Here is a 144,179-nt window from a genome sequence, read left to right on the forward strand (position 1 = left end):
TGTCCAACCCACGCTTGAAACAATCTCAATACAATTCGTCTTCATTGAAAAACATAAATTAATAAATGAGTCGCAACATGGTTTTACAAATGGCCGTTCATTCATTATTCCCCGTTTTCTTCACCCAGTTTATTCCACTAGAATTAGTCACCCATGACATAAATACTATTAGATCTAGATCTAGATATTTCATCCCATAGATGCTTTGCTTCCATTCTGTCTGAATTTGATGGCCTATATATAACTTCTATTAAAATATTATTGGCTTTTTCGTTTAATTATATCCAAATAGTTTGTGTGGCGCTCAGTTTTGATTCCCTCTTTGAGCCTACATTTCAAATTGTCCCTAACATATATGGCTACTCCCCCTACTCGTCTAATGTATCTGTGTGAAATAGTTTAAATTCATTTATTTGATATTCAGCTAATAGTTCTCTATTTTCTAGTCATCCACGTTTCGGTAAGTGCAATAATATCTATTTTTTCTGGGCAGACAGGAGCATTTATCTTGTATATTTTGTTTCTTAGACTTCTACTGTTAGTGTAATATACCATAAGTTAATTGTTATTGAGGCCCTTCTCTTTCCTTGATCATTTTGCCAATTTGTTTCTCCAACAAACACATGCTTTTATTACCTCCTTCCTCCCTATCAGTTCCCATACCACTATCTACTAACAGTTTAAACCCAAACAAATGCCTCTAACCACTGGTTCCAAAGAGTTCGTAACAGCAACAATCCCAGCCTCGATAGATGCACCCCATCACGAGCATACATTTCATTTCTTCCATAGAAGTGTTCCAGTTGTCTATGAAAGATATTGCATTTGATTTGCAATATCTTTCCAGCCGGCAATTGACACAAAGTGCCCTCGACAACCATTCATTCCCAACACACTTTCTTGGAAGAATGCCACATATGATCGGGATTCCTCCCTTGCTCCTAATTCTATGGCTTTGTTAAATTTCTGTATCAGTTCCTCACTCCTAACTCGTCCAACATCATTACCCCCGCACTAATACAAATAATGGGTTTGTTCCCATTTCCCGTCATAATATCTTTCATGTTGCCAACAATATCTCCAATTCCAGGAGATATTAGCTCCCGGACAGCAGACCCTTAACCTGTTCCCCCTATCTCTGGCACAAGACTTCCTGTCTAAATACCTCACCTGGGAATCTCCCACAACCAAAATTCGTTTAGGTACCTCCTTAACTTTGAGCACTTTGACGGGCCTGTGCTTCGTTGCTCTTCGTTGATTTCCGTTTCGAGTGAACTGCAGGCTCATCACAGCATTCGTCTTCCAACACAAGTGAATTTGATGTCCTTAGGGCGTCTGTAGGCGGCCTTGTCAAGGTCTTCTTAAGACCCCTGTCCTTAATGACTTTCCACAACGAGATCTTGTTAATATTGGTCTCCTCCTTCGTTACTTCCCGATGTTTCAGCTGTCGTACCTCCGACAATTTTATTTATTAATAAAATTTATTAATTAATTTATTAACTAATTTATTAATCCACAAATCAACATCCCTGCTTATTTGAGAAGGTGTAGTGAACATTAAACAGTTACCTTGACAAAGGAGAACAACTGCTCTTGAGGTCTGCCCATCTTTGGTAGCCCTCATTAAATGGGTATATCCAAAAATATTTTCTTCCATATGTTCACCTAAAAAAAAAAAATTATTCAGCCTTAGCATTTTATGAAGTCAAATAAAGTAACGTTAATTTTGCACTATTAAACCTATTCATTACTTGGGCACCAGAGTTAACAAGATGGCATGCAACATTCACATAGTCCCTTATGGCATCCATAAGAACATAAGAACAAGGTAACTGCAGAAGGCCTATTGGCCCATACGAGGCAGCTCCTATTTATAACCACCCAATCCCACTCATATACATGTCCAACCCACATTTAAACAATCGAGGGACCCCACTTCCACCACGTTACGTGGTAATTGGTTCCACAAATCAACAACCCTGTTACCGAACCAGTATTTACCCAAGTCTTTCCTAAATCTAAACTAATCCAATTTATACCCATTTGTTTTGTGTTCTGTCTTGTTGATACTTTTAATACCATACTTATATCCCCTTTGTTATATCCATTTCATCCACTTGTAAACCTCTATCATGTCACCCCTAACTCTTCGCCTTTCCAGTGAATGTAATTTAAGCTTGTTAATCTTTCTTCATATGAAAGATTTCTAATTTGGGGAATTAACTTAGTCAACCTACGCTGGACACATTCAAGTGAATTTAATCCATTCTATAATACGGCGACCAAAACTGAACTGCTTAATCTAAATGGGGCCTACCAGAGCAAGATATAGCTGAAGAACCACTCCAGGTGTCTTGTTACTAACGCTTACATTAATAAATCCCAGTGTCCCATTTGCCTTATTACGAACATTCATGCATTGATCCTTTGGTTTTAAATTCTTATTAATCATAACTCCCAGATCCCTTTCGCAATCAGACTTCGCAATCTCAACACCATCCAGCTCGCATCTTGTAAATCTATGATCATTACCTAGCCTCAAGACTTTACATTTATCAGCATTAAACTGCAACTGCCAATCTTTTGACCATTTCAAAACCCTATTTTGATCAACTTGGAAATTAACACGGAAGCGAGTCGTCTTCCGTGTTAATTTCCTTACGATTTTTGTATCATCGGACAATTTGAAAATGTTGCTACTCGAACCTGAATCTAAATCATTTACATATTATAACAGAGGTCCCAATACAGAGCCTTAAGGCACTCCACTTAAGCATTTTTTCCCACTCTGACTTAACCCCATTTATACTAACTGTTTCCTTTGGTATAGCCATGCCCTAATCCAACCTATTGTAGCACCCCCAATAACATGAGCCAATCTTTTTCATTAATCTTTCATGTTGGCACTGTATCAAAAACGTTGCTAAAGTCAAGGTACACATCACAATCTTTACCACTATAAACTGCCTCAACTATGCTGGAATAAAATGATAGCAAATTTGTTAAACATGAACGGCCATTTGTAAAACCATGTTGACTCGTTTATTAATTTGTTTTTCAAGATGAAAACGAATGGTATTTGCAATTATTGATTCAAGTAACTTTCCCACAATAGACGTTAGGCTAATGGGCCGATAGTTTGATGCAAGTGATCTATCTCCTTTCTTAAAACTTAGTAACACATTAGCAAGCTTCCACGAGTCTGGCACTTTGCTTGACTCTAATGATTTATTAAATATGGTAGACAATGGATCGCAAAGCTCCTCGTTGCATTCTTTAAGCATCCTGGCAAACACTTCATCTGGGCCTGGGGATTTGTTTGGTTTGAGTTTTACTATTTGTTGAATAATATTATCCCTGGTAACTGTTAGACTAGTCAACCTGTCCTCGTCCCCACCCACATAGACTTGTTCGGCTGAAGGCATAGTTAAATTCTTCTTTAGTAAATACAGAGATAAAATATTAAAAATACTACTCATCTCCGTCATTTTTCGTTATCTGACCTGTCTAGGATTTTAATGGACCCATCCTTTCCCTAACCTTTGTTCCATACAACTGAAAAAAAAATAGGATTTGCTTTTGCTTGGCCTGCTATACGAACTTCATAGTTTCTTTTTGCTCTCCTTATCTCTTTTAACATTTCTAACAAGTTGTGCGAATTCTTGTTCTAACCTGACTTCCCCTTTCTTAATCCTTTTGTACCAAGCTCTGTCTACCTATAAGGATTTTCATATCCTTTGTTATCCATTTCGGGTCATTTGTATTTGATCCATTCAATTTGTAAGATGGGTATGGATTGGGGGTGGGGTGGAGAGGGGTAAGGATGAAGAGTACTTTCCTGTGCTTTACTTAAAATATTTGTAAATAAGTTATATTTTGAATCGAAATCCTCCTTTACATCACGCATCGCAGGGTTCACGTCTTGCTCCAAGACCGCTCCCCCCTATGCCCAAGACTTTCCAATCTATTTGCCTTAAAAATTTCGTAGGATATTGAAATTAGCCTTACGAAAATCTGGCAACATAATTTTTTCCTTCAGATGTATTCCACTCAATGCTAAATCCAACTTCTTTGTGATCACTGTTCCCTAATTTACTCCCGATTTCGATATCATTATTATGTTTCCCTGTTAGATAACTCTAAATCTAAAATATTATGTTCCTGCGTTGGTTCCTTAATGTGTTGCGTAAGAAAGCAATCGTCCAAATATTTCAATAAATTCTTCTGCTTCGTTATTCCCTGTTCTGTTAATCCAGTTCATTCCACTAAAATTAAAGTCACCATGACATAAATACTGTTTGCAGGCGATGAGTCACAATAACGTGGCTGAAGTATGTTGACCAGACCACACACTAGAAATTGAAGGGACGACGGACGTTTCGGTCCGTCCTGGACCATTCTCAAGTCGATTGTGAGAATGACAATCGAGTTGAGAATGGTCCAGGACGGACCGAAACGTCGTCGTCCCTTCAATTTCTAGTGTGTGGTCTGGTCAACATAAATACTGTTGGATCTAGATGCTCTAGATATTTCAGCCCATAGATGCTTTGCTTCCATTCTGTCTAAATTGGTGGCCTATGTATCTCATATTATATGATTATTTGCTTTTTCGTTTAATTCTATCCAAAATAGTTTCTGCGTGTGGCTCAGTTTTGATTCCCTCTTTGAGACTACATTTCAAATTATCCGTAACATTAAAGTTTGAATACGTATATTTGCTTACAATTGTTTAGTTTGCAACTTTGTGGTGACATTAAGAATAATTTACTAACGCATTTCTTGTTTGACTGAAATGTGCAATTTTTTTTTATAAAATTTATTGCTTAAAAATACAATTCATTACTAACAATTTTCAGGTGTCAAACTTTCTACCCTTTGCCAAGCTATTCTCTTTATAGCCAGTTGTGGTGCTCCTGCTTACGGTGCTGCCTTAGTTTATCTAGTAGCTCATCAAAAAGCTATTCCAGGTATTCATCTTCCTCCTCAATCAAATATTCTTCAGTATTTTCCACAGACAAATCATAATCTTCTTCCACCAAATCAGTGTAATTCTGTGTCAAAATCTTTACCACCAATTTCACTGTTCCTGTCCTTTGATGTATCTGGAAACATGTAGACCCAGCTACCCCCCCACCCACCCACCCACCCCCACCCACCCACCCACCCCAACCCCCCCCACCCACCCAACCCCCCCACCCACCCAACCCCCCCACCCACCCACCCACACCCACACCCACACACACACACACCCACCCACCCACCCACACACACACACACACACACACACACACACACACACACACACACACACACACACACACACACACACACACACACCCCTCTTCCACTCACCCCCAAACCCCACCCAACCCTCACCCCTCCTATGCACCTCCAGCCCACATTTAACCCCCTCAGCTTGTGACCCCCTAACACCTTCCCCCATCCCCCTCTTCCCCTCTTCTACCCCAAAACCCCCACCTACCCCCGATTCCTCCCTAACTAATACACCCGCTCTTCCACTCCCAGCACCCATGCTCCATTCTCATCTCAGCCCTCTGCCCTCAGTATCCCTCTCCCCCCCAACCTCTCAACCTCTATCCGACTCTGTCTTACTCTATTTCTCAACCCCCCTATGCTATTCAGACCCCTAACTTTCAGACCCATTATGCCCTTCCTACCCCCCTAGATGCCCAGACCCCATTCGCCTACCAGGCACTCCCAGGCACCCCCCTAGCACCCTCCACTCACCCCCACAGCCGCCACTTGCCCCCCCAGACACCCCCCAGTTCCCCCAGACCCCTGGTGAAAGGGGGAACTCTGACACCCGAGTTTCCAAGAAGAGTCTCAAGGTTTGGTACACCAATGATGATGGGGTAGCCAATAAAGCAGAAGAGATAAAAGAAAGAGTTAGTGAGGCAGACCCAGACATAGTGGCAATAGTGGAAACTAAAATAAATGGCATGATCTCGGATGCAATCTTTCCAGAGGGGTACCAGGTGATAAGAAAAGAAAGGACACAGAGACAGGGAGGAGGAGTGGCACTACTAATAAAGCGGAAATGGAAGTTTGATGAGCTGGAAAATCCGGGTACCAATGAAAGCACGAGCTTCATACATGGAATTCTGACAGTGGATGGGAAGAAGATTGTAATCTTGATACTCTACAATCCCCCACCAAACAGTAGAAGGCCCAGGCAGGAGTACGAGGACAGCAACAAGACATGTATAGATGAACTGCAGAGGGCAGCAACTTTAGCGCATAGAATGAGAGCGAAGCTGCTGGTCATGGGGGACCTAAATCACGGAGAGATAGATTGGGAAACGAGGAATCCCCATGGTGGGGAGGAGACCTGGGGAGCGAAGCTGGTAGACGTTATTGACAGGAATTTCCTAACACAGCATGTGAAAGAAGATACTAGGGAAAGAGGAGGGGATACGCCCAGCCTATTAGATCTCATTTTCACCCAGAATGTAGAAGACATCGAGCAGTTGGAACATGAAATACCACTAGGAGCTAGTGACCATTGTGTCCTAGTCTTTGACTACATGATGGAGCTTAATATTGTGACCAAAGGACAAGAGGTCCGGGAAAGGAGACTTGATTACAGAAAAGGGGACTACAGAAGGATAAAGGACTACCTGGGAGAAGTGCAGTGGGAGGAAGAACTTAGAGGAAAAACAGTGCAAGGTATGATGAACCAAGTCATATTGAAATGCAAGGAGGCTGAAGAGAGATTTATTCCAACAATAAAGGAAAAAAGCAGGAGGGAATATAATAACCCATGGTTTAATAGACAGTGTCAGGAAGCAAAGGTGAGAAGCAGGAGGGAGTGGAGGAAGTACAGAAGACAAAGGACAGAGGACAACAGAATTAGATGTAACAGAGCTAGGAATGATTACATTAACATAAGACGAGTGTCGGAAAGAAATTATGAGAATGATATTGCAGTCAAAGCGAAAAAGCAACCAAAATTACTACGTAGCCATATAAGAAGGAAGATGTCGGTAAATGACCAAGTGACAAGACTGAGGAAAACAGAAGGGGCATATACAGAAAGCGACAAGGAAATCTGCGAGGTACTGAATGCAAAATTCCATGGAGTGTTCACAACCGAGCCTGAGCAGCTCCCATTGTTAGAAGAGATTACCCAAGATGAAAGACTATCAGATATAGAGGTGACAGCAGAGGATGTAATGAAACAGTTGACAACACTGGATGCAAATAAAGCTGTTGGACCAGACAAAGTATCACCGTGGATACTTAAAGAGGCAGCGCAGGCTCTCAGCGTGCCTCTGGCAATGATCTTTAATGAGTCACTTTTGTCGGGAGAATTGCCCAGTTGCTGGAAGGAGGCAAATGTCGTACCGATTTTCAAAAAAGGTGATAGGGAGGAGGCACTTAACTACAGACCCGTATCACTGACAAGCATCCCCTGCAAAATACTTGAAAGAATAATTAGGCTAAGACTTGTTGAGCACCTGGAGAGCATTGGGTTTGTAAACAAGCACCAACATGGGTTCTGGACAGGGAAATCATGCCTAACAAACCTTTTAGAATTCTATGATAAAGTAACAAGGATAAGGCAGGACAGAGAAGGCTGGGCAGACTGCATATTTCTTGACTGCCAAAAGGCCTTTGATACGGTACCGCACATGAGACTGCTATACAAACTTGAGAGGCAGGCAGGAGTAAGCGGAAAGGCCCTAGTATGGGTGAAGAACTACATAACAGGAAGGAGCCAGAGGGTAATGGTATGGGGCGAGAAGTCGGACTGGCGAACAGTAACAAGTGGAGTACCTCAAGGATCGGTGCTGGGACCAATCCTCTTTCTAATTTACGTAAATGATATGTTTACAGGAGTGGAATCATACATGTCAATGTTTGCGGATGACGCAAAATTAATGAGAAGAGTTGTGACAGACGAGGATTGTAGGATCCTCCAAGAGGACTTAAACAGGCTGCAGAGATGGTCAGGGAAATGGCTACTGGAGTTTAACACCAGTAAATGTAAAGTTATGGAAATGGGATCAGGTGACAGGAGACCAAAGGGACAGTACACAATGAAGGGGAACAGCCTACCTGTAACGATTCGAGAAAGAGACTTGGGAGTGGATGTGACACCTAATCTAACTCCTGAGGCACATATAAATAGGTTAACGACAGCAGCGTACTCTACACTGGCGAAAATTAGAACTTCATTCAGAAACCTAAATGAGGAGGCTTTTAGGGCGCTTTACACTGCCTACGTGAGACCCGTCTTAGAGTATGCCGCGCCATCATGGAGCCCCCACCTGAAGAAACTCATAAACTGGAGAAGGTTCAGAGGTTCGCGACGAGGCTTGTCCCAGAGTTACGAGGGATGGGATATGAAGAGCGGCTGAAGGAACTGAACCTTACGACACTAGAGAAAAGAAGGGAGAGAGGAGATATGATAAGGACATATAAAATACTCAGGGGAATTGACAAAGTGGAAATAGATGAAATGTTCACACGTAATAATAACAGAACGAGGGGACATGGGTGGAAACTGGAAACTCAGATGAGTCACAGATGTTAGGAAGTTTTCTTTTAGCGTGAGAGTAGTGGAAAAATGGAATGCACTTGGGGAACAGGTTGTGGAAGCAAATACTATTCATACTTTTAAAACTAGGTATGATAGGGAAATGGGACAGGAGTCATTGCTGTAAACAACCGATAGCTGTAAAGGTGGGATCCAAGAGTCAATGCTCGATCCTGCAAGCACAAATAGGTGAGTACAAATAGGTGAGTACACACACACACACACACACACACACACACCCACCCACCCCCACACCCACCCACTCACACCCCCACAAACACACACACCCCCACAAACACCCCCCCCACAAACACACCCCCACAAACACCCCCCACAAACACACACCCACACACACCCCCCCACCCCCCCACACACCCACACCCCCCCACACACACCCCCCCACACACACCCCCACACACACACACCCCCCCCCACACACACACACACACACACACCCACACACACACACCCCCACACCCCCCCACACACACACACACCCACACCCCCCCCCCCACACACACACACCCACACGCCCCCACACCCCCCTCCACACACCCCCCCCCACACACACACACACACACACACCCACACACACACACCCACACACACACCACCCCCACACACACCCCCCCCACACGGACACCCCCCCCACACACACTCACCCCAGCCAGCCAGCCACCCACCACACACACACACACACACACACACACACACAGAAGAAGAAGAATCAGAATATGGAAGCGAAGAAACTGAACAAAAAGGCGTGGAGGAACTTCCGGAATAACAGAACACCAGAAAGCAGAGAGAGATACCAGAGAACCAGGAATGAGTACGTCAGGGTGAGAAGAGAAGCAGAGAAAAATTTTGAAAATGATATAACAAACAAAGCCAAGACCGAACCAAAGCTACTCCACAGTCACATCAGAAGGAAAACAACAGTGAAAGAACAGGTATTGAAACTTAGAACAGGCGAGGACAGGTATACAGAGAATGACAGAGAGGTGTGTGAGGAACTCAACAAGAGGTTCCAGGAGGTCTTCACAATAGAAAAGGGTGAGGTCACTGTGCTAGGAGAAAGGGAGGTAAACCAGGCGGCCTTGGAGGAGTTCGAAATTACGAGAGAGGAGGTCGAGACACCTGCTGGATCTGGATGTTAGAAAGGCTGTTGGTCCAGATGGGATATCACCATGGGTACTGAAAGAGTGTGCAGAGGCACTTTGCCTGCCACTCTCCATAGTGTATAGTAAGTCACTAGAGACGGGAGACCTACCAGAAATATGGAAGACGGCGAATGTGGTCCCAATATACAAAAAGGGCGACAGACAAGAGGCACTGAACTACAGGCCAGTGTCCTTGACTTGTATACCATGCAAGGTGATGGAGAAGATCGTGAGAAAAAACCTGGTAACACATCTGGAGAGAAGGGACTTCGTGACAAATCGCCAACATGGATTCAGGGAGGGTAAATCTTGCCTTACAGGCTTGATAGAATTCTACGATCAGGTGACACAGATTAAGCAAGAGAGGGCTGGGCGGACTGCATTTTCTTGGATTGTCGGAAAGCCTTTGACACAGTACCGCATAAGAGGCTGGTACATAAGCTGGAGAGACAGGCAGGTGTAGCTGGTAAGGTGCTCCAGTGGATAAGGGAGTATCTAAGCAATAGGAAGCAGAGAGTTACGGTGAGGGGTGAGACCTCCGATTGGCGTGAAGTCACCAGTGGAGTCCCACAGGGCTCTGTACTCGGTCATATCTTGTTTCTGATATATGTAAATGATCTCCCGGAGGGTATCGATTCATTTCTCTCAATGTTTGCGGACGATGCTAAAATTATGAGAAGGATTAAAACAGAAGAGGACTGTTTGAGGCTTCAAGAAGACCTAGACAAGCTGAAGGAATGGTCGAACAAACGGTTGTTAGAGTTTAACCCAACCAAATGTAATGTAATGAAGATAGGTGTAGGGAGCAGGAGGCCAGATACAAGGTATCATCTGGGAGAGGAAATTCTTCAGGAGTCAGAGAAGGAAAAAGACTTGGGGGTTGATATCACGCCAGACCTGTCTCCTGCAGCACATATCAAGCGGATAACATCAGCGGCATATGCCAGGCTGGCCAACATACGAACGGCATTCAGAAACTTGTGTAAAGAATCATTCAGAGCTTTGTATACCACATATGTCAGGCCAATCCTGGAGTATGCAGCCCCAGCATGGAGTCCATATCTAGTCAAGGATAAGACTAAACTGGAAAAGGTTCAAAGGTTTGCCACCAGACTAGTACCCGAGCTGAGAGGTATGAGCTACGAGGAGAGACTACGGGAATTAAACCTCACTTCGCTGGAAGACAAAAGAGTTAGGGGGGACATGATCACCACATTCAAGATTCTGAAGGGGATTGATAGGGTAGATAAAGACAGTCTATTTAACACAAGGGGAACACGCACAAGGGGACACAGGTGGAAACTGAGTGCCCAAATGAGCCACAGAGATATTAGAAAGAACTTTTTTAGTGTCAGAGTGGTTGCCAAATGGAATGCATCAGTTTCAAGTGTAGATATGACAGAGCCCGATAGGCTCATGAATCTGTACACCTGTTGATTGACGGTTGAGAGGCGGGACCAAAGAGCCAGAGCTCAACCCCCGCAAACACAACTAGGTGAGTACAACTAGGTGAGTACACACACACACCTACACACACACACCTACACACACACCTACACACACACACACACACCTACGCAGGCTTGCAGGCTCGATCCTGCAAGCACATATAGGTGAGTACATATAGGTGAGTACACACCTACACACACACACACACACCTACACACACACACACCTACACACACACACCTACACACACCTACACACACCTACACACACCTACACACACCTACACACACCTACACACACCTACACACACCTACACACACCTACACACACCTACACACACCTACACACACCTACACACACCTACACACACCTACACACACCTACACACACACCTACACACACACACACCTACACACACACACACACACACACACACCTACACACACACACACACCTACACACACACACACACCTACACACACACACACCTACACACACACACCTACACACACACACCTACACACACACACCTACACACACACCTACACACACACCTACACACACACCTACACACACACACACCTACACACACACCTACACACACACACACACACCTCAACCCGTTCTCACACAAGACAGTACATATATGACTAGTGCTTAAAGTCAATATGTGGAATGTGATTTAGTACATATGTGATATATTCCCAGTTAACTTTTTTACCAAGGCTCAAACTCTTCCTCACGTACCAATTTACGTCTCACAGTACTCGTCCATCAACGTAGATAGCTGAATAGTCGTGATTGGTTCAATTATAACGAAAATTGTAGTTTTCAGGTCCCACATGGGTTGTGAAATTCACCTACTATTGTCCATGCTCTTATAATATTACAGATCAGCTACATCCTATTGAAGGCTCGTAGTTTTGTTTTGAGAAATATTAGTTGTTCTTAGTAAATTATAATAAGCACAATAAATTATTACATAGAATAAGTGCTTCACCAATCAATATTATATACCATAGTTTGTGCTTTAGAAATCTTTAAAGAATGTTTTGTAGGAACGCTAACAGAAAACGATGTTATGTTGGAATGTATATAGGGTAAACTACTGCAAACAGGATGGTATGGTGTGGATTATTGGAAACTATAGGATTAGTATAGGGTCCACTACCACCTGTTAGGTGGGTAAGGGGTCCAATAACACCCGCAGGATGAGTATGGGGGTCACATCCACCCACAGGAATGGTATGGGGATCACTTCCACCCACAGGAAGGGTATGGGATCCAATACCATCCACTGGATGTGTATTGCGTCCACTACCACCGACAGGATGGGTATGGGCTCACAACCACCCACAGGATAGGTATGGGGTCCAATACCACCCACAGGATGAGTATGGGGTCCACTATAACCCACAGGATGGGTATGGGGCTCCAACCACCCACAGAATAAGTATGGGGTACAATAACACCCACTGGATATGTATGGCATCCATTGCCCCCACAGGATGACTATAGGGTACAGTATCGCCCACAGGATTAGTATATAGGGTTCACTGCCGCCCACAGAGTCGGTATGGGGTCCACCGCCACCCACAGGGTCGGTATGGGGTCCACTACCGCCCACAGGGTCGCTATGAAGTCAACTACCGTCCACAGGGTCGGTAGGGGTCCACTACCGCCCACAGGGTCGGCAGGGGGTCCACTGCCACCCACTGGGTCGGTAGGGGGTCCACTGCCGCCCACAGGATCGATAGGGGGTCCACTGCCGCCCACAGGGTCGATATGGGGGGGGGGTCCACTACCGCCCACAGGATCGATAAGGGGTCCACTGCCGCCCACAGGGTCGGTAGGGGGTCCACTGCCGCCCACACGTTCGGTAGGGGTCCACTGCCGCCCACAGGGTCGGTAGGGGGTCCACTGCCGCCCACAGGATCGGTAGGGGGTCCACTGCCGCCCACAGGGTCGATAGGGGGTCCCTTACCGCCCACAGGGTCTCTATGAAGTCAACTACCGCCCATAGTGTTTGTATAGTGTCCACTATCGCCCATAGTGTTATTATGGGGTCCACTACCCCTCATAGGGTCGGTATGGGGGTCCATTACTACCCACAGGGTGTGTCTGGGGTCTATTTTGGCAATACTGCTTTTCCAATCTCATTTGTTGTTCAATGTAAAATATTTGTTGCTCGACTTGCAACAATTTATATATATATATATATATATATATATATATATATATATATATATAGTATAGTGCCTTTGCAATAATGTACCAATGTGTGTATTTTCATAACTCGTTTTAAATTGTTGAAAAATAAATAACTACATTGTGAATGCAAGTCAATGTTTACATGCTAAATCAGAGTTGCCAGATTCCGCTTAAAATAGCAAATTGTGCTTATTTTCAAAGCTTGAGAATTTAGCTTTAAAGTAGTTAAAAAACTACGAATTTCGCAATTTGCTATGTACTTTAGTGTACTATTTTAAAATAAGATTGGTTTTTAAGCTGCAAGTCATATGAATCTCAAAAAAAGTATATTATTAACAATCTTATCTCCATAGTTCACTAGTTTCTGTAAATCAGATCTGGTAACTGTAGGCCAAGTACTGGAAGACTCAAGACACAATGTGTTGAAGCTATTCTCTTTGAAGAAGTCATCTCGACAGGATCTTCCAGCTCCAGCTATAAAACTTCACCAAACATGGATCTACCTAGTACATCAAATGGTAAGGAATTACTAAACTGTACAAAGTTTTATGCTAGAACATTTGTTACAGAATTGTCCCTGTCAGGGACAATTCAGTCCCTATTCTATGTGTACTCCATCACATAGTGACGGAGTATGTGGGAATAATTTTGTTGACACTGTCCATTTTGTCAATTCTACAACAGCAGATAATATGAATTCCCAGAGATATTTGTAACTTGAGATACTTGGTTTGGTTTGGTTAAGTTAGGTTAGGTTAGCCTAACCCAGTAAATCCTCCCCGGCTAGAATATAAACCCCGGACAAAGTGCTCGTGAAATGCCAGGCATTTGCAAATATGAGGATGTGGTTGATTAGATTATATTCTTTTCTATATCATAGATGTTCAATATATGAAAAATATTTTAGACTTAAAAATGGACCCCTGAGGTACTCAACTTAACACATTTCTTCATATTCATTCCCATTTAGTATGACCTTTTGCTCTCTTTGTTTTAACTATTGTTTTGTGCACTTTACAATTTTTTTCATGAACCTGTAATTTCCTTGCTAGTCTTCCATGTGGTACCTTATTAAAGTCTTTAGCATAATCCATGTATACTACATCCACCGGAAACCCTTTATCTGAGTACCATGTTACCATGTCCCAAAAGTGAGGAGGTTTATAAGGTAGCATCTGTTTTTAAGAAGACCATGGTGTGTCGATTGAATAAGATTGTTCACTGAAAGATGGTAAATGATTCCCTCCCTTAGGATTTTCGCCATGAGCTTGCAGATGTGTTATACCTAGCTGATTGGACATTAGTTTTGTGCTTAACTCTTTCTGCTTTTTTTTTAAATACTGTAAGGGTGAAATTTTCATATTTCAAATCTCGGGGTACTATCCCTTGGTTCAGATATTTTGTGGAAAGTATTTTCAGCAGTATTCATAGTTCTTCTGTCAGTTTATTTTCCTTTATAATTAAGGTTTGTTTTCTTTTGTACCATAGAAAGTACCACAGAAAGGTGTTATAATGTTGTGTTAGCTTTTCTGTACAATTTTTCTTTTTTGTTTGTATAAAAGGCTATGCAATGAATTCAAATATTTACGCTACCAATCAATTTTTCAGATAGATCATCGGATTTTGACAGTATGCTGTACATACCAGATGTTCCAAAAATAACTACAGACAACAATAATGGTACTGTGTTTACTATTTTTATACTTTATATATAGGAAGACAAGTTCAATCAATGAGCATTTTAATATATCATCAAAATTTTCATACATTTCTTTCACTTTGTTACACTTGTAAAAACTTATTCTTAGCTATATTTATATAAATGTTAATACCACTGTTAAATGAACATATTGATTTGTGTCCTTATTAGTTATAGCTTATTTATGTTGACCCAGCACCTTACTAAAGGGATTACCTTAACTTGTGTCACTATCTCTCTAGGGGGCTCCAGGTAGGCAGTATAGGTAATGCCACTAACATGCATATCATTATGGGAAAGTCCATAATTTAACACATAATTATAAGTAGGAAATTTGTAGCAAATTTTAAGATTATTAATAGGTACATTGTAGCATAATTTTGCATAAGCATAATTTTCTTGTTTTGTTCTTGTACTTTTCCTTCGAACAGTATTATTTTCTCTTCAGAATTTCACCGGAGAATAGCAGTGATGACTAGAGAACATCTTGAACGTGAGTACCAGAAAGCACGTGCTGCAATGATACAAAGAAATGAGTACTTGAAGAGACTCTTAAACGTGGAGGAACCAAACTCAATAAAGGTGACAAACAAGAAACAGAAAAAAGATAACATACAGGATGTATCACACATTAATTCAAAACAAAGACCAGCTGCACCCCAATCTGATGGTAATCTTCTATTATTTTCTTAACAATATTTCTACAGCTGTTATTTGTGTACTTTCCAATAATATTTGTTGCCTATTTTTAAGTGTATGCTAGACAATTATGGAGATTAAATTACTATAACACTGAACAACTTGGTAGCATAAAGTTAGTTATAGTAATATCTTGAGATTTGTCTGAAAATATTAATACTTGTATACAATTTGCAATTATGTACCATGCTTAAATCTTCAAATGTGCCACCCAGACATTCTGCCTGCTATACTTTCACCACCACACATTCAAAATGCGGGCTATTCTACTAGTGGCAGAACGTACACTCAAAGTTATTTGGCAGCTGGTGAAGAAACTTTGGAATCATTTGATGTTGGTATGTCCCAACATCATTTGTTGGTATTTAAATGAGGGTTTATTTAATGGACACACGTCATAAATATTATGTACCAAAATTGTGCTTAATGCCTATGAAATTTTGTTTAACATATTATACTAATCATTCCTTTCACTTACAAATTTTTCTTACTAATTTGTAATCCCATATTTCAAAGTACTTGCTGCAGAACTTGAACAAATTAAAGATTCTCAGCCAAGTGTTTCTGACTGGCAAAAAAGAAGAAAAAATGCAGAGATTAATTGGGGAGAAAGCAGGGCAATGCTGTTCGATTGGACATTGTCTGAGTTGGGTGTTCCAGATAAAGGTAAATTAAATATTGCTGTGTTCATTAAGGTTATACTGTATAATAAGCATCATATGCATATTAATGACACTCTATTAATACATTTAGACTTCAGATTGTTTAAAATGTTAGGTATACAGTATTTAAAATTAGTATAAATAATTACCCCTTTTTTCATCAGGTAAAGTTTGTGTACAATGTACAAATTGTGAGGCAAGCATCAAATGTGAAGACTGTTTTGCATTTTTGTGTCACATTTGTGACCAAATGCAACATTTTCTCATGCCTTTCCACCACAGATTATATTGGAAAAATGGCTTTTATGAGCCATTAGACCCGACACAAACTGTGTGCCCTGAAGGAAATATCTTTCACTGGAGTAAGTATACGATACCTGTATAAAATCCGTACTTTGTTCCGAGATTACTTCTACTTCCCAATCCCAGTCTAGAGCTACGATTATCTTGGTATAACAAAATAAGATGAATAAATGTTTCATTTCAGTCATTACAACATTTGGAGAAGTCTTAAAGTTTAAACCTGACACTTGGTTTTATAGATTGATTTAATCGTCTGATTGTTTCTTTTCTGTGAATTTCTCAGTCATTATCTGGAGAATAATGTCAATATTTTGTACAATCAAGAAACAATGAAATATTCAGTCTGAAATTCTTTTCCATAAAACTCATTTTGTCAAACTGTCTTCCTTTTCTTTGTTACCAGAACCTGTTGTACCAGCCCAACCACCAAATTCTTGCCCCAACTGCACAGATTGCAAGTTTAAAATTTCAAGCTCCAGCAATCTCTGCATCTTCATCACTATAATGGGTAAATAAACTTTAAAATTTACCCTTTTATTTCCATTACCGGATATTCCTGAATCACAATACATTTTGAAATTTTTGTTGCTATAAATGTTAATTTTTACATCACTATTTTAGCAAGTCGCCACACCACTCAATGCACTGTATTTTAAACTACAGGAAGGTATGACCTCTATACTCCAATCTATACATGCCACTGTGGATATGAGCATCAACAACTAGGCAAGACCATGCACAAGTCTGGTTTCTATTCATCATTAGGAAAGAGCAGCACATTCTACAGCACCAGTCTGCTTGAATCATGGCACCATATAAAAAGAAATTGTCCTGGAACATCATTTCGGGCATTAGTCACTGCACTGGAATCCTTTGGTGCTTCTCGTGGGCGTGTATGTTTTGATACCGTTATTCTTAATATTTTCAGTTTTATATTTCAATACAAAAATTATCAAAATTTTGTAGTAATGTATATTCATTTATTAATAATTAGTTTTTAATTTTGTTCAAACACAAAATGGAATGTTTTTTTTGTTTATTTATCTTATGTCATAATATGCATTTTAAATGTCACCATCTAAAAAATTCTATTCCTAGATTGGACCCATTAATTATATAACTTCGAAGAGAGTGTTCTTCGAATGGCGATTCCAGCAATATGAGCTGAGAAAAATTAGAGGAGAAGCTGACAATGAGTGTCCTGCTTGTGATAAAACCCCTTTAGCAGTACATATTGATGGCAACAAGAAGCTGTATCGTTACAACAAAGTTGGGAGGTAATAAAATGTGCTTTACAGATACTTAATGTATAGTATTCTTTTGTTCTCTACACACACTATATTATAATGAATTATATTGTCTTCAAATTAATGTTCTTATAAATAAAGTATGCACATATAAATATACATTGTCATATGACATATTTTTTAACTGAGTATGTCTTTATAGTTTGCCTTTCAATTGCATCCATATCATCATTTTATTTATCTAACACCATGTAAATTTTTGTTTTATGTAAAATTTAGCAGTGCATCAGAATTCTTCATAGGCTTTTAATTTTTGTACAATAATTTGAATTTTTTTTTACTGTATACTTTTATGTTAAAGGTATTATATGGAGGGCGGTGGCAAGAAGGAAGTGGCATGACTTTAGGGGAAGAGGCAGAGCAAGTGTTTGCATACCTCTCACGATACAACTCTACAACTAAAAACATGCTGAAAGCTGGTATTTGTTTATATGGTTCATCTGATCAAGTTTTTTATTATTTTACCTGCCCTGTAATCAGTATAATGCGATTTGTATTCAGTATTCAATAAGTATCAACTCCCTCAAATAATCAATAAAAGAATGAAAACATATTGGTCAAACTTGAGTTGGTCTTGGTGAGTAAAGGTATGTTATGAAACTGTTATTAATCTATGCTCTTCAAGATGTTCATTGCTATAAATATTTTTCTCAGAAAGAACAGAAGAACTCACAGAGGGTGCAGTCTTTTGGAACCATCGAAAAATTGATGGACTGGCTCGTGCATTAGTTACTCGACTCAGAAAGGTACTAAAAATAATATATATTTATTTTATTTATTTGTATTTATTTTGAAACTTATTATAATGCATTTATATGTGAAAGGTATTATAATGCATTTATAGGTTAGTTATGTGTTCAGATCATGTACTACATATATTTTCCATTATAAATTAGCGACCATTTCCTTGAATTAACTGCTTGAACTTTTTCAATATATCAATAAGGTTAATTTGTATAAAGTATATAGTATTTAATTAACCTAAATGTATGATTCCGAGATATATCAAATGTGTTCACAGAGAAATCACAGTATCGTGATATATCACGGGAACTGTGATGAGGGTTTGAACCCCATGCACTGAGTGCTCTCAGATGCATGCTCTAGTTCACTACGCCACGACATGGTCAGATGAATTGCAACTTGGAGTACTACTGCACCCACAAGGATCCCAAGGCTTCCACTGAAGCCAAACCAGGTTTCACACAATTCCCCCATGAACTCGGTCTCTGTCATTCAGTAGTTCTGCCTTTGATGCCCCCATTTCAATGTCTTTCTCCATGTATTGATATATCACAATAATAAGAATTCTATGTGTATTGAAAGGGCCATCAGAGGTAAAACTACTGGAGGACACAGACCAAGTACATGGGAAACTGCATGCACAACCGCCCATGGAATGGGTATGGGGGTGCATAATTAACAAAAATTGAATTGTGGGTTCATTAGTACCCTAGGTTGCAATTCTTTTGACCATGTTGTGGCGCATTCAACTACAGCAAGCATCTGGGAATGCCAAGCCCATAGGTTCGAACCACTCATCATGGTTAATGTGATTTGTTCATTAAATTTATTATATTTTCAAATAGGCCAGAGAGACGGAAATAACAGTTTCAAATGAGATCGACAAACTTGATGTTCAAAAGTCATTGATTCAAGAATGGCGATCTGACCTACAAATGATTTGTAAGGAGTTAGAGTTAAACACTGGAACAACCTCGAAGAACATAAAATATTCTATCGAGGCAGTTGCAGACTCTATCAGGCATCGCAAAAATCTGATTGCCACTGATGCAGGTAGGCTTACTATTTCTTTGTTAACTCTGAAGCAATTTCTATTTAGCTCTTGTCTATAATTTCTATGTAGGTAAATGATGAGGAAATTTTTTTAACAACTTTAAAACTTTCAGCCAAAAAACTTTATTTGCAGCATCCAGTAAAATGCGCTCTTCCCTCCGGCACAGAAATGAGTGTGATAGGAAAAAGCTTCAAGGCTTCATAAAAATCTACAATAGTGAAAACTCTGAAATTCTCAGTGAAAAGGATGCAATAGAAGGTATCCTGCCATGGCACAATTTATTGCCTCATCATAGCCAAAATGGTATGTAACTACATCTCATTTTATCAGGGGTTACAATTCGGCCTTATCAAGATAACTAACATTTAGCATGCATAATGGATAAGCTTTACTTATTTTTGAAGTAAAATATCATCACTACTGTTTGTAAAATAGGTGCAGTATCATAATCCGTAGGTTTTTATCAGGTTGATACTGCACAATAAACTATGTATAGTATGTATAATGCAAGTACCTAAACTGTAATTACATTAAATTGAGTTGTAGTTTACTTGCAGTAAATATAAATTTCCTCTTTTATTAGTGTCCCTTGCTCAAAAAAAGAAGGCAGTAGAAGATGTGGAGCTTCAGAAGAGATCCAGAGAAGAGCAACAACACACTGTTCAAGAAATGCTGCATTATCTCGCATATTACAAGAATAAGAGAGAGATTTTAACCGAACATACTGAAGAGTTGTTATGTGGAATTTTTCCTTCATATCTAAGCAAGGTAAGCTAACAGCCTAAATGTGTGTTGCAATTCAGTTCTTCATAAACATTTATCCAGCAGAATTTTATACTTGTCTTGCTATTTACAACTTTGACAGGTAGACAATTCCATGGTTTTCATATACTGTACTGGTGTGTTTTACATATATTTGAACTTTTACCGAAAACTTTATTTATTCTAATTTCTTTAGTATTTTCAGGGAAATTTGTAAATGTCTTAAACCCCATTAAATAGTCTATATATTACAGGATCCTAACAAGTACACTATTGAAGAGAAGCACCTATCAACCAAAAATAAGAGTGGAATCTTGGCTCTTTTGAAGCAAGGGCAAAAGATGTGTTCTGACAAGCTGAGTGATGCAAAGCGTTTATTTGGATACCAGGAAGAGGATGTTGATGTTTCCGAGCCCTACCTGGAGCTTTGTGACAGTGAAGATGATGATGATGAAGATGAAGATTTACTACTAAACTCATGATACAAAAGTTAAGTATAATAAATTTTACCTGATTTCTCTTGCTAATTTCTCTTACTTAATTTCTCTAATTTCTAATTATCCTAGCCCTAAGATTACTACTGGCCTCCATTGCCTTGCCTGCACTTTGTTTCCCCCTTAACCATATCACTCATTCTTACAGGTGTGAGACAGAGAGGTACAAGATCATCCAAGAGGAACAACACCTGAAGCACCCAACATTTGGGTGTTTTAATTAATAAAAACGCCCTTCATGGCTTCACTCATCCTGGCTGGTTTAATTAAAAAAACCTAACCTAAACCTAATATATATACCTCTAGAGTCAAGGGAGTTAAGTTTTAGGCTGCACAATGAAACTGCTATTGACAATTTTATAACTGCTGCTGATAATGTCTGTCCTGTGACTTTTTTGTAAGCATAACCAAAAGGCTTAACAATCCCTTGCTTACAAAGGGAATACTTAAACCCATTAATAAAAAACATGACCTTGAGAAGAAGTATAGGTTAGGAATTGTCTCCAAAGAATTCTCATGCTCTTCAACAGGTCACTTGAACTCCAAACCTTTCCAGTTATCCTAAAAAAAGCGAGTTACCCCTGTACACAAATGTGGTGATCTCACAGATGTTAACAATTACAGACCTATATCAATCCTGCCTAACTTGTCAACATTTTTTGAAAAACTAATCTACAAGCAGTTTTACTCTTATCTAGCCAAACACCATATACTTAGTACTAGGCTGTACAAGAATATAACAACTCTTGTATATATCTCAAAAAAAAAAAAAAAAAAAAAAAAGCACAAGACGAAGCTTGAAAAAGTTTAGTGGTATGCAAATAGGCTAGTCCCAGGACTAAGAGGCATGAGTTACGAGGACAGGCTGCGAGAAATGCAATTGATAGGGTACATAAAGATAAACTGTTTAACACGGGTGGTAGGCGAACAAGGGGACACAGGTGGAAACTTAGTACCCAAATGAACCACTAGGATGTTAGAAAGAACTTTTTCAGTGTCAGAGTAGTTAATAGATGGAATGCATTAGGCAGTGATGTGGTGGAGGCTGACTCCATACACAGTTTCAAATGCAGATATGATAGAGCCCAGTAGGCTCAGGAATCTGTACATCAGTTGATTGCCAGTTGAGAGGTGGGACCAAAGAGCCAGAGCTCAACCCCCCGCAACCACAACTAGGTGAGTATACACACACACACACACACGTATACACACACACACACAGACACAAACATACACACACTAATGCCTCTATTCACCTTGCAGTAAATAGGAACCTGAAAGTCAGGAAGCTGCTAAAGGCTGCATCTTGGGGATGTGTGAGTGTGTTAGATAAAAATATATGTTGTTTAGATATGATGGAGGAAAAGAGGCAGAGAGTCGGTACATTAGACAACCGACGCTTAGAAAGGCGGGGTCCAAGAGCTAACAGCTAAATCTTGGAAATAATAAATTAAAATATTTAATACACCCACATACATGTTTCACATTATTTTGGCTGAGGGCACACTGAGGGCTGATGGCCCCGTCGACGGGGCAGGAAGTCGGTGGTTGATCAAAGGCCTCCCACATCCTCCACATACCTGAGGATTATTCCGGCTTAATTTTAAACGGAAGTAATGTCTTGGCATTTACGGCTTCAGCGGGTGGGTGGGTCCGTGGGTTTATTACACTGTGAGTGAAAACAATCGCCTATTCTCTATTTTATATTGCGGCTTGTAGAGCTAGAAGCTGTTGCCTCTTGTGTGCGTTGCACAAGGGGATTAATATCTGGATTAATAGCTTTCAATATTTCCAGTATTTTTTAAGGTAACGCTTAAATACCGAAGATACTGCTATTGGACACCGCTTAATTGACAATGTCTCAACAACGCAGGCTAAAGATGTGCGTGGCTCCTGCTATTGCAATGATGCTCATTTGTTTTTCAATGATGGGCCTTAGTTGCCCCCTCTCTAACTTACCGTTCTAAATACCCCTTCTCCATCTTCCGCAAACATTTCCCCTCATACATCTCCCCCCTTTCCTCCTGTCCCCCTTGTCCATCTTTGTCCCCCTGTCCATCTTTGTCCCCTGTCCCTCACTTTGTCCCCTTGCCCACATTTTCTGTCCTCTGTCCCAGATCCCTTTCCCCCTCTCTGTCCCCCTGTCCCCCCTTTCCATCTCTCTGTCCCCCTGTCCCTCTCTATCCCATTGTCCCTGTCTCTGTCCCCCCTGTCTCTCTCTGTCCCCCTGTTCTTCTCTGTCCTCCTGTTCCTCTCTCTGTCCCCCTGTCACTCTCTGTCCCCCTGTTCCTCTATGTCCCCCTGTCCATCTCTCTGTCCCCTGTACCTCTCTGTCCCCCTGCCCACTCTTTCTGTCCGCTGTCCATCATCTGTCCCCCTCCCTTTCCTCCAGTCCCCCTATCCATCTCTGTCCCCTTGTCCCTGTCTCTCCTCTGTCCCCTCTCTCTTGGTCTCCTGCCCCCCTCTCCTCCCTCTGTCCCCCGGTCCCCCTCTCTGACCCTGTCCCTCTGTCTCTGTCTCTGTCCATGTCCCCCTCTCTGTCCCTGTCTCCCTCCCTGTCCCACTGCTCCCCCTCTGTTCCCCCGTCCCTCCTCTGGCCCTGTCCGTCTGTCCCTGTCCCTCTGTCTCTGCCTCTCCTCGTTTCTGACATTCTCTGTGTCAGCCTATCTCTCTGTCTCTTTCCTCGCTCTATCTCTGTCATTCTCTCACTGACTTTGCATATCCTTATCTATACGTCTCTGTGTCTAACATTCTCTCCCTGACTCTGTCTATATCTATTTCTCTGTCTCGATCTTCATCTCTTTCTCTCTCTCTCTCTCTCTCTCTCTCTCTCTCTCTCTCTCTCTCTCTCTCTCTCTCTCTCTCTCTCTCTCTCTCTCTCCTTACATACATACATACATACATACATACATACATACATACATACATACATACATACATACATACATACATACATACATTTATTTAACACATGTGGTACACGCACAAGGGGACACAGGTGGTGGAGGCTGATTCCATACACAGTTTCAAGTGTATGGAAAGTGTATGTATTCAAGTGTATGTATTCAAGTGGCGGGACCAAAGAGCCAAAGTTCAACCCTTGCAACCACAACTAGGTTAGTACATACATACATACATAAGATATAAAACAGTGGAGGATTCCCAGGTAGAACAATCAACCACAATGCCCATTACCCCTTTACCCTGATGTCCTTAACTACACAACTATACAAGAGTCATTAACACGTGTAATGGCTGATCCCCCATCTTTCATTTTATCAGCTTAGTTCCTTTATTATGCCCCAATTACTCATCCCTTGAGCGGTAGTTAAACTGAACCCAAATTTAAAAAAAGTTCCTTGCTAAGCAAGCTACAGTCTTGATAAGTCAGATATATTGTTTGTTAACACATTTCTCAACAATGAACAGTCAGTTTTATCAAGCTAACATATCCTAACACAACGAGTGAGAGTATTAACTGGTATAATTATTTTATTAGACCAGTATATATTATTAGATTATACTGGTATAATTATATATATATATATATATATATATATATATATATATATATATATATATATATATATGTATGTATGTATGAGTGTGTGTGTACATGTGTATACAACATTAATAATTTTGTAACTAGCGTCAAACATTGTTATTTGCTTAGCTAAACGAACTAGAGGGTTCCGGTCCTGAACCGATTATGTGCCTCTGTAATCCTTTACACCACGGCCCACGGGATGGGTATGGGGTGCATAATAAAGAAAGCAATAGAAGAAATTGAAATTGCATAATACGGTTATTGACATTCAATAATAGTAAGATAAAGCAATGAGGACCAAATGGGAGACCAGTGATCAGTGTCTTGTATTCCCTGCAATACCTCAAATCCTACGTACCTCACTGACAGGCTCCAGTATGTTTCTGTGAATAATTCAATTTCTCCCACCCTACCCATCAACATTGGTGTTCCTCAGGGCAGCATACTTGGCATACTTGGGTATCCTTTGGAGGTGCTTATCCAGTTCTCACTTGAACACTATGAGGGGATTGCCAGTTATGCCATGCAGTTATGCAATGTATGAATCTATCTATAAGTCCACCAATCTTTGTAAAAATTTCTTGTATGGATGTACCTTACCTAAATAAACATTTATTTATTTATTATTTATATTTAGGATTCATCAACTGCCAAAGATATTCACATGTCAGTATAATTCTGGCGAGAGAGAGGTTTGGGAAAAGCCGTTATACCAACTAGTCAGCAATAAGGGTGATATTTGTGGGGCACAGGCACACTCGGCCTGGCCCATTAACCCCCAACTGACACTATAACTACTAGCTACTAGGTACATGAACATAATTACATAATTTACGTACATAATTTAAGGTACATAATTACTAGGTACATGAGGACTGGCCATTGTACTATATAGACCTGAAAAAGTGTAACTTAGCGACAACAAGAAAATATTGAATCACAAGACCAACGACGACCATTCCCTTACCCTGCCATAAACACTGAAATTTGACACCCTACCTCTGGAGCCACCCTGACCACAGGTCCACCAACTACATTTCCCTCCCTCCAACTCTGCCTCCACTTACATTGTACACCACGCAAGTGTGGACTAGTGTGTAAATCTTACTGATACCACACTTAACCTTTATTCTTTCTCAATGTGTTGTATAAAAGGATCTGATTATACCGTTTCATTTCTAACTCCTTTTCTTGGAAGAATGCCACATATGATCGTACACACACACTAGGTCTGTATAGGGTATAGGCAAGGTCTGACAAGGTATACTAGGTGAGTACTAGTTGAGTACTTACACACAAGATATTCTAGGTGAGACTAGGTGAGTATACACACACACGCAACATATACTAAGTTAGTACACCCAGAAACAAGATATACTAGGTGAATACACACATACAAGGTATACTAGGTGAGTACTAGTTGAGAACTTACACACAAGATATTCTAGGTGAGACTAGGTGAGTATACACACACACACGCAACATATACTAGGTTAGTACACCCAGAAACAAGATATACTAGGTGAATACACACATACAAGGTATACTAGGTGAGTACTAGTTGAGAACTTACACACAAGATATTCTAGGTGAGACTAGGTGAGTATACACACACACACGCAACATATACTAGGTTAGTACACCCAGAAACAAGATATACTAGGTGAATACACACATACAAGGTATACTAGGTGAGTACTAGTTGAGAACTTACACACAAGATATTCTAGGTGAGACTAGGTGAGTATACACACACACACGCAACATATACTAGGTTAGTACACCCAGAAACAAGATATACTAGGTGAATACACACATACAAGGTATACTAGGTGAGTACTAGTTGAGAACTTACACACAAGATATTCTAGGTGAGACTAGGTGAGTATACACACACACACGCAACATATACTAGGTTAGTACACCCAGAAACAAGATATACTAGGTGAATACACACATACAAGGTATACTAGGTGAGTACTAGTTGAGAACTTACACACAAGATATTCTAGGTGAGACTAGGTGAGTATACACACACACACGCAACATATACTAGGTTAGTACACCCAGAAACAAGATATACTAGGTGAATACACACATACAAGGTATACTAGGTGAGTACTAGTTGAGAACTTACACACAAGATATTCTAGGTGAGACTAGGTGAGTATACACACACACACGCAACATATACTAGGTTAGTACACCCAGAAACAAGATATACTAGGTGAATACCCTAACACCAACCTCCTACAGTACACAACACCAACCTCCCACAGTACACCTCCCACAGGTAACCCCAGCACCAACCTCCCACAGTACACAACACCAACCTCCCACAGTACACATCCCACAGGTAACCCCAGCACCAACCTCCCACAGTACACAACACCAACCTCCCACAGTACACAACACCAACCTCCCACAGGTAACCCCAACACCAACCTCCCACAGTACACCTCCCACAGGTAACCCCAGCACCAACCTCCCACAGTAACCCCAACACCAACCTCCCACAGTACACAACACCAACCTCCCACAGTACACATCCCACAGGTAACCCCAGCACCAACCTCCCACAGTACACCTCCCACAGGTAACCCCAACACCAACCTCCCACAGTACACAACACCAACCTCCCACAGTACACCTCCTACAGGTAACCCCAACACCAACCTCACACAGTACACCTCCCACAGTAACCCCAGCACCAACCTCCCACAGTAACCCCAACACCAACCTCCCACAGTACACAACACCAACCTCCCACAGTACACATCCCACAGGTAACCCCAGCACCAACCTCCCACAGTACACCTCCCACAGGTAACCCCAACACCAACCTCCCACAGTACACAACACCAACCTCCCACAGTACACCTCCCACAGGTAACCCCAGCACCAACCTCCCACAGTACACAACACCAACCTCCCACAGTACACAACACCAACCTCCCACAGTACACATCCCACAGGTAACCCCAGCACCAACCTCCCACAGTACACAACACCAACCTCCCACAGTACACCTCCCACAGGTAACCCCAGCACCAACCTCCCACAGTACACCTCCTACAGGTAACCCCAACACCAACCTCACACAGTACACCTCCCACAGTAACCCCAGCACCAACCTCCCACAGGTACAAAATGAAGCCATGAGAATTATCTTAGGATGCCCAAGAAATGCTATGATTGAGAAAATCAGGATGGAGTTGAATCTGCAGAGTATTGGGGATAGAATTGCAGAGATAAATGTAGCTTCTGCCATTAGATTAATGAGAGGTGGGGGAGCTAATGAATTGGTCCTCTCAGTTCAAAAGGTGGGAAGTACTGAACAATGTATGATGAAGAAAAGAGCATATATGAATACCTTATGTTCTAATGTTATTAAGTATGATGTTATTTCAGAGTGTATTGCTGTGCCCAAGAGAAAATTTACACCACCATGGGAGGATTGTAATGTAGATGTAGTAATTACTCCCTTGCAAAAGAAAAAAAGTATGTATGAAATAGGAGAGCTGAGGGCAACATATGATTGTATAATTAGAAAATTGCCTACAGAAAACACTCTACTACATGTATATTGTGATGGGTCAGTAGCTAGGGATGGGAAGGCAGGATGTATATTGTGATGGGTCAGTAGCTAGGGATGGGAAGGCAGGATGTATATGTTCTTAACATTCTGAAACCTATATTGTTTGCTGATGATACTACACTCATCTACTCCAACCCCAACCCACATACACTAAATACTGTAATGTTGTTAATAATGAACTAAAAAAAGTCCACTTATGGATGTCAACCAACAAACTAACACTTAACATAGAAAAGACCTACTACATCTTATTTGGAAGCAAATCTACAAATGCAATTCAGCTTCAGATGACAATGTAAACATTAGCAATAACAATGATGGAAAGTTTCTTGGTCTATTCTTAGACAAGAGACTCAACTTCAGTACCCACATACAATACATAACTAAGAAAGTCTCTAAAACAGTTGGTATACTCTCCAAAATCAGATATTATGTACCTAACCCTGCTCTCATCTCTCTATATTATACACTAATCTATCCCTATCTCAACTATGGTATCTGTGCATGGGGTTCAACCACTGCAAACCACTGCAAACCACCTCAAGTCCATCATCACCCAGCAAAAATCTGCTATCAGAATAATATCAAATTCTGCTTTCAGACAACACACAGCCCCCTTGTTTAACTCCCTAAACATGCTAAACATAATCTCACTCCATAAATTCTCTTGTGTCAACTACATTTACAAAACCCTGTTCTTAAATGCAAATCCTGCTCTGAAACTCTTCCTGGACAGATGTAATAGGACCCATTATCACCACACCAGAAATAAATATCTCTTTGATATCCCCAGAGTTAAACTTGTATAAATAAATAAATAAATAAATAAATATGTTTATTCAGGTAAGGTACATACATACAAGTAATGTTACATTAATGGATCGATATATAGATAGAGCTAGTACATACAATGCCTAAAGCCACTATTACGCAACGCGTTTCGGGCAGGAAAAACATTAATATCTAGAACTTAATACTAATTGAGCATAAAGAATAAAATGTGTTGAGAACAAATACAAATAAAGATAAAAAAAAGAGGGAACATGACTGAAAAAGCAGCACAAATACAATAGGTTGACAAACAGTGTTGATTAAAAAAAAAAAAAAAATAACAGACATGGGTTGACAATAGAGGGGTAAGGTAGGTTAGTGAATTTATTAGGTAGTGTTTAGTTTTTATCTTAAACTGGTTGAGAGAGGTACAGTCTTTAACATGGTTGGGAAGATCATTCCACATTCTGGGTCCCTTGATTTGTAGAGCATTTCTAGTTTGATTAAGTCGTATTCTTGGAATATCAAAACTGTATTTTTTTCTGGTGTGGTGCTCATGGGTTCTGTTACAACCTTCAATGAAGCTTTTGAGCTTATATGTATGTATTTGTAATGTATGTATGTAAACAATGTATTTATTATCATTTATCAATTCTGATAGAAATTACCTACTTAAAATTATCTGTTAGATTAAGGACCTGCCTGAAACGCTGCGCATACTAGTGGCTTTACAAGATTGTAAATACTGTACTATTCAATGTATTCTCACAACCCCAATGTACCTACTTGTATATATATAAATAAAATAAAATAAAATATTGTGATGGGTCAGTAGCTAGGGATGGGAAGGCAGGATGCAGTATGCCAAACTGAATTCGTGCGCCCCTTGAGGGACTTGAAGTAGAGGGATAGGGATCACAGGATAAGTATGGGTTGCACAAACTACTGGTAACAGGATGAGTATGGGTTGCACAATTAATTACTACAAAGTGGTTGAGTATGGGGTGCACGTAAATGAAGACTCCCAAGAAGCAAATCAGAGATCAGCCCAAGCTTCATCTTGAGGCAAAGCTCAATGCCTTAAGCCATATTGATGCTCTGTCCACAGAGCATTCTCTCTCTCAAATCATAATAGTACACTAATGGTTCCCTACACCACCCCTCAGGTGCAGCTGCAGCAGGCTTGGGTGACATGATGACTATGGGGTGCACAATAAACTAACACTCACAGAATGAGTATGGGCTGCACAATAAGCTACCTCTCACAAGATTAGTAATAAAGAAACATTAATTTTTTGGGTAGGGTGACTGAAACTCATCCTGGGGTAAAAATGTTTATTTAAATTTATTATAGTTAAATGAATTTAGTAAATTATTCCATATATTGTATTATAAGTGAATTGACACTAAACTATAAATGATACTAATAAGGTTTTAAAAATGAAAAACAGTAAAAATCCTTCATGTAAGATATGGAAGTTGAAAAGTAAATTAACTGTAAACTAAATTATAAACTGTAGACATAATATAAAGTATTATAAGTAAAATACCTATAAACTACCAAATAATGTGTAAGGAACCATTTCTATTGTTTGTCCTTTTTTACCTGTTTCCTCAGGTATTTTAAAATTCCCATTCCGTTGTTACTACACTGTTTTCCTGGTGTAGTTCCCTGTGGTTCAAATTTTACTACTTGTACTTCTTGCTGTTTCTGAAGGATTGCTAATGGTAGCCCTTGTTGCACCGGCGGAACTTTTTGTAAATGTTCCACCTGCGGAACTTTTTGTAATTGTTGAATTTCTTGCACCTGCGGTACCTTTTGGACTTTATGCACCTGCTGCACTTGTAGCTCGTCAGGATTTTTTTCCAGGGCATTATCGCTATCACCTTCTGATCCTAATGTAAGTTTATCTGCATCAAGCTTCCTTGTGCGTGCTGGAATAAAAAATAAAAATAAAAAATAAAAAATTTTGAAATGGAAGATCCTGTGTAACAAATTTAATCAGTTACTATGATCGAGCCGCAGAAATTTTACAGGAAAGATATGGTTGGGTTGACTGCATCTATCTGGACCTAAAAGAGGCATTCAATAGAATTCCACATAAGAGTTTGTTCTGGAAACTGGAACATATTGGAGGGGTGACAGGTAAGCTTCTAACATGGATTAAAAAATTTCAAACTGATAGAAAAATGAGGGCAGTAATCAGAGGCAATGTATTGGACTGGAGAAATGTCACGAGTGGAGTACCACAGGGTTTAGTTCTGGCATTCATGGATAAATAATAAATAAATTGTTCATGATTTTTTTAGACAAAAGCTAGAATATGCAGCAGTTGTATGGTGCCCATATCTTAAGAAGTACATGTACAAACTTGAAATGATACAAAGACGTCATGGGTGTCATAGGGGCACACGCACACTGGTTTGCTAAAGGGCCCTTAATGCTGTCGAGACCTTATGGGCCCTTGGACCCATTACGTTAAGACATAGTGCTGTATTGGGCCACACACTTTTTGCCATATACATCAACGACAGAGATGATTGAATTGAAATTATATATATATATATATATATATATATATATATATATATATATATATATATATATATATATATATACATATATATATATATATATATATATATATATATATATATATATATATATATATATATATATATATATATATATATATATATATATATATATATATATATATATGTCGTACCTAATAGCCAGAACGCACTTCTCAGCCAACTATGCATGGCCCAATTTGCATAATAAGCCAAGTTTTCATGAATTAATGTTTTTTCGACTACCTAACCTACCTAACCTAACCTAACCTAACTTTTTCTGCTACCTAACCTAACCTAACCGATAGAGATAGGTTAGGTTAGGTTAGGTAGGGTTGGTTAGGTTCGGTCATATATCTACGTTAATTTTAACTCCAATAAAAAAAATTGACCTCATACGTAATGAATTGGGTAGCTTTATCATTTCATAGGAAAAAAATTAGAAAAAATATATTAATTCAGGAAAACTTGGCTTATTAGGCAAATCGGGCCTTGAATAGTAGGCTGAGAAGTGCGTTCTGGCTATTAGGTACGACATATATATATATATACATATGTATATATATATATATATACATATGTATATATATATATATATATATGAGAGAAAATAATAGGTGGTGATATATTTATATATTATGTGAACTACTTACACAAAAAGAAGTTAGTGGTGAAGATCTTCTTGTCCTCTTCTTGTCGTGCTGGTCCTTTCTTGTAATAGATAACGATTGATTCATACCCACAGCCACGCAGATATGTTAGCTGAAAAGCAAATAATATTTAAACAATAACACTATCTGGGAAAATGCAACAAAATAAATGTTTGAAGCATAGCTGGGCATGTGCAATAGAACCCATAATAGAATCACAATACCAGAAATAAATATCTTTGATATCCCCAGAGTCAAAGTTATTCTGTGTAAATACTCTATGCAAATAAAGGGACCTTGTCTATGGAACTAACTTGCTAACAAATTTAAAAACTGTCCAACTTCTGCCATTTTAAAAAATAAAACCAAAAAGTACCTAAATTTTTTCTTGATAGTTTCCTAACTAGTGTATTAAACTCGCACTGTATCTTATGAAATCCAATGCCAGAATATATGTGCCTAAACCATACAACTTTTCCATTGTAATCATTGCTATCACCTTATATCATGATTGTTATATTGAATGCATATCTTACTATATTATACCTTGAAATATTCCTCAAATTATGCTACAATTTATATGTTGATAACCCTCAAATTTTACTTTAATGTACATAGTAATCTTTGTGATACTTTCTTACAATGTACCAGCCAATTTTTTCCATTTAAGCTTTAAATTGCCTATTTAAAATTATCTGTTAGATTAAGGACCTGCCCAAAACACTATGTGTGCTAGTGGCTTTACAAGAATGTAAAAACATCAATTCTATGTACTCTCATAATCCCAGTGTGCTATCTTGTATATAAATAAATAAACAAATAGTATGTAAGTACTGTACAGCATTATTCATGTTGATTCTATACCTTATCAAGCAAGTTCAGCATAAGAAGAATACAAATGAATACAACAGATGTAGACAAACTTCAATACCTGATTTTCAATCCTTCGTAGAACCCGGCTTGCTGTATTTCGTTCTAAAGCCTTCTTGCCTTTAAGTAGAAAACGGGCTTCCTCTTCTTTCTTCATTAATTCTCTACTGTTTCGGAAGTCACACTGGCAGAACTTGCAAACATTGCTTCGGACATGCACACATTGTTTGCAGTTTGTGCATCTCCTCAAGAATTTTCCCTGAAGACCTGAAGGAAATAGTTTCTAATAAAATACTTATATTCAAATGACCTATGCTGCAAAAATTATAAGTTAAATTGTTGTTAAAATGTACTACAGTAATTAAATATATTATTTAAATTATGAAATAATCTACATTAACACTAGTGAGAGCAATGTTAAAAATTTTAGGACTGCATCTGGAAATAACTTTAATTTTGGATGTGATTAACCATGCTGTAACTCGTATAACAAAACTGAGAGGAGTTGAATCCAACAGCCTGATTGACCAGGCTGTTAATTTCAAGCGAATACTATATTATTGGAAGAAAAAAAAATTATATATATATATATATATATATATATATATATATATATATACATATATATATATATATATATATGTCGTACCTAATAGCCAGAACGCACTTCTCAGCCTACTATTCAAGGCCCGATTTGCCTAATAAGCCAAGTTTTCATGAATTAATGTTTTTTCGTCTACCTAACCTACCTAACCTAACCTAACCTAGCTTTTTCTGGCTACCTAACCTAACCTTACCTATAAATATAGGTTAGGTTAGGTTAGGTAGGGTTGGTTAGGTTCGGTCATATATCTACGTTAATTTTAACTCCAATAAAAAAAAATTGACCTCATACATAGAGAAAAGGGTTGCTTTATCATTTCATAAGAAAAAAAATATAGTAAATATATTAATTCAGGAAAACTTGGCTTATTAGGCAAATCGGGCCTTGAATAGTAGGCTGAGAAGTGAGTTCTGGCTACTAGGTACGACATATATATATATATATATATATATATATATATATATATATATATATATATATATATATATATGTCGTACCTAATAGCCAGAACGCACTTCTCAGCCTACTATGCAAGGCCCGATTTGCCTAATACGCCAAGTTTTCATGAACTAATTGTTTTTCGACGACCTAACCTACCTAACCTAACCTAACCTAACTTTTTCGGCTACCTAACCTAACCTAACCTATAAAGATAGGCTAGGTTAGGTTAGGTAGGGTTGGTTAGGTTCTGTCATATATCTACGTTAATTTTAACTCCAATAAAAAAAAAATGACCTCATACATAATGAAGTGGGTAGCTTTATCATTTCATAAGAAAAAAATTAGAGAAAATATATTAATTCAGGAAAACTTGGCTCATTAGGCAAATCGGGCCTTGCATAGTAGGCTGAGAAGTGCGTTCTGGCTACTAGGTACGACATATATATATATATATATATATATATATATATATATATATATATATATATATATAATCAATATTGTAACTTTTTTTGTGTAATGACGTTTTCAAATAAAGTTAGATAAATATACACACATACCAAAAGAATAAGGGTGGTAGGAGAAGAAAATATGAAAGTGTTCAGTGAGGATCCACAAGGTCTTCTCTGAGTACTCTTTATTTTCTTCTCCGAGGCTATGGGTCCCTACACTTGCACCAGAGGTGGTACCCCTCATATATATATATATATATATATATATATATATATATATATATATATATATATATATATATATATATATATATATATATATATGTCGTACCTAGTAGCCCGAACGCACTTCTCAGCCTACTATGCAAGGCCCGATTTGCCTAATAAGCCAAGTTTTTATGAATTAATTGTTTTTCGACTACCTAACCTACCTAAGCTAACCTAACCTAACTTTTTCGGCTACCTAACCTAACCTAACCTATAAATATAGGTTAGGTTAGGTTAGGTAGGGTTGGTTAGGTTCGGCCATATATCTACGTTAATTTTAACTCCAATAAAAAAAATTGACCTCATACATAATGAAATGGGTAGCTTTATCATTTCATCAGAAAACAAATTAGAGAAAATATACTGTCAGGAAAACTTGGCTTATTATGCAAATCGGGCCTTGCATAGTAAGCCGAGTACGACGTTCTGGCTACTAGGTACAACATATATATATATATATATATATACATACATACATACATACATACATACATACATACATACATACATACACACATACATATATATATATATATATATGACAGTGTCAGATTCAGTTTACTACAGTTTAGTAATTTCTTACCATTTGATGTACTAGGTAGATCCATGTTTGGTGAAGTTTTATAGCTGGAGCTGGAAGATCCTGTCGAGATGACTTCTTCAAAGAGAATAGCTTCAACACACATTGTGTCTTGAGTCTACCAGTACTTGGCCTACAGTTACCAGATCTGATTTACAGAAACTAGTGAACTATGGAGATAAGATTGTTAATAATATACTTTTTTTGAGATTCATATGACTTGCAGCTTAAAAACCAACCTTATTTTAAAATAGTACACTAAAGTACATAGCAAATTGCGAAATTCGTAGTTTTTTAACTACTTTAAAGCTAAATTCTCAAGCTTTGAAAATAAGCACAATTTGCTATTTTAAGCGGAATCTGGCAACTCTGATTTAGCATGTAAACATTGACTTGCATTCACAATGTAGTTATTTATTTTTCAACAATTTAAAACGAGTTATGAAAATACACACATTGGTACATTATTGCAAAGGCACTATACTATATATATATATATATATAAATTGTTGCAAGTCGAGCAACAAATATTTTACATTGAACAACAAATGAGATTGGAAAAGCAGTATTGCCAAAATAGACCCCAGACACACCCTGTGGGTAGTAATGGACCCCCATACCGACCCTATGAGGGGTAGTGGACCCCATAATAACACTATGGGCGATAGTGGACACTATACAAACACTATGGGCGGTAGTTGACTTCATAGAGACCCTGTGGGCGGTAAGGGACCCCCTATCGACCCTGTGGGCGGCAGTGGACCCCCTATCGATCCTGTGGGCGGCAGTGGACCCCCTACCGACCCTGTGGGCGGCAGTGGACCCCTACCGAACGTGTGGGCGGCAGTGGACCCCCTACCGACCCTGTGGGCGGCAGTGGACCCCCTATCGATCCTGTGGGCGGTAGTGGACCCCCCCCAAATCGACCCTGTGGGCGGCAGTGGACCCCCTATCGATCCTGTGGGCGGCAGTGGACCCCCTACCGACCCAGTGGGTGGCAGTGGACCCCCTGCCGACCCTGTGGGCGGTAGTGGACCCCTACCGACCCTGTGGACGGTAGTTGACTTCATAGCGACCCAGTGGGCGGTAGTGGACCCCATACCGACCCTGTGGGTGGCGGTGGACTCCATACCGACTCTGTGGGCGGCAGTGAACCCTATATACTAATCCTGTGGGCGATACTGTACCCTATAGTCATCCTGTGGGGGCAATGGATGCCATACATATCCAGTGGGTGTTATTGTACCCCATACTTATTCTGTGGGTGGTTGGAGCCCCATACCCATCCTGTGGGTTATAGTGGACCCCATACTCATCCTGTGGGTGGTATTGGACCCCATACCTATCCTGTGGGTGGTTGTGAGCCCATACCCATCCTGTCGGTGGTAGTGGACGCAATACACATCCAGTGGATGGTATTGGATCCCATACCCTTCCTGTGGGTGGAAGTGATCCCCATACCATTCCTGTGGGTGGATGTGACCCCCATACTCATCCTGCGGGTGTTATTGGACCCCTTACCCACCTAACAGGTGGTAGTGGACCCTATACTAATCCTATAGTTTGCAATAATCCACACCATACCATCCTGTTTGCAGTAGTTTACCCTATATACATTCCAACATAACATCGTTTTCTGTTAGCGTTCCTACAAAACATTCTTTAAAGATTTCTAAAGCACAAACTATAGTATATAATATTGATTGGTGAAGCACTTATTCTATGTAATAATTTATTGTGCTTATTATAATTTACTAAGAACAACTAATATTTCTCAAAACAAAACTACGAGCCTTCAATAGGATGTAGCTGATCTGTAATATTATAAGAGCATGGACAATAGTAGGTGAATTTCACAACCCATGTGGGACCTGAAAACTACAATTTTCGTTATAATTGAACCAATCACGACTATTCAGCTATCTACGTTGATGGACGAGTACTGTGAGACGTAAATTGGTACGTGAGGAAGAGTTTGAGCCTTGGTAAAAAAGTTAACTGGGAATATATCACATATGTACTAAATCACATTCCACATATTGACTTTAAGCACTAGTCATATATGTACTGTCTTGTGTGAGAACGGGTTGCACACCTACACACACACACACCTACACACACACACATCCCACACCCAACACACCCCACACCCCACACACCTCACACACCCCACACACCCCACACCCCCCCCCCACACACACACCACACACACACACACACACACACACACACACACACCCAAACACCACAGAGAGATAGAGATATTCCCGTCAACATACGTCTTCTTCATCGTATTTCGTTCCATCTAACAAGCATAATTTATGAGCAGGCCGGACGACTGGATTCAGCATTCTTGTAAACTCTTCAAAATCTAGCGTTAAGTCATGATTGTTGTCTGCTACATCTACTATAGCATCTATACACAGTGCCCTTGTCAATTCATTTTCCTGCTCAGAATGGGCCAAGAAGAACGAACCAGAGGTGCAATTTGGTAATTCATAGGAGTTGACATAATTGTCCTTGTCTGCATCACATCTGAAGAACTGACCACACATTGACACTCTACACATCATGTCAGAAACGTGCCATGGCTGGTTAGAAAAGGTGTCCTGCCTGTGCTTCCCCACCACCATCAGAAGAGCACGCTGGCTACTGTAGCACACGGCTGGTTTCTTTCTTCTCTGGCTGCTTTTACTTATTCTTCTTGCTCAGACCTTTGTGAACAACTTTGATGTCCTTCCTGATACAGGCGAGGCGATGGAGGAGACAGTGGTTGTCATAAGAGAAGTCATCAGAGCCACAAACGGGGACAAAGCGCTCAGGACATAATTCAATGCACTGGCAGAGGGCAGCACTTTCTTTTTGTCCCCGTTTGCTCCCCTTGCCACTTCGGCGGGGAAAAAGGGTGTTGATCTAGCTATGGAGCCCAGCGACCCAGCCACACGGCATGGGCCGCATAGGCCCCGCATCAGTAACCCTAAAAAACGTTACAACTAAAATAAACTAAAATTCATGCTGTGGCCTACAATGTACAAAACAAAACAAAAAAGAAAAATAAATATACATGGAGATACACAAAAAAAGGATATACATTAAAATATAATTTGAAACAAAATAAGAGGCATGCCACTAAATGAATGAATAACGTCTCCGACAGGAGACGATCACCTTCAATGTCATGCGTGCACGGAAAAACCATATATCACGGGGAGGGCATGCCTGGCTTGAACAAGTCAAGCCCCCGGAGACGCAAGGAACATGCATGCATGTGTCCTTCCAGCCGTAGCTTATCTCACGGGTTTGGTCAAGCCACCCACCATCCCTAAAATCAGCCACTGGGGAAGTGGTACCCCAAGATGACGTCCAGTAACCTTAGCCGGAATCCACTCACCCTAGTCGCTTCTGGGTGTCGGGGCACAAGGGAAGTCCACCCATGCCCATGTCCAGGGGTGATCATCATCAACCCCTTCCCGTGCTCTTGGACTACATACGATAAATCGAGTACGTCCAGGTTAGGACTTTAACGGAGCAGATCTCCAAATCTCCGTTAGTCAAGCCCAACCTCTTAAGAACACAGGCACTCTCATTGCTGAACCCGCCTCTCTAATTCAAGGCAATTGAGGAGGCAGAGACTGCATTAGCACCGGTGTAATCCCTGACCCACTGAAGGAACTCGGGGGTGCCGGACAGGTCACATTTGCCCTGGTGTGGCCGGGAGATTGGAAAGCCGTCAGCCGAGACCTGGGTGTCTAGAATTACGGCCTTGCTGCTTTTGCAAACAATGATGTCTGGCTTGCAAAAGGTCCCACCATCGGGTATCCGCACCTCCCTCACCACCTCATACCCTCGTTGTCTCAGATGACCAGCTACGAACCGGGTGATATCGTCATGATGTACCACTTGTGCTCCATGCGTCCTTGGGCATGCTTGTAAGATGTGCCCAAGGGTGCCAGGTTTCTTGCATGTATCACACATGCCGCTGGCACCTGGGCGACCCCTAGCGGCCCTGGATGGCGTGGCCAAAGCGTTCGCTGACGCTGACCAAGTGGGAGCTAACTCACCACCGCTCAGTAGGTGGGTGCCGGACGAGATCCATCTCAGGCACGAGGGAACCTCGCACGAGGACCTCAGTCCAGCACCATCGGCCGTGCGGTAAAGCCGCTCCCGCTATGTCGGAGAGCACTCAGTTCTGTTGGTTACCGGCTCGCCCCCAATTAAGGCCGGTGCCGATCCACCGACGCATCTTATCCTGAATAGCCGGTAGAAGGGCCGCTGCCCGGACCGTTGGGTCAGCCGACTCCAACAGACTGCTGAAACGCTTGTTCTTGTGCAGCCGGATTGACAAAACAAATTCGGGCATCCCAAGACCACCGTCCTTCCAGTCGGCGTAGAAGAATGCATTCAGGATGTCATGCGGAAAATGGAGCCAGCTGCGAATAGCCTGCCTCATCCTCCGGTCAATTCTAGCTAGCCGAGTCTTAAACACTGTACGTAGAATCAGACGATGGTTCATTTTAGGAATAAGGTGGTGCTTCAGCACGTATAACCTCTGCTGGGGTTTGAGGGGGGGCCTGCGTGATGTTAATAATCCCCTCCTCAAACATAGCCATAGGAAAGGCTCCTGCCACCGGCACCAACATCATCAACGAGAATACCTAGGTACTTATACTAGTCACTGATGCCAATAGAATCCATGGCTGTGCCCCGACGTGGCATCTCGTTTGCGACGCGAGATACCACTTCTTGGGTTTTCCATCGATCTGCAGGCTCAGTGAACGGCACTTTCCCGCGTTGACCCTCAGGCCAGCGCCACTCAAGGTGTCACATATAATGTCTATCAACGCCTGAAGGCCAGCCGGCGTCTCCGCTGCCACGACCAAATTATCAGCAAACGCTAGTACTGACACCTTTTCCTCCCCCCAGCCCTACTTTCTTCGCATTGGTGATTGCCTCATCAGTCACCAAATTGAAAAGAAATGGGGGACAAGGGATCTCGCTGTTTAACTCCTCTAGTCACAGGGATTACCCTCGATTTCTCCTTCTGGCTGGATATGACCGTCGAGGTGCCATCATAGCCCGACATAATATAGTCCCCACGAGGCTTAGGGACTTCCTTGCGCTCTGCCTTGACTGCCTTGTTGGCCTTCTTCGGACTTCTTCGGGCAGAAATCTGCCTTGATAAAGTCCCATCCGGGCTTGGGAGCTGGATGTCTAGGAGGTAGTGCTATATTAATAACTGTTTTTGTAGCAAAGTGGTCACTGGTCAGAACATGATCCACTGACCAATGACACAACTCATAAATACTGGTGGAAACAAACGTGAGATTCAACTTTCCCCCACCAGTGTGGGTTGGTTCCGTCGAATTAAGCAGACTGATTTCTGGCACTTCATCCAAAAGATGTTCAATATGTCTTCTGTTGGCGTCGGTTGTTGGTGAATCAAGAAGTAATTCACTATGAGCGTTGAAGTCGCCAGAGATGGTAATAGGTGTAGTGACTGCTATTTCAAAGATTGTTGAGAGATCCATGTCGTGTTCTCTCTGGCTCTTGTATACATTGAAGATGGACAGCGTTGAGTTCCTCATAGAGCTTAACTCCCATAATTTCGACGTTCTCGCCACAGTTGGGCAGGTCTGTGATTGCCGTGGCATTGATATGATTTCTTACTAGAATGGAAATGCCTCTGATGCCACCTTGTGCCATAGGGCAGTGGAATCCTTGATATCCTGAGATATTGATATATCTGCCAGTCCTGGTGAGTGTTTCTTGAAGTAGAACAATATCAATGCTATCCTTGAAGCACTGCTCTGAGTGTTTGTGCTTTGCTTTTGAATCCTTGAATATTCCATTGTATAATTTTGAGATTGTCCATTTTTCCGTTTATAGTGGAATCATTGAGTCCATGGTTTTTACATTACTGGTTTTCCCGACCGTTTGTGTCTTCTTGGCTGGAGTGGTGACTTTCTTCTTGGTGGGTGAGGAGACTCTTGGTTGGGCCGAAGCGCCCCTGCTACATCCAGCCACTGGGGCACCCAATGATGCAGGGATCGTCATTCCTGCCTGGGAGGTCCCGGAGGCAACGGCAGGCATGGTCATCCTGCCGCCCCGATCCATTCTGTTGCTGTCTCCCAGTGGAGCAGCGCCCCCCTGCCCTCTCCAGTTGTTGGAGGCCCCGTCCTTGCCCAGACCAGAAGGACCCGGCGCGCCAGACTGTTGCTGATCTTCATTTATTCGGACTTGCCGAGGGGTGTACCACTGGCTTTTTACCGAGGGTCTGGTCGATTGGGGTCTAGAAGTTGGTTTTTTGGGTTGCTGGGTTGATCCGAAAGCTAGTATTCTTTTTACCCTTTCTGGACATCGTTCGTTCCAAGCGTGATGTGTATCCCTGCAGTTCGGGCATTTTGCTTTCGTTTGTTTGCCTTCTTTGTGCAGATTCTTGCATATGTCGGTGTTGTGGAGCTCGCTACATACACCACATCGTTCTGGGCCTCTGCAGCCATCTTTATGGTGGCCGAAGCGCTGACATCTGTAACAGCGCATGGGTTCTGGGTTGTACAGTCTCAGCCTGAATTGACCATAGATGCCAACACTCAGTGTTGATGCGAGGTCCTTTAATTGTTACGAGGACCTGTCTTGTTTCTATATTGTTGTGCTTGCATCTTTCCGCCGTTGTGACATTTGGGCATTCTAGGAGTCTGTTTGCATGAACTTCGACCAAGAAATTTTATACAATCATTTTGGTGATTTTTTCTTCTGGTTTCAGTTCAACTAGGTGTTCTGTGTTCCTGAGGTTTGTCATGTCAATCCACTGGGGCTGTGAGGTAATGCAAACATTGCAGGTTTGCATCATCTCACAGCCCGAGGGAATTTTCTCATTGATGTATATCACTTTAGTGTGATTTTCTGTGTAAATATTAATAATAATAATAATATTTATTCAAAAGATTGTGTGTACAAAGAACATAAGAATATTGTTCAATTGAAGGGACAGAAGTTACACATACTAATGAAGCCACTATTACGCAAAGCCTTTCGGACAAAATTAATAATATAGAATTTTTTTAATTAAAGTTGTGATGGGATAAAACACTTAATACTATTAGAGAAGTAAGCTAACAAAATGAGAATGTTAGAGGAAAATAAAAAATTAATACAAAGAAGGTGATACTTAAGGATGACAAGCATAGACTATTACATTATGGAGTCAGTAGTTCTAGCAACAGTACAGTAGTTTATTTACATTAATTATAGAATGGAAATACAAGGTGTAATTTAGAAAAGCAAGTGAACTATTCCTCATAACATTTTCTTTGAACATATCTGAACATAGAATAACATAATATAATTTAAGGTTAATTTGGCCAACACTTACAAATAACCAAGATCATAAAGGACACGAGTAAACACTTTATCAAAGAAATGCATGAAATTAGATGACATTAAATGTAGATAGTAAATGTAGAAATTAAATGTGTGTACTCGCTTGAATGAACTATATGGGGCATAGCCTATTCATTCCAGTGTGGAATTCATTCCATCCGTTCGTCCCCAGCAACTCCCTTCCCCCCCCCAGCAACTCCCTCCCCCCCCCCCCCCCCAAAAAAAAAAAAAATACAATCACATTAATGCATATGCCAGTACACATTTGCCTTATGAAAAAATTAAATAATAAAGAATTTGTATTGCAATGAAATAAATTGATATTGCACGTTACAGTACTGTACTTACTCTACCAGTTGAGTTGTGTAGTGCAAACTTTGTTAGTCTTAATATCCTGAGAGTGCCACACATATGAATATAAATTGTTTAAAGAACAGTAACTTTTCTAACAAATGTACATTATACACTACATTCTGTACATAAAGTACAGACCACTAGAATCACACTACTGCAGTACACTTATATCATATAAACTACACTTTGTACATTTAATGTCATTAGAACTGTGCTGTACAGCTCAATTGTTACTCCCAGGTAAGTTATGGCTAGTGCTGGGTGCTGGTCCAGTTGCCTGGGCATCCTTGGAAGGTGAGTCCTTGCTAGTGCTGGGTGCTGGTCCAGTTGCCTGGGCATCCTTGGAAGGTGAGTCCCTGCTAGTGCTGGGTGCTGGTCCAGTTGCCTGGGCATCCTCAGAAGGTGAGTCCTTGCTAGTGCTGGGTGCTGGTCCAGTTGCCTGCGAGTCCTTGCTAGTGCTGGGTGCTGGTCCAGTTGCCTGGGCATCCTTGGAAGGTGAGTCCTTGCTAGTGCTGGGTGCTGGTCCAGTTGCCTGGGCATCCTCGGAAGGTGAGTCCTTGCTAGTGCTGGGTGCTGGTCCAGTTGCCTGGGCATCCTTGGAAGGTGAGTCCTTGCTAGTGCTGGGTGCTGGTCCTGTTGCCTGAGCATCCTCGGAAGGTGAGTCCTTGCTAGTGCTGGGTGCTGGTCCAGTTGCCTGGGCATCCTCGGATGGTGAGTCCTTGCTAGTGCTGGTCCTGTTGCCTGAGCATCCTTGGAAGGCGAGTCCTTGCTAGTGCTGGGTGCTGGTCCTGTAGGCCTACTGTGAAACCGTACCAAAACTTTTGAATCTTAGTTTGTTTCTTTGTTGTGAGCTTCATTATAATATCTTTCATAATATATAGTTTCAGTTAAATATCTTATCATATATCTTATCATATACATATCTTTCAGGTAAAGCCATTTTTATCTGCTTAGTACACTGAAAACCAGCTTTGATTATTAGATATCATGTGCTGAGAAAGTTTATGGTTATATGCATTAGCACTTCCAACATCTGCACTTAATGCCTCGCCACAAATTTTCATGTTAATGATGCATTACCTCTCTTTAAATCGACATACTATTCAGTGCTAGCCTTGAAATTGTCTGTTTAACTTCACAGCAAGTCTCTCAGCTGCATTTCTAATAGAATCAACTTACAAATTGTTTTATTTAAAATTTTATTATTGTTAGTTTGACATTTTATACATTTTATACAGTACAGTTCTGTATTAACCCTTAAGCTGTGCATGGCATACATATTTATTTATTTATTTATTTATTTACAAGAAGTTACATTGGGGGGTTAACAGAGAATATAGAAATTAAGTTAAATTACCATTCTTGTAAAGCCACTAGCACGCATAGTGTTTCGGGACCATATACATCATATTTCGGGAGCATATATGACAGGACCTGATGGCAAAGTTTAGTTTTTCAAATTTGCTCTAATGCTTAACAATTTTTGTGCATACTAGAAAATCCTGCAACTTTGTCTAAATGATCACAAACGTAACTTAAAAAAATAAGAAAATAAATAATAATTATAAAAGTGAAAATTGAAAACTTCAGATTTTGAAATCCGCTGCAAAAATATAAACTATCACCAATTGTTCCTTTGGTGTTATTATGCTCTCAGAATAGTATATGATCTTCATTTTCATAGATTTAGGATATATGTTTTCAGTTTAGTTTACTGTAAAAAAAAATTTAATGTGGCATTTGAATTATACGCCAAACTTACAAAAAATATTGATAACTCCAAACATATAGGGTTTAGGAAAAATCCATTCTAACAGGATCGTAGAACAGACAGCTGTGCACATTATTTGTAAAATTGGTGAGAACTGGTCAGAAACTGGATATTTTTGAAGCTGATTCAAAGTTGAAACTCTAGTTTTTGAGATAATTGAAGTTATCGACAATGAATAAGGGAGTTCTAATTCATTAATTTACTTATATGTTTTAATAAACGTTGTTTGACATTCGTACTCGAGTATGTGAAAGTTGTAGGTCAATGTGTGTTGGAATGATGTCAAGAAAAAATAACGCTCAAAAAAAGCAAATATTGGGATAATTGTAATGATTTAGGGGATAAAAATTTATACTTTATAAAAGTGATAAAGCCCTAATCTGGTCCCTAATCATCAAAACCGCCTAAAGAGACAAAGAAAATAGAATTTGAAATCTGTGAAAAACTCAGTCGAAAAAATTCAAAGTCCCAAGTTCTGCCAGTTGTGACTGATTTATTTGATAACCAATTTCATTCTATCTTGACATAGTTAGGGATGGGTATGCATTCTCTAGGATGTAGAGGTTATAACAACATCAGATAATAAACAAATTAGAACAAATATACCCCCCCAAAAAATATTTATTAGACTTTGGTGAAAGTAACAGATATTAACATCAGGCAATGCATTTTTATGATATATAACAAAATAGGGCATGATAACACTCATTATTATTGGTATTATTATGTATTACTCATCACTGATATAAAGGCACCAGCTGCATATCCACTTTGTGGACACTTCTTGCTACTATTCTTCTTGTTTGTACATTGGACAAGTGCTCACAAAAAACCTTATTACTGCATTATTCCTCAGTTCCAGTTAATAGGAGCTGTTCTCCTTATCAATAAAATGTTCTTAAAAAAAAATTGTCTAAAATACATTTTTGAAAATATTGGGATGAAACTTTCATGATGCTTAAACCAATAAGTTGGTGATTTGTTTAGCATTTATTATTAATTTTCACATGATTCAAATATTTTTTGTTCAGCTCCAGCTTTTACAGCCCAGGCTATAGTAGCTTAAGGGTTAATGCACGTGGTTTGTATTACCTAGGCTGTCAGAGAGAGGGGGTAGGCAGCCAAGAACCCGCCCATACCCCCTTCCCCATTCCTGCCCACCCTCCTTACTCCTGCCCACCCACCTTACACCTGCCCACCCACCTTACACCTGCCCACCCACCTTACACCTGCCCACCCTCCTTACTCCTGCCCACCCTCCTTACTCCTGCCCACCCACCTTACACCTGCCCACCCACCTTACACCTGCCCACCCACCTTACACCTGCCCACCCACCTTACACCTGCCCACCCACCTTACACCTGCCCACCCACCTTACACCTGCCCACCCACCTTACACCTGCCCACCCACCTTACACCTGCCCACCCACCTTACACCTGCCCACCCACCTTACACCTGCCCACCCACCTTACACCTGCCCACCCACCTTACACCTGCCCACCCACCTTACACCTGCCCACCCACCTTACACCTGCCCACCCACCTTACACCTGCCCACCCACCTTACACCTGCCGACCCACCTTACACCTGCCCACCCTCCTTATGCCTGCCCACCCTCCTTACGCCTGCCCACCCTCCTTACTCGTGCCCACCCTCCTTACTCGTGCCTACCCTCCTTACTCCTGCCCACCTTCTCGTCCTTTCCCTTCTGTTCGTTCTGGTCCCCCCCCCCTCCCCTGCTTCCGGCCCCAAAACGTCTGAAGGTTTTGGAGTCGGGGGAGGGGTTACTTGATCTTGAGACTTGGGCAGCTTCGGAGGGTGCCCCTTCTGGGGGGGGGTGGTGGCAGAGGCAGTCGAGTCTTGTCTCCTGGCCGAAGCTTCTGGGTCTGACCAGTGGGGCCCCCTTTCTTCCAGCTTCTACGGCTGCTCCGTCCTTGTCTTGTGGGGTCGGGGTTGGGGAGAGGACTCGGCCCCGGATCCTGCGGTGAAGGACCTTGAGGCTGGGGAGGGATTGACTTGGGGGGGCCTTGGGCCCCGCTGGACCCCGCCTGGGGTTTTCTTCCCTCTGAGCTGGGCTTGTTACAAGGTGTGGGATTTTCTTTTCCCCCCTCTGCGTACGAGTTAGATTTGGTGTCGGCCCCTCCCCGGGTACGTTGGTTCCGTCCTTCCGGAGGTTTTCGGCTTATCGCATCCAACCTGGTGTGGTGCGAGCGGCCCTTGCAACTTATCTCCTGCATGAACCGGATTATGCCTCGGAAATGGATCCATCTGAGTTCAGGTTTGGGACTTCGTTCCCCTTCTGGCTCCGTTACGAGGTTCTGGAGTCTTCCTGGCTAGCGGACTTCCCCCTTGTTTGTTCTGGATTCCTGGCATTCCTTCTGTCATTCCCGCACGCTGGAGTGGCGGGAAGCTTCCACGGTGCTTCAGGTTTTCCTGGGGGGCGATCTTGAGTACCTGAATGAGTGCTTGTTTGCCCCAGCCCTTCCCCGCAATGTGGGCGTTGTTCATCTTCATGTGCAGGTTGCCGCCCTTTCGGCGGCGCTCATAGCGGAGGACTTGTGCGCCCGGGGCCTTTTGGCTTCGGCCTTGCAGTTCTTTTTCCTCCTGGAGTTGTCCTCGGATTGGCTCGTGGAGGATGTGAGGACGCTTGGGTCCGTCCCGGGGTCTGGTGCCTTGTCCTCAGCAGCTCGTTCGTCCGCTACCTTGTTGAAGCTTTTCACGCCGATTTTGTGGGATACGGTTCCCTGTTTTATGCTTCCCGTTTCGCGTGTCGGCAGGCGGTGCTGGGTTCCTCCGTGGAATCTGCTTGGGCTCTGGCTCTTAGGCGGTCTTCACCTTTTTGTCCTCTTCTGTTTGAGGAGTCGGACGTGGCACAGTTTATTCAGGCTGCGTCGTCGGCTTGTCGTCCGATGTCGGACTTGTTGGTTTTCCGGGAGTCCCGGGGTAGGTCTTCCCGGAAGGGTCATGCCAGGGCTTGGGGTTCCTCTCGTTGTGGTAGGCCACTGGTGTCAGGTTCGGGTTCGGCTCCTGCTTCGGACCCGCCCTCGTCTGGTTGGTGGTAGGCTCTGTGTGGGGTTCTGGGTCTCGTAAGGGGTGCTGGCCCTTTTGTGGTTAGCCCCATTGATGGCGCGATAAGGGGGTGGCTTGTGCTGTTTGCCCACGCCTGGTCCCAAGATTCGTGGGCGTTTCGGGTTGTCTGTCGGCCTGCGGTGGCGTTGGGGGGGTCGGGGCTGGCAGGGCAGGTTTCTTCACCTGCGCTCTGTCAGGTCATCTTGGAGTGGGTTCGCTTGGGCGTCGTCGAAACGACGTCGTCCCTCAGATATGTTTCCCGTCTGTTTCTGGTCCCGAAATAGGACTGCGCGGACCTGCGGCTCATTCTGAACTTGTCCCGTCTGAACCCTTGGGTTCATTGCCCCTCCTTTTGGATGACTACGCTGTCTTAAGTTCGGCTCCTCTTGGAGCCGGGCACTTGGATTGTGTCCCTGGACCTCCGGGATGCTTATTGGCATGTCCCGATTCATCCGCGGTTCAGGGATTGGCTCAGTTTTGTTGTGGGGCGTCTGAGTTACCGCTTTCATTATCTCCCATTCAGGTTGAACCTGGCACCTTGCATGTTCACGTACTTTACGCGGGTCGTGGTAGCCTGTTTGCGTCTCCTAGGTGTTCGGGTGTTGGCCTACCTCGACGACTGGCTGGTTTGGGCTCCCAGCCGGTCAGCTTGCTTGCTAGCCAGGGATTTGGTTCTATCCCAGCTCGCCGGGTTCGGGTTCTTGGTGAACTGGAGGAAGTCCCATCTGGTCCCCTCTCAGGTTCGGACTTGGCTGGGTCTCGTTTGGGACTCTCGGACCGTCTCCTTGTCTCTCCCTCCGGAATCTCTCCTGCGGCTGCAGTTCCACCTTCGTCTGTTTCTGGTGGGCCCTCGGGTCACCCGATGGTTGCTCGAGGGGCTGTGCGGGAGCCTGAACTTCGTGATGGTAGTCTACCCGCCGGGTCAGGTTTGGCTTCGTCGGCTGTTCTGGTTCCTTCAGGGTCACCCCTTCAGCCTCTCACGATCACTGGGTTTGACCCCTGGGGGCCTTGCGTCGGCTGCTGCGTCACCGACTTCCACTAAGGGTTTTTCGGAATTCAGTGCCTTGGCGCCTGCCCGAGCCCTCGCTCGATGTGTACACGGATGCATCGTCTCTCGGCTGGGGCTTTGTGACCAGTGCTCACCAGGTTTGCCAGGGGCGTTGTGATCCGTCCTTCCATCGCACAGCATGGTGCGGGAGTTCGCGGCAGTGTGGTTTACTCTTCAGAGGATTCAGGTCGCCCGCAGATCGACGATTCGGCTCCATTCGGACTGCTCTCCGGTGGTTCATTGCCTGAACCGCAGGGGTTCGATGCGGTCCTTGTCTCTTTGGGATTGGTCGCTTCGAATGACTCGTCTGCTGAGTTCTCGGGGTTTGGCTCTCCTGGCGGTTCACATATGGGGCGTGTCCAATGTCTTGGCCGACGGCCTATCTCGCTTCGTCCACGGAGTGGACGGTCGACGACGTTTCCTTCCGTTCGCTTTGCCAGACGTTCGGGAGCCCCAAGGTGGACCTCTTCGCGTCGGCGTGGTCGCGGCGTCTTTCGTGTGTGCGGCGCCCTTCCCCGATCACGAGGCCGTCGGGGTCGATGCCTTTCGGCTGGACTGGTCGAGGTGGGGGTTCCTGTACCTCTTTCTCCTGTATCAGCTGTTACTCCAGGTCCTGACTCACTTGGAGACTTACCAGGGGAGAGTTATCCTTCTGACCCCTTGGTGGCCGGCCCAGCCTTGGTTTCAAGCACTGCTTGCTCGGTGTCCATACCCTAAGGTTTTTCTGCGACTCCGCCTCTTTCAGCAGATCGGGCCGGTACGTCACGTGGCTGGTTCAATCTTCTCCTTGAGTCTTCGCGTATGGCTTTTTTGACTCGAGTCTATCATCATCTCTATGGTGATCAGGTGGCCTCTTTGTTGGTGTCCCACCTGAGGGCTTCTTCTCGGCGGCAGTGTGAAGTTTCCTGGCGCTCCTTCTGTTTCTTTTTGCGTCTTCGTCGTGTTAGTTCGTTGTCTGTTAGGGTGGTCTTGTCCTTTCTCTCTTGGTTGTTTCAGGACCGTCATCATATGCCTAATACTGTCGCCTCGTATCGTGCGGTGCTGGCAGAGCCGCTTCAGCTTGCCTTCGGTATCGATGTTACGTCTGCGCCGTTTTCTCGTTTCGTTGTGGCCCCTTCGGTCCGGGATTGTTTCTCCAAGGCTCTTTTCTTGTTGGCATTAGCCTCTGGGGGTCTGGTAGGGAAGCTTCATGCTCTTCTCCGGCGCAGGGGTTTCTGCTCTTTTGGTCGTGGAGATTGTTTTGTTCGCTTGCAGGCGTCTCCTTTTCTGGCGAAGAATGAGACTGCTGCGTTCCGGAGGGGTCCGTGGGTGGTTGATGCTTGGTTGGTCCGGCCGGGGGGGGCATCATGTTTTGTGTCCGGTTGCGACGCTTCGCCGTTATTTGCGCGCCATGGCTTCTGTGTCCGGGGACACGCTCTGGGTTGATCCGGTTTCCCCTTCTTCCTTGTTCGCGGGTTCAGGTTTCCGAACTTTTTTTCCCTTTCCGTTTCAGATCACGGCTCTTGCTGCCGTCTTTGGGAATATGTCTTGGTCTGATATTTGGGCGTGGGGTTTTTGGTGGTCGAAGAGGGTCCTGGCTGCTCGTTACCTCGTGAATGTCCCTGGGCCTCGTCGGGCCTGTGTTGATTTGGGTTGGCGGTTGCAGCCAGTTGTCTCGACTTCGAGTTGAGGGGTGAGCGACGACCGCCTCTCGGGTAAGTCCCTCTTTTTCCATCTGTGGGTAGTTAGCTCCCCCCCCCCCCCAGAAAACCAGCGTTGAATGTAATGAAACGCCATTTTCTGGGTGAGTCCCGGAGGCTCCCCGGCATCCCTCCCTCCCTCCCTCCGGTCGGCGTTTTTTTCGCGTTTTTGATATCCAGCCTCAAGAACTGAGGTGTGGGTAGTCGGCGTGGAGGGTCTGGGGCTCCCCCTTCCCACTCCCAGGGAGGGGGGAGCTGCGCAGACAGTGGTGCGGCGACATGTGACGTCACACTAGTTTGCTTGTTTTCTGTTGGGGGGGTTCTATCCACTAGTTCGGCTTTTGGTAGCAATTTTCATCAGAATAAGGGTTTGTTTTGAGGCGCTTACCTTTCTGGGTGCCTGTTCCGGTCGATGGCAGACATAGAATGCTTCCAACCACACGGGGGTTTCTATAGGCCATTGCTCCCCCTTGCCTCTCTGAGGGGGCCCGGTTCTGGCCGTGGTCCCCGGTAGGCCTAAGAACTCCATACACATGACTGATGCCAAAGTCTGACATTAGCATATCAGCCTGGGAAAGCTCTGGGGAGCCTCCAGAACTCACCCAGAAAATGGCGTTTCGTTACATTCAATGCTGGTTTTTTTTATTTAATTTTCTAAACATATACTATGTTTTGGTGGGAAAAATTTAGTCATAGAAACCTTAAATTTGTTTTCTTTTTCCCCTAATAGGTAATACTGCTTCCAGTCCTTGGTAGCCGAGCAGAGACAATAGCAAACACAACTTCTACCAATTAATGATGGTAAAGACAATTTTATTCTTGTTGTACTATTAGTATGTGTGGGCTATCATGTTGATGTCAATAATACACTCACCATCAGATTCAGATTCTTTATTCAGGTACAGGTACATCCATTGAGTTACATACATAATGATGGATTTAAAGATAGAGATAGTACATACAATACTTAAAGCCACTAGTACGCATAGCGTTTCGGGCAAGGTTATCTTGAGTTGATTTCGGGGCTTTGTTTTTAGTGTCCCTGCGGCCCGGTCCTTGACCAGGCCTCCACCCCCCCCCCCCCCCCCAGGAAGCAGCCCGTGACAGCTGACTAACACCCAGGTACCTATTTACTGCTAGGTAACAGGGGCATAGGGTGAAAGAAACTCTGCCCCATTGTTTCTCGCTGGCACCCGGGATCGAACCCGGGACCACAGGATCACAAGTTCAGCGTGCTGTCTGCTCGGCCGACCAGCTCCCCTGGTCGGCCGAGCGGACGAAGGTGATTTGGGGAAAAAACACTTAGACTAAAACTTAATAGTAATTGAGCTTAAAGTATAAATTGCATTGAAAAAAACAATAAAAAAAAGGGGAAGGGAGAACAAGGCAGAGAAGCAATTATACAAGTTGGTCAACAAAAAACATTGATTACAATAATAAGACATGGATTGACATTTAGGGGTAAGGTATGTTACATGGAGTTTATTAGGTAGTTTTTAGTTTTTATCTTAAACTGGTTGAGAGAGGTACAGTCTTTGACATGATTGCGAAGGTGTCAAGGTTCTCACCCATTCCTACCTTATATGGTTTGGGGCTGTTCCCATGGGTCTTTGCCCCTCCGTACCAGACGCCACTGCTCGCCCTGGGGCTCCCCAGTCCACTAAGGGCTGGCCTTATGTATACCCCTAGCGAGTAGAGAAGTTCCAGTCTACCTGTATCACACCTGAACCTGCCCGTCTTGACACTGGGACACTCTCTTAGATATCTGGTCTGCTCGAGGTCGCCAGCTGGGTGTTTATACTCGTGTCCCGGCAACACTTCAGTGATCTCATTAGTTATCTTAAATCAAGGATGCAATCTCATGTGCAGTGCAAGGCGACATAAATGGTTTCACTCAAAATAGCCCTAGAGAAGGGAGGCTCACTCAAACACATTGGTAAGATTAAAAGTTTACCGAAGAAAATATATACACTTGCATAAGAAAATAATATAGGTGGAATTGTCCGATGGCAGTAACACTCCTCTTGCTCCATCTCTAGCAACACGGTCAGCTGACTGGGTCCACTATTCCATTGGCAGGCACACACCTCGCACTTACCTCAATCGTGAAGGGATCCAGTTGGATGTTCAGTCAGTGCAAGATGTATCCTTTGCTAGTTAAGCTGGACCCTAGGCTACCACATAACCGTTCTGCGGAATGCAAGAAATTTAGTTTCGGCACTCAAAAATCTAATTTTTTACAATTTATATATAAAAATTTCAGCTCCCGAACAGGCCCCCGCTTGTTATGGGGTACTTTGTTGTACTCTGAAGGGCCAATAGTTAGTCATGATGTATCTAAAATAGTGGGATAGATAGGCCCGGCCCCCCAAGGAACAAAGGTTCCTAGTAATGATTGTTTTTTAAATTACAGGTCTGCTGTCTAGTAGCTAATCATCTACACCACTTCAACAGGATGAATTGATACTTCTCATAATCTAACTAGTTTATTAAAACCCTCTAATAACCCCATATCCATTAATACAATAAATTTCTTTACCACTCTACCTTACGTTAAACACCTTGGTCCACATAGACAGGATGCAGAGTTTACAATTACAACTAGGGTAAAGACTACTTGGAGTAGGACACTAGTAAAGGCTCTAGATAGCCTGGTAAAACTTGAGCACACGTGGTTTTACTAAAACACCCTAGAGTAATCTTAGGGAAATAAACACTAGCTTAGGCTACACAAGAACTTAACTACACAATTTGCCAGAACACGGTAACACAGTATTATACTTATCTTAGATAATAAATGTAGAATGAGGTAAGGGAAAGGGAGAAGGAGAACAGAGCCCACGCGGGAGAGTGTGAACACCACAACAGCCAGAACCAGAGAGAGCGAGAGCAGCCTCCTCCGCTCTTAAATATGCTGCTGGAAAGGGTGCCTAGCTGATCGTACAGCCATAAACATAACAAGCCTTCACCAACATTCATTACTAGTTTAACAGTTCTAAGAATAGCTTGGAACTAGTTCAATATTATATTTAATAGTCAACAAGCCCAGAGTCTGAATAATCTGTGAGTAACAAGGTTCATCTTACGTCTGGCAAGGAAGACTGAGACAAATACGCATCAGGTATGAGAAGCCTTGAATGTAAACATTATTGTTAATTAAATATCCCTCTTACACAACTATTTGGAACTTAATTTGACCTCTGGTTTCTGAATGGGAACCCAGGGTCATAACGGCGGCATTATTTGCAGTATCTATGGCATATTTTACAACATTTTTTCATGGATGTGGTACAATGTGTGGTCACTTGATGTTTTATTATAATACAACTGGTATAAATTTAATATTGTCACATTATTGTCACGTGCACAAAAATGTTTTATATTTCAGGAAATATGAAATTTATTATGAATTGTTTTCACTATATACACTTACTCAATATGTAGATGTTTTTACACCAGTATTGGACATTTTGAAGTCTTCGAGACTGTGATACTCGTCAAAACATTTGACATAGCACAATGGGACCTTTCATGCTGTGCACCAAGTTAAGACCAATTTTACGTTTTTGTTCCCTCTTTTTTGTGGTCTTTCATACATTGCACTCACGCTGGGCTACTGCACGCTTTCCAGTTGGTGGTAAATACCTTACATTGTGTGTCAGAAAGGCGTCCTTGTAAGCGAGCCTGGGTGTGGGAGCATGGTGCAATGTTGGGTTCACAATGGGGCCTTTGTATGCCAGGAATTGGTTTGACAAACTTTTCTAGTAATTGTGTGTCTACAGTAAAACTGAATGCACAGAAATTTCATTTACCATCTGTTTTGGCAAAATACGTATTGTAACTGTTCAGCATTATTACATCAACAAGGTGGAAAAACATCTTCTTGGTTCACTTCACTGTTTTCTGTACACACTCTACTGCCACTACCATCATATCACATTTATCCACCAAACGCATGTTGATGTTATAGTCCAAAACACAATCAGGCTTATAGATTATTTGTTTTGTTGTTCTGTTCACCTTGCCACTGTCCACCATTGTACCATCGTAAACGGTGGTCAACATGTTCACTTCATGCCTGTCTTTCCACTGCACTGAAAGCATTGCACCAGTTTTTCTTTGCTCGCAATCACCAACTTGCATAGCTGTGTGAAACACTGGCATTTTCCTTTGTTTTGCCTTCACTGTGCCACACACACCAGTTCTATTATCAAGCAAGAACCTGGTTAGCAAGGGACTGGTATAATAGTTATCTGTGTATAATATGTGGCTCTTGTTCAGATATGGTGCAAGCAGTGACTTCACCACACTACCCGAGAAGCCATGATTGTTATTAGCAGGAATGTCTACACTTGTACCCGTATACATTATCATGTGTAACACAGTTCCTGTTTCACAGTCACAGAGTACATAGAATTTAAATCCAAATCTGAGGCGTTTTGAGGGAATATACTGCTTGAAGGCAGACCGTCCTTTGAAAAGCACAGGGGATTCATCAGTCGCCAGCTTCTGAGCTGGTACGTAGAAATCTCTGACTTTCAAGCAAGTTCATTCAGGATGTGCCTCTCCTTCCGAAGTCTATCATCTTCAGTCTGGTCTTCATTATTTGCAAAATGAAGACACCTGAGGATTATCGCAAATCGGTCTCGAGACATATATTTCCCAAACAATGGTGTTGGAATAGTTTGGTCTTTGCTCCAATAATGGTCGAGTACGTGTTTGACACAATGCTTCATCAACATACACATACATTTCACCTAAAGTCGTATCTTTCCATCGCTGTAATCGTGAAAAATCGGATAACTCCTCACTATTGAGATCAGTCGTATATTTGTTCGTTTCCTGAACAATATGCTCCATGAGCGGCTCATCAAAAAATGCAGTAAAGTAGTCCATTTCACACATACCTGTATTATATATCAGGCCATGAGTCCCAGGAAAGTCAGTGGTAAGGCTCAATATATGAAAACCCACGTAAAGATGCCATAGAGCAGAAACAAGAGTACAGAATGTGTCTTCCTCAACAATTAAGAAAATGTGTGCAGCATGGGAAGAATTGCAAACCTTTGCTGAAACGACTCGCCCAAATCAAGCTGCTGTAGGCCGTTGCCTTAACCTATTCAATGACACTGTGATGCATCATTACAGACAAATGTTAAAATGAAGGGAAAAAAATGTCTCTTGACAAATTTGTAGCGAGACAAACAAGCACTGAACCACAACCAGGTCCTAGTGGTATTCAGGGAAAACGTAGGAGAGAGAGTACCCCATAGAAAACATCATTGCCTGATGTAATAATGGAAGGGAACTCCCCTTCCAAACAGTAACACCTCTCCTCCCAACTCATCACCATCGTCCATACGCCATCAAGAGCCCTCCATAAAGGTAAGATCAACTAAGGTACTGTATTGTAGTTAGAAAAAAACATTGTATTCAGTATAAAATGTATTTGTATGTTAATATTTTGGAGAGTGGGAAACGGATTAATTCAAATCCCTTTATTTCTTATGGGAAAAATCGCTTCGACTTACGATATTTTGAGTTACGATCCGTCTCTGGGAACGGATTAGCATCGTAAGTCAAGGCCCCATTGTAATGGGTTTGTTCCCATTTCCAGTTATAACATCATTCATGTTGTTAACAATATCACCAATTCCTGCTCCCGAATAGCAAACCCTTAACTTGTTCCCCCTATCCCTGGGACAAAACATTTTAGCCAAATACCTCACCTGGGAATCTCCCACAACGAAAATTCGCTTAAGTACTCTCATTACTTTGTGAGCATCTTGAGGGACTTGCGCTCCCTTCGTTTTCTTCCCTTTCGAGGGATTAAGACCAACTTAAACTAAGAATACTTGATCTTTCCTCCATTATCACATACAATACATACATTTCCTTCCATTATTCGTAAGAAAGTAAGGACGGGTTTTGTTAGTCTGTACTCTCGGGTACGGCTTACAAGGAGCCCTACTGCTGCCATATGTTACCTAAAAATATTATCCTATACTCCGGGATATATTTATAAAAAATATTGGCCCTTCTGTGGATATGTTAATCTGTCAGTAATATTAACTATACTCTAGAATAGCTAATACAATAAATGTATGTAAATATTATATAATTACTATTAGTAAATAAAGTACCTGTACTGTAATATTACTTTTTTTCGAGGCGACACTACTGTAATAATACGTATAGCTTAACCAAATATTCCTTCCACAGGATAACAAGCCAGAGGAATGTTCAGTGTGTTATAACAATTATGATGACAGTCGGCTACGGCCTCGCACACTGCCGTGCGGCCACACATTCTGCTCCCAGTGTATTGACAATGCTATCGAGAATGGTCAACTGACCTGCCCCAACTGCCGTGCCCAGCACGCTGCCACAGCTGCTACTCGGTTCCCAATTAGCTATGCTGTGGAGGCATTAGTTAGGAAACTGAAAGATATCCAGCTAACACAAAAGAAAACTGTACCAGTAAAAAAGAAGTTACATTCCCTGGTGCAGAAGCAGAAGAGCAGCATCAGCAGCCTCATTACTAGCTGTGAAGAGGTACTGTCCCAGCTGGGGGACTGGAAGACTCATCACCTCCAGCTCCAGGACAGACTCTATGCTCTGGTAGAGCAGAACAAGTCAGCAATGAAGCTCTTGGAACTGGAGGATACCAGTGTGGTGGATATGACAACACAAGGAGAGGAAGGGAAGACTCAGCTGCAGGCCATGTTGGGGAGCCTCGACACAGTCAACACCCCACAGGAGGTTGACACAACCATAGACACAGCTGATGAGTGCAGCATGAAGATAGAAGATTGGCTCCAGAAGTGCCAGGAACTCTTCCCAGATGTCAAGACTGTCCACACCTCAGTGAAGGTACGCTGCTGAAGGTCACATTGTTCTCACCCAACTGAGTGTAGTATGGCCTCTATATAAACACTTTTGACATGGAGACACATCAAGATGAGAGTTGACTTTATATATAGGAAACTTTATGCTCTAACACCTGAAACATTTTTATTAATAAAGTCAACTGTCATCTTGGTGTTTCTCTACACTGTGGTCAGTGTAGAGAAACAAAATTACTTATGTTGTCAAATTACTTTACTCATTCTGATGCTTCATTATAGTCCAGTTACTTTACTCAGAGCCTGATGCTTCATTATAGTCCAGTTACTTACTCAGAGCCTGATGCTTCATTGTAGTCCAGTTACTTTACTCAGAGCTTATGCTTCATTATAGTCCAGTTACTTTATTCAGAGCCTGATGCTTCATTATAGTCCAGGTTCCACCATTCATGTTTGTGTTGGTAATGACAGGTGCAGGAGACCATCAGGGAGGCCCTGGAGATGATGACCACAGAGACAGGTGCCACAGCTGACCCCATACACCTGGGAGACTCAGCCTCCACCATTAATGTTTGTGTTTGTAATGACAGGTGCAGGAGACCATCAGGGAGGCCCTGGAGATGACGACCACAGAGACAGGTACCACAGCTGACCCCGTACACCTGGGAGACTCAGCCTCCAGCATCATGAATAAAGTTCAGGAAATCACTGGAGAGATCCCCCAGAAGCAATTAACAGTAAGTTTTTTTCTCATATAACAAGATATTGAGTTGCGTTTTTAAGATAGGAAGCTGTTCTTAGGTTTATCGAGGTTCCCCAAGATCAACTACTGACTTAATATACAATACACAATAGTTGCCGTACTCCTGGATAAACATTACTGGTAGGTGAACAGAGAAATCTGGTGAAAGGAAACATGGGAACCATTTCTGTCCTGAGCAATGATTACAACCTGTGATCCTCTATTGAACCCTGGTGTGGGATATTTGGGCTTGATTCTGATTAATTAATAATTAAAGTAGTAAATTAAATTACGAAGGACCACCCGCTTTTAAAGTAAAGAGGGAAACTGAGAATTTCAGATCATTAGATAAGATTCTAGAGAAAACCAGTGACTATGGATATAACTAGAAAGTATGATCATAAGAATAATTAATGGGCTGTATTATTAAAGAAACAAACCTCAAACACCTACATTGGGGGGGTTATTACTGGAGGTAAGTACGTCCAGGAATCAGTGTGGTTCGTTCACTAATTCAATTAATAATAATCTAATCCTATAAATAATGCTGAATATAATATCATTCACATAAAGAACATGAATATGAGCATAATAATGAGTTACAGTAAATCACACATTAATATCAAACATTCTGAATAAATCAAATTGCAAGGAAATGGATAAAAAAGAAATAAGCCTTAGCTTGAAGCAGATTCCTTTAGATAACCATAGAAGTCCTCTTAATCTCCAGATCCGATACACTGACGAATGGTATGGTTCAACATGGAGAAGGCAGCATGAGGAATTCTTCTCTCAGGCTGCAAGATAAATAAATACCAGTAGCAATTGATTTAACTACTCAATTCATATTCAAAAATATTAATATCTACAGATGGAATTCTAATCACCTGTTATTAGGTGTTATCCCGCTGCATAACGAACAATCACCCTGCTATTAACAGACCTGTAAATGATGCATCAAATAAAGGAGTACTTAGCTGTGGGCACTGTATAAGTATTAAGATTGCCGTAATTTCGCATCCCAGGCTCCGGTGAACCTATCCTGGATAGTGATGCGCTTCAAGTTGGCTGATCACGTGTCGTCAGGAACCAAATCAAGGGGTCCCTTATTTAACACCAGCACTAGCTGAAGATATTATCTGCAAGGTCATTCACGCCTCACAGTGGCGGCTTTCATCTGAGGATGGATAACACCTGCCCTATTTGCTGGACAATGGCGTCTTTTATGAGTACGGTAAGTGCAGCTTTGCCTCCTTTCGGCTCTGCACGTGTCCGCGTACTGAGGGGGATGGCGTCCCTCCAACCCACGCCGAGTCGACGTTCATAACACAAATTATTGTCACGAACATTAACCCTTGCACTGCTCACCAATTTTCGGCAAAAACGTCTTGGTGCAATTGTCAAGGACATATTGTTGTTATTTTTACAAATGTTCAGGTAAATTTAATGTCAAAATGTTTCCAAAGTCAACTATTTCCATTTCAAAACACAAATAGTAATGAAAACATTAAAAAACATTAAAATATAGCCAAATTAAAAAACAAAAAGCACAACTCTCTGAGCGCCTAAAGGCGCTTTGCGCAGTGCAGTGGTTAATATTTCTCGCATTCGCGCTTGAAACTTTAAAGACTGGACGGGTTTATTATTTAGAGGAACGAAATATTATTATTTAACTATTTAAGAATAGTAAATATAGAAGGGAGAGGAATTAATGTCTCCCCATGGCATTCATTGATGACGTTAACTCTATCGTGAGGTAGACGCTATGATTCTAACGCTCTATTCGGCTTTTAGTTAGAGAACAATTCGTCTGCAATCAGTTGTCATACAGAATGCTTTAATTATGGAGAATCGTATTTAATTCTCACACAAATTGGATATAATGTGTTTACTGTCATGAAATCTGACGTAATACTGGCGTCAGGTGACGTGAGAATAATAGCCTTATGCACAGATGAATTATTAGTACATGAGAATTCTACGAGTTGTTAATTTTACTTACTACAATATTTAGTATGGTTAGTAATAAGTAATGAGAATACAACAATGCTGTATTCGGTGTTGGAATTATCCAACACCTGGATCCTGGCCCCCTCAGAGAGGCACAGACACTCCACCAACCTACCAGGAAAGCATCCAAGAAAACAGCGAACCAAAAGAGATCACTGCTGGATACGGAGAGACTGAAGCCTTGAAACTGTCAACAAACTCCCAAACAATGCCAGCACCAACCCCCTGCCAGTAGAGGGGGGGCTGGAGCTACAGGTCTAGCACCAACCCCCTGCCAATAGAGGGGGGCTGGAGCTACAGGTCCAGCACCAACCCCCTGCCAGTAGAGGGGGGCTGGAGTTACAGGTCCAGCACCAATCCCCTGTCAGTAGATGGGGGCTGGAGCTACAGGTCCAGCACCAACCACCTGCCAGTAAAGAGGGGCTGGAGTTGCAGGTCCAGCACCAACCCCCCTGCTAGTAGAGACGGGGGGGGGGGTGCTGGAGCTACAGGTCCAGCACCAACCCCCCTGCCAGGAGTGGGGGGGGGGGGCTGGACCTACAGGTCCAGCACCAACCTCCCTGCCAGTAGAGGGGGGGGGGGGTGCTAGAGCTACAGTTCCAGGACCAACCCCCTGCCAGTAGAGGGGGGTGTCGGAAAATCCGACACCATTTAATAATCATACAGATAATAGCTGTATTGTATAAACAAGTTACCCATAGAAAACGTAACTTGTAGTGGAATTACCGTCTATAGAAAACGGGATATCACCACACACTATTATAATTCACCACCTATTATGGTGGGAATTATTCTTAAATACATTAGTCTTTGGACTTTACCGTCATAAAAACATCTCATATAAATTAACTTAATTATCAATATTAAAGTAGAGTAAATGTGACCCTTCTATCACTTTCCGTCATCTGGACAATGTAAGCCAGGCGTCAGGGAGGAAGGAGGGCAGCCATTGTTGAGACTAGACCAGAGGCTCACAGGGAGCAAATTCGGCTCCTGTTAATTTTACTTGGACGTAGTGTTATGGAAACCAAAGGTGTACCATTTTCAACACGCTGTCAACAAATTCAAGTTAAGTGTTCTTTCCGAAACCCGTTTATTTTCATTTATGGCCATTAATGTCATTATATAGGGTGATCCAGTTAGAGCACGTGGAAGCCTCAAACTAAAGGTAATTAAGCCAGGTCTTTAAGGTTCCATGTATAGTGTTTTCTCTGATATAGCTTGTCATATATAGAATCTGGCTTTACAGCTAGCGCCCTTTTGACAGGTCAAGACGAGGAAGGCTTTGTGCATCAGTTACTGGGTGATGGAAGCTACCTCAAAGAGGATAATTTGGTGTCTACACCCTAGTTATACCTGGTGGACTAACCTGCTGTACTATAAGATAAGGAACCTCTTCAATGTATGTAGTCTATTACTGTAGTTTGATTGGCTGCATATATATTTAATTAATATAAACCCCCCTAATGTGTAGAGGATCGATTTGTGAGATTATGAGATTATTGCAGAAATACAGTCCACTTATCATTATACAAATTGCTATCGAAGTATATAAATTAACGTAAATATAAATTCATATAAATTAAATAAATATAAATCTCACAGGTCGGTTCCCACATTATTTGGTCATCTTCGAACCGGATGACGGATTATTTGATCCTTTGAACCCACAATTGGTCATCTTAGTACCGGATGAACCAGTTAACCAGTGGATTCATTAAATATACTAGTGCAGTGTTATTTAAACAAAGCCAGCAGTCAATGACGGCGGCGTTGACTCGTGCGAGTTCACGAGCCCCGCTCAGTTCAGATCAGCTTCGTCAGCGGTTTCATGCACACCCACAGAATTTGGTGGCGTGTTATATCGTGAAATGACAGCGCTAATATAGAAGCCAGCCAAATTAGTGGCTGTGTCCTCGAGAGATTATCTACGAATTTGTGGAGTTTATTTCGCGAGGTCACTAATAATATTTAATACTTCTTGATATTAGAAGTTTCATAGAGGCTAATTAAGAGGCTATTATCAACAATTGTGTATATTATTTCTCCAAAATAGAGAATTATTTAATATATATTGCACTAGTGATCACAGTATAATATTTACTAATTGCCAACCCACAACAGGGTAGGATATTAAAATTGACTAGTTGAACTATTATTGCTCATCCTAGTCCCATTATTACCATAGTCAGTTGTACTATATTGATCAACCTAACACCATTAATGAATGGTGCTGACCCTATTTTGGGTGTAATTTTTATCAACTCGAGTTGAGTTGTGTATATATAATAATTTACTTATGATCATTACACCTTTGAGTGATTAATTAGTGTCTCTACCATCCTAGGGTGATATAGAAGAGCTAACCTAAAGGTACTTCCATGACACTGGTTTATCACTCAAATCATTAGTGTGTATGATTGTATATATATAATGTGTATTAATTTTAAGTGCTAACCTCTAGTAGAGGTAGGATTATTGCCTAGTGAGTGCAGAAATTATACCCTAGGCTACCATCAGTGCTTGTTCAGTATTATGAGCAGCCCAAGTACAAGTCCCACAAGGCTTCACCAACTAGCCAGTATGGATGATGCAGGGAGAATGAAAAGAACCCTTGCAGGTCTTAAAGGCCACTTAACAAGACAGATCAAGAAATGTGAAGATTTGTCACAACAATCTCAAGTTGATTATGCTGACCTGGAAAGCTATTATCAAGCAGCTGCAGGTAAATTTGAGCAAATCAAATGCCAAATAGCTCTCCTTGTGGGGACAGATTACTACCATCAATTCATCGGTAGCCCTACTAAATATCAGGGTATAACCATGTTAAACTCTGCAGGAGGTAAATTACTCTCAGGCCCAGTATCAAGCCTGAGGAGACCTATGCCTGCAGATAAACAATACCAATAGAAATCTAAATTTGTCAGCTGATTATATTTCTCCAGTAGCATTATACTAAGGAGATTACAGCTGACTATACCAACAGAGGTTGATGTTAGTATCATCATTTAAAGCTGAAGATGAGTTCATGAGGCCTCAGTGGCAAATCAGTGAACAGTAGCCTAAAACAGCTACAAGTCACTGCGATCAATGTCACTGAACCCACTGCAGCCTCAGAACCATACTTTACTTTAATGATGAACTATTCAATTTTCTGAATCAATTAACTAAATTAAACCCCAATAAATCTGATGACTCTGCCAGTAGAGGGGGGCGGGAGCTACAGGTCCAGCACCAACACCCTGCCAGTAGAGGGGGGCTGGAGCTACAGGTCCAGCACCAACCCCCCACCAGTAGAGGGGCTGAAGCTACAGCTCCAGCACCAACCCCCTGCCAGTAGAGGGGGAGGCTGGAACTACTGGTCCAGCACCAACCCCCTGCCAATAGAGGGGGAGGGTTGTAGCTACATGTCCAGCACCAACCCCCTGCCAGTAGAAGGGGGGCTGGAGCTACTGGTCCAACACCAACCCCTTGCCAGTAGAGGTGGTATGGAGCTACTGGTCCAGCACCAACCCCATGCCAGTAAAGGAGGGCTGGAGCAACAAGTCCAGCACCAACTCCCTGCCAGTAGAGGGGGGCTTGAGCTACAGGTCCAGCACCAACCTTCTGCCAGTAGAGGGGGGGGGGGGCGGGCGGGCTGGAGCTACAGGTCCAGAACCAACCCCCTTCCAGTAGAAGAGGGCTGGAGCAACAAGAACAGCACCAACCCCCTGCCAGTAGAGAAGGCTGGAGCAACAGGTCCAGCACCAACCCCCCACCAGCCAGTAGAGGGGGGGCTGGAGCTACAGGTCCAGCTCCAACCCCCTGCCAGTAGAGGGGGGCTGGAGCTACAGGTCCAGCACCAACCCCCTGCCAGTAGAGGGGGGCTGGAGCTACAGGTCTAGCACCAACACCCTGCCAGTAGAGGGGGGCTAGAGCTACAGGTCCAGCACCAACCCCCTGCCAGTACAAGGGAGCTAGGGCTACAGGTCCAGCACCAACCCCATGCCAGTAGAGGGGGGCTGGAGCTACAGGTCCAACACCAACCCCCGTGCTAGGAGAATGGGTGGGGGGGCTGAAGATACAGGACCAGCACCAACCCCTTGCCAGTAGAGGGGGGGCTGGAGCTACAGTTCCAACACCAACCCCCTGCCAGTAGAGGGGGGCTGGAGATACAGGTCTAGGACTAAACACTTGCCAGTAGAGGGGGGCTGTATCTACAGGTCCAGCACCAACCCCCTGCCAGTAGAGGGGGGGCTGGAGCTACAGGTCCAAAACCAACCTCCTGCTAGAAGAGGGGGGGGGCGGGGCTGGAAGTACAGGTCCATCACCAACCCCCTGCCAGTAGAGGGGGGCTGGAGCTACAGGTTCAGCACCAACCCCCTGCCAGTAGAGGGGGGTTGGAACTACAGGTCCAGCACCAACCCCCGGCCAGTATAGGGGGGCTGGAGCTACAGGTCCAGCACCAACCCCCCAGCCAGTAGAATTGGGCTGGAGCTAAAGGTCCAGCACCAACCCCCTGCCATTAGAGGGGGGATGGAGCTACAGGTCCAGCATCAACCCCTGCCAGTAGAAGGGGGCTGGGGCTACAGGTCCAGCACCATCCCCCCCCTGCCAGTAGAGTGGGGGGCTGGATCTACAGGTCCAGCATCAACCCCCTGCCATTTGAGGGGTGGGGCTGTAGCTACAGGTCCAGCACGAACCTCCCCCGCCAGTAGAAGCTGACTGGAGCTACAGGTCCATCACCATCCCCCTGCCAGTAAAGGTGGGCTGGAGCTACAGGTCCAGCACCAATCCCCTGCTAGTAGAGAGGGGCTGGAGCTACAGGTCCAGCATCAACCCCCTGCCAGTAGAGTGGTGGGGCTGGAGATACATGTCCAGCACCAACCTCCCATGCCAGTAGAAGGGGGCTGGAGCTACAGGTCCAGCACCAACGCCTGCTAGTAGAGGGGGGCTGAAGCTACTGGTCCAGCACTATACCCCTGCCAGTAGAGGGGGGCTGAAGCTACTGGTCCAGCACTAACCCCCTGCCAGTAGAGGGGGGCTGGAGCTGAAGGTCCAACACCCTGCCAGTAGAGGGGGCTGGAGATACAGGTCCAACACCAAACCCCTGCCAGTAGAGGGGAGTCAGGAACTACAGGTCCAACACCAACCACCCCCCCCCCTGCCATTGGAGGGGGCTGGAGCTACACGTCCAGCACCAACCCCCTGCTTGTAGAGGGGGGCGGAGCTACAGGTCCAGCACCAACCCCCTGCCAGTAGAGGGGGGCGGGAGCTACAGGTCCAGCACCAACACCCTGCCTGTAGAGGGGGGGCTGGAGCTACAGGTCCCGCACCAACCCCCTGCCAGTAGAAGAGGGCTGGAGCAACGAGTCCAGCACCAACCCCCTGTCAGTAGAGAAGGCTGGAGCAACAGGTCCAGCACCAACCCCCTCTGCCAGTAGAGGGGGGCTGGAGCTACAGGTCCAGCACCAACCTTCTGCCAGTAGAGGGGGGCTGGAGCTACAGGTCCAGCACCAACCCCCTGCCAGTAGAGGGGGGCTAGAGCTACAGGTCCAGCACCAACCCCCTGCCAGTAGAGGGGGGCTGGAGCTACAGGTCCAGCACCAACCCCCCTGACAGTAGAGGGGGGCTGCAGCTACAAATCCAGCACCAACCCCCTGCCAGTAGGGAGGGGGGGGGCAGTAGCTACAGGTCCAGCACTAACCCCCTGCCAGTAGAGGGGGAGCTGGAGCTACAAGTCCAGCACTAAACCCCTGCCAGTAGAGAGGAGCTGGAGCTACAGGTCCAGCACCAACCCCTTGCCAGTAGAGGGGGGCTAGAGCTACAGGTCCAGCACCAACCCCCTGCCAGTAGAGGGGGGCTGGAGCTACAGGTCCAGCACCAACCCCCTGCCCGTAGAGTGGGGCTGGAGATACCGGTCCAGCACCAACCCCCTGCCAGTAGAGGGGGGGGCTGGAGATACGGGTCCAGCACCAACCCCCTGCCAGTAGAGGGGGGCATGAGCTACAGGTCCAGCACCAACCCCCTGCCCGTAGAGTGGGGCTTGAGCTACAGGTCCAGTACCAACCCCTTGCCAGTAGAGGAGAGCAGGAGCTACAGGTCTAGGACCAACCCCCTGCCAGTAGCAGGTTGCCTGGAGCTACAGGTCCAGCACCAACCCCTTGCCAGTAGAGGGGGGGGGGGGCTGGAGCTACAGGTCCAGCACCAACCCCTTGCCAGTAGAGGGGGGGGGGGCTGGAGCTACAGGTCCATCACCAACGCTTTACTAGTAGAGGGGGGGGGGCTGGAGCTACAGGTCCAGCACCAACCCCTTGCCAGTAGAAAGGGGGGGGCTGGAGCTACAGGTCCAGCACCAACCCCCTGCCAGTAGAGGGGGGCTTGAGCTATTGGTCTAGCACCAACTCCCCTGCCAGTAGAGGGGGGGGCTGGAGCTACAGATCCAGCACCAACCCCCCCCCCCCTGCCATTGGAGGGGGCTGGAGCTATAGATCCCGGACCAACCCCCTGCCAGTAGAGGAGGGCTATAGCTACAGGTCCAGCACCAACCCCCTGCCAGTAGAGGAAAGCTGGAGCTACAGTTCCACCACCAACCCTCTGCCAGTAGAGGGGGGCGGGAGCTACAGGTCCAGCACCAACACCCTGCCAGTAGAGGGGGGGCTGGAGCTACAGGTCCAGCACCAACCCCCCACCAGTAGAGAGGGGCTGAAGCTTCAGCTCCAGCACCAACCCCCTGCCAGTAGAGGGGGAGGCTGGAACTACTGGTCCAGCACCAACCCCCTGCCAATAGAGGGGGAGGGCTGTAGCTACATGTCCAGCACCAACCCCCTGCCAGTAGAAGGGGGGCTGGAGCTACTGGTCCAACACCAACCCCTTGCCAGTAGAGGTGGTATGGAGCTACTGGTCCAACACCAACCCCCTGCCAGTAGAAGGGGCTGGATCTACAGGTCCAGCACCAACCCCCCTGCCAGTAGAGGAGGGGGCTGGAGCTATAGGTCCTGCACCAACCCCCCTGCCAGTACAGGAGGGGGCTGGAGCTATAGGTCCTGCACCAACCCCCTGCCAGTAGAGGAGGCAGGAGCAACAGGTCCAGCACCAACCCCCAGCCAGTAGAGGAGGCTGGAGCAACAGGTCCAGCACCAACCCCCTGCCAGTAGAGGGAGGGGGGGGGCTGGAGCTACAGTTCGAGCACCAACCCCCTGCCAGTAGAGGGGGGCTGGAGCTACAGGTCCAGCTGCAACCCCCTGCCAGTAGAGGGGGGCTGGAGCTGCAGGTCCAGCACCAACCCTCCTGCCAGTAGATGGGGGCTGGAGCTACAGGTCCAGCACCAACCCCCTTCCAGTAGAGGGGAGGCAGGAGCTACAGGTCCAGCACCACCCCCCTGCCAGTAGAGTGGGGCAGGAGCTACAGGTCCAGCTGTCCAGCACCAACCCCCTGCCAGCAGAAGGGGCTGAACCTACAGGTCCAGCTCCAATCCCCTGCCAGCAGAGGGGGCTGGGCCTACAGGTCCGGCACCAAACCCCCTTGTCAGTAGAGGGGGGCTGAAGCTACAGGTCCAGCACCAACCCCCTTCCAGTAGAGAGGGGCTAGAGCCAGTAGAATAGGTCCAGCCCCCCTGCCAGCAGAGGGGGCTGGACCTACAGGTCCCTGCACCAATCCCCTGTCAGTAGATGAAGGCTTGAGCTACAGGTCCAGCACCAACCTTCTGCCAGTAGAGGAAGGGGGGCTGGAGCTACAGGTCCAGCACCAACTCCCTGCCAGTAGAGGGGGGCTGGAGCTACAGGTCCAGCACCAACCTTCTGCCAGTAGAGGGCGGGGGGGGGGGCGGGCGGGCTGGAGCTACAGGTCCAGAACCAACCCCCTTCCAGTAGAAGAGGGCTGGAGCAACAGGTCCAGCACCAACCCCCCCCCCCAAACCAGTAGAGGGGGGGCTGGAGCTACAGGTCCAGCTCCAACACCCTGCCAGTAGAGGGGGGCTGGAGCTGCAGGTCCAGCACCAGCCCCCTGCCAGTACAAGGGAGCTAGGGCTACAGGTCCAGCACCAACCCCATGCCAGTAGAGTAGGGCAGGAGCTACAGGTCCCGCACCAACTCCCTGCCAGTAGAGGGGGGCTGGAGCTACAGGTCCAACACCAACCCCCGTGCTAGGAGAATGGTGGGGGGGCTGAAGATACAGGACCAGCACCAACCCCTTGCCAGTAGAGGGGGGGCTGGAGCTACAGTTCCAACACCAACCCCCTGCCAGTAGAGGGGGGCTGGAGATACAGGTCTAGGACTAACCACTTGCCAGTAGAGGGGGGCTGTATCTACAGGTCCAGCACCAACCCCCTGCCAGTAGAGGGGGGGCTGGAGTTACAGGTCCAAAACCAACCTCCTGCTAGAAGAGGGGGGGGCGGGGCTGGAAGTACAGGTCCATCACCAACCCCCTGCCAGTAGAGAGGGGCTGGAGCTACAGGTTCAGCACCAACCCCCTGCCAGTAGAGGGGGGTTGGAACTACAGGTCCAGCACCAACCCCCGGCCAGTATAGGGGGGCTGGAGCTACAGGTCCAGCACCAACCCCCCAGCCAGTAGAATTGGGCTGGAGCTAAAGGTCCAGCACCAACCACCTGCCATTAGAGGGGGGATGGAGCTACAGGTCCAGCATCAACCCCTGCCAGTAGAAGGGGGCTGGGGCTACAGGTCCAGGACCATCCCCCCCCCTGCCAGTAGAGTGGGGGGGCTGGATCTACAGGTCCAGCACGAACCTCCCCCGCCAGTAGAAGCTGACTGGAGCTACAGGTCCATCACCATCCCCCTGCCAGTAAAGGTGGGCTGGAGCTACAGGTCCATCACCAATCCCCTGCTAGTAGAGAGGGGCTGGAGCTACAGGTCCAGCATCAACCCCCTGCCAGTAGAGTGGTGGGGCTGGAGATACATGTCCAGCACCAACCTCCCATGCCAGTAGAAGGGGGCTGGAGCTACAGGTCCAGCACCAATCCCCTGCTAGTAGAGAGGGGCAGGAGCTACAGGTCCAGCATCAACCCCCTGCCAGTAGAGTGGTGGGGCTGGAGATACATGTCCAGCACCAACCTCCCATGCCAGTAGAAGGGGGCTGGAGCTACAGGTCCAGCACCAACTCCTGCTAGTAGAGGGGGGCTGAAGCTACTGGTCCAGCACTATCCCCCTGCCAGTAGAGGGGGGGCTGAAGCTACTGGTCCAGCACCAACCCCCTGCCAGTAGAGGGGGGCTGGAGCTGAAGGTCCAACACCCTGCCAGTAGAGGTGGCTGGAGATACAGGTCCAACACCAAACCCCTGCCAGTAGAGGGAAGTCAGGAGCTACAGGTCCAGCACCAACCACCCCCCCCCCTGCCATTAGAGGGGGCTGGAGCTACACGTCCAGCACCAACCCCCTGCTTGTAGAGGGGGGCGGAGCTACAGGTCCAGCACCAACCCCCTGCCAGTAGAAGAGGGCTGGAGCAACAAGTCCAGCACCAACCCCCTGCCAGTAGAGAAGGCTGGAGCAACAGGTCCAGCACCAACCCCCTCTGCCAGTAGAGGGGGCTGGAGCTACAGGTCCAGCACCAACCTTCTGCCAGTAGAGGGGGGCTGGAGCTACTGGTCCAGCACCAAACCCCCCCTGCCAGTAGAGGCAGGCTGGAGCAACAGGTCCAGCACCGACCTTCTGCCAGTAGAGGGGGGGGGCTGGAGCTACAGGTCCTGCACCAACCCCATGCCAGTAGAGGAGGGCTGGAGCAACAAGTCCAGCACCAACTCCCTGCCAGTAGAGGGGAGCTGGAGCTACAGGTCCAGCACCAACCTTCTGCCAGTAGAGTGGGGGGGAGGGGGCTGGAGCTACAGTTCGAGCATCAACCCCCTTCCAGTAGAGGGGGGCTGGAGCTACAGGTCCAGCACCAACCCCCCCCCCCCCTGCCAGTAGAGGGGGGGGGCTGGAGCTACAGTTCGAGCATCAACCCCCTTCCAGTAGAGGGGAGCTGGAGCTACAGGTCCAGCACCAACCCCCCTGCTAGTAGAGGAGGGCTGGAGCTACAGGTCCAGTACCAACCCCCTGCCAGTAGAGGGGGGCTGGAGCTACAGGTCCAGTACCAACCCCCTGTTAATAGAGGGGGGCTGGAGCTACAGGTCTAGCACCAACCCCTTGCCAGTAGAGGGGGGCTGGAGCTACAGGTCCAGCACCAACCCCCTGCCAGTACAAGGGAGCTAGGGCTACAGGTCCAGTCCCAACCCCCTGCCAGTAGAAGGGAGCTGGAGTTACAGGTCCAGCACCAACCCCCTGCCAGTAGATGGGAGCTGGAGCTACAGGTCCAGCACCAACCCCCTGCCAGTAGATGGGAGCTAGAGCTACAGGTCCAGCACCAACCCCCTGCCAGTAGAGGTGGGCTGGAGCTACAGGTCTAGCACAAACCCGTTGCCAGGAGAGGGGGGCTGGAGCTACAGGTCCAGCACCAACCCCCTGCCAGTACAAGGGAGCTAGGGCTACAGGTCCAGTACCAACCCCCTGCCAATAGAGAGGGGCTGGAGCTACAGGTCTAGCACCAACCCCCTGCCAGCAGAGGGGGGCTGGAGCTACAGGTCCAGCACCAACCCCCTGCTAGTACAAGGGAGCTAGGGCTACAGGTCCAGCACCAACCCCATGCCAGTAGAGTGGGGCAGGAGCTACAGGTCCAGCACTAACTACCTGCCAGCAGAGGGGGCTGAACGTACAGGTCCCTGCACCAATCCCCTGTCAGTAGATGGGGGCTGGAGCTATCGGTCCAGCACCAAACCCCCTGCCAGTAGAGGCAGGCAGGAGCAACAGATCCAGCACCAACCCCCTGTCAGTAGAAGGGCCTGGACCTACAGGTTCAGCACCAACCCCCTGCTAGTAGAGGGGGGCTGGAGCTACAGGTCCAAAACCAACCCCCCTGCCAGTAGAGTGGTGGGGCTGGAGCTACATGTCCAGCACCAACCCCCTGCCAGTAGAGGTGGGCTGGAGCTACAGGTCCCGCACCAACCTCCTGCCAGTGGAGGGGGGGGGGGGGAAATGGAGCTACAGGTCCAGCACCATACCCCCTGCCAGTAGAGGTTTGGTGGAGCTACAGGTCCAACATTAACCTCCTTCCAGTAGAGGGAGGGGGTGGGGTGTGTGTAGGAGCTACAGGTCCAGCACCAACTCCCTGCCAGTAGAGGGGGGCTGTGGGTACATTTCTGTATATGCTTATATTATGGAATGCTCCATAATTCTGTATAGGAAATATTATGTGAACTATGATAGAGAATGTATAAATTTAGGTCTCATATGTATTACTGTCATGTATACTGTGTAATTTCCCTTTCATTATTGTTCATTTCATTGTCCTCTAACATTAAATTAGATTTAGTCACTGAGATGTATACCACATAAACATGGTTTTGATACACATGTTGTATATATATATATACTTTATATTGTATTCATATATGCTTAATGGCTGGGTCCTGAAAGATATTGTTGATAGGAACGTCATCCCTACAGACAAAAATCAGAAAATACAATTGATAATTCATTATAAAGCCAAAAAAACGGCCAATCTACTCATGAAAAACTCGCCAGACACCAAGCAGAACGCTTTGAAGGAGACCAATGTCGTCTATGCCTTTAAATGCCTACTTGGGGACTGTAAGCCCCAAAGAATTCAGTATATAGGCAAGACAACAACGTCTCTTTATAGGCGACTAACAATGTATAAGCAACAGGGAGCCATCAAGGAACACAGGTGGTAATGGGGCTGACACTGACCACAGGTGATAATGGGGCTGACACTGACCACAGGTGATAATGGGGCTGACACTGACCACAGGTGATAATGGGGCTGACACTGACCACAGGTGATAATGGGGCTGACACTGACCACAGGTGATAATGGGGCTGACACTGGCCACAGGTGATAATGGGGCTGACACTGACCACAGGTGATAATGGGGCTGACACTGACCACAGGTGATAATGGGGCTGACACTGACCACAGGTTATAAAGGGGCTGACACTGACCACAGGTGATAATGGGGCTGACACTGTCCACAGGTTGAGGACCTCCGCAGGATGAGGGAGCCCGTCAAGAGGCTGGTGGAGGCTGGCCGGGTGTTGGCCGTCCAGGAAGACCAAGATGGCCGCCGCTCTGCCAGGATAACTCTACAAGACGAACAGCTGTACCTCCACCCACTGCTGCGTCAGCCCATGCTCGCCCACGCCCACACCCTCCAGGTTACTTTGTTACACCCACTTCTCTTACTGACTTACTGAGTTTTGATAACTAATATGATAACATTTTGTTATACAGTTATCAGCATGATTTATTTCATTTTCTGCAGGAGAGTGAGGTTGTGGCAGTGCTGGAGCCCTCCTGCACCCTGGCGTTCCTTGACCTCGGGTGGGCGGGGTCAACAAGAGGGCGGGTCACCATCCGGCTGACCCCTGACACTCCGCTGGCCAGACAGTTTGTGTTGTGTACGGGCCAGCGGGGCTACACCTACCGCAACACTAAACTGTTGCGGGTGTGGGGCAAGGGTCAGCCGGGGGAGTGGGTGGAGGGCGGAGACTACGAGAGTAATGATGGTAAGGGAGGAGCCCCACTGCTGCCTGACCTCCAGGGGCAGTACCGGGAGTCAGGCCAGGCAGGAGCTGTGTGGGCCAGGTGGGAGCCGGGGGGTCCTTGGAGTGCCCAGTTCGCCATCACCACCAGGGACCTCCCGGGTGGTGGCCAGTTTACAGATGTCTTCGGTGATGTGGTGAGCGGCCTGGATGTGGTGAGGGCAGCAGTCAACCACAGTAACATTACGGAGGTGACTGTGGTGGGCTGTGGTGTTGTGCTGCCACTCTAGTTCACTGTACCACCACCATCACTACTGTGGTGTTGTGCTGCCACTCTAGTTCACTGTACCATCACTATCACTACTGTGGTGTTGTGCTGCCACTCTAGTTCACTGTACCATCACCATCACTACTGTGGTGTTGTACTGCCACTCTAGTTAACTGTACAACCACCATCACTACTGTGGTGTTGTGCTGCCACTCTAGTTCACTGCACCATCACTACTGTGGTGTTGTGCTGCCACTCTAGTTCACTGTACCATCACTACTGTGGTGTTGTGCTGCCACTCTAGTTCACTGTACCATCACTACTGTGGTGTTGTGCTGCCACTCTAGTTCACTGTACCATCACTACTGTGGTGTTGTGCTGCCACTCTAGTTCACTGTACCATCACCATCACTACTGCTGTGTTGTGCTGCCACTCTAGTTCACTGTACCACCACCATTACTACTGTGATGTTGTGCTGCCACTCTAGTTCACTGTACCATCACCATCACTACTGTGGTGTTGTGCTGCCACTCTAGTTCACTGTACCACCACCATCACTACTTTGTTGTGCTGCCAATCTAGTTCACTATACCACCACCATCACTACTGTGGTGTTGCGCTGCCACTCTAGTTCACTGTACCATCACCACTGTGGTGTTGTGCTGCCACTCTAGTTCACTGTACCACCACCATCACTACTGTGGTGTTGTGCTGCCACTCTAGTTCACTGTACCACCACCATCACTACTGTGGTGTTGTACTGCCACTCTAGTTCACTGTACCACCACCATCACTACTGTGGTGTTGTGCTGCCACTCTAGTTCACTGCACCATCACCATCACTACTGTGGTGTTGTGCTGCCACTCTAGTTCACTGTACCATCACTACTGTGGTGTTGTGCTGCTACTCTAGTTCACTGCACCACCACCATCACTACTGTGGTGTTGTGCTGCCACTCTAGTTCACTGCACCATCACTACTGTGGTGTTGTGCTGCCACTCTAGTTCACTGCACCATCACCATCACTACTGTGGTGTTGTGCTGCCACTGTAGTTCACTGTTCCATCACTACTGTGGTGTTGTGCTGCCACTCTAGTTCACTGTACCATCACTAATGTGGTGTTGTGCTGCTACTCTAGTTCACTGTACCATCACTACTGTGGTGTTGTGCTGCCACTCTAGTTCACTGCACCACCACCATCACTACTGTGGTGTTGTGCTGCCACTCTAGTTCACTGCACCACCACCACCACCATCACTACTGTGGTGTTGTGCTGCCACTCTAGTTCACTGTACCACCACCATCACCATCACTTCAGCATCACCATGGACTGCGTGTTTTGATGACAATTTAATTTAAGGACGGACCTTTATCACTATATCATCATAACTTCACTATCTTTGGTATATATGCTTTGGTATCATATACCTGAAAATCACGGCTGTATCACCATCAATGCTATATCTTATCAGTACTGTAACCTATCATTGCTGTATCACTATAGCTTCACTATCACCTCTATATATCACCATCACCTCAGGCCCCACACTTGGGGTCATATACTGACCATGTTGAGTAACAAATTGTTGGTGTCGCCATATGACAGCTGTTGTCACTGTTATATTACCAATAGCTCACTATCACATAACACTGTCACTGCTACACCATCATCACTTCACTTTCTCGACATTATCTCCTTACACTGATATATTTCATTCTTACATTCACTGATATATCACTATCACTGCTACAGCACCACTACCTCACCATCAGTGCTATATCACCATCACCATCATATCACTATCACCTTAGTATCACTGCTATATCACCACTATACTATCACAGCTATATTACCATCACCTCACTATCACTGTCATATCACCATCTCGGTATCACTATCACACTCTATTAAATTACAATCACTGCAATATCACAATCACCTCACAATCACTCAGGTGTGTTATGGTATTACCATACTGGTCCATGGTGTGTTGTGATATTATAATAATAATTTAGGAACAGTACATACATAGTTGCAGGGTTACAGTACAAACATTCTGTTAGATTTAAAGATAGAGGTAGTACATACAATACCTAAAGCCACTAGTACGCATAGCGTTTCGAGGCTTTAGTGTCCCCGGTCCTCGACCAGGCCTCCACCCCCAGGAAGCAGCCCGTGACAGCTGACTAGCACCCAGGTACCTATTTACTGCTAGGTAACAGGGGCATAGGGTGAAAGAAACTCTGCCCATTGTTTCTCGCCGGCGCCTGGGATCGAACCCAGGACCGCAGGATCACAAGTCCAGCGTGCTCTCCGCTCGGCCGCCCGGCTCCGGTGACATCATACTGTAGCTGGTGTAAGATGTGCTCAAACTGTATAGTGATGTCTTGGCTGATTAGCCTAGTATCACGAATATGAATTTATGTTATTCTTTTTTCGACAACACACTAGTATTAAATGTGTATTGCCAATGTATGCCACATATATCTATGTATATTATATATCTGTACCATAAGTCCTTGCAATGTATTTGTGGATATATATTAGAAGTCTAGTGAATAGCAGTAGCCTAATGTCATGTAGCTTGAAAAACATCCGTGTATGCTTATATTATGGAATGCTACATAATGCTGTATGGTAAATATTATGTGAACTATGATGGAGAATGTATGAATATAGGTCTCGGATGTATTACTGTCATGTATACTGTGTAATTTCCCTTTCATTATTGTTCATAGCATTATCCTCTACATTAAATTAGATTTTGGCACTGAGAGATGTATACCACATAGACATGGTTTTGATACACATGTTTTATATATATACTTTATATTGTATTCATATATACTTATGTATAATAGCTGGCGGACAGACGTCTTGAAATCCTCCCTTAACCCCTCCTCCCCTCTCCCGCCAGTGTTACCATGTCTTGCCAATATGAATTCTTTGTTCACATATTTTTATATCATATAATCTTTAATGTACTGAATTATTGATATGTATTATTATGTAAGGTTGTGTATTATAGTCTTTATTTTGTTGATATATGAATTAGAAGTTCTTGATCGAGATATGTCTGTATATGAGCTTGAGATATTTGAAAGAGAGGAGTCAGCTGACTCATAGAGGTGGATACAGTGTCGCTCCTGGCCAGCATGGCTCTAGGCGGTCACTCTTTGATTTTCTCAGTTGATTATTATTATTAACATCTTTATTGACAAAAATAATTACAATTTTGCCTAATCTGAGGATTTTGATAGTCTTATTAAAGTGAGGATAATGCTGGTATTCACTGTCACGCAGGACAGAGGGTCATACATAAGACAATAGGTCTAAACTGTAGGCTGAAGCACATATATATAATGGTTACAATCAATGTTTTAATGTATGGATATGTGAAAACAACTTTCTATTGTGCACTGCCACACAAGAGCAGGGATGGTTCATAAGTGATGCAGCTTAGAAGTGATATAAATAAAAATTGTTCTTCATTCTTTAAAATGGACAAGCAAATTTTGGATAAATTGTTAGGATGTCGTCCAGAACACCTGAGTCAATAAAATAGTTACACGGTTGGTGGTACAATAGGCCAGGAGGTCTAAAGTCCTTTACGGTTTCACATTCAACAATATAGTGTTCTAGTGAATGCATTAAAGGTTTATCACAGAATTTACAATCTGAGTATTCTGGTAGTGGCTCAGCCTCACTAACCTGCCAGATGTGTCTATAGCCAAGGCGAATTCGCGCAATGACTACATCACACTGCCTGGTTCGGTTACTGTGCTGACCATTCAAATACCTATTATTACAAAACTTGTCATAACTTTTAATACTGCACCCCCTCCCCTTCCGGCCCGTTGGCGTCGTGAGGGGGCTTGGTGGACGGCTGCCGGAGTGTGATGCTCCGTTGGGCAGTCCTCTGTCCTTTTCTGGCCTTGCACTCCTGCTGCTGTCTTCTCCAATTGTGCCGGATCGCTTTTCCTTTTCCTTATGTTTCGTTTTTCTCCCCCCTCTTCTCCTATCTGCTTGTCGTTTCCTGCCGACCTTTTGCTTGTTTTGGATTATTTCTTTGGACTTCTTCTATTTTGACGCCCGGGTGCTTGAGGAGGCATACTCTTGCACCCGTAGAACTGTAGTACCCGACGTCTCGAGCGAGGGGAACCTTTTATTGTCAATCCCCCTTTCGTCGCTGAACCCGATCTCGACGGACTGACGGTTCTTAAGGTGGCGTTTGTGGGGCGTATACTCACGACGCACCCCTAGGGGGCCCCGGCATGATCGGCGATAGCTTCCTGTTGGGTGTCCTGCCTCTAATTGTGGCTCCATGGTGGGTATGGGGGCACATTCGTGGATGAATTTGTCACTTTTCGTCTCTGTCGTTGAATGTTTCCGTTGTACCCTCAGGCTCGTGGGGTGGGCGACCAAGCCCCCGAGTCGGCCTGTATTGGAAGACCAGGCTCTGTAGCTCCCGCTGCGTTGGGCCCCGACCTTGCTCCTCCTTTGACCGTCCTGACTTCTTCCCCCAGCTCCCCTCCCTCCTCTGAGGTTGGGTCGAGCCTCCAGCCCCCGGTGGTGACCACTTCGTCCCCTGGTGTGGCTAAGTCTTTCGTTGTGACTCCCCCTCCCCGCTCAGCTCGTTGTCGCCGTCTGGGGGCTTAGTGGGCGGCTGCCGGAGTGTGATGCTCCTTGGGACAGTCCTCTGTCCTTTTCTAGCCTTGTGCTCCTGCTGCCGTCCTCTCCAATTCTGCTGGGCATCTTTTCCTTTTCCTTCTGTTTCGTTTTTCTCCCCCCTCTTCTCCTATCTGCTTGCCGTTTCCTGCCGACCTTTTGCTCGTTCTGGTTCTTCCCTTGGACTTCTTCTACTTTGACGCCCGGGTGCTTGAGGAGGCATACTCTTGCACCCGTAGAACTGCAGTACCCGACGTCGAGAGCGAGGGGAACCTTTTATTGTCAATCCCCACTTCGTCAGTGAACCCGATCTCGACGGACTGTCGGTTTCTTAAGGTGGCGTTTGTGGGGCGTATACTCACGACGCACCCCTAGGAGGCCCCGACAAGATCGGCGATAGCTTCTTGTTGGGTGTCCTGCCTCTAATTGTGGCTCCATGGTGGGTGTGGGGGCACATTCGTGAGTGAATTCGTAATTTCGTCAAGATGATAACCCCTGTTTCGGCTGCTTCTGGCTTACCTTTTCAGGCTCGTGGGGTGGGCGACCAAGCCCCCGAGTCGGTCCGTATTGGAAGACCGGGCTCTGTAGCCTCCGCTGCATTGGGCCCCGACCTTGCTCCTCCTTTGGCCTCTCTGACTCCTTCCCCTGGCTCCCCTCCCTCCTCTGTGGTTGGGTCGAGCCCCAAGCCCCCAGTGGTGACTACCTCGTCCCCTGGCGCGGCTCCTTCTCTAGTTGTAACTACTGCGCCTTTTAACCCCCTCTCTCTCTGGGGGTTCTCACCGCCGTTCTCGTCACGGCCGCCCTCGCTCGATTCCTTCCAGTTCTGCTACCTATCAAGCCTTGTTTGGTCCCGCTTCGTGGGCCAAATATTTTGATCTCCTCCCTCTTGATTCTGCGCCTCCTGACGATTTCTCCCTTCATCGACATCTCATTGATTCCGTGGATGCCTCCATTACTTTTAACCCCACTCGTCTCGGTACGCGTGTCGTTGCTGCTCCTTCTCAGGATGCTGCTTCCCGCTTGGCTGCCTTATCCTGCCTTGGCGAGACCCCCGTTCGGGTCTCGAAGAACGTTCAGTTGAATGCCAGTGTTGGCACTATTTTGCTCCCGCCCCATGTTGCGACCGGTGTTCGGGACCTACGCGACTGCCACGACGATATTCGACATATCCTCGCTGCCCAGGGCCATTCTATTCTCCAGGTGGACACGTTTACTCGTCCCCCTCGTGGTAGTCGCCGTCAACCCCTCCGGGTTGTGAAGATTACCTTTGATGGTAGGACCCTTCCACCCTCTGTCATTCTTGCTGGTGCCAGGTGCTCTGTCCAGGAGTACATTCCTTCTCCTCGGCTCTGCAACAAGTGCTGGAGGTTTGGGCATGGTGCCCTCCGCTGCTCCGGGACTGTCTCTCTCTGTCCTTTGTGTGGTGGCGAAGGTCACTCTAAGTCGGAGTGCGCTTCTCCCCAGGCTCGTTGCCTCAACTGCGGTGAGGCCCATCCTACCTTCTCCCGTGCGTGTGTCCATTACAAGCTTGAGGCAGCCGTCCTCAACTTGAAGCACCGGGAGCGTTTATCTTTTCCTGAGGCGAGGCGCCAGGTTCGCCGGCTCCCGCCTTATGCTAATATCTCTTATGCTCGCGTGTTGCGCTCTTCCTCTCCTCGTCCTTCCCGCCTTCCTCAGACTCACAACCGTTTCCAGGCCTTGGACCCTGATGCGCCCACTGCCCCCTCCTCTGTCCCTTTGGGTTCTCTCCCGAAGGATCCTCCTCCTGGTCCTCTGTCTGGGGTTCCCCTTCCTTCTACCCGGTCTGTCGTGTCTTCTGTGTCTCCTTCCTCGTCCCCCTCCGATCCTCCTTCCCATCCTCTTCCTCCATCTATCGGCTCTCCCCGCCGCCTGTCGGTGCGGGCGGATGTCCATCGCTCTCCTAACGGCCGTCGTGTGTGCTCTCGTTCGGCTTCTCCTGTTGAGACACTGGAATCCATTGCCCGGTACGTAGTTGCTGGGACACCGGTCTCTTTAAGTCAGAAGCGTAAGCCTGGCTCCTCTCCTTCCTCTTCCCCGGCGGGTAAGAAGGCTTCGCTTTCTTCCTCAGCTCCTCCTCCTGGCTCTGTTGCTCCTTCCACTCCCGTTTCAGTGCTTGCGCCCCCTGTTCCCGCTATGGAGGTTTCTTTGGCCCCTGCTTCCCTTTCGGTTGCTGCTCTTGCTGGGGTGCGCTCCTCTCTTTCTACTCCCCCTCTTCCTGCTGCTGTCCTTGACTGCTCCTCTCCGTTGTCTCCTCCTCCTCCTCCTCCGGACCCTGCCCGCCCACCTCTGATCTGTTCTCCCGTTTCCTTCCCTCCGTCTTTGCTCAGTTTACCCATGCCCCCTAACCCTGACTTTGCTGACCCTGATCCCGACCCTGATATTCTTTAACGTGCTCTGTTGGTCTTTCGCCTTTGTTTCTTCCTTGTTCTCTGTTTTTGTCCTTTCTCTTCTCGTCGTTGTCCATTCTTCAATGGAACGTTCGAGGTTATTACGCCAATTTCCTCGAACTCCAACTTCTGGTTTCGCGGTTTTCGCCCCTTTGTGTCTGTCTCCAGGAGCCGATGCTTGGTGCTCGTCCTGGTCGTTTTCGTGGCTATTCCTTTCTCTCCCCCCCCCCAGCCATTGCTGGGGCTTCTAATTCTTCTGCTTTCTTGATTCGGGCTGATGTTCCCTTTGTTCCTTTACTTTTTCCTTCGCCTCTCCATTGTTCTGCTGCTCGTATCTTTGTGGGGAAATGGTACACAGTTTGTTCCATTTATCTCCCCCCGAGTGTCCCGCTCTCTCTTCCTGATTTGAAACACCTCCTAGACTCCTTGCCGGAGCCTGTGCTCCTGCTGGGTGACTTCAATTGTCGTCATTCTCTTTGGGGTGACGTTCTGACGAATACCCGGGGTCGCCTCCTTGAGCCGTTTCTCCTCTCTTCTTCCCTGTCTCTTCTGAATTCTGGTGAGCCCACTCATTTGGACTCTCGAACTCGTACCCTTTCTTGTCTTGATCTTTCTCTCTGCTCTTCTTCTCTTTACTTAGATTTCACATGGCAGGTTCTTGATGACCTCCATGGAAGTGATCATTTCCCCATCCTTGTTTCCTTTTTCTCTTTTCGCCCTTCCCTCTCTTTCCCTAGGTGGCAGTTTGCTAAGGCGGACTGGACCCTATTTTCCCTCGGTGCTACTCTCTCTGACCTCTCCCTTCTGCCCCTCTCTCGCGCTCTCCTCCTTTTTCATGACACTGTCTTCAACGCTGCCCTCCGCTCTATTCCTCGCTCTTCCTCTCGGGGTCCACGGAAGTGCGTTCCCTGGTGGAATGCGGACTGTGCTCGGGCTGTCCGCTGTAAGCGTGCAGCCTGGAAGAAGCACCGCCGTAGGCAGACGACCGATTCTTTTCTTTTCTTTCGGAAAGCGAGTGCGGTGGCCCGTAGGGCCATCCGTACGCCTAAACGTGAATGTTGGGCATCTTATGTCTCGACAATTACGTCCGAAACCCCTCTGGCCCAGATCTGGAAGCGTATCCGCAAGATAGCGGGTAAGTTCGTTCCCGATGTTTCACCGGTCCTTCACCTCCATGATACTCTTGTGGCGGACCCGTTGCAGGTCGCTTCCGAACTGGGTTCCCACTTTTCTTCTGTTAGCTCTGGTCTTCATCTTCCCCAATCTTTCCTTCTTCGTAAACCTGTCCTTGAGTCTCGTCCTTTAGATTTCTGCACTCATCTTCAGCTTCCCTATAATGATCCCTTCTCTCTCTCTGAACTTCGTTCTGCCCTGGCCCTCTGCGGTTCTACGGCGGCGGGCTCCGATGGTATTCATTATGAGATGCTTCGCCATCTCCCTCCGAGCACGTCTCAGTATTTACTGAGTCTGTATAATCGGATCTGGGAGTCGTCGTCAGTCCCTGAAGACTGGCTCGATGCCGTTGTCCTCCCTGTTCGCAAACCGGGGTCTCTGGGTACTTCCCCTAAGGACTTTCGCCCTATTGCTCTCACAAGTTGTGTCTGCAAACTCTTTGAACGTATGGTTAACGTTCGTCTGATGTGGTTCCTGGAACACCATCACCACCTCTCCCCTTCTCAATTTGGTTTCCGCAAGTGCCGCAGCACGACAGATGTCCTGGTGAACTTGGAGGTCTATATACGTACTGCTTTTGCTGCGAAGACCTCCGTTGTTGCCGTCCTTTTTGACCTAGAAAAGGCTTACGACACCACTTGGCGTTATCATATCCTATCTCAACTTCATTCTTTTGGCCTTCGTGGTCATCTCCCTCTCTTTCTCCGCAGCTTCCTCTCTCGTCGTTCCTTTCGGGTGCGCCTTGGTACCGCTCTCTCTCCCTCTTTTCAGCAATACGAAGGTGTGCCCCAGGGTAGTGTTCTGAGCACTACTCTTTTTTCTGGTTGCCCTCAATGGTCTTCTTTCCTCTCTTCCTTCTGGTGTCTTCTCCGCTCTCTATGTCGATGATCTTACCCTTTGTTGTCAGGGTGATGATTCGCCTCTCCTTCAACGCCGGCTTCAACTTGCGATTGATGCCGTGTCGTCTTGGGCCACAGGTCATGGCTTCAAGTTCTCTACTTCTAAGACTTGTGCCATGACTTTTACGCGGAAACGGGTTGTTCTTCGTCCCTCTTTGTCACTTTATGGTCATCCCCTTGAATACAAAGATTCCGCGAAGCTTTTGGGGTTATTCCTTGACACTCGTTTGTCTTGGTCTCCCCATATCTCTTACCTCCGTGTTGAGTGCTCTAAGTCCCTTACCCTCCTTCGGGTCTTGTCCCATACTTCTTGGGGGGCAGATAGGCGCACTCTCCTTGCTTTACATTCCTCTCTCGTCCTGTCTAAGCTCGATTATGGTTGCCCTGCTTACTCGTCTGCTTCTCCTTCTACTCTTCGCCGTCTTGATGCTTTGCACCATACTGGGTTGCGCCTCAGTTCTGGTGCCTTTCGTTCGACTCCCGTCCTTAGCTTGTATGTTGACACTGGCTTCCTGTCTCTCCAGGACCGCCGTGATCGCTACTGTCTTCGCTATCTTGCGCGGTCCTTGCAACATCCTTCCTCTCGTCTCTGTCGTGCTTTAACTTTTACCCCTCCTGCGGTTCCTGTTCCTCTTCACCACCTCCCTCTTTCTGTCCGGTTATCTCGCCTGCAGGATTCTCTTTCCGTTCGTATTTCTGATGTTTCTCCTCGTGTTGTTCCTTCTTTGCCCCCGTGGAGGGTCCCTCTTCCGCGGTTTTGTACATCCTTGACTCGTATCACTAAAGCTTTTACCCCTCCTACAGTTCTAAAACGCCTTTTCCTCGAGCACTTTTCTTCTCACTCCCGCTCCGTTTCTGTCTTCACCGATGGGTCTAAGTCAGCGGACGGTGTTGGCTACTCTGTTGTTTTTCCTGATCGCACTTATATGTGTCGCTTGCCTCCGGAGACTAGCATCTTTACAGCGGAACTTTATGCTATTCTCTATGCTCTTCGTCTCCTGCTTTCTCGTTGTCAGTCTTCCTTTGTGGTTGTTGTTGACTCTCGTAGTGCCCTCATGGCTCTCGGGTGCTTTAATCCAGTTCATCCGGTAGTTGTCGAGATCCAGCATTGGCTGTTTCTCGTTCACAGTAAATTTAAGTCGGTTGAGTTTTGTTGGGTTCCCAGCCATATTGGCGTGTCTTTAAATGAGCGTGCGGATGCTGCCGCTAAGGAAGCTGTCCGCTCTTGTCCCATCTCTCGTAAAGGCATTCCGACTTTTACCCAGTTATCCATTCCTCAGTCCTTACCCGTTGGCAGGCTTCTTGGTTGTCTGTTACTGGTAACAAGCTACGTACTCTTAAATGTTGTGTTTCCTCCACTACACTTAAATGTTGTGTTTCCTGTGTATGGAGTTGTGTTAACTCCATACACTCCAAGTAAGTTTAGTCTACAATCATCAGCAGATTTCCTAGAATTGATCAAATCTACCCAGCCCGATGGAATCATCGCTTCCCTGGACGTTGAATCCCTTTTTACCAACGTCCCAGTCGACACAACCATAGGAATGATACTGGACAGAGTATACAGAGACGAGAGCACCCCCAAATTAGACATACCTGAGCCACACTTGAAAAGTCTTCTCGAAGCATGTACAAAGGAAGCCCCTTTCATCAGTCCACAAGGAGACATGTATTTACAAATAGACGGAGTAGCAATGGGCTCCCCCTTAGGAGTTTTATTTGCTAATTTTTATATGGGAACCATCGAAGATAGGGTCTTCAGTAGCAGACAAAAACCAACTGTATACTGCCGTTATGTAGATGACATATTCGTAATAGTAAAAGACTCAGATGAACTAATTGACCTAAAAAGACACCTAGAGAGAGAGTCAGTACTCCGATTTACACATGAAAATAGTGAAAATAACAGTCTGCCATTCTTGGATGTACTAATAACAAAAACAGGAACCTCTTTAAGCACCAACGTATATACCAAGCCCACCAACATAGGATTATGCCTGAACGGTAGAAGTGAGTGCCCCCAAAGATACAAAGCCAGTGTTCTCAATGCTTATATTCGTCGAGCGCTTACCCACTGCTCTGAATGGAGCAACGTGAGTAGAGAGTTTGAAAGAGTAACTCGGGTATTGGTGAACAACGGATATAGCAACGCGGAAATAAACGCTTCTATAAGAAGACACTTGGACCGTTGGTATAATTCAGAACCCAGAACAGAAACCACAACACCCCCAATAAAATTATATTACAAATCAACCATGCACAGTGAACATATAAAAGAGGAAAGAATAATGAAAGAAATAATCCGTAAAGGAGTAAAAAGCACTACTCCTAACCAAAACATAAACCTGATAATATTCTACAAAACCAAGAAGACTTCCGAACTCCTTATCAAAAACAGCCCAAAGCCGACGGAGAACCCTCTACAGCAGTCAAGCGTTGTATACATGTACACTTGCCCCCACGAAGGATGTAACCTTCAATGTAAGTACATAGGTATGACGTCGACCAAGCTGACGAGGCGTTTGACATGCCATCTTCAATCTGGTGCCCCTAGGAATCACATGAGACAAGCCCATGACATTACTCTAACAAGAGAAATGTTGAACAAGAATACTTGCATAATAGACAAAACCCAAGATTCAAGAAGATTACAAATTCTTGAGGCAATTCACATAAGAATAGAGCGACCTACCATGAACACCCAAATCACGGAACTATTTACTCTACCCACTATGAGAGTAAGGACAAGACAAGAACATATCGATGCCAACACAGAAGACAATCTCCAACATAACAGGCCAATTACACTGGATTAATCTTTGTGTTTAGATAGGAGATGCCTCGTATGGGCCAATAAGCCTTCTGCAGCCCCTATGTTTATCCCTTATGTATCCCCCCATGTTTTCACCTTCATTATATTATAACCTGACCTAATGCGGGTATAAAATCAACTAGTATTGTAAGATCTGTTCACTTGAGAATGAACCATGGAGGTTCGAAACGTCGTGCAAATTATACAAATAAGTGTAATACACTCTATAGTAAATCACTTCTTTTCTTCACCTTAAAAGTACGAAAATGAGTTTTGGAGAACTCCTATTTCAAATAAGCCCTGATGCTAAGAAAATAGAGGGATAGAAGCCCTAAACCAGAAAATAATAAATACAGAATATGCGGTCATATTCAATGAAACATATATATATATATATATATATATATATATATATATATATATATATATATATATATATATATATATATATATATATATATATATATATATATATGTCGTACCTAGTAGCCAGAACTCACTTCTCAGCCTACTATTCAAGGCCCGATTTGCCTAATAAGCCAAGTTTTCCTGAATTAATATATTTACAATATTTTTTTTCTTATGAAATGATAAAGTAACCCTTTTCTCTATGTATGAGGTCAATTCTTTTTATTGGAGTTAAAATTAACGTAGATATATGACCGAACCTAACCAACCCTACCTAACCTAACCTAATCTATATTTATAGGTAAGGTTAGGTTAGGTAGCCAAAAAAAGCTAGGTTAGGTTAGGTTAGGTAGGTTAGGTAGACGAAAAAACATTAATTCATGAAAACTTGGCTTATTAGGCAAATCGGACCTTGAATAGTAGGCTGAGAAGTGCGTTCTGGCTATTAGGTACGACATTATATATATATATATATATATATATATATATATATATATATATATATATATATATATATATATATATATATATATATATATATATATATATATATATATATATATATATATATATATATATATATATATATATATTATTAAATATGACCGAAAAAGTAAGATTAATAATTCTAACACGAATTTTCTCAATCTTTCGTACATTTCTTTTCACTGTTGGAGGTAAATCAAAAATCAATTCTCCAAAATTCATTTTTATTTCTAGTCTGACGCGACACGAGCGCGTTTCATAAAACTTATTACATTTTCAAAGACTTTAGTTTACAAATACACAACTGAATAGAACTTACGCATCTCTGATTTTATATCTACATTTGAGTGAGGTGGATGGGGTGAGGTGGCATTAATAGGGTACTATTTATTTTATTTATTTATATATATACAAGAAGGTACATTGGGTTTGTGAGAATACATTGGATAGTACAGTATTTACATTCTTGCAAAGCCACTAGTACGCGCAGCGTTTCGGGCAAAAATTTCATCAACACAAGACAGAACAAGAGGTGGCATTAATAGGGTATTATTTCATCAACACAAGACAGAACAAGAGGTGGCATTAATAGGGTATTAATTTCATCAACACAAGACAGAACAAGAGGTGGCATTAATAGGGTATTAATTTCATCAACACAAGACAGAACACGAAACAATGGGTATTGAATAGAAGTGTTTGTAGAAAGCCTATTGGTCCATATTTCTTGATGCTTCTATATTGGAGCGGAGTCTTGAGGTGGGTAGAATATAGTTGTGCATTAATTGGCTGTTGATTGCTGGTGTTGACTTCTTGATGTGTAGTGCCTCGCAAACGTTAAGCCGCCTGCTATCGCTGTATCTATGGATGATTTCTGTGTTGTTTACTAGGATTTCTCTGGCGATGGTTTGGTTGTGGGAAGAGATTATATTTTCCTTAATGGAGCCCTGTTGCTTATGCATCGTTAAACGCCTAGAAAGAGATGTTGTTGTCTTGCCTATATACTGGGTTTTTTTGGAGCTTACAGTCCCCAAGAGGGCATTTGAAGGCATAGACGACGTTAGTCTCTTTTAAAGCGTTCTGCTTTGTATATATATATATATATATATATATATATATATATATATATATATATATATATATATATATATATATATATATATATGTCGTACCTAGTAGCCAGAACGCACTTCTCAGCCTACTATGCAAGGCCCGATTTGCCTAATAAGCCAAGTTTTCCTGAATTAATATATTTTCTCTATTTTTTTTCTTATGAAATGATAAAGCTACCCATTTCATTATATATGAGATCATTTTTTTATTGGAGTTAAAATTAACGTAGATATATGACCAAACCTAACCAACCCTACCTAACCTAACCTATCTTTATAGGTTAGGTTAGGTAGCAGAAAAAGTTAGGTTAGGTTAGGTAGTCGAAAAACAATTCATGAAAACTTGGCTTATTAGGCAAATCGGGCCTTGCATAGTAGGCTGAGAAGTGCGTTCTGGCTACTAGGTACGACATAATATATATATATATATATATATATATATATATATATATATATATATATATATATATATATATATATATATATATATATATATATATATATATATATATATATATATATATTTGTGTGTGTGTGTATATAAATCCCTTTTTTTCATTGATAAGCTTAGGTATACGTAGCATTGTGCTGCTACCCTATTCTATATAATGCTACGATATTCTGTATGAAGAATTACAAAGAGTAAGTAAAAAAACTGGCTATAAGTTTATCTTTTATCCGCACCTCACAGGCTTCATGAAAAAATTAACGCGTAATGAATAGTATGACAATGCCCAGCAAACACAGAACGTTTGTGGACGTTTTTAAATGGTTCCACAAAGGTAATACTGTAACTTTTAACATAAATACGTATATCTGATGTTCTTAAAACCAAAGGATATAACTAAAAACATATATTCTTGAGACACAGTTTTTTAAGATTTATGTAAAAATTTACAAATAATAGTAAATGCTATGGTATTATAATGTTTTCATGCTTTATATTTAAGAGTAAATAATTTTCAGTCAACATTTAGTTTTTTTTGTTTACTTTCTGTAAAGCTATCCAATTTACGTTCTTATAACATAAATATAACATTTATATGACGTCAGTATAACGTTATTTACACGACATCATTACGTTATTATGATGTTATATTAACGTATAATTCCTGTGTGAAAACCAGAATATATATTTTATTTTATTTTATTTTATTTTATTTATGCATATACAAGAATGTACATAAGGAATGTGAGGATACAAATATGGTAATTACAGTCTTGTAAAGCCACTAGCACGCACAGCGTTTCGGGCAGGTCCTTAATCTAAGAAAATTTTAAGGAGGTAAATACTTGCAAAATTTATAGACAAAAAATGATTACAGATTACATGGAATGAAAAAAAAGATGAGAGAAAATTATAGGTACAGTATATTAAAGCACATAGGTAGCTATGATTGATTGCAATGACAGCTTAAAATGGTAGTTGACAACAAATTGGTAGGCACAATACAGCAGAAACAATATAAGATTGATTGCAATGACAGCTTGAATGGTAGTTGACAAAAAATTGGTAGTCACAATACAGCATATGGCTAGCACATAAAAGAAGACAGCAATGAACACAATGATAAGGTTGTTTGATATTACATAAAAATTAGGAGATTGGGTAACACTAGGTACAGAGCAAATTTAAAGCTCAGTGTAGGAAACTAAATAGATGAGGTACTTTTTGGTTTTGCTTTTAAATAAGGCAAAAGTTTTACAGTTTTTCAATTCACTAGGGAGTGAGTTCCATAGACTAGGTCCCTTAATTTGCATAGAGTGTTTACACAGATTAAGTTTGACCCTGGGGATATCAAAGAGATATTTATTTCTGGTGTGGTGATAATGGGTCCTATTACATCTGTCCAGGGAGAGTTTCAGAGCATGGTTTGCATTTAAGAACAGGGTTTTGTAAATGTAGTTGACACAAGAGAATGTGTGGAGGGAGTTAATATTTAGCAAGTTTAGAGATTTAAACAAGGGAGCTGAGTGTTGTCTGAAAGCAGAGTTAGTTATTATTCTGATAGCAGATTTTTGCTGTGTGATGATGGGCTTAAGGTGGTTTGCAGTGGTAGACCCCCATGCACAGATACCATAATTAAGATAGGGGTAGATTAGTGCATAATATAGTGAGAGGAGAGCAGAGTTAGGAACATAATATCTGATTTTGGAGAGTATACCAACTGTCTTAGAGACTTTCTTAGTTATGTGTTGAATGTGGGTGCTGAAGTTGAGTCTCTTGTCTAGGAATAGGCCAAGAAACTTGCCATCATTTTTATTACTGATGTTAATGTTGTCTATCTGTAGCTGAATTGCATTTGATGATTTGCTTCCAAATAAGATGTAGTAAGTCTTTTCGATGTTTAATGTTAGTTTGTTCGTTGACATCCATAAGTGGACTTTTTTTAATTCATTATTCACAACATTATTTAGTGTATGTGGGTTGAGGTTTGAGTAGATAAGGGTAGTATCGTCAGCAAACAATATAGGTTTGAGAATATTAGAGACATTAGGCAGATCGTTTATATATATAAGAAATAGAAGAGGTCCTAAGATGCTGCCCTGTGGCACTCCAACGGTAATTGGTAGAGTGGAAGAAGTTGTATCATTGATGGTTACATATTGGTGTCTGTCACTAAGATAGGATCGGATGTAGTCAAGGGCAAGGCCTCGGATTCCATAATGCTGGAGTTTAAGTAAGAGGTAGTTGTGATTAACAGTATCAAAGGCTTTTCTTAGGTCAATGAAGAGTCCAATCGGAAACTCATTTTTGTCAAGGGCTGAGTAGATAATGTCAAGGAGACTAATGATTGCATCATTGGTACTCTTTTGGGACCGGAAGCCAAACTGGCAGGGGCTGAGTATGTCGAATTTTACGAGGTAGGAATAGAGCTGTTTGTAAATAATTTTTTCAAATATTTTTGATAGAATGGGTAGATTTGATATTGGTCTATAATTGTTTATGTCCGCCGGATTGCCTCCTTTATGGACAGGCGTTACTCTTGCTTTTTTGAGGATATCAGGGAAGGTGTGACACTCTATAGATTTGTTGAACAGTAGTGCTATGGGTGGGGCAAGGGCATGGGAGGCTCTCTTGTACACAATGGACGGAATTTCACTGGTGTTCCCTGCCTTGGTTTTTAGAGAGTGTATGATGGACACAACATCTGCCGGGCTGATTGGTGAAAGGAGAAGAGAGTTTGGATAGCTGCCTGAGAGATATGTGTTAATATGTGTCTGGGTCTGTGGGATTTTACTGGCAAGATTAGCACCAACCGATGAAAAGAAACTATTAAATTCATTTGCCATTTCTAAATCAGTTGACGGTATATCCCCATCCTTGTAGAGTTTTATTTGGTTATGTGAGTGTTGTTTAGTTCATAGGATACTAGAGATAGTTTTCCAAGTGTTTTTCATGTTGCCTTTTGCTTCATTGAATCTATTCACATAATATGCAAGTTTTGCCTTTCTTATGATACTGGTAAGCATTGATGAGTACCTTTTAGCTACTTCCTTTGAAACTAGGCCAATCCTAACTTTCTTTTCATATTCATGTTTCTTGTTGATTGAGTTGAGAATGCCACTTGTGAGCCATGGATTGTTTAATCTTTTGTCAGTTACTTGCTTTGTAAGAAGGGGACAATGAAGGTTGTAGAGGCTTAGAGTTTTGGAGAGGAAGAGGTTAGCTAATGAATTTATATCATGGGTATTATTGAATTCAGAATCCCAGTTAATATTGTGAAGTGCCTCTGTAAGATTGTCTAAAGCTGATTCACTGTGTAGCCTAAATGAAAGTTTCTTGCTTTTTGGTGGTGTTATGTCCATGTTCGCTATGAGAAAGGTAGGATAGTGGTCAGTTGTTCTGTCGTAGATTATACCAGATACAAGGGGAGCTGTTATGTTTGTCCATATGTGGTCCAAGGTAGTGGCTGATGTTTGAGTGACTCGGGTAGGTTTGGTGATAGTGGGGATTAGCATACAGGAGTTCATGCTGTTAAGGAAATAGTCAACTTGAGAGCAATTTTGTTGACCCAGGTCAATATTAAAGTCTCCTCCCAGAATGATGTGGTTTTTGTTGAGATTGTTGTTTATAATAAGATTCCTTAGGTTGTCTGAGAAAGAAGCTATGTTAGTATTAGGAAATCTATAGATGGCTCCAATAGTCAAAGAGGATTTAAGGGATTTAATTGTAAACTGAGCAAAAGTATATTCACAGTAGTCATCTCTGTCACTAATAACACTGTTGCAGATATATTGAACTTTATGTTTTAAACCTTGTAAAGTTATCATAAAACTTGGAATAAGACGGTAAGCATGCTTTACTTATGAAAATATACAAACAAATCAACAAAAACATTTTAACATAAAAAGCATAAACATAACATAAATTAATTGCATGCATGGGAGTTAACTGGAACTCTGTAATATTGCATACATGAACCTTAAGGTACAAACCCAGTGTATTTACTCATGCAGTTCTTTCCTAAATCTAAATTTTTCCAATTTTTACACTTTGTTTCGAGTTCTGTCTTGTGTTGCTACTTTTAATACCCCATTAATGTCCCCTTTGTTATGTCCATTCATCCCATTGTGCACCTCTACCATATGTCACTCCTAATTCTTTGCTTTTCTAGAGAATGTAATATAAGCTTTGACAATCTTTCTTCATATGACAGGTTAACAGGTAGAACAAAGATTACCATTTATATATGGATAACTATTATAAGTCGGTTTGAATGAGTGAATTGCTGCTTGAAGATAGGTATATACACGTGTGGTACTATCAGATTGCATCGTGGTGAGCCTAAAACCCTTCAGATCCAAGCAAAGGGTAAAATGCCAGCAGATACAATTGCGAACACATTGATACCAAAATGAAAGACATATGACGAGAATTGAGGTAACCAAAGTGAAAAGAGTGTTCACATTACATTGCACTAGAGTGCTCCCGGGTTACTTTCTCTCACTTTCTCTGTTTTGTGCGGATGGTACACCTTGCTTTTGGAGTTTATATGCATTTAAACCTGTAGATAATTCTATTGCTAACACATTGATACCAAAATGAAAGACCTAGGATGACAATTGGGGTGACCAAAATGAAAAGAGTGTATACATTTTATCGCTCTTGTGCGCTCCCTGGTAACACACTCTCGCTTACTCTGTTTGTTGCGGATGGTAAGCCGGGCTTTTGGAGTTTATATGCCTTTAGTCCTGTAGAGAATTCTATTGCGAACACATTGATGCCAAATTGAAAAAACTAGGATGAGAATTGAGGTAACAAAGTTGAAAAGGGTATACACTTTTCAGTATTATCACGCTCTCTAATGTAATGAGAGTTGCCTGAGGGTGGCTCAGCTTTCTTTTTCTGGTACCCTTGGCCTACATTCATCTTGTCGGCGGGTGGAGCGCGCTGCTGTCTTTGACATTATATGCACATAGTTCTGTTGGGAATTCTATTGCGAACGCATTGATACCAAAATGAAAGACATAGGACGAGAATTAAGGTGACAAAGTTGAAAAGAGTATACACTTTTCAGTATTTCCGCGCACTACCAGGGAATGTCCAAACAAAAATGGAGAGAGTGGAGGGGTAACTTGCCCAAAACGCGAAAGTGTTTGGGGAGATTAACTTTCGTTCAATACTATTATGCAAAAGGAGCCACACATCTATGGTTCATCCAATAAAATCAGCAGACTTCTAGATGTTACTACTGCTCGGCTTAGACTCGGTTACAAGTATTTCTGGGAATTCTCATTATCTGCCGATGTAGACCTGACCAAATGTTAACTGTCAACAAAATTATTTGCACACCCCTTCGTCACTATGTGATAGTGAATTCAGAGACAATTCTATAACCAATGTACCAACGATGTGTCAATATTTCATTCAAAATGATCTGGTACCAGAAATTTTAGCCAAATATCCCCAGTTTGCTAACTGTAAGTAGTAACTAAGTGATTGTAACCTATCCACCGCTGCCCACTGGATGGGGAGCGGTGTGCAGGACAAACATATCAATTGTGACACTAGCTCTCCACATATGTCAGTTGCTTAATTTAGAAACTGTACTTGTGATCGATCTCGAACCTATTGTTGATGTGACGACTTATACTGAATTTTGTAACTAGCTCATCAAGATTGTAACTTGCTTAGCTAAATGAATTGTTGGGTTCAGTCCCTGAGCCCATTATGTGCCTCTGCAACCCTTTCCACTACCGCCCACAAGATGGGTATGGGGTGCATAATAAATGAACTAAACTAACTTTAAGGCATCCTGAAAGAAAGCTTGGAGGGCTTGAAAAATTGCAGAACGAAGCCTTGAGGATAATCCTTGGGTGCCTTCGTACCACAAAGATACTTAATATGAGAAAGGAACTTAATATTCCGAGCGTTGTTTATCGTGTTACTGAAAATAACTGTCAAATTGGTATAAAAATGCTTAGGCTAGCTCATCCTAACCGTTGCACAGAAGCCCTCCAGAATTTCTTTATTGAATGTAAACATTGTTTCAAATAGATAAATAAAATTGGAACTGAACTCAGAAAGTATCAGATTTATAATTTGTACCAAGAGAGACAACAATAGCACTTTCCTGCACTGTAGGAAATTACACCCTTTTCAATTTTAATCCCTCCCTTTCCATCAAAGGAGCAAATTAGAGATCAGTCCCAGCTTTGTCTTGAGGCAAAGCTCAACGTCTTAAGCCATATTGATGCTCTGTCCACAGAGCATTCTCTCTCTCAAATCATATACACTGAAGGTTTCCTACAGCGCCCAACGGGTGCAGCTGTGTTCCTCACGTGTTGCCCCAAAGAATGAGGTGATTTGGTAAAATGCTATGCCCAAGATAACTATCCGAGTGCCGGCGGTGGGGTGGTTCAAATAGCCTCGGCTATCACCTCATTATGTCCGGTCGTGATGGTCAAGTGGATTAAGGCGTCTTGTACATACCAGATGCGTTGCTTCTGGGAGTATGGGTTCGAGTCACTTCTGGGGTGTGAGTTTTCAGTTGCATATGTCCTGGGGACCATTCAGGCTTGTTCGCATTTGTGTTCCTCACGTGTTGCCCCAAAGAATGAGGTGATTTGGTAAAATGCTATGCCCAAGATAACTATCCGAGTGCCGGCGGTGGGGTGGTTCAAATAGCCTCGGCTATCACCTCATTATGTCCGGTCGTGATGGTCAAGTGGATTAAGGCGTCTTGTACATACCAGATGCGTTGCTTCTGGGAGTATGGGTTCGAGTCACTTCTGGGGTGTGAGTTTTCAGTTGCATATGTCCTGGGGACCATTCAGGCTTGTTCGCATTTGTGTTCCTCACGTGTTGCCCCAAAGAATGAGGTGATTTGGTAAAATGCTATGCCCAAGATAACTATCCGAGTGCCGGCGGTGGGGTGGTTCAAATAGCCTCGGCTATCACCTCATTATGTCCGGTCGTGATGGTCAAGTGGATTAAGGCGTCTTGTACATACCAGATGCGTTGCTTCTGGGAGTATGGGTTCGAGTCACTTCTGGGGTGTGAGTTTTCAGTTATATATATATATATATATATATATATATATATATATATATATATATATATATATATATATATATATATATATATATATATATAATATGTATGTGTGTGTGTGTGTGTGTAATTACCTAAGTGTAGTTAAAGGATGAGACCGTCTTCCCAGCACTCTTTGTCATATAACGCTTTGAAACTACTGACAGTCTTGGCCTCCACCACCTTCTCACCTAACTTGTTCCAACCGTCTACCACTCTATTTGCGAAAGTGAATTTTCTTATATTTCTTTAGCATCTGTGTTAAGCTAGTTTCAATCTATGACCTCCTGTTCTTAAAGTTCCAGGTCTCAGGAAATCTTCCCTGTCGATTTTATCAATTCCTGTTACTATTTTGTATGTAGTGATCATATCACCTCTTCTGTCTTTTAGTTTTGGCATATTTAATGCCTCTAACGTCTCCTCGTAGCTCTTGCCCTTCAGTTCTGGGAGCCACTTAGTAGCATGTCTTTGCACCTTTTCCAGTTTGTTGATGTGCTTCTTAAGATATGGGCCAACTTCTGTTGTTGGGCACCACACAACAGCTGCATATTCTAGCTTTGGCGTAACAAAAGTCATGAACAATTTCTTTAGTATATCACCATCCATGTATTTAAACGCAATTCTAAAGTTAGAAAGCGTAGCATAGGCTCCTCGCACAATATTCTTTATGTGGTCCTCAGGTGATAGTTTTCTATCTAGAACCACCCCTAGATCTCTTTCTTTATCAGAATTCTTTAAAGATTTCTCACATAATGTATAGGTTGTGTGGGGTCTATGTTCTCCTGTTCCACATTCCATAACATGGCATTTATTAACATTAAATTCCATTTGCCAAGTGGTGCTCCATATACTTATTTTATCCAGGTTTTCTTGAAGGGCATGACAATCATCTAAATTTCTTATCCTTCCTATTATCTTAGCATCATCAGCAAACATGTTCATGTAATTCTGTATACCAACTGGTAGATCATTTATGTAGACAATAAACATCACTGGTGCAAGAACTGAACCCTGTGGTACTCCACTTGTGACATTTCTCCAGTCCGATACATTGCCTCTGATTACTGCCCTCATTTTTCTATGTCAGAAAATTTTTCATCCATATTAGAAGCTTACCTGTCACCCCTCCAATATTTTCCAGTTTCCAGAACAACCTCTCTATGTGGAACTGTCGAATGCCTTTTTTAGGTCCAAATAGATGCAGTCAACCCAACCATCTCTTTCCTGTAATATATCTGTTGCTCGATCATAGAAACTGAGTAAATTCGATACACAGGATCTTCCAAATCGAAAACCATACTGTCTGTCTGAAATTATATAATTTCTCTCCAGGTGTTCTACCCATTTAGTTTTAATTATTTTTTCCAATATTCCAATTCCAATTTTTTCCAATAATGTGTGTGTGTGTATGTATATTTGTGTTGTTGAATATGACCGAAAGTCAGTCTTTCTGCCCCTCTCCTTACTGCTATTGTTGTTTCTCACATCTTTGTATTGCTTGTATGTTTGGAAATTTTTCCCCTTTTCCTAGTTCTGCATCTCTGCTTTAGTATAAATTTTGTTGTGCCATTATCATATATTTCACAAAACTTGACATACATCTCATTTACTTCATGTCCTAACAGCAAGTGTTTGTCAAATTCCTTAAGGAAATATCTGAGTTCCCCATAATGACCTCTCCACAAGTCAGGTTTTTCAACTGCTTCAAGCTCATTTTCTTCCAGATTATAATGCATTGCATACTTTATTCCCAAAAAGACATGGTCACTTTTACCCAAGTGACCATGTCACTTGGGTAAAAGGAGGGAGGTACCAAAGGAGGGAGGTACTGAATGATAAATATATCTTTCTCTTTCCTGGTAAATATAATATCCAGCATGGAGGGAACATCCCCTTCCCTCATCCTCGTAGCTTGTTTAACATGTAGAAACATGAATGTTTACAGGGTGAGGTTTACGAAATTATATATATATATATATATATATATATATAATTGGTCTCTGGTCTATATATATTATATATATATATATATATATATATATATATATATATATATATATATATATATATATATATATATATATATAACTGAAAACTCACACCCCAGAAGTGACTCGAACCCATACTCCCAGGAGCCACGCAACTGGTATGTACAAGACGCCTTAATCCACTTGACCATCACGACCGGACATAATGAGGTGATAGCCGAGGCTATTTGAACCACCCCACCGCCGGCACTCGGATAGTAATCTTGGGCATAGCATTTTACCAAATCACCTCATTCTTTGGGGAACGCGTGAGGAACACAAATGCGAACAAGCCTGAATGGTCCCCAGGACAATATGCAACTGAAAACTCACACCCCAGAAGTGACTCGAACCCATACTCCCAGGAGCCACGCAACTGGTATGTACAAGACGCCTTAATCCACTTGACCATCACGACCGGACATAATGAGGTGATAGCCGAGGCTATTTGAACCACCCCACCGCCGGCACTCGGATAGTAATCTTGGGCATAGCATTTTACCAAATCACCTCATTCTTTGGGGAACGCGTGAGGAACACAAATGCGAACAAGCCTGAATGGTCCCCAGGACAATATGCAACTGAAAACTCACACCCCAGAAGTGACTCGAACCCATACTCCCAGGAGCCACGCAACTGGTATGTACAAGACGCCTTAATCCACTTGACCATCACGACCGGACATAATGAGGTGATAGCCGAGGCTATTTGAACCACCCCACCGCCGGCACTCGGATAGTAATCTTGGGCATAGCATTTTACCAAATCACCTCATTCTTTGGGGAACGCGTGAGGAACACAAATGCGAACAAGCCTGAATGGTCCCCAGGACAATATGCAACTGAAAACTCACACCCCAGAAGTGACTCGAACCCATACTCCCAGGAGCCACGCAACTGGTATGTACAAGACGCCTTAATCCACTTGACCATCACGACCGGACATAATGAGGTGATAGCCATACCAGTTGCGTGGCTTGTGTACATACCAGTTGCGTGGCTCCTGGGAGTATGGGTTCGAGTCACTTCTGGGGTGTGAGTTTTCAGTTGCATATTGTCCTGGGGACCATTCAGGCTTGTTCGCATTTGTGTTCCTCACGCGTTCCCCAAAGAATGAGGTGATTTGGTAAAATGCTATGCCCAAGATTACTATCCGAGTGCCGGCGGTGGGGTGGTTCAAATAGCCTCGGCTATCACCTCATTATGTCCGGTCGTGATGGTCAAGTGGATTAAGGCATCTTGTACATACCAGTTGCGTGGCTCCTGGGAGTATGGGTTCGAGTCACTTCTGGGGTGTGAGTTTTCAGTTGCATATTGTCCTGGGGACCATTCAGGCTTGTTCGCATTTGTGTTCCTCACGCGTTCCCCAAAGAATGAGGTGATTTGGTAAAATGCTATGCCCAAGATTACTATCCGAGTGCCGGCGGTGGGGTGGTTCAAATAGCCTCGGCTATCACCTCATTATGTCCGGTCGTGATGGTCAAGTGGATTAAGGCGTCTTGTACATACCAGTTGCGTGGCTCCTGGGAGTATGGGTTCGAGTCACTTCTGGGGTGTGAGTTTTCAGTTGCATATTGTCCTGGGGACCATTCAGGCTTGTTCGCATTTGTGTTCCTCACGCGTTCCCCAAAGAATGAGGTGATTTGGTAAAATGCTATGCCCAAGATTACTATCCGAGTGCCGGCGGTGGGGTGGTTCAAATAGCCTCGGCTATCACCTCATTATGTCCGGTCGTGATGGTCAAGTGGATTAAGGCGTCTTGTACATACCAGTTGCGTGGCTCCTGGGAGTATGGGTTCGAGTCACTTCTGGGGTGTGAGTTTTCAGTTGCATATTGTCCTGGGGACCATTCAGGCTTGTTCGCATTTGTGTTCCTCACGCGTTCCCCAAAGAATGAGGTGATTTGGTAAAATGCTATGCCCAAGATTACTATCCGAGTGCCGGCGGTGGGGTGGTTCAAATAGCCTCGGCTATCACCTCATTATGTCCGGTCGTGATGGTCAAGTGGATTAAGGCGTCTTGTACATACCAGTTGCGTGGCTCCTGGGAGTATGGGTTCGAGTCACTTCTGGGGTGTGAGTTTTCAGTTGCATATTGTCCTGGGGACCATTCAGGCTTGTTCGCATATATATATATATATATATATATATATATATATATATATATATATATATATATATATATATATATATATATATATATATATATATTATCGACCATTCTCAGTTAGGTGCTAGAGAAGCTTGCAAGTGTCTCTTGAAACACTGAAGAAATGAAGATTTCTCTCAAAACAGAATATTCAGATGTTCGCTGACCATTTAGGTCGGCTCTTCGCACCACCCAATGGTCGGAACGAAATGAAATTTAATAAACACCATGCCTATTACAGTGACCCCAAACTGCATACTTTGAAACGCACTGCCAGACGAGTTGGGCTTGCATATAGGGAAACCCATATGCCAGGATTCCTTAAGCTCTTTTCGAAAGCCCAACCCAAGGCGAGGGAGCCCATTACAGAGCTCAGGTAAGATAACTGGTATTTTTTTTTTAACAGTCTCAACTCTCACACCCACCTCAGCTAGGCTTGGCAGGACATTAAAAGAATTAAAGGCGATAAGATCGGCTAAGTAGCACACCCTCACCCTCTACACAGAGCAAACGAGTTAGTCGATGCTTGGGCAACCACCTTTAGCTTCAATAATCTTCCCCCAGACATACAGTTCAGATTAAATGCTGGTTATGGAGATCGAGAAAGGCTCGTTGACTTCATGCTCCACAAGGAAGATGAATGCAACGTGCCATTTACTGAGTTTTAGTTACTTTTGGCCCTAAATAAAAATAAAGCCACATCCCCCGGTGAAGATGGTATCACTTATGACATATTGCGTCTGCTCCCTTTAGTACCAGGGAATCCCCTGCTTGAGCTGTATAATATGAGCTATGTTACTGGGGAGCTTCCTATCTCTTGGACCAACAGTATAATCATTCCAATTCCCAAGCCAAATCAACAGAATGCTTTCCGACCAATTTCCCTTACTAGCTGCATTTGCAAAACATTCGAGAGAATGGTCCTAAAAGTTTGGTCCTAAAGTTTGTGTGTGTGTAATTTATATAAATAAATAATTAAATATTAATTTTGTTAATGTCTTTTCAGGGAAAACTTGCAAGTACAATTCTTATACAAGAAGGGCAACAAGAGCCAGAGGATATCTACTAAGAAAATATATAAGTCTTTATCCTCACACTCTTGATATATGGTCTTCTCTGGTCTCTTTATTTTCTCTCCTCACAAATGTCCCTTTTTTTTATTTCTTTTACGTTTCTCTCCTGTTTTTCTTGTCTTTTAATCTCTCCTTTCCTCCTCTCTTCTAACACCTCTCGTTTCCTGTCTCTTCTAGCTTCTCTCTTCCTTTACTTTTTATATTTGTGGTATTCATTTATGTCATTTTTATCTTGTATATTTTTCTTGTATCTTTTTCTTATCTTGTGTTTCTCTTCCCCTTCTCTTCAATGATTTCTCATTTCTCTCCTCTCTCTGTTGTTTCTGTTTTGTCTTCTCTCTCCTTGCCTTAATTTTGTTCTGTCTCCTCTTTTGTTGTGTGTGTGTCTTTCTGTCTCTGTCTGTCTCTCTCTTTCTCTCTCTCTCTCTGGCTCTCTCTCTCTCGCTCTCTCTGGCTCTCTTGCTCTCTCTCTCTCTCTCTGGCTCTCTCTCTCTCTCTCTGACTCTCTCTGGCTCTCTCTCTCTCTCTCTGACTCTCTCTCTCTCTCTCTGGCTCTCTCTCTCTCTCTCTCTCTGGCTCTCTCTCTCTCTCTCTCTGGCTCTCTCTCTCTCTCTGGCTCTCTCTCTCTCTCTGGCTCTCTCTCTCTCTCTCTCTCTCTCTCTCTCTCTCTCTCTCTCTCTCTCTCTCTCTCTCTCTCTCTCTCTCTCTCTCTCTCTCTCTCTCTCTCTCTCTGGCTCTCTCTCTCTCTCTCTCTCTCTCTCTGGCTCTCTCTCTCTCTGGCTCTCTCTCTCTCTGGCTCTCTCTCTCTCTCTCTCTCTCTGGCTCTCTCTCTCTCTCTGGCTCTGTCTCTCTCTCTCTGGCTCTCTCTGGCTCTTTCGCTCTCTCTGGCTCTCGCTCTCTCTCTCTCTCTCTGGCTCTCTCTCTCTCTCTGGCTCACTCTCTCTCTCTGGCTCTCTCTCTCTCTGGCTCTCTCTCTCTCACTCTCTGGCTCTCTCTCTCTGGCTCTCTCTCTCTGACTCTCTCTCTCTCTGGCTCACGCTCTCTCTCTCTGGCTCTGTGGCGCTCTCTCTCTGGCTCTCGCTCTCTCTCTCTCTGGCTCTGGGTCTCTCTCTCTGGCTCTCATATTTCATTTGATTTAAAAATGTCTGAGATTTTTTACTTAATCTAAGTTATATTGCATGGTGCTAATATGAATATTATACATGACTGTTTTTTCTTTTCTTTCTCTTTCTCCCTTTCTTTCTTTCTCTTTCTTTCCTTCTCTCTCTTTTTCTTTCTCTTTCTACATGAATATTATACTTGACTGTGTTTACATTCACTTGTAGATTTTTATTTTTAGTTAATTAGTCCTAAACTTTTGATTAATAGATTTTTATTATTAGTCATAGAAAAACTATAGTGTTATATGTATACTCGGAAAATTTTACTTGTTTTAGTTTTAAGTAACAATAACTGCTTATAACGTCAGACTGATCTCAGCATGATATGAATCACAGGCTGCTTGATCACAAAATCTATTGTGTTCACATATTGCATATATAGATTTTTAAATTTTTACTTTTATATTCTGTTATAGATATAGTCTATATATTTCGAGCTATTACATATATTTTGTTGTATTACTCATTCTTAATTAAATAAATATAATATTTTAATTCTCTTTTTGTACCCTATTTATTTGTAATTTACACATACATATATAGGATGTCCATTTCTATCTCAGATATGTCTTCTTTCTTTCTCTCCCTTTCTATTTCAGATATGAATTACAAAATTATTATACCCTAATTTACCCTAAACGCTTTAATGTAGATAATTAAAAGATCATAAAAAAGTTTTTAGAAATGTTAATTATATACGTTCTAAGGTTGTATATAAAAGTTCTCAAAAAACCTTTTCTAAACGTAATTATAAACGTGCTGAAAACAATGAAATGTCGTTTTTAGGATGTTTTAAAAACATGAAAATGTTTGCTGGGTGTAGAGTTGAAGACAATGTATAACCACGAAGGAAAATTATGAAAGGAAAAAACTTAAGCATTTCCATGTTGATGAACATATCAGCCAAAGTATATTATGACGTGTTGATTATTGGTCTCCGAATGCATGATAGAACCGATGAGCTAGCCAAGACTTTTGCTCGTAAGGAGGGAATTGATTACCAACTTGGACTGCCTTTGAGCAGCCTGAGGGCAGCAATATCCCAGGAACATCAACTAAATTTCGGAGACTTGAGGCAAAGTGAAATTCACACCAGTTACTCCATCTATCATCATTCTATTATGCATGAAGAACCACACGTCTATGGGTCATCCAATAATGTTACCAGGCTTCTAGATGTTACCACTGCTAGGCTTAGGCTCGGCTACAAGTACCTCTAGGAGATTGTAACATCTGCTGATGTAGATTTGACTAAATGTAAACTCTGTCAGCAGAACTATTCGCATACTTTGCGTCATTATATAATGGAATGTGAAAAAATTGCGGAATTTAGAGATAACACCATTAATAGTGTTCAAGAAATGTGTAAGTACTTCATTCATAATGATGTGCTGCCCGAAATTTTAGCGAAGTATGCAAAATTTGCTTACTGTAGGTAATGCATGCACATGACTGTAAAGCTGCCGCCCAGTTGGGTGGGTGTGCGGCAAGACTAGTAACTGTGTGACTCACTATAGATGTAAAGTGCCTTGTATAGTGACAGTTGTGAGCCTCTTGTTGATCACTTGTGACACCTCTTTGTGTCACTTGTGACACAAAGATTATTGATGAGTGCATTTGTGTGGGTGATTAGATATGTATGTGTATGTTTATGTGTATACGTATATATATATATGTTTCATTGAATATGACCGCATATTCTGTATTTATTATTTTCTGGTTTAGGGCTTCTATCCCTCTAACTATTTTCTTAGCATCAGGGCTTAATTGAAATAGGAGTTCTCCAAAACTCATTTTCGTACTTTTAAGGTGAAGAAAAGAAGTGATTTACTATAGAGTGTATTACACTTATTTGTATAATTTGCACGACGTTTCGAACCTCCATGGTTCATTCTCAAGTGAACAGATCTTACAATACTAGTTGATTTTATACCCGCATTAGGTCAGGTGATAATACAATGAAGGTGAAAACACGGGGGGATACATAAGGGATAAACATAGGGGCTGCAGAAGGCGTATTGGCCCATACGAGGCATCTCCTATCTAAACACAAAGATTAATCCAGTGTAATTGGCCTGTTATGTTGGACATTGTCTTCTGTGTTGGCATCGATATGTTCTTGTCTTGTCCTTACTCTCATGGTGGGTAGAGTAAATAGTTCCGTGATTTGGGTGTTCATGGTAGGTCGCTCTATTCTTATGTGAATTGCCTCAAGAATTTGTAATCTTCTTGAATCTTGGGTTTTGTCTATTATGCAAGTATTCTTGTTCAACATTTCTCTTGTTAGAGTAATGTCATGGGCTTGTCTCATGTGATTCCTAGGGGCACCAGATTGAAGATGGCATGTCAAACGCCTCGTCAGCTTGGTCGACGTCATACCTATGTACTTACATTGAAGGTTACATCCTTCGTGGGGGCAAGTGTACATGTATACAACGCTTGACTGCTGTAGAGGGTTCTCCGTCGGCTTCGGGCTGTTTTTGATAAGGAGTTCGGAAGTCTTCTTGGTTTTGTAGAATATTATCAGGTTTATGTTTTGGTTAGGAGTAGTGCTTTTTACTCCTTTACGGATTATTTCTTTCATTATTCTTTCCTCTGCCATCTTCAATCTGGTGCCCCTAGGAATCACATGAGACAAGCCCATGACATTACTCTAACAAGAGAAATGTTGAACAAGAATACTTGCATAATAGACAAAACCCAAGATTCAACCGCGGCTGCTACAGCCGCCCTGCCCCCCCACCTTCACCGACCGCGCGCCCACGGGCCAGGGCCAGGCCCCGGGGGCATAAGTCGAGGCGACGTGCGAGCTCCTCCAGTCTGTCCTCCTTCCTTCCTAGTTCGATAGCGTAGTTGCTCTGCCACCCTGAGGTTTCCCTCGCGGCCAGCGGGCACTCGCCCTCCGGTGGGGGGGGGGGGGGGGGGGGTCCGGCCTGCTGGCCTGCGGGGTTGGGGTGCAGCGCCCGTCCCCAAGTGTTCCGCTGTCCGCAGCTACTACTTTGACTTTACAGCCATTCTACTAGTAAGCCCTACCTTGTCAGGTAATTCCTTCTTCCTTGGCGGCTCGGCCTCTGGCCTGGGGTTATTTTCTTCTCCAAATACATATCAGGCTTCCCCAGTCACTATGTATTTTTCCGCCACCTGATTATTCTCCAGCTAGGGTTTCCCTTATGTTGTTCACTTTGGTGTCCTGTTATACTTAGAATTAGATTTGTTACATTCGCCTCACTGCTAATTCTAGACAATAGGACATTAGGTTTCTGCAGAGTTTGTTACTAGGCTATAAGATTACGTTATTTTACTACGGGTGTACAATTTAAGATGTTTCGTGTACTTTGAGTTAGCCACGGCTATGTTATACATTTGTTAAGACCTACTTAGAAGCCTGTTTTACTTCTGCAGAATTATTTATCCTGTCTAATAAATTTACGCCCCCATGTGTTGGTGTCTTCCTTCCCCTGATCAGAAAATATAGATAAAAGTGAATATGAAACTCTTGTTGGTCAACTCTGCGCATGTAGTGCATCCACTGTGGGAGAGCTATTTCCTTCAAAAAGTATAATCGTGCGGCTTTATGTTTAAAGAAACAATTTCAAGTACATTCTTTGATTGAAAAACATGAATATAAATACAAGTGTTAATTGTAAATGATCAGTTATAAACAAAAATAAGAAGTAGGAAAAATGGTATGTGGAACCAGACAAAAACATTGGAACGCTCAGGTGATGAGAGGGTAAACAACCGCCACCATTTTAGCAGCACCACAGCCGGTGATGTCCAGCACGAGCATTAAGGGAAAACCTTGACACAAACTGTACCTATCATAAAGAAGAAGCACCACCATTGACCGCCAAGTGCTCACATCAAGTCTAACTCTTAAGAAACAACACTCAAGCCTTGACGCTTCTCCCAACATCCGGGGGAGAAAACCTTCAAACAAACTGCACCTGTCATAAAGAAGATGAAGACTCACCAGTGTCCACAGTGTCCGAAGGTATTCACCAGTCATGGACATGCGAAGACTCACATGTTAGTGCATTCAGGTGAGAAACCTCATGAGTGTCCAGAGTGTGGGAAGAGATTCAGTGTGCGTGGAAATATGAAGACTCACATGTTAGTGCATTTAGGTGATAAACCTCATGAGTGTCCAGAGTGTGGGAAGAGATTCAGTGTGCGTGGAAATATGAAGACTCACAGGATGGTGCATGCGGATGAGAGACCTTTTCAATGTGCTGAGTGTGGCAAAAAATTTAGAGATCGTGGAACTATAATAAAGCACATGTTAGTGCATTCAGGTGACAAACCTCATGAATGGTCAGAGTGTGGGAAGATATTCAGTCAACGTGGAAGTATGAAGACTCACATGTTAGTGCATTCAGGTGACAAACCTCATGAGTGTCCAGAGTGTGGACAGACATTCAGTCAACGTGGAAGTATGACGACTCACATGTTAGTGCATTCAGGTGATAAAATTCACGAGTGTCCAGAGTGTGGGAAGAGATTCAGTCGGCGTGGACATATGAAGCGTCACAGGATGGTGCATGCGGATGAGAGACCTTTTCAATGTGCCGAGTGTGGCAAAAAATTTAGAGAACGTGGAACTATAATAAGGCACATGTTAGTGCATTCAGGTGATAAACCTCATGAGTGTCCCGAGTGTGGGAAGAGATTCCATGAGCGTGGACATGTGAAGACTCACATGTTAGTGCATTCAGGTGAGAAACCTCACGAGTGTCCTGAGTGTGGGAAGAGATTCCGTGAGCGTGGACATGTGAAGACTCACATGTTAGTGCATTCAAGGGACAAGCCTCACGAGTGTCCAGAGTGTGGTAAGAGATTCAGTCGTCTTGGACATATGAAGAGGCATAAGATGATACATGCAGATAATAGGCTAAACACTTTGAGCGTGAAAGATAATTAAGAGAATGTTGAAGGATAATGAGGCACATAATGGTATATTAACTTACTTTTAATCTAACAGTGTGCTATCACAATGCCAGTTGGATGTTCTTCAGAGGTAATTATATTTTGCTTGAGAAATACACTTCACAATGAAAAGGTAAAGATATGAAGATATTTTATTATATTGTTCTTTTATGAAAGTTAGATGACCAAGCAAGAACTGGAGAAGCTGTCGCTAGGAAAACTCAAAATTGCTTATAAGTACTGTATAGAAATATCTCTTTAATTTAGCAAAGGTAAAACAAAGCTTTAAATGTTTTTCTTCATATTTATGTAAATAATGTGCTTCCTTTTTTGCTTCCTGTGGAAATTTATTTAAAATGTTATATACTCTGTAGCTAAGTTATGGACATTTTTGTTGTAATATTATTTAGCATTGGAGTTGGTGAAGAACACAGTCTGAGATATACTTAAGATGAGACTATTTCATTGGAAGGGAAATGTATACTAATCAAGGAATTTTCTCATCAGATTCATATGCAAACTGATGTCCATTTTTTATTTTTTGCTTTGGCTTATTTATGAGTTCCTCTCTTGATTATAAATATTTCACCAGAGTTTATTGAAGGCAGACTGGCATTTATAACTGTCAGTGAAGTTATTATGAAATTTAAATTTATATTACTCTAAAAATTTATCACTCTAAATTTACCAGAAATTTATTACTCTAGCCTAACTTTATCAGTTATGCTGTAATTGTCTGGGAATAATATTTTACCCGATTTACCTGAGGGCAACTAACCCGAGTGGCCTCGATGAGAACAGGAAGTCGTCGGCTTGTTGAAGGTTCCCTTCCCCCTCCCAGTTTGCCTTCATGATTTTTTCCAGGTATATTTTGAAATTCAGCACAGTTTTGGCAGTTATGGGTTTGGTGGGTCGGCAGTTCCATTGATTAATAACCCTGTGGGTGAAAAAGCCTGATTCAAAGTTATATTAGTCTGATTGGCAATTATTTTATCCTGACTCAATTTATATAAAAAATTATATCAAAGATATTTATGCTTGTGGGTTGTGGGTTCTATTACGTCTATCAATGGAGAGTTTCAGATCAGGGTTAGCATTTAGGAACAAATGTCCTAATGCATTGTAAATAGCATAAGAGAATGTGTAGAGCGAGTGTATATGTAGCATGTTCAGGGATTTAAACAGAGGTTGGGTGTTGTTTGAAGACAGTTTTATTGTTCTGATAGCAGATTTTTGTTGGGTGATGATGGGTTTGAGGTAGTTTGCAGTGGATGAATGAACCCCATGCATAGATACTGTATGTTGAGATACCACCCCTAATTTACAAAAAAAGCCTCTAGATTTTTAGCTCCAGCCATTGCATTGCTCTACAACAAATTATTTTAACTCTAAACCTATCCTGATATTTTGAGAAAAAAAGCAAGAGTAACCTTAGTCCATAAAATCAGCAATCTCACTGAAGTCAACAATTATAGACCAATATCAATTCTGCCGATTTTGTCTAAATTATTTTAAAGTTAATTTACACGCAGCCTTACTCCTATTTATACTTAGTTCTTCCCATAATGGCTTCAGGCCCAAAAAAGGACCAATCATGCCCAGTTAGTATGATTAATTTCATTTATGCAGCCCTTGGAAAACTTATTCATTTATTTGTTGACCTACATAAGACATTTTGACATTGTAAACACATTAACTTTCTTAAATTGCAACATTACAGAGTAAGAGGTCACTCCCTCCAATACCTATAATCTTACCTCAGTGACAGGCTCCAGTATGTCTCTGTGAATAATTCCAATTTTCCCACTCTACCCATTAACACTGGTGTCTCACCGGGCAGTATTCTTCACCCTCTCGTCTTTTTCATCTCTCCCTCCCTTTCCAGCTCGTTGCCATCGTGAGGGGGCTTGGTTGGCGGATGCTAGAGTGTGATGCTCCATGGGACAGTGTCCTCTGTCCTTTTGAAGCCTTATGCTCCTGCTGCCTTCTTCACTAATTGTGCTGAATGCTTTTTCCTACTAAGTTTAATTTTTCCTTCCCAATTCTCCTTTTTAATTGCTATTTCCCAGCGACTTTTTGCTATTCTTGATCATTCTTTTAGATGTCGTCTTCTGTTTTGACACTGGGTGTTAGGTGAGGCACAGTCTCTCGCCCGTAAAACTGTGGTACCCGAAATTGTTGAGCAAAGGGACACTTTTATTGTCACTCTTTTCCTTTGTTGCTGAGCCCAATCTTGATGGACTGATGGTTCTTAAAGTGGTGATTGCAGGGCATATATCCATGATGCACCCTTAGGGGGGGGGGGGCCACATCCTATCGGGTGTCCTATCCTCTAATTGTGGCGCCATGGTTGGTATAGGGGCTTGTTTGTTGATGAAATGATTACCTGTTTTTTTTTTTGAGATATATACAAGAGTTGTTACATTCTTGTACAGCCACTAGTACGCGTAGCGTTTCGGGCAAGTCCTTAATCCTATGGTCCCTGGAATACGATCCCCTGCCGTGAAGAATCGTTTTTTCATCCAAGTACACATTTTACTGTTGAGTTAAACAGAGGCTACAGTTAAGGAATTGCGCCCAGTAAATCCTCCCCGGCCAGGATACGAACCCATGACTTAGTGCTCGCGGAATGCCAGGCGAGTGTCTTACCACTACACCACGGAGACAGAGACAGACATGTTCATTTACATGCAGATATCTGACACTTATTTTTAACTTCTCAGATGTGGGGTGGAGACCAGGGCCCCGAGTCGGACTGTGATGGAAAGCCGGGCTCTGTAGCCCCCTGCTACTTTGGTCCCAGACCAAGCAGCTTCGGACTTTCCCTGCTTGATGGTGTTTTGGGAGTTCTTCTAGTCCCCGAGGCCAGGCTTGACTTGTGAGAGCTTGGTCTACCAGTCCCGACTATCTCTGCTCCCCTTCTACCTCTGTGGCAGGGTTGAGCCCCAACCCCCCAGTGATGACCACCTCATCACATGGAGTGGCTTCATCTCTCATTGTAACAACTGCGCCTTTTACCCCCTCTCTTACTGAGGGTGCTCGGTGCCGTCCTCTCTGCAGTCACACTTGCACAATTCCTTCCGGTTCTAATACCTTCCAAGCTTTGTTTGGTCCTGCTACATGGACTAAGTATTTTAATCTCGGTCATGTTAATTCTACTCGTCCTGATGATTTATTCATCCATAAACACCTAGTTGATACCTGGTTGATGGGGTTCTGGGGGTTATTCTACTCCCCAAGCCCGGCCCGAGGCCAGGTTTGACTTGTGAGAGTTTGGTCCACTAGGCTGTTACTTGCAGCAGCCCACAGGCCCACATACCCATCGCAGCCCGGTTGGTCCGGCACTCGTTGGAGGAAACTATCTAGTTTCCTCTTGAAGATGTCCACGGTTGTTCCGGCAATATTTCTTATGCTCGCTGGGAGGATGTTGAACAACCATGGACCTCTGATGTTTATATAGTTCTCTCTAATTGTGCCTATGGCACCCCTACTCTTCACTGGTTGTACAGTACTCTGCATTTTCTACCATATTGTTCACTCCAGTATGTTGTTATTTTACTGTGCAGATTTGGGACCCGGCCCTCCAGTATTTTCCCACTTGTATATTATTTGATATTTCTCCCATCGTCTTTCTAGTGAGTACATTCGGAGAGCTTTGAGACGATCCCAATAATTTAGATGCTTTATCTCGTTCATGTATCCTGTATGTTTTCTGTACTCCCTCTATTTCAGCAATCTCTCCTGCTCTAAATGGGGAAGTGAGTACTGAGCAGTACTCAAGATGGGACAGCACAAGTGATTTGAAGAGTACAACCATTGTGATGGGATCCCTGGATTTGAAAGTTCTCGTAATCTATCCTATCATTTTCCTGGCTGCCGCAATATTTGCTTGGTTATGCTCCCTAAAATTTAGGTCATCAGACATCATTATTCCCAAATCCTTTACATGTTTCTTTTCTACTATGGGCAAATTAGATTGTGTTTTGTACCCTGTATTAAGTTTAAGGTTCTCAATTTTACTGTATCTTAGTACCTGGAATTTATCGCTGTTAAACATCACGTTATTTTCTGTAGCCCAGTCGAAAACAATATTAATATCTGCTTGTAGTTTTTCAATATCTTCAGCAGAGGTAATTTTCATGCTGATTTTTGTGTCATCTGCAAAGGATGATACGAAGCTGAGCCTTGTATTTGAGTCTATATCTGATGTAAGAATAAGGAAAAGCAGTGGTGTAAGGACTGTACCTTGAGATACAGCCACTTTTAACTGCTCTTGGACTCGATTTTATATGGTTAACTGTTACTCTCTCTGGTCTATTCGACAGAAAACTGAGTATCCAGCATCCTACTTTACCAGTTATTCCCATTGACCTCCTTTTGTGTGCTATCACTTCATGGTTTCATGGTCACATTTATCGAATGCCTTTGCGAATCTGTGTATACTACATCTGAACTCTGTTTTTCTTCTAATGCCTCAGTGATTTTGTCGTAATGGTCAAGTATCTGTGAGAGGCATGATCTTCCTGCTCTAAATCCATGTTGGCCTGGATTGTGGAGGTCATTGGTCTCCATGAAACTAGTGATCTGACTCCTGATCACTCTCTCAAATACAGTAATTTTATTATGTGGGACGTAAGTGCAACTGGTCTATAATTCTTTGCCAATGCTTTGCTACCTCCCTTGTGTGGAGGGGCTATGTCTGCTGCTTTAAGCGCATCTGGTATCTCCCCCGTGTCCAAGCTCTTTCTCCACACTATACTGAGTGCCTGTGCTACTGGTGCTTTGAATTTCATTATAAATATTGAATTCCATGAGTCTGAACCTGGGGCTGAGTACATGGGCATATTGTCAATTTCTCTTTCAAAACCTGCCACGCTCGTGTTGATATCAGTTATGTTTACAGGGGTTTGTATATCACGCGTAAAGAAGTTGTCCGGATCTTCCACTTTCATGCTGTGTATCGGGGTGCTAAACATGTCCTCATATTGCTTTTTTAGGATTTCACTAATTTCTTTGTCATCCTCAGTGTATGAACCTTCACTAGTACGAATAGGTCCAATACTGGCAGTGGTTTTTGCTTTTGATTTAGCATATGTGAAGAAATATTTTGGGTTTTTCTTTATTTCTTGAATTGCTTTCTGTTTTAGTTGCCTTTCTTCAATCTGATATGAATGCTTCAGTCTCTGTTCGATTTCTTCAATCTCCCTGTTTAAATTATTCCTTCTTTGTATGGAAAGTCGTGTCTGCTTCAGCATTTCTGTTAAATTTTTTCTTTTGTAATGTCGTCTGTGTTCTCTTTCTACGTTGGACCTTGTGTAGGATTTTTATTACTTAAACATTTTCCCATATAATGTTGTAAGTTCCTTGTTTATTTTCTCCGAGTCTATCCTTTTATTATTAAAATTTAATTTATTGAATAGCCCTTCTCGCTTGTTGTTTCTCTTGGGCCTACTATCGTTATTACTGCTGCTGATAATGTCAACTGGGAGTCCGAGTTAGGTAACATAGTGGACATCAACCTAGCAGTGCAATCTTTTCTTTAAAAAACTCTTAGCCTTTATAATACCCACTGTCCTATGCTTACAAAACAAGTCACAACCAAAAGGCTTAACAATCCCTGGCTTACAAAGGGAATACTTAAATCTATTAATAAAAAACATGACCTTGAGAAGAAGTATAGGTTAGGAATTGTCTCCAAAGAATTCTCAAAGAATTACTCATTATTGCTATCTAAGATAATTAGACGAGCCAAAACTAAATACTACGAAGATAAATTTACCCAAATAAAGAGCAACATTAAATAAACTTGGAGAACAATTTCTCAAATATTGGGATCAAAGAAGTCTTTAAATAACAAACCGACTCTCCTGTCTAATAACGATGGTCAGCTTTCAGCCTCTGATTCTGCTATTGAGTTCAATAGGTTCTTCTCTTCCATTGGTTCATCCCTTGCAAATGATATTCCATCTTCCAGTACAGACATTAATGACTATCTTTCAGGTAACTATCCACAGTCTCTGTACCTAAAGCCTATTAATTCCACTGACGTCAATGAGATAATCCTTTCCCTTAAAACCAAGTCTGGTGCCCTTGAGGAGATACCAACTTTAATTTACAAAAAAGCCTCCAGATCCTTAGCCCCTGCTATTGCTTTGCTCTTCAACAAGTCACTTGAACTCCAAACCTTCCCAGATATTCTAAAAAAAGCGAGAGTAACGCCTGTCCACAAATGTGGTAATCTCACAGATGTTAACAACTACAGACCTATATCTATCCTGCCAAACTTGTCAAAAATTTCTGAAAAACTAATCTATAAGCAGCTTTACTCATATCTAGCCAAACTCAATATACTTAGCCCTTGCCAATATGGCTTCAGACCCAAAAAAAGCACTAACGATGCACTTATTAGTATGCTTAACTCGATTCACCCCCTCCCCGCTCAGCTCGTTGTCGCCGTGTGGGGGCTTCGTGGGCGGCTGCCGGAGTGTGATGCTCCTTAGGACAGTCCTCTGTCCTTTTCTAGCCTTGTGCTCCTGCTGCCGTCCTCTCCAATTCTGCTGGGCACCTTTTCCTTTTCCTTCTGTTTCGTTTTTCTCCCCCCTCTTCTCCTATCTGCTTGCCGTTTCCTGCCGACCTTTTGCTCGTTCTGGTTCTTCCATGGACTTCTTCTATTTTGACGCCCGGGTGCTTGAGGAGGCATACTCATGCACCCGTAGAACTGCAGTACCCGACGTCGAGAGCGAGGGGAACCTTTTATTGTCAATCCCCACTTCGTCACTGAACCCGATCTCGACGGACTGTCGGTTTCTTACAGTGGCGTTTGTGGGGCGTATACTCACGACGCACCCCTAGGAGGCCCCGACAAGATCGGCGATAGCTTCTTGTTGGGTGTCCTGCCTCTAATTGTGGCTCCATGGTGGGTGTGGGGGCACATTCGTGAGTGAATTCTTCTTTTCGTCAAGATGATAACCCCTGTTTCGGCTGCTTCTGGCTTACCTTCTCAGGCTCGTGGGGTGGGCGACCAAGCCCCCGAGTCGGTCCGTATTGGAAGACCGGGCTCTGTAGCCTCCGCTGCATTGGGCCCCGACCTTGCTCCTCCTTTGGCCTCTCTGACTCCTTCCCCTGGCTCCCCTCCCTCCTCTGTGGTTGGGTCGAGCCCCAAGCCCCCAGTGGTGACTACCTCGTCCCCTGGCGCGGCTCCTTCTCTAGTTGTAACTACTGCGCCTTTTAACCCCTCTCTCTCTGGGGGTTCTCACCGCCGTCCTCGTCACGGCCGCCCTCGCTCGATTCCTTCCAGTTCTGCTACCTATCAAGCCTTGTTTGGTCCCGCTTCGTGGGCCAAATATTTTGATCTCCTCCCTCTTGATTCTGCGCCTCCTGACGATTTCTCCCTTCATCGACATCTCATTGATTCCATGGATGCCTCCATTACTTTCAACCCCACTCGTCTCGGTACATGTGTCGTTGCTGCTCCTTCTCAGGATGCTGCTTCCCGCTTGGCTGCCTTATCCTGCCTTGGCGAGACCCCCGTTCGGGTCTCGAAGAACGCTCAGTTGAATGCCAGTGTTGGCACTATTTTGCTCCCGCCCCATGTTGCAACCGGTGTTCGGGACCTGCGCGACTGCCACGATGATATTCGACATATCCTTGCTGCCCAGGGCCATTCTATTCTCCAGGTGGACACGTTTACTCGTCCCCCTCGTGGTAGTCGCCGTCAACCCCTCCGGGTTGTGAAGATTACCTTTGATGGTAGGACCCTTCCACCCTCTGTCATTCTTGCTGGTGCCAGGTGCTCTGTCCAGGAGTACATTCCTTCTCCTCGGCTCTGCAACAAGTGCTGGAGGTTTGGGCATGGTGCCCTCTGCTGCTCCGGGACTGTCTCTCTCTGTCCTTTGTGTGGTGGCGAAGGTCACTCTAAGTCGGAGTGCACTTCTCCCCAGGCTCGTTGCCTCAACTGCGGTGAGGCCCACCTTCTCCCGTGCGTGTGTCCATTATAAGCTTGAGGCAGCCGTCCTCAACCTGAAGCACCGGGAGCGTTTATCTTTTCCTGAGGCGAGGCGCCAGGTTCGCCGGCTCCCGCCTTATGCTAATATCTCTTATGCTCGCGTGTTGCGCTCTTCCTCTCCTCGTCCTTCCCGCCTTCCTCAGACTCTCAACCGTTTCCGGGCCTTGGACCCTGATGAGCCCACTGCCCCCTCCTCTGTTCCTTTGGGTTCTCTCCCGAAGGATCCTCCTCATGGTCCTCTGTCTGGGGTTCCCCTTCCTTCTACCCGGTCTGTCGTGTCTTCTGTGTCTTCTTCCTCGTCCCCCTCCGATCCTCCTTCCCATCCTCTTCCTCCATCTATCGGCTCTCCCCACCGCCTGTCGGTGCGGGCGGATGTCCATCGCTCTCCTAACGGCCGTCGTGTGTGCTCTCGTTCGGCTTCTCCTGTTGAGACACTGGAATCCGTTGCCCGGTACGTAGTTGCTGGGACACCGGTCTCTTTAAGTCAGAAGCGTAAGCCTGGCTCCTCTCCTTCCTCTTCCCCGGCGGGTAAGAAGGCTTCGCTTTCTTCCTCAGCTCCTCCTCCTGGCTCTGTTGCTCCTTCCCCTCCCGTTTCAGTGCTTGCGCCCCCTGTTCCTGCTATGGAGGTTTCTTTGGCCCCTGCTTCCCTTTCGGTTGCTGCTCTTGCTGGGGTGCGCTCCCCTCTTTCTACTCCCCCTCCTCGTGCTGCTGTCCTTGACGGCTCCTCTCCGTTGTCTCCTCCTCTTCCTCCTCCTCCTCCTCCTCCTCCTCCTCCTCCTCCTCCTCCGGACCCTGCCCACCCACCTCTGATCTGTTCTCCCGTTTCCTTCCCTCCGTCTTTGCTCAGTTTACCCATGCCCCCTAACCCTGACTTTGCTGACCCTGATCCCGACCCTGATATTCTTTAACATGCTCTGTTGCTCTTTCGCCTTTGTTTCTTCCTTGTTCTCTGTTTTTGTCCTTTCTCTTCTCGTCGTTGTCCATTCTTCAATGGAACGTTCGAGGTTATTACGCCAATTTCCTCGAACTCCAACTTCTGATTTCGCGGTTTTCGCCCCTTTGTGTCTGTCTCCAGGAGCCAATGCTTGGTGCTCGTCCTGGTCGTTTTCGTGGCTATTCCTTTCTCTCCCCCCCCCCCCCCAGCCATTGCTGGGGCTTCTAATTCTTCTGCTCTCTTGATTCGGGCTGATGTTCCCTTTGTTCCTTTACTTTTTCCTTTGCCTCTCCATTGTTCTGCTGCTCGTATCTTTGTGGGGAAATGGTACACAGTTTGTTCCATTTATCTCCCCCCGAGTGTCCCGCTCTCTCTTCCTGATTTGAAACACCTCCTGGACTCCTTGCCGGAGCCTGTGCTCCTGCTGGGTGACTTCAATTGTCGTCATTCTCTTTGGGGTGACGTTCTGACGAATACCCGGGGTCGCCTCCTTGAGCCGTTTCTCCTCTCTTCTTCCCTGTCTCTTCTGAATTCTGGTGAGCCCACTCATTTGGACTCTCGGACTCGCACCCTTTCTTGTCTTGATCTTTCTCTCTGCTCTTCTTCTCTTTACTTAGATTTCACGTGGCAGGTTCTTGATGACCTCCATGGAAGTGATCATTTCCCCATCCTTGTTTCCTTTTTCTCTTTTCGCCCTTCCCTCTCTTTCCCTAGGTGGCAGTTTGCTAAGGCAGACTGGACCCTATTTACCCTCAGTGCTGCTCTCCCTGACCTCTCCCTTCTGCCTCTCTCTCGCGCTCTCCTCCTTTTTCATGACACTGTCTTCAACGCTGCCCTCCGCTCTATTCCTCGCTCTTCCTCTCGGGGTCCACGGAAGTGCGTTCCCTGGTGGAATGCGGACTGTGCTCGGGCTGTCCGCTGTAAGCGTGCAGCCTGGAAGAGGCACCGCCGTAGGCAGACGACCGATTCTTTTCTTTTCTTTCGGAAAGCGAGTGCGGTGGCCCGTAGGGCCATCCGTATGGCTAAACGTGAATGTTGGGCATCTTATGTCTCAACAATTACGTCCGAGACCCCTCTGGCCCAGATCTGGAAGCGTATCCGCAAGATAGCGGGTAAGTTCGTTCCCGATGTTTCACCGGTCCTTCACCTCCATGATACTCTTGTGGCGGACCCGTTGCAGGTCGCTTCCGAACTGGGTTCCCACTTTTCTTCTGTTAGCTCTTGTCTTCATCTTCCCCAATCTTTCCTTCTTCGTAAACCTGTCCTTGAGTCTCGTCCTTTAGATTTCTGCACTCATCTTCAGCTTCCCTATAATGATCCCTTCTCTCTCTCTGAACTTCGTTCTGCCCTGGCCCTCTGTGGTTCTACGGCGGCGGGCTCCGATGGTATTCATTATGAGATGCTTCGCCATCTCCCTCCGAGCACGTCTCAGTATTTACTGAGTCTGTATAATCGGATCTGGGAGTCGTCGTCAGTCCCTGAGGACTGGCTCGATGCCGTTGTCCTCCCTGTTCGCAAACCGGGGTCTCTGGGTACTTCCCCTGAGGACTTTCGCCCTATTGCTCTCACAAGTTGTGTCTGCAAACTCTTTTGAACGTATGGTTAACGTTCGTCTGATGTGGTTCCTGGAACACCATCACCTCCTCTCCCCTTCTCAATTTGGTTTCCGCAAGTGCCGCAGCACGACAGATGTCCTGGTGAACTTGGAGGTCTATATTCGTACTGCTTTTGCTGCGAAGACCTCCGTTGTTGCCGTCCTTTTTGACCTAGAAAAGGCTTACGACACCACTTGGCATTATCATATCCTATCTCAACTACATTCTTTTGGCCTTCGTGGTCATCTCCCTCTCTTTCTTCGCAGCTTCCTCTCTCGTCGTTCCTTTCGGGTGCGCCTTGGTACCGCTCTCTCTCCCTCTTTTCAGCAATACGAAGGTGTGCCCCAGGGTAGTGTTCTGAGCACTACTCTTTTTCTTGTTGCCCTCAATGGTCTTCTTTCCTCTCTTCCTTCTGGTCTCTTCTCCGCTCTCTATGTCGATGATCTTACCCTTTGTTGTCAGGGTGATGATTCGCCTCTCCTTCAACGCCGGCTTCAACTTGCAATTGATGCCGTGTCGTCTTGGGCCACAGGTCATGGCTTCAAGTTCTCTACTTCTAAGACTTGTGCCATGACTTTTACGCGGAAACGGGTTGTTCTTCGTCCCTCTTTGTCACTTTATGGTCATCCCCTTGAATACAAAGATTCCGTGAAGCTTTTGGGGTTATTCCTTGACACTCGTTTGTCTTGGTCTCCCCATATCTCTTACCTCCGTGTTGAGTGCTCTAAGGCCCTTACCCTCCTTCGGGTCTTGTCCCATACTTCTTGGGGGGCAGATAGGCGCACTCTCCTTGCTTTACATTCCTCTCTCGTCCTGTCTAAACTCGATTATGGTTGCCCTGCTTACTCGTCTGCTTCTCCTCCTACTCTTCGCCGTCTTGATGCTTTGCACCATACTGGGTTGCGCCTCAGTTCTGGTGCCTTTCGTTCGACTCCCATCCTTAGCTTATATGTTGACACTGGCTTCCCTACTCTCCAGGACCACCGTGATCGCTACTGTCTTCGCTATCTTGCACGGTCCTTGCAACATCCTTCCTCTCGCCTCTGTCGTGCTTTAACTTTTACCCCTCCTGCGGTTCCTGTTCCTCTTCACCACCTCCCTCTTTCTGTCCGGTTATCTCGCCTACAGGATTCTCTCTCCGTTCGTATTTCTGATGTTTCTCCTCGTGTTGTTCCTTCTTTGCCCCCGTGGAGGGTCCCTCTTCCGCGGTTTTGTACTTCCTTGACCCGTATCACTAAAGCTTTTACCCCTCCTACGGTTCTAAAACGCCTTTTCCTCGAGCACTTTTCTTCTCACTCCCGCTCCGTTTCTGTCTTCACCGATGGGTCGAAGTCAGCGGACGGTGTTGGCTACTCTGTTGTTTTTCCTGAGACTAGCATCTTTACAGCGGAACTTTATGCTATTCTCTATGCTCTTCGTCTCCTGCTTTCTCGTTGTCAGTCTTCCTTTGTGGTTGTTGTTGACTCTCGTAGTGCCCTCATGGCTCTCTGGTCCTTTAATCCGGTTCATCCAGTAGTTGTCGAGATCCAGCATTGGCTGTTTCTCGTTCACAGTAAATTTAAGTCGGTTGAGTTTTGTTGGGTTCCCAGCCATATTGGTGTGTCTTTAAATGAGCGTGCGGATGCTGCCGCCAAGGAAGCTGTCCGCTCTTGTCCCATCTCTCGTAAGGGCATTCCGTATTCCGACTTTTACCCGGTTATCCATTCCTCAGTCCTTACCCGTTGGCAGGCTTCTTGGTTGTCTGTTACTGGTAACAAGCTACGTACTCTTAAATGTTGTGTTTCCTCGTGGCCGTCCTCCTTCCACCGTAACCGGCGGTGGGAAACAGCTCTGGCGAGGTTGCGTATTGGCCATACTCGCTTAACCCATGGTCACTTGATGGAGCGCCGCCCTGCTCCTTATTGTCCTAGTTGCATTGTCCCTCTTACGGTCGTGCATGTCCTTCTTGAATGTCCTGACTTCCAGGACGAGCGTGTGTCTTGCTTTCCGACCGCCCCTCGCGGTCACCTGTCCCTCGATAGAATTCTTGGTGACTCGGATACTTTTGATATCGTTCGCCTTATGCGTTTTTGTTCTCGTATTGGCATCCTTGGTGATATTTAGCGCCCTCTGATTATTTTGCGTATTTGATGGTGCTACATAGCCTTCCCGGTTTGGTGCCTTCTTTTGATAATTACTTACTTACTTAACTTGATTCATACAGCTCTTGATAAAAATGAGTTCCCTGTTGGGTTGTTTGTGGACCTGCGTAAAGCTTTTGACACTGTCAACCACCAAAACCTTCTTCTTAAATTACATCATTATGGAGTCAGAGGACACTCCCTACAATACCTCAAATCCTACCTTACTGACAGGCTCCAATATGTTTCTGTGATTAATACAATTTCTCCCACCCTACCCATCAACATTGGTGTTCCCCAGGGCAGCATACTTGGCCCTCTCCTCTTTCTCATCTACATTAATGACCTTCCAAATGCCTCCCAACACCTCAAACCAATTCTATTTGCTGACGACACAACCTTCATTTACTCCAGTCCTGATCCCCTTGCTCTAAATGCCACAGTAAATACTGAGCTAAATAAAGTCCATCTGTGGCTAACTGCCAACAAACTCACCCTTAACATTGACAAAACCTTTTATATTCTGTTTGGCAATAAATCCTCTAATCAAATAAATCTCAAAATAAACAATACCCAAATTTGTAACAAATTAGATGGCAAATTCCTTGGCATTCTCATTGACCACAAGCTTAATTTCCAGGGACACATTCTAAACATATCAAAAAAAGTTTCAAAAACTGTGGGCATTCTTTCTAAGATCAGATATTATGTACCACGCCCTGCCCTGGTGACTATTACTCCCTTATCTATCCATATCTCAACTATGGTATTTGTGCTTGGGGCTCTACTACCCAAAATCACTTACGTCCTCTAATTACTCAACACAAAGCTGCTATTAGGACAATATCCAATTCTGGCCCCAGACATCACTCGGTACCCCTACTTAAATCTCTGAATATGTTAGACATTAAGTCACTGCACATTCTCTCATGTGTATTATACATATATAAAACGCTAAACTATAATGCCAATCCTGATCTCAAAAGCTTCATAGAAGGTTGTATCAGAACCCATGAGCATCACACCAGAAATAAATACAGTTTTGATATTCCTAGAGTACGACTTAATCAAACTAGAAATGCTCTACAAATCAAGGGGCCCAGAATGTGGAATGACCTTCCCAACCATGTTAAAGACTGTACCTCTCTTAACCAGTTTAAGTTAAAAGCGAAGCTATACCTAATAAATTCCCTGTAACCTACCTTACCCTTCTATTGTCAACCAATGTCTGTTTTTTTCTTTGAAGAGCGCTGTTTGTCGACATAATTGTATTTGTGCTGCTTTTTCATCTATGTTTTCATTTCTTGTTTTCATTCTACTCATTATGCTCAATTAGTATTAAGCTTGTCATTTAAGTTTATCATGCCCGAAACGCTTTGCGTAATAGTGGCTTTAGGCATTGTATGTACTAGCTATACCTATAAGTCAAACAATCCTTGTAAATATTTATTGTATGTATGTACCTTACCTAAATAAAATTGTATTGTATTGTATTGTATTGTATTGTAATGTTAGTTTGCACTTCAATGAGCTTGTGGTCCGAGACAGTAATGTCTCTGATTAGCTATCATCATTGTTGGTGAATATGAGGTCTAGTGTGTTCTCATTCCTAGTCGGTTCTGTAATCTGCTGACTGGGAGAGAATTTGTCACAGAATCTCAGTAGTTCTCTGACCTGTGATTCGTTATTTCCAAGTTGATTTCATGCTATAGTATTATTGTTTACTATTCTCCATTGTAAACTGGGTAGATTGAAGTCTCCAAGGAAGATAAAATCTGGTACTGGGTTTGCTAGGTTATCAAGACTATTTTCTATTTTGTGGATCTGCTCAGTGAATTCCTCAACTGTTGCATCTGGCGGTTTATATATTAGAATAATAATTAGATCTATATTCTCTACCATGATTCCAAGTACCTCTACCACCTCATTGGTCAAGTTCAGGAGCTCTGTGCATTCCAGCTCCTCTTTAATATACAGACCTACTCCCCTACTTAACCTAATTACTCTTACTCTAGTTGATTTGGTGGATACCTTTGTCACTTTTAACCCCACCCATACTGGTACACGTGTTGTTGCAGCTCCTTCTCGGGAAGCAGCTGTCCACTTAGCCTCGTTGCCCTGCATTGGGGAGACACCGGTTTGAATATCAAAAAATGCCTGGTTAAATAAATGCCAGGATTGGCACAGTTACTCTTCCATACCATGTAGCGACTGGTGATAAGGAACTTAAAGACTACCATAATAAACATGTCCTTGAGGCCTAAGGCCATTCTATCCTCCATATTAATATGTTACTCGCCCTCCCTCGTGGTCGTCATGGCCAGTCTCTTTGTGTAATGAAAATTACTTTTGATAGGTCCCTTCCGTCTTCCGTAACTCTTGGTGCCAGATGCTCTATTCAGGAGTACATCTGCTCTTCTCGCCTCTTCCCTCTGTGGTGTCGCCTTGTCGTGGTGAGGGGCTCACGTACACCACCCTGGGACTAGTGAGGGTTTCCTTTGCCCACTCTCCTGTCTTCTCTTTGTGTGTTGTACATGCAGATGGGCACCAGGTAGGGGCTTTGTGAGCCAACGGACCGCCCGCTGGAGGGGTAGCCCTGAGTGGATGGCTGGGTGTCCAGGCTGGGGCAATAGGGGGAGTGGGGTCTTTGCACCAGTGTGGGAGAATGAACTATGCAGTAGGACTCCTTGTTAAAAATGGAGGGGGGGGGGGCACCGCCGGGGACGATGCACCCTTCCTGCACAGGCCTGCGCTCGGCCTCCCTGGCTGCCCTGGTAGGTGGTATCCCTTGGATCCAGGCCCCAAACTTTTAGAAAGACTGCTGCATGGATAATGAAACAACTCCTCTTTCCCAGGCTCATGGGGGTGGGTGACCAGGCCCCCGAGTCAGACTGTGCTGGAAGACTGGGCTTTGTAGCCCCCGCTACATTGGGCCCAGACTGGACTACTCCCCTGCTCCCCTTCCTCTTCTGTGGTTGGGTCGAGCCCCAAGCCCCCTGTGGTGACTACCTCGTCCCCTAGTACGACTCCATCTCTCATTGTGACTACTGCACCCTATGACCCCCCTCTCTCTCTCTCTCTAGGGGGTTCTCACCACCGTCCCCGCCATGGCTGCTCTCGCATGCTTCCTTCCTATACCAATTTGTACCATGCCTTGTTTGATCTTGCTACGTGGACTAAGTACTTTGACCTCCATCATTTAGATTCTACTTCTGACAATTTCTCCCTCCATAGGGACCTTGTTGGTTCAGTAGATGCCTCTGTTACTTTTAACCGCACCCATCTCAGTACGCATGTTGTTGCTGCTTCTTCTCGGGATGCAGCTGTCCACTTGGCGACTTTGTCCTGCATTGAGGTGACCCCCCCCTGTTCGGGTCTCCAAGAATGCTCAGTTAAGTGCCAGTGTTGGCACTGTTCTCCTCCCACACCATGTTGCAACCGGTATTAGGAACCTAAAGGACTGCCACGAGGATATTAAACATGTCCTCGAGGCCCAAGGCCATTCTGTTCTCCAGGTTTACACGTTCACGAACCCCTCGTGGCCGTCACCGTTTGTCCTTTCGGCTTGTGAAAATTACCTTTGATGGTTGGACACTTCCGCCCTCTGTTATTCTTGCTGGTGCCAGATGCTCCATTCAGGAGTACATACCCTCTTCTCGGCTTTGTAATAAGTGCTGGAAGTTCGAACATGGTGCCCTCAAATGCTCCAGTATTCTCTCTCTCTACCCTATGTGTGGGAACGAAGGTCACTTTAAGTCGGAGTGCACTTCTCCCCAGGCTCGCTGCCTCAATTATGGTGATGCCCACCCTACCTTCTCTCGCACGTGTATCCATTACAAACATGAGGCAGCTGTCCTCAACTTGAAGCACTAGGAATGTTTGTCTTTTCCTGAGGCGAGGCGCCAAGTTCACCATCCCCCTCCTTCCCCTTTCGCTGGGGTTTCTTACGCTCACGTGTTGCACTCTTCCTCTCCTCGTCCTTCCCACCTTCCTCAGTCTCACAACAGTTTCCAGGCCTTAGACCCAGATACGCCCACCGCCTGCTCCCGTTCCTTTACATTCTGACCCGAAGGGTCCCCCCCCTCCTGGTTCTCTGTCTGGGATTCCCCTTCTTTCTACCCAGTCTGTCATGTCTCCTGTGTCTTCTTTCTCAACTCCCTTTGATCCTCCTTCCCATCCTTCTCCTCCGTCTCTTAGCTCTCCACGCTGCCTCTCTGTGTGGGCTGATGTCCATCCTTCTCCTAGCGATCATCGTGTTGTTTGCTCTCGTTCTTCTGTTGAGACGTTTGAGTCTGTTGCCCAGTACGTTGCTGCTGGAACACCTGCCTCTCTGAGTCAGAAGCAAAAGCCTGGCTTATCTCCTTCCTCCTCCCCGGCTGGTAAGAAAGCTTCACTTTCATCCTCGCCCCCTACCTCTGACTCTATCCCTCCACCCCTCCCATTTCGGTGGTCGAACCCCCTGTTCCTGCTTTGGAGGTTTCTTTGGCCCCTGCTACCCTCTTGGTTCCTGCCCTTGCTGAGGTGTGCTCCCCGCTTTCTGCCCCTCCTGCTGTCCTTGACAGTCCCTCTCGGTTGCCCCCTCCTCTGGAACCTGTTTATCTGCCTGTGGTCTGTCCTCCCACTCCCTTCCCTCCATCTTTACTCAGTTTACCCATGCCCACTATTCCTGACTTCGCTGACCCTGATCCTGATCCTGCACTTCTTTGACACGCTGTGTTCCTTTTTAACCTTTGTTTCTTCATTGTTCTCTGTTCCTGTCCTTTCTCTTTTTGTCAGTGTCTATTCTTCAATGGAATATTCATGGATATTACGCCAATTTCCATGAATTCCAACTTTTGATTTCACAGTTTTCACTCCTTTGTGTCCGTCTCCTGGAGCCGATGCTTGGTGCTCATCCTGGTCGCTTCCGTGATTATTCCTTACTCTCCCCCTGCCCCCCCCCCCTTCAGATTTTGCTGGGGCCAATAACTTTTCTGCTTTTGATTCGTTCTGATGTTCCCTTCATCCCCTTACTTTTTCCATCACCTCCAATGTTCTGTTGCCTGTATCTTTGTGTGTAAATGGTACACAGTTTATTCCATTTATCTCCCCCCAAATGTGCCGCTTTCTCTTCCCAATCTTAAACACCTAGTGGACTCCTTGCCAGAGTCTGTGCTCCTGCTGGGTGATTTCAGTTGTCGACATACCCTCTGGGGTGATGTTCTGACGAACACCCGGGGTCGCCTTCTCGAACCGTTCATCCTCTCTTCTTCCCTGTCTCTTCTGAATTCTGATGAGCCCACTCATTTGGACTCTTGAACTGCACCCTTTCCTGTCTTGATTTTTTCTTTGCTCGTCGTCTCTTTACTTGAATTTCACATTTCGGGTTCTTGATGACTTCCATGGCAGTGACCATTTCCCCATCTTTGTTACCTTTTTTTCTTTTCACCCTGCCCTCTCCTTCCCTAGGTGGCGGTTTGCCGAGGCTGACTGGCATCAATTTACCCTCTGTGCTACTCTCTCCGACCTCTCCATTTTCCTTCTCCCTCGCGCCCTCCTCCTTTTTCATGACACTGTCTTCGATGCTGTCCTCCACTCTATTCCTCGCTCTACCTCTCAGGAAACATGGAAGCGCGTTCCCTGGTGGAATGTGGACTGTGCTTGGGCTGTCTGCTATAAGCGTGCAGCCTGGAAGAGACACCGCCGCTGGCAGATGGCTGATTCTTGTCTTTTGTTTTGGAAGGCGAGTTCAGTGGTCCGTAGGACCATCTGTACAGGTAAACGTGAGTGTTGGAGGTCTTATTTTTCCACCATTACGTCCGAAAATACTCTGCCGCAGATCTGGAGGGGTATCCGCAAGATAGTGGGTAAGTTTGCTTCTGATGTCTCGCGGGTCCTCCACCTCCGTGATACTCTTGTGGTGGACCCGTTGCACGTTGCGACCAAACCGGGTTCCCACTTTTCGTCTGTTAGCTCTGGTTCTCATCTTCCTCAATCTTTCCTTCTTCGTAAGCCTGTTCTTGAATCTCGTCCTTTAGATTTCTGCACTCATCTCAGCCTTCCTTATAACGATCCCTTCTCTCTCTCTGAACTTAAGTCTGCCCAGTTCCTCTGTGGTTCTATGGCAGTGGGTTCCGATGGCATTCATTATGAGATGCTTCACCATCTCCATCTGTGCATGTCTCGGTATTTACTGAGTCTGTATAATCGGGTCTGAGAGTCATCTTCAGTACCTGAGGACTGACTCGATGCTGTTGTCCTACCCGTCCTCCCTGTTATGTTTCCAGGGTCTCTCAGGACATTCCCTAAGGACTTCCACCCTATTGCCCTCATGAGTTGTCTGCAAACTCTTTTGAACGTATGGTTAACGTTTGTCTGATGTGGTTTTTAGAACACTCACCACCTCTCCCCTTCTTAATTTGGTTTTCGCAAGTGCCTCAGCACAACAGATGTCCTGGCAAACTTGGAGGTCTATATTTGTACTGCTTTTGCTGCGAAGACCTCTGTTGTTGCCGTCTTCTTTGACCTGGAAAAGGCTTACGACACCACCTGGAGATATCATATTCTGTCACAACTTCATTCATCTTGCCTTCGTGGTAATCTCCCTCTCTTCCTCCAAAGCTTTATCTCTCATTTCTTTCGAGTTAGGCTTAGTGCCACTCTCTCTGCCCCTTTTAGGCAATATGAGGGTGTACCCCAAGGTAGTGTTCTGAGTACTACTCTTTTTCTAGTTGCCCTCAATGGTCTTATTTCCTCCCTTCTGGCGTTTTCTTCGCTCTCTATGTCGACGATCTTACCCTTTCCTATTGGGATGATGATTCGCCTCTCCTTCAACGGTGGCTTCAACTTGCGATTGATGCCATGTCATCTTGGGCCACTTATCATGGCTTCAAGTTCTCTATGTCTAAGACTTGTGCTATGACTTTTGCTCAGAAGCATGTCGTTCTTTGTCCCTCTTTCGCTTTATGGTCATCTCCTTGTGTTCAGGGAGTCCACTAAGCTTTTGGGGTTAATCTTTGACACTCGTTTGTCTTGGTCGCCTCATATCTCTTACCTCCGAGTTGAATGCTCCAAGACCCTTACCATCCTTAAGGTTTTGTCCCATACTTCTTGGGGAGCTGATAGCCGCACACTCCTCTCTTTACATTCGTCTCTCGTCCTGTCTAAACTCGATTATGGTTGCCCTGCTTACTCGTCTCCTACTCTTCGTCATCGTGATGCTTTGCACTGTACTGGGTTGCGCCTCAGCTCTGGTGCCTTTCGTTCGACTCCCACCCTCAGCTTGTATGTTGATACTGCCTTCCTATCTTTCCAGGATCACCGTGATCGCCACTGTCTTTGATATCTTGCGCGGTCTTTGCAACATCCTTCCTCTCGCCTGTTGTCATGCTTTGACTTTTACCCCTCCTGTAGTTCCTGTTTTTCATCACCACCTCCCTCTTTTTCGTCTTGTCTGTATTTAGATGTCACGTGGTGGATTCTTCGTGACTTCCATAACAGTGACCATTTCCCCATCCTTGTCACCTTTTTCTCTTTTCACCCTTCTCTCTCCTTCCCTAGGTGGCAGTTTGCCAAGGCTGACTGGAATCTATTCACTCTACATGCTACTCTTTTTGACCTCTCCTATCTGCCTCATCGTCGAGCCCTACTCCTTTTTTCATCACACCATATTAGACGCTGCCCTTCACTCTATTCCTTGCTCTACCTCTAGGGGCATGCGGAAGTGCGTTCCCAGGTGGAATGCTGGGCGTTTCGACTGTCCTCTGTAAGAGTGCAGCCTGGAAGAAAGACAGATGCAGACAGACAGCTGTTTTCTTTTGTTTTATAAGGTGACTGCGGTCCGTACGGTTAAACGTGAGAGTTGGAAATCTTTTGTCTCCACCATTACGTCTGATATTCCTCTGCCCCAGATCTGGAAGAAAATCCGTAAGATTGCGGGTAAGTTTGTTCCAGATGTCTCACCAGTCCTTCACTTCCATGATTCTATTGTGGCGGATCCTGTGTCAGTCGCATCGAACTGTGTTCCCCTTTTTCGACTGGTGGCTCCAGTTCTAGTCTTCCTTCATCTTTCCTTATTCGTAAGCACCTTCATGAATCTTGTCCTATAGATTTTCGCATGCATCTCCAGCTTCTCTATAATGATCTCTCTCTCCGAACACCAGTCTGCCCTGACTCTCTGCGGTTCTATGGCAGCGGGCTCAGAAAGCGAAACATCTCCTAATGAATGTCACCTCTCTCAATGCATGGTTTCAGTATATACTGAATCTGTTTAACCTTATCTGGCAGTCATCATTTGTCCCTGAGAACTGGCTTCAGGTGGTGGTTTATCCTATTCAAAAACCAGGGTCTCTAGGGATAGCTGCTAAGGACATCTGCCCCATTGCCCTCACGAGTTGCGTCTGCAAACTCTTTGAACGTATGTTCAATGTCCTTATGATGTTGTTCTTAAAACACTATCGCCACCACCTACCTTCTCAATTTGGCTTTTACAAGTGTCATGACTGATGTCTTGGTGAACATGGTCTATATATGTACTGCTTTTGCTGCAAAGACCTCTGTTGTTGCTGTCCTTTTTTTTACCTGGAAAAGGCATATGACACCACCTGGAGATACCATATTTTGTCCCAACTCCATTCGTGGTAATCTCTTCCTCATCCTACGAAGCTTCCGCTCTAATCGTTCCTTTAGTGATGGTTTGTACCATTCTGCCTCTTTACGGCAATATGAAGGTGTACCTCACAGTAGTGTTCTGAGCACTTACTAATTTTCCTGGTTGCCCTCAGTGGTCTTCTTTACTCCCTTCCCTCTGGAATCTCATCAGCTCTCTATGTTGACAATCTTACCCATTGCTGTCAAGGTGATGACTTGCCTTTCCTTCAACGACAACTTCAACTTGCGATTGATGCCGTGTCATCCTGGGACACCAATCATGGCATCAAGTTCTCTACAACTAAAACTTTTGCGATGACTTTTACTCGGAAGTAGGTCGTTTTTCATCCCCCTTTGTCGCTTTATGGTAATCCCCTTTTGTGCAAAGATTTTGCTAAACTTATGGAGTTAATCTTTGAAACTCGTTTGTTTTGGTCTCTCCATATCTCTAACCTCTGAGTTGGATGCTCTAAGGTCCTTAATTTACTTAAGGTAAGTTATACTTCCTTGGGAGCTGATACGAGCACGCTCCACCTTCGTGCTGTCTAAACTCAAGTATGGTTGTCTTGCTTACTCGTCTGCCTCTCCTTCTACTCTATGCTGTCTTGATGCTCTGCATCATAATAGGTTATGCCTCAGCTCTGGTGCCTTGCGTTTGACTCCTACCCTAAGCCGGTATGATGAAACAGGCATACTGTATCTACAGGATCGCCATGATCGCTACTGTCTTTGCTACATTGCACAGTCCCTACAACACCCTCCTCACTCTCGCTTATGTCGTACTTTTCCTTGCACACTTTTCTTCACACTTCCGCTCCATTTACGTCTTCACAGATGGGGTCAAAGTCTGCAGATGGTGTAGCCTACTCTGTTGTTTTTCCTGACCACATCTATGTGTCGCCTGCATCCAGAGACTAGCATCTCCACAGCAGAACTTTGTGTTATTTTGTATGCTCTTTGTCAACAGCTTTCTTGTTATCAATTTTCCTTTATTGTTGTAGTTGACTCTCACAGTGCCCTCATGGCTCTGGAGCCCTTTAATCCAGTTCATTCGGTTGTAGTCGAAATTCAACATTGACTGTTTCTTATCTCCAATAGATTTAGGATAGTGGAATTTTGCCGGTTTCCCAGCCATATTTGTGTGTCCTTAAATGAGCGTGCGGACTCTGTCACTAAGGAGGCTATCTGCACTTGCCCCATCTCCCTTAAAGGTGTTCCTTATTCTGACTTCTACCCAGTTATTCATTCCTCCATCCTTACCCATTGGCAGGATTGTTGGTCTTCTGTTACTCGTGACAAACTGCATACTCTTAAAGGTAGTGTGTTCCCATGGCCCTCCTCCCATCACCATAATTGGTGGTGAGAAATGGCTCTAATGAGATTACGTATTAGCCATAAATGTTTAATTCATAGGCACTTAATGGAGCGCCGCCCTGATCTTTATTTTCCAATCTGCATTGTCCCTCTTATGGTCGTGCATATCCTTGTTGAATGTCCTGACTTCCAGGAGGTATGTGTGTCTTGTTTCCTGACTGTCCCTCGTGGTCACTTGTTCCTTGATAGAATCCTTGAGGAATCAGATACCTTTGATATTGTCTGCCTTATGCACTTTTGTTCTCGAATTGGCATCCTTAGTGATATTTACCATATTTTTATATCCCACACAGTTGATGGTGCTTCGTAGCCTTCCGGGCTTGGTGCCCTCTTTTGATAATTACTTGCGTACTCTTTCTCATCTACATTAATGACATTCCGAATGCCTCTCAATACCTCAAGCCAGTTTTATTTGCTGTTTACACAACCCTCATTTTCTCCAATCTTAAGAATTGGCAATATCCAGATTGGTAATAAAGTATATAGTATATTCCATGATGTTCTCATTGATAAAAAGCTGAATTTTCAGTGCCACATACAAAATGTAGCTAAAAAAATATTTTAAAATCACTTGGCATTCTTTTCTAAATCAGATATTATGTACGTCACCCTCTACTTTGGTTAAGCTTTATTGGCCTCTCGTCTTTCCTTATCACAATTTTGGAATCATTGCCTGGGGTTCTCCCTAAATTATCTATGATCTCTAATTACTCAAAACAAATCATCAATTAGAACAATAACAAACTGAAGCCACAGACAGCATTCTGCCCTCCCCCCTTTCTTAAATCTAAATCATTGAATATTTTAGATATTAAGTCTAAGTCACTTCACACCCTATCAAGTTCACTATATATATATATATATATATATATATATATATATATATATATATATATATATATATATATATAATATATATATATATATATATATATAATATATATATATATATATATATATATATATATATATAATGTCGTACCTAGTAGCCAGAACGCACTTCTCAGCCTACTATGCAAGGCCCGATTTGCCTAATAAGCAAAGTTTTCATGAATTAATTGTTTTTCGACTACCTAACCTACCTAACCTAACCTAACCTAACTTTTTCGGCTACCTAACCTAACCTAACCTATAAAGATAGGTTAGGTAGGGTTGGTTAGGTTCGGTCATATATCTACATTAATTTTAACTCCAATAAAAAAAAATTGACCTCATACATAATGAAATGGGTAGCTCTATCATTTCATAAGAAAAAAATAGAGAAAATATATTAATTCAGGAAAACTTGGCTTATTAGGCAAATCGGGCCTTGCATAGTAGGCTGAGAAGTGCGTTCTGGCTACTAGGTACGACATATATATATATATATATATATATATATATATATATATATATATATATATATATATATATATATATTTATATATTTATATATTTACATATTTATATATATATATATATATATATATATATATATATATATATATATATATATATATATATATATATATACACATATATATATGAAACACTGAATTGCAATGCTAAACCTGTTCTTAAATACATGGTAGGGGGCTGTAGCAGAATCTTTGAAATCCACACTAGAAACAAATATTTATTTGATATTCCAAGAGTGCGACTTAGCCAAAGTGGAAATATTCCACAAATCAAGAGTCCCAAAATGTAAAATGTTCTTCCCAATAACATCAAAGACTGTCCCTCTCTCAACCAGTTTAAGAGAGAAACTAAGTACTACCTAATAAATGCCATGTAACCTACCTTACCTACTGATTGTCAACCTATGTCTTGCTATTATTAAACAATAATGAATAATGACTGAATTTGTAATACTGCTATATGCCAAGTAAACAAAAAAAGTTACCATGTTTATTTAGTTAAAATTACCATCGGCTGTTCTGTTGCAGTTTTGCTGTTCCGTTCAACATGTAATTATTGTCATTCTTTTTATTCTTTCTACTTTTGTTCAACTTTTGCTTTTCATCTCAATTATTTTTAGCAATTAATTTTAAGTGTTTATCCACAGCATGTCTGAAACACTGTGCATATTAGTGGCTTTAGGCACAGTATATTCTTGCTTTATCTAGAAATCCAACATTGTGCTTGTAACCCATTTTCTATGTACGTTTCTCAAAAAAACATTATCATCTTTAGCATTATCATTATGTTAAACAGGAATAACTTAGGGAATAGTATAGTGAAAGGACAGAAGAGTGGGGAATATAATATGTGATTTTTTAAGAATATACCAACAGTTTGAGACTTTGCCTGTGTACTGTATGTGAGTGTTCAAATTTAGTCTCTTGTTTATGTATAGGCCAAGGAACTTTTTCATCATTTTTAATGGTAATGTTGACATTATCTATTTGAAGGTGAATTTCATTTGATAATTTACTTCCAAATACAATGTAATAGGTCTTCTCTATATTTAGTTTGTTGGTTGACATCCAACCACATCCAGAGTGTTTCAACTTGTTGTTTACAATATTACTTATTGTGTGATGCATTGGAGTTTGAATAGATGAAGGCAGTATCGCCAGCAAATAGTATTGGTTTAAGGATGTTAGAGATATTTGGTAAATCATTGATGTATATAAGCAATAGGAGAGGTTCTAAGATGCTGCCCTGTGGCACTCCTACGATTACAGTAGACATGTGGGGGGGGTTATGTCTTTAATGGCTACATATTGGTGTCTATCATTAAGATATGATAGAATATAGTTATCAGGAAGGCCTCAGATTCTGTAATGATTAAGTTTAAGTAAAAGGTAGGTATGGCTTACAGTATCAAAGCCTGACTGTCAATTATATTAACCTGAATCTGGCAGTTATATTATCCTAAGACTGGCAATTATAAAACTCATATATATATATATATATATATATATATATATATATATATATATATATATATATATATATATATATATATATATATATATATATATATATATATATAATAGCATAAATATGTTAATTACATTATCTTGAATCGGGCAGTTTTATATTTATATGGATCTAGCAATTTGATATATGTATATATGAATCTGGCAATTATATATATATATATAAGTAGCAAGCAATTCTATATATATATATATATATATATATATATATATATATATATATATATATATTATATATATATATATATATATATATATATATATATATATATATATATAATATATATATATATATATATATATAATATATTATATATATATATATATATATAATATATATATATATATATATATATATAATATATATATATATATATATATATATAATATATATATATATATATATATATATATATATATATATATTGTTACGGTGCCCTCTCCTATTTCTTTCGTTTGCCGGCTTAAAGAGTCATATCAGCTCTCCCTACTGATTCTCTGAGGTTCAGGGAGTCTAATGATATATGTGGCGACCAGACCGGCTGCCATTTAATGGAAGAAGTTATATTATAAGTTGTAAATAAAGGAAAATTGGCGCCCTGTTATAAAATGAAACAGTATCCCCTACGGCAGATATGACCTTTTGGAAGGGAGACAAGCCGATCGCGGATTGGCCGACGTAGGTCGCGGGCGACAAATCAGGGCCCGCCATGACGTCACCGAGTGCCCCGGGCGGCGCCAACGTCAGAGTTGTTCTGACCGTGGAAGCGACAGGACGCGCCTCGGTCTGCTCTCAAGAATTGGAGGCTCTGCAAGCCTTGTTCAGTGGATTGAGCTGGCCTGCGCAGCCTACCACAGTTGTTGGAGACCCTGCGCTTCTGGGAAGCAAAAGAGGAACCAAGTTCAGTGAGCAGAGAAGGGCCCAAACTTGGAAAATAGTCGGCGACGACGCTGGGCGGCGCCGCTGGCTGGACGTTGAGGTCTGGAAGGTGGGCGAGCAAGCTAGCTGTGACTAGGGTCACATCCACTGAGAATCTTGGAAGGACGACACCGTGCCTAGGACAAGGAGCGACGCCCTGTGGGAGAGGCGAGTGTGGGGAAAAATAGTGATTAGCTCAGCGCCCATCGATGAACCAGGATTGGGGCAGCTGAATCTCAGGGATTGGAACGGCGACGACGCGAAGGCTTCACGACACCTGAGGACCTGTGGAACGCCCTGGATCGTCGAGGATCGACCCAAGGAAGCGTGGGAACCTCACACCATCGAGGGACAGGCGTCGTGAGCCAGGAGTGTAAGGTAGATCATTTTCCCTCCCATTACCCCTTGTATGAGTAGGCTAGTTAGGCCACAATATTTACTTGTGTATGTGGCAGCAAGACTTTATTACTTTAATAGTAGAGTAGGCTGCAAGGCAGCTTGTGTCCAGGACTGTCAGAGAGGACAGTGTGTATGGATGGCAGGACAGTGAAGAAGAGGTGCCGACGTGGTGAAGAGGCCCTCCTGTGAGAGTGTGAGACTCCTGTCTTCCTGCCCAGTTGAAGGAGAGTTGGAGGTCGTGGAAGAAGAGGCTGACGATCTCCAGACTCATCATCCATATTCCATATCCATGTATTACTTGTGATTGTGTGTGTGTGTTCATGTAATTTGCGTCAGTAAATCCACACATTTTATTACTGTGTTTGAGTGTACCTCCATTTGTGATATTTCTCTATGAGCATACATTTCTGGCTACAAACGATATATGATACACCCACTGAACTGCATTGCTGGGGTGCAGATATAATAACCCAGCTGGCGACCTTGCTAAGAGGAAGATAGAGAAGACAGGCGGGAAAGGAGTTCCTGCAACCTTTTTTTTTGTCTGGCAGGCAAGACTCAGGGAGGCTATGGTTATAGGTAAGCCTGAGTCTTCCTTCACTCCCCCACGGGTCTAGGCCGGAACTGTTAACAGCAGTTTCCCCGTGGTTGACTGAAGGGCTTCCAGGGTGAATCAGTGGCACCCCTTTGTGGTGGAAGCAAAGACCTGCGGAGGTGGGCATTGTTGGTCCTATCTTGTGTGACAAAGGAGACTCCGGTGAATCCAGGGAGTCGGAGGGGCTGAGTATTTGGGCCCTTTGAGCCCCTAGCAGCCGTGTGTTAGCAGAGCCCCGGACCGCCCACCCCCACGTGACAAGTGAACTGGCGACCTTGCCAGGATTCGAACCCCAGTAGCCAAGAACTGGGAACCTCGCCAGGAAGCGTGGATCAAGCTACAGTGTGGACCAAATTTCAAGACAAGTGTTGCCAGGGTACTAATACAGTGTGGCCAGTGAATTCGGTGGTACTGTTACTCAACCAGCTAAGGGACTGAAACGGTGAAATTAGTGCCTACTAACTTGTCTGTGCTGTCGTGTATGGTCAATGATATAGAGATGGAGGAAGACAAAGTAAAGAAATTTATTGACACAAGGGACGAGAGAATTTTAGAAGAGTGTACCAAGGCCCAGCTCCAACAAGTGGCAAACCACTTTGGGATCAGGTTGAGGACGACTAAGGTAGCGGAGCGAAGGATAGAGATCATGGCACAGCTCACAGCTCGAGAGGAAGCGACGGGAGAGGAGCCATCTCAAGAGGAGCCGTCCCGAGGAGAGCCGTCGCAAGGTGAACCGTCCCGACTAGGGCCACCCCAAGCGCCTACCAGTGTGGAGAGAATTCACAGTGAACATGGGAGCAGTGGAAGGTCCAGCTGTAGTAAGAGGAGCCTGCAACTGGAAATAATGAAGATGCAACTGGAAGCCCAGCTGCGACGAGAGGAAAGAGAAGCGCAAATGCAGCGAGAGGAACGTGCAGCTGAGCTGCAGCGAGGTGAGCGAGAAGCACGGCTGCAGCTGCAGCGAGAAGAAGGAGAGAGACAACTGCGACTGGAGGAGATAAAGGCAAAGAAAGAAGTCGAATTGCGTCGCGTTGAACGTGGTCTGCCCTCACTACCTGCACGGCGGGATGACCTCAAGGTAAGGGAACGTGACTTACCTACGTTCGAACCACAAGAAACTGAGGCGTTCTTCGAACACTTTGAGCGGATAGCGACTCTGAAGGAGTGGCCGGAAGATGATTGGGCTGCTCTGGTCCAGGGCAGGTTGACTGGAGAGGCCCGGGAAGCCTATAACATGCTGGACCTAGAGGAGTGTACTAGTTATGACGCGATTAAGAATGCGGTTCTCCACTCATTCTGGCTGACTCCGGAGATGTACCGGAAGCGGTTCAGAGAGTGTACAAGAGCGTCGGGAAAGACTTACGCCGAGACCGCCAGGGATATGGAACGGAAATTCCTACGATGGTTGAAGGCGGAGGAAGCGGAGTCGGTGGATGATATCAAACGACTGATAGTGATGGAGAAGTTTATGTCAGTGCTCCATCCTGAGTTGCGAGTAAGGGTGAGAGAAGCAGGTATTAAGGACCTGAAGGCTGCAGCGGATCGAGCCGACATGCTGGAGGAGGCACTACATATCAGGAGGGAGGGGCCGCCCAGACACTCGCCTTACCCCAGGTCGGGAGGGAACCTTAGGAGTTCAGGAGGAGCGAGGACGGGTGGGAACTCTCCCAAGAGTAGTGTGCCCGATGAAGTAACGTGGTTCAAGAGCTCAAGAGACGCGGGGAGGAAGCCCCAAGCTGTGAGCAGTGGACCTAACTCGGGAGCGAGTGCTGCAGTCCCGGACACGACGACAGGGAGTCCAAGGAGAACCCAGGGAACGTCTGCAAGTGGTACTGCCAGAGTGACTAGCGAGTGGCCGCCCAGGGGAGGCAGCCGATGCTACAACTGTGGTGTGAGAGGACATTATGCCCGCGAGTGTGAGGAGCACCAAAGGAATGTAGGATTAATGTTGGAAGAGGAGAGAGTGTTTGTTCACACCCCATATTATAGTGGACCCAACGTGAATGGTTGGGAAATGAAGTTTGGTGAACATCCCTTCGTTTTCGGGGCCAACGTGAAGTTTGGAAGGTCAGACCCAGTGGAGGTTGCCGTGCTTCGAGATACGGGTGCTGACATAAGTATGGTAACCAGGAGTATTCTCCCCAAGGAATTTAATGATTCACCTGTGGGAGTGGTGAGGATACGCAGTGTGGGGGAGGAATACAGGTTGCCACTTCACGAAGTACAGCTGATTGCCGACTGCGGAGTCGAGAAAGCTATAGTAGCTGTAGCCCCTAAGTTACCCCTAGAGCATGTACAGATGGTGCTGGGTAATGACCTCGGAGGAGGCAGGATACAACCCGATTGGGCCAAGAGTGCCTATGTTGCAAGCAGAGGTACAACCCTGCCAGGTGATGTATCGGTCGCTCCAAATAATAGTGAGGAAGCCGACTTCGCCAGGGGAAACGTCGCCAGAGACGACGACAACGAGGGCGAGAGTGCAGAGAGGTCGTCGGAGGTTGTGGAAAACCCCGACGGGGACCTCCGACTAAGCCTGATGATGCGTGTGGAGGAGTGGCGAGGAGCAGCTGTACAAACGCCTGGGGCGGTGAAGAGGCTGCAGACCGCACTCCCTCCATACAGAAACGTGAATAAAGTAAGCTCAGTGGATGAGCGAACGGCAGTGAGGGGCAGAGTGGAGGAGCCACGACGCAAGGCACCCTATGCCGGCCAGATGAATAGTGGTAGGTGCAAGATGAACCACCGTGGTGAGGTGAGCCACAGGGAGGTGGATGAGCCCAACCACGAACTGAAGAAGACGTCTGCAGGGAAGAGAATCTCATGGAGGAGTGAAGATGTTCGTCGGGAACGAAGGAGCGAGTGGTATAGGAAAGGCAATACGAAGAAAGCAGGGAATAGGTACACCCAGGGTAGGCGCCAGCCTAACCAGAGGGGCATTGGGCCATCGCAAAAGCCTAGTGTGGAAGAGAGGGAGCTGCTGGATGGAGTACAGGTTACATGTGCCACTGTGAGGAGACAACGCACCTACGGGAGAAGAGGAACCGAGAAGAGAGAAGATTGGCGAAGAGGAGATCATGGGAGGAAACATGGAGTACCTGTAGGACGCAATGGAAATGCAAGACTATCTCGGAGTGCACGACGCGGTGGAGGCGCTGCATGCACTGAATCTTACAGTGGTAACGAGCCGTGGGAGTACACTCGTAGCCACGGAGAGAGGATTTCTTGTAGGTGTTCAGGGAACACCCATCACACCCGGTACTATGCGAGGTGGAGATACAATGAGGCAAGTGACTGGCAAGGTGGTACGAGCCACGTCACCAACTGGAGGAGTGACACTTCAGGAACGGAGGGAGCAAGAGTATAGATTGCCCTCTTGAGTGCTGCTCTTCCGATATGACTCTTATTTTAAGGGGGGGGTATGTTACGGTGCCCTCTCCTATTTCTTTCGTTTGCCGGCTTAAAGAGTCATATCAGCTCTCCCTACTGATTCTCTGAGGTTCAGGGAGTCTAATGATATATGTGGCGACCAGACCGGCTGCCATTTAATGGAAGAAGTTATATTATAAGTTGTAAATAAAGGAAAATTGGCGCCCTGTTATAAAATGAAACAGTATCCCCTACGGCAGATATGACCTTTTGGAAGGGAGACAAGCCGATCGCGGATTGGCCGACGTAGGTCGCGGGCGACAAATCAGGGCCCGCCATGACGTCACCGAGTGCCCCGGGCGGCGCCAACGTCAGAGTTGTTCTGACCGTGGAAGCGACAGGACGCGCCTCGGTCTGCTCTCAAGAATTGGAGGCTCTGCAAGCCTTGTTCAGTGGATTGAGCTGGCCTGCGCAGCCTACCACAGTTGTTGGAGACCCTGCGCTTCTGGGAAGCAAAAGAGGAACCAAGTTCAGTGAGCAGAGAAGGGCCCAAACTTGGAAAATAGTCGGCGACGACGCTGGGCGGCGCCGCTGGCTGGACGTTGAGGTCTGGAAGGTGGGCGAGCAAGCTAGCTGTGACTAGGGTCACATCCACTGAGAATCTTGGAAGGACGACACCGTGCCTAGGACAAGGAGCGACGCCCTGTGGGAGAGGCGAGTGTGGGGAAAAATAGTGATTAGCTCAGCGCCCATCGATGAACCAGGATTGGGGCAGGTGAATCTCAGGGATTGGAACGGCGACGACGCGAAGGCTTCACGACACCTGAGGACCTGTGGAACGCCCTGGATCGTCGAGGATCGACCCAAGGAAGCGTGGGAACCTCACACCATCGAGGGACAGGCGTCGTGAGCCAGGAGTGTAAGGTAGATCATTTTCCCTCCCATTACCCCTTGTATGAGTAGGCTAGTTAGGCCACAATATTTACTTGTGTATGTGGCAGCAAGACTTTATTACTTTAATAGTAGAGTAGGCTGCAAGGCAGCTTGTGTCCAGGACTGTCAGAGAGGACAGTGTGTATGGATGGCAGGACAGTGAAGAAGAGGTGCCGACGTGGTGAAGAGGCCCTCCTGTGAGAGTGTGAGACTCCTGTCTTCCTGCCCAGTTGAAGGAGAGTTGGAGGTCGTGGAAGAAGAGGCTGACGATCTCCAGACTCATCATCCATATTCCATATCCATGTATTACTTGTGATTGTGTGTGTGTGTTCATGTAATTTGCGTCAGTAAATCCACACATTTTATTACTGTGTTTGAGTGTACCTCCATTTGTGATATTTCTCTATGAGCATACATTTCTGGCTACAAACGATATATGATACACCCACTGAACTGCATTGCTGGGGTGCAGATATAATAACCCAGCTGGCGACCTTGCTAAGAGGAAGATAGAGAAGACAGGCGGGAAAGGAGTTCCTGCAACCTTTTTTTTTGTCTGGCAGGCAAGACTCAGGGAGGCTATGGTTATAGGTAAGCCTGAGTCTTCCTTCACTCCCCCACGGGTCTAGGCCGGAACTGTTAACAGCAGTTTCCCCGTGGTTGACTGAAGGGCTTCCAGGGTGAATCAGTGGCACCCCTTTGTGGTGGAAGCAAAGACCTGCGGAGGTGGGCATTGTTGGTCCTATCTTGTGTGACAAAGGAGACTCCGGTGAATCCAGGGAGTCGGAGGGGCTGAGTATTTGGGCCCTTTGAGCCCCTAGCAGCCGAGTGTTAGCAGAGCCCCGGACCGCCCACCCCCACGTGACAATATATATATATATATATATATATATATATATATATATATATATATATATGTCGTACCTAATAGCCAGAACGCACTTCTCAGCCTACTATTCAAGGCCCGATTTGCCTAATAAGCCAAGTTTTCATGAATTAATGTTTTTTCGTCTACCTAACCTACCTAACCTAACCTAGCTTTTTTTGGCTACCTAACCTAACCTTACCTATAAATATAGGTTAGGTTAGGTTAGGTAGGGTTGGTTAGGTTCGGTCATATATCTACGTTAATTTTAACTCCAATAAAAAAAATTGACCTCATAGAGAAAAGGGTTGCTTTATCATTTCATAAGAAAAAAATTATAGTAAATATATTAATTCAGGAAAACTTGGCTTATTAGGCAAATCGGGCCTTGAATAGTAGGCTGAGAAGTGAGTTCTGGCTACTAGGTACGACATATATATATATATATATATATATATATATATGTCGTACCTAGTAGCCAGAACTCACTTCTCAGTCTACTATGCAAGGCCCGATTTGCCTAATAAGCCAAGTTTTCATGAATTAATTGTTTTTCGACTACCTAACATACCTAACCTAACCTAACCTAACTTTTTCGGCTACCTAACCTAACCTAACCTATAAAGATAGGTTAGGTTAGGTTAGGTAGGGTTGGTTAGGTTCGGTCATATATCTACGTTAATTTTAACTCCAATAAAAAAAAATTGACCTCATACATAATGAAATGGGTAGCTTTATCATTTCATAAGAAAAAAAATTGAGAAAATATATTAATTCAGGAAAACTTGGCTTATTAGGCAAATCGGGCCTTGCATAATAGGCTGAGAAGTGAGTTCTGGCTACTAGGTACGACATATATATATATATATATATATATATATATATATATATATATATATATATATATATATATATATATATGTCGTACCTAGTAGCCAGAACGCACTTCTATGCCTACTATTCAAGGCCCGATTTGCCTAATAAGCCAAGTTTTCATGAATTAGTATATTTTCTCCAATATTTTTCTTATGAAATTATAAAGCTACCCATTTCATTACGTATGAGGTCAACTTTTTTTTATTGGAGTTAAAATTAATTTAGATATATGACCGAACCGAACCAACCCTACCTAACCTAACCTAACCTATCCTTATCGGTTAGGTTAGGTTAGGTAGCCGAAAACGTTAGGTTAGGTTAGGTTAGGTAGGTTAGGTAGTCGAAAAATAAATAATTCATGAAAACTTGGCTTATTAGGCAAATCGGGCCTTGAATAGTAGGCATAGAAGTGCGTTCTGGCTACTAGGTACGACATATATATATATATATATATATATACAGTACTGTATATGAATCTGGTAATAATAATAGCCTGATTCTGATATTTGTATTATCCTATATCTGGTATTTTATAAACCAAAACTTTGCATATATATGAGTGACTCCAGAATTTGTATTATAATGCGGAGTATTTCATTGAAGGCTTAATTACTAATATTTATTTCATTTGTTTACAGATGCCTTAATCTGACAATTTATTAATATAAAAGGATGTCTGCTTTTAAATTAGTGATTTAAAAAATTTGATGTAAAGTCCTTAGTTTGAATATTGTTTAATTGATAAGTATATTTATGATCATTATTGGCCTGTATTATGAGGTGTAGGAGTAACCTATATGGTTTTGATTGGTCGTTTAATTTCTTGTCTTGATGGGTGTGAATGATGTTTAATTATTATTTATTTAGGCTCTATTATTAGTTCAGATTATTTATAGATAGAATAATGTGCAATAGATGGCTCTTAAAACCTGTTAATTATTATATTATTATTACTTGACAATTGTCTCAACATTCCAATTTACTGTCCTCTTACTATAAGTGTTGTTTTAATTAGCACATAAATGATCTTCACGTAATATGGTTTATTTACCCCCATGACAATGCTTCAGTATTTGTAAAGTTATAATTCCCGGTTATTAAGGTAATTAGAGAAATAACAAACCCTGAATATATGAACGTTAAAAGCATTTTGGTATGTGCAAAATATTCTTGTTTTGCAAGAACACTGGCTTACATCTTATGAATATCAGAACCACTTCAAATTTATTGATAGTTCTTTTTCCACTGCCAGTATACCTTGAGGTTACCTTAAGGTGCTTCCGGGGCTTAGTGTCCCCGCGGCCCGGTCGTCAACCAGGCCTCCTGGTTGCTGGACTGATCAACCAGGCTGTTAGACGCGGCTGCTCGCAACCTGACGTATGAGTCACAGCCTGGTTGATCAGGTATCCTTTGGAGGTGCTTATCCAGTTCTCTTTTGAACACTGTGAGGGGTCGGCCAGTTATGCCCCTTATGTGTAGTGGAAGCGTGTTGAACAGTCTCGGACCTATGATGTTGATAGAGTTCTCTCTCAGAGTACCTGTTGCACCTCTGCTTTTCAACGGGGGTATTCTGCACATCCTGCCATGCCTCCTGGTCTCATGTGATGTTATTTCTGTGTGCAGGTTTGGGACCAGCCCCTCAATTATTTTCCACATGTAAATTATTATGTATCTCTCCCGCCTGCGCTCAAGGGAGTACAGATATAGGCTCTTTAGTCAGTCCCAGTAATTTAGATGTTTTACTGAGTGGATTCCAGCAGTAAAGCATCTCTGCCGCTCTCCAGGTCAGCAATTTCTCCAGCTTTGAAAGAGGCTGTCATTGTGCAGCAGTACTCCACTCTAGAGAGCACAAGCGTTTTGAAAAGTATCATCATCGGTATAGCATCTCTAGTGTGGAAAGTTCTTGTTATCCAACCTGTCATTTTTCTTGCAGTTGTGACGGCTACTTTATTGTGTTCTTTAAAGGTAAGGTCTTCCAACATGAGTACACCCAGATCCTTTACATTGCCTTTTCGTTCTATGTTATGATTTGCCTGAGTTTTGTACGTGGTTTCTATTTTTATATTTTCAATTTTTCCGTAGCGCATGAGCTGGAACTTATCCTCGTTAAACACCATATTATTTTCTGTAGCCCATAGAAAGACCTGATCCACATCTGATTGGAGGTTTGCCGTGTCCTCTATGTTGCCAACTCTCATGAAAATCCTAGTGTCATCTGCAAAGGATGATACAGTGCTATAGGTTGTGTTCTGGTCTATGTCCGATATGAGGATGAGAAAAAGTACTGGAGCAAGCACAGTACCCTGGGGGACTGAGCTCTTCACGGTTGATGGGCTGGATTTTATTTTGTTGACTATTACACATTGGGTTCTGTTAGTCAGGAAATTGTAGATCCATCTGCCTATTTTCCCGGTAATTCCTTTTGAACGCATTTTATGTGCAATAACACCATGGTCACATTTATCAAAGGCTTTTGCGAAATCTGTGTAAATTACATCAGCATTTTGTTTGTCTTCCATAGCATCTAATGCCATATCATAGTGGTCCAGCAACTGCGACAGGCAAGAGCGCCCTGTTCTGAAACCATGTTGTCCGGGGTTATGGAGATGCTGTGATTCCATGTATTTTGTGATCTTAATTCTTAGCACTCTCTCAAAAATTTTTATGATGTGCGATGTTAGTGCTATCGGTCTGTAATTTTTTGCCTCTGCCTTATTTCCTCCTTTATGGAGTGGTGCTATCTCTGCTGTTTTTAGTATGTCAGGGATAACGCCAGTATCTAGGCTTTGTCTCCACAGAATGTGAAGGGCCTGCGATAGTGGTTTTTTACAGTTCTTGATGAATATGGAGTTCCAAGAATCCGGGCCTGGTGCAGAGTGCATAGGCATACTGTTTATGGCTTCTTCAAAATCTAGTGGGGATAGGGTGACGTCTGATATATGATTTGATGTTGGTATCATATCCATGAAAAATTCATTTGGGTTATCAATCTTTAGTGCATTTAATGGCTCGCTGAAAACAGAGTCGTACTGCTTCCTCAGTAACTCGCTCATTTCTTTGTTGTCATCGGTGAAAGTTCCATCTCCCTTTCGCAGGGGCCCGATACTAGATGTGGTTTTTGATCTTGATTTTGCATAGGAGAAAAAATATTTCGGATTTCTCTCTATTTCACTGATGGTCTTTTGCTCTCTTTGCCTCTCCTGGGTTTTGTATGATTCTTGTAGCTTGAGTTCAATTGTTTCTATTTCTCTACCTAACCTTCTTCGCCGTTCTTGAGATAGGGTGCGACTCTCAAGTTGTTCCGCGATTCGTTTTCTTCGCCTATATAGGGAACGACGTTCCCGTTCCAATCTGCATCTCTCTCTCTTTTTTCTTAGGGGTATGCGGTTTGAACATATTTCTAGTGCTACTGAGCTTATTTTTTCCAGGCACTGGTTCAGGTTTGCATTTTCTAGCTGTTCTTCCCAGTTTATTTCTGTGAAGTCTTGGTTTATTTGCTCCCAGTTTATCTGTTTATTATTGAAGTTGAATTTGCTGAAATCTCCTCCACCGGGAATCTGGACTGGTTTTGAAGGTCCATTCCGCATGGTTGTCAGAACTTCAATTAAGTTGTGATCTGAGTAACAGGTATTTGTAATCATTATGTTCCCGATCAACTCATCATTATTAGTGAAAATGAGGTCCAGCGTGTTCTCCTTCCTAGTTGGTTCTACTATTTCTGGTTTAAGGCAAACTTATCGCACATCCGTAGCAAGTCATTTGCATGTGCCTGTTCATTTAGGCTACTTCCTGGTATTCTTTCTGATATTACTGTATTAGCCTGGCGCTTCCATTTCAGGTGCCATAGGTTGAAGTCCCCAAGCAGGATGACGTTCAGAGCTGGATTTGCGAGGTTTTCCAAGCAGTGCTCTATTTTCATTAGTTGGTCTTTAAACTGCTGAGGGTTTGCCTCCGGCGACTTATATACAAGGACAACAACTACATTTAGGATCTCTATTTTGACTATCAGCACTTCCACCATATCATTTGAGGTGTTTAGCAGCTCAGTACAGATGAGTGTGTCTTTGATGTAAAGGCTGACCCCCACCCTGAAGCCGGTGTTTCCTATCACATCTGAAGAGATTGTATTCTGGGATCCATATTTCACCATCAAGTTAGTCCTTTGTGTGGGTTTCTGTTAGGGCTGCAAACACTGCATTTACCTCATGAAGGAGACCATCTATAAAGTGAACTTTGTTGGATTTGCGTGTTTTTATACCCTGGATGTTGGCAAATATAAATGATGTTATCGTGTTAGTGGAAGTGCTGGATGCTTTACTTGGTGTTAATATCAGAGGCTCTGGTAAGGAGGCCACTGTGTTTGCGTCCTCTCTAGCATTTGACCGAGTTGGTGGTAGAGTCTGGTCATTTTTAGCCATTCTTCTCCTCCTCCTCTTGCTAAAAAGGTGATTTTCTTTCTAGGGTGATCTTATGTACATGTTCCATTTATTCTTCCCAATTCCCCATGCTTACAGGTAGCCCATCTGTAATACCAACAGATTTTGGGGCCTTGTTTTGTTTGTTTCCCTCTGCCAGGGACCGCACTGTGCTGCAGCGCCCCCGACACTGTGCCCTGCTCCGGTGCCTGTGACACTGCCCTGCTCCGGTGCCTG

At 44.0% G+C, this 144,179-nt stretch overlaps 3 protein-coding genes across 3 annotated transcripts; 2 read left to right on the plus strand and 1 right to left on the minus strand.

The window, feature by feature from the left end:
* Positions 1-16,255: 16,255 nt before the first annotated feature.
* Positions 16,256-21,356, plus strand: LOC138352930 (uncharacterized). Its single transcript, XM_069305584.1, has 11 exons — positions 16,256-16,802; positions 17,147-17,251; positions 17,407-17,636; positions 17,842-18,020; positions 18,352-18,469; positions 18,705-18,796; positions 19,640-19,847; positions 19,981-20,151; positions 20,432-20,616; positions 20,865-21,098; positions 21,251-21,356. The coding sequence occupies exons 5-10, from the start codon at positions 18,388-18,390 to the stop codon at positions 21,090-21,092; spliced, it is 966 nt and encodes a 321-aa protein (XP_069161685.1). The 5' UTR covers positions 16,256-16,802; positions 17,147-17,251; positions 17,407-17,636; positions 17,842-18,020; positions 18,352-18,387; the 3' UTR covers positions 21,093-21,098; positions 21,251-21,356.
* Positions 21,357-30,341: 8,985 nt separating this feature from the next.
* On the minus strand, positions 30,342-35,637 carry LOC138352854 (uncharacterized). Its single transcript, XM_069305406.1, has 4 exons — positions 35,462-35,637; positions 33,176-33,381; positions 32,248-32,356; positions 30,342-30,955 (listed from the first exon to the last, which is right to left on the minus strand). Exons 1-4 carry the CDS (start codon positions 35,562-35,564, stop codon positions 30,606-30,608), a joined length of 768 nt encoding a protein of 255 aa, XP_069161507.1. The 5' UTR covers positions 35,565-35,637; the 3' UTR covers positions 30,342-30,605.
* Positions 35,638-49,222: 13,585 nt separating this feature from the next.
* LOC138352989 (uncharacterized) lies at positions 49,223-99,904 on the plus strand. The gene is made up of 6 exons (XM_069305653.1): positions 49,223-49,579; positions 56,985-57,635; positions 58,198-58,344; positions 72,380-72,559; positions 72,814-73,101; positions 99,842-99,904. Exons 1-6 carry the CDS (start codon positions 49,223-49,225, stop codon positions 99,902-99,904), a joined length of 1,686 nt encoding a protein of 561 aa, XP_069161754.1.
* Positions 99,905-144,179: the final 44,275 nt, after the last annotated feature.

The sequence above is a fragment of the Procambarus clarkii genome, chromosome 55, assembly GCF_040958095.1.
Source record: "Procambarus clarkii isolate CNS0578487 chromosome 55, FALCON_Pclarkii_2.0, whole genome shotgun sequence".
Classification (NCBI taxonomy): domain Eukaryota; kingdom Metazoa; phylum Arthropoda; class Malacostraca; order Decapoda; family Cambaridae; genus Procambarus; species Procambarus clarkii.

Excerpts from the sequence above, each read along its gene's own strand:
- LOC138352930 (XM_069305584.1), top strand. The coding sequence starts at position 18,388 with ATGACTTTAGGGGAAGAGGCAGAGCAAGTGTTTGCATACCTCTCACGA. Across the intron at positions 19,848-19,980 it reads TCTGATTGCCACTGATGCAG|CATCCAGTAAAATGCGCTCT; the intron begins GTAGGCTTACTA and ends CTTTATTTGCAG. Across the intron at positions 20,617-20,864 it reads TTCCTTCATATCTAAGCAAG|GATCCTAACAAGTACACTAT; the intron begins GTAAGCTAACAG and ends TATATATTACAG.
- LOC138352854 (XM_069305406.1), bottom strand. The coding sequence starts at position 35,564 with ATGTGTGTTGAAGCTATTCTCTTTGAAGAAGTCATCTCGACAGGATCT. Across the intron at positions 32,357-33,175 it reads TACGAAGGATTGAAAATCAG|CTAACATATCTGCGTGGCTG; the intron begins GTATTGAAGTTT and ends TTTGCTTTTCAG. Across the intron at positions 30,956-32,247 it reads CACCACTAACTTCTTTTTGT|CACGCACAAGGAAGCTTGAT; the intron begins GTAAGTAGTTCA and ends TTTTTATTCCAG.
- LOC138352989 (XM_069305653.1), top strand. The coding sequence starts at position 49,223 with ATGGTGCGGGAGTTCGCGGCAGTGTGGTTTACTCTTCAGAGGATTCAG. Across the intron at positions 57,636-58,197 it reads CTGTCCACACCTCAGTGAAG|GTGCAGGAGACCATCAGGGA; the intron begins GTACGCTGCTGA and ends TTGTAATGACAG. Across the intron at positions 73,102-99,841 it reads TGGTGAGCGGCCTGGATGTG|GGAAAACTTGCAAGTACAAT; the intron begins GTGAGGGCAGCA and ends ATGTCTTTTCAG.